Raw genomic sequence first — 144,179 nt, forward strand, 5'->3', positions numbered from 1 at the left:
CTCAGAGGGTCCAAAGCAGGGAAGATCAACAAGATATCAGATAAGCGTTATCTTTATAAGCCGTGATGATGTTAAATCAACCCTAAGTAAAAGATAATAGAAAAACAACCAAACGATCGAAAAATATGCAAAAAGATAAAAGAAAGCATGCCACAAAGGAAGATGAAAACATGCCACAAAGGTAGATGAAAATACTGACAGTCATCAACCAACATTAAAGTTGGTGTTGCTGTCGATCAACAAAGACGAAAAAAAGAAACCAACGACACACTTGTAATCACCATTTTTCTCACAACATACCCATTACAAAAACCAAAATTAGTCAAGGCCAACACACCCAAAAAAGCCTAGAACCCATATTACAACCCGATCCAGGCCCAATGTTTAACCCGACCCAGTTCCTGCCAATGTCATACCCTCCTGCCTGCACACCAACACATCCACCATGACACACCTTTCCCTGCTGCCAGACTCCAGTGCCAACAGAAAGCATGGTGGCCCTCTCCTCCAAAGGATAACACCACCGAACGTGTCAAAGAGATCATCAAATTTTTTTTCATGTTTTATAATCTTTGTAAGGGTATAAAATCTGAAAAACCAAGCAATGTAAGGGGACTTTTACTAGGTAATAAAAATACAGAAGAAAAAAAAACAATTTACTTAGCAATCAAAATCAGAGTCTAATTTAAAGGTATTCTAATCTATTTATTTCTTTCTTTCGTTCTATGCTAGTTCAAGGCAATATATATAATTATATAAATTCATAGAGATAAGGGTTAGAAGCTTAGCTTGATGCCGATGGGTTCAGTAGAGTAGCAAGGTCGTCGGGAGAGGATAGTGTAGTCGGGGTGAATTGATGTCGAAAGACCACCACGTATGGTATTCCAGTGTTTGGTTCTAACCCAAGGAGGGAAGCGTTGTAGGTGGTGATATTGGTGTTTCGTGCTTTTTCCAACGCTGTGTAAGGCTCAGCCGGAATAGGATGGCCGCTATCGACAGTCGTTTTCATCCGAGTGAAGATTATTATCTAATAATATTATATTATAAATATTATTATTTATAAACCCTGAAGGCCCATTTACAAGTTTGGAGGCCCAATTGATAACTTGGGAGCCCGATTACAAAGCAAGGCACAAAGGGCCGATTCAGATGTAAGTCCAGACTCATCCAGACCCAGATCTAGTAGGCCCATGTGTGATACCCACCAGATGCTGCTAGGGTTTCCACACAATTCTAGCGCTGCTAGCAACTCCAGCCGTCCGATCCAAAAGCCGATCCAAGGGTCCAGAAGCTATCCAGCAGAAACCCTAGGGTATTATTGCAACCCTAGGGTCTATTCCGACCACCACCTCCACAAGCTCCAACCAGGCGCTGCCATACCGTTGCCTCCTCTCCATAATCCATTAGAACTCTCCAGAAGAAACATCTCGACCGCACAACGCAGCAAAGCTAGGGTGAGTCACCATCGTAGGACCGTTGACTAACCAAAAAAGCCATCATTACAATCGGTCATCGAGGCCTATATAAGGCCGATCCTGCAAGAGAAACAACAACAGTAGCAAGCATCCCCCACACTAGGAGAGATACACAAACACAGAGAGACAGAGAGCAAGAGGAACAAAGATACAAAGCAAACAACGATCCACGACATCAATAATAAAGAGAAAAGAGTGAGAAGCTTACCCAACTGATGAAGAACCACCGTGAAATCGAAGGTAAAGCCTTCAGGTTTGTTAGATCTTGAATTATCCGAGTGTTTTTAGCAAAAAAGGGGCTTGAATTCGAAATGAGGGTGTTCAGATCTACATTTTAGTGTAGGTTGGTATTTTTCGGCCACCATGGGCAGTGACCGGCGGTGGCAAAATACGGCGGCACAAGGCTGTCGATCGGTGACCAACGAACCTCTGACAAAGGTTTCTAGAGAGATGCCAGAGCATCTCTTAGTTTAGAGAGAGAGGGAAAGAGAGAAAATGAGAGAGTTTACTCTCTTTGGGTCGGTCATAGGGCTTAAATATCCTCCCTCGTGCGACGTCGTTTTGGGGGAGGGTATATTTGTAATTTCTGCATGGGTAAACTATACGCGTTATCCTTCTAGCTTTGTAGACATTCAATTTTGGTCACCAAAATCAGGTTTCACGCATTTTAATTTTGTTTTTATATTTTTAATACTTATATTTTAGTCACTACTATGTATATATATATATATATAAAGGTAAAATTATGCATTTAGTCTTGAAATAATAATAAATTTAGATTTTAATCTTGTACTAATAATTAGGGTAAATTAAATAATTAATATACAATTCTAATAGTATTTTGAATTAGGGTAATAAATTTTAATTTTTTATTTTAATCATTATTTATTAATTATAGTATTAATTATTATATTACTTTTGTATATTATGTTAATTCTAAATTTAATCTATATAGTTATAATATCAACTATTATTATTAATGTTTATATAGAGTATTTGTAAAATTAGATTAAATATAAATTTGTAATTTACTACAAAGACATTTAATTAATAAATACCGGTACCAATTCTGGGCGTTGTGTGAATGCTAATTCTTTCTCATACGTAACCGAGTCCCGAACTCATTTTTCTCGTAAAGCAAACCTGAGTCGTATCATTTTAATAATATTTTTAGGAATTTTTATTAAAATAATGACATTTTGGTGACCAATCTCGCCATATAAAAGATTGGTGGTGACTCTACAATTTGGTGTTTCATCTGATTCATGGAAGATAAGCACTTACTTTTTCGAGACTAGTTACACCGTCTGGGGTGTACTATTTGCACTCTCCGTCGCCAGGGCAGAGAAATGTCTCGACAGCTTGGCGACTCCGCTGGGGATGTTTTTTTTAAAAGAAGAGTCCAACCACCAATTTATTAACTATATGTCTTTGTAGTAAATAATAAATTTGTTTTAATTTTATTATAATTAATTTTATTATTTTACTAAATTTTTGTTTTTATGTGTGTACATATTTAATTTTGGGTAATTAAAATAGAATAATACACTCTATATTATTTTAATTTTATGCTTTTCCTCACCCACTATGCACTGCATTCATGACATGAGCTAAAACCCCGCTCTTATCCTATTTAAGTGAATGAGAAACTACTCCCTCATGTGGTTTTCACCTCTGTATGGGATAGAGGACCATTCTTTGAGCTCACACCTTATGTTCATCGTGTGGTTTTTCACCTCCATATGGACTTAAGGAAGTGTGTTCCTTCGAATTGAACTTAATCCAAAAGACTATAATGGACCATGATTGAGGGATTGTCAGTCCAAGGGGACACCAACAAAGGACAATTCGTTGACACTTCTTACTCTAGAGCCCAAACTCAGCATATAACAAACCTAGAACTGGAGTATAGGTGGAGCCTAACCTGATTGAGTATTGTCAAATTAAGTGCACAAGGAAAAACATGTTGAATCTTTTATTTTTATTTATTTTCTACATGCGGTTAGGTTATTTTTTCAAATAAAGCATGGAACTAGAAAGCATGAGGTTAGGATATAATTTTTTTACCAACCATCTTTGTATATATTCTAGAAAAACACCTATTAATTATTCTATTTGCATTTGCATAAACATGACATATTCAAGAGTGATTATCAAAACTAAAGGCTTTCATTATGGACAAAGGGTTTCATGATAAAGTAAATTATTGAGCAGCCAAAGCAGGATACTTGGAAGAATCTTTCAAAATAATGGAGGACTACAGATGCATAAATCCTGTTAGACCGGTAACAAAAGCATTTTATGGTAAGAGCATCAATAGGAGTAGTCACAAGCGAGAGAATTTTTATGAAGCTCAAGCACGTTTTTGGAAAGATGAAAACAAGAAATTAAGCAAAGAGGTTGAAGCCATGCTTGATGCTTTCTGAAAAGTTAGCCAAACCTTCAAAGATGTTGGACTCAAAAATACTCTTGAAGAATGGATGACAGAAATCATTAAATTGAAGACTGATACTGGCTACTGGAAAAAGATACATGAGGATCAAGAAAAGAAATTTTCCTATGATTTTCAAATTGCTGAAGAAATATACAATGCATCCAACACCAATTTGGAGAAGTGTCAAGATGAAAACCAAATATTGAAGAAGAATATAGCCAACATGGAAACTTCATATCTGATCCATCAATATGAGATTAATGCTGAACTAAAATCCATTAGAGCTCAGAACCACACATTACTAGAAATGGTGGGTGATTATGGAGATCTGGTACAAGAACTTCTTGAACATAAAGGTTCTCTGATAAAGGAAAATAAACAATACTATCTGTAACTTCAGGAAATGGTAGGCAAGGTTCGAGGTAAATAAGATGACTTGAAGAAAGCTGCTGCTCAAGCAAGTAAGGTAGCCCACAAGCTGGTGGACTTAGCTTGTTTTACAATGGAAATGAAGTTGAATAATGATATGATTCTGGAGCATAATTGGAAATTAACTTGGCTTCTTAAGGAAATAGAGAAACTAGGAGGGGAAGCTATCCCTTATATATAATGATCCTCTAGATATATTGAAAAGCCCTTTTGTTTTCAATAAAAGTTGTTTTAAGATAGTCACTCTTGAATTACACCTTTTCATACATACATTTACATATACACTTTTGCATTCACAATCATATTCTGCATAGCATGATAACATGTATAAATCATGAAAGCATAGGAGTAATCAGTGAAAGATTTTGGAATCAGAAGTTTTGAAAATCAGGGGCATGTCTTAAAAAAGATTAAAAACAATGAATGGAATATTAGCTCGAGTTGGAAGGATTGAGGGAGTCCAAGAACAACTTGTAGAAATCCAACGATAAATACTTGAAGAAACAAGAAGGTTCAAAACTAAGTCCAGGGAACAGATGTCTAAGATGATGGGTATGATGGTTACTCTTCTATATGGGGAGAAAATGTCAGAAGACCCTATTGAGCATCAAAAGATGAAAGCCTCGGGAAAAAGTCTAGATTTCAATAATATGATGACAAATGACCAGGAACCTATTATGGAATATAGAAATTCAACTCATTTTCATAAATCAGGAAATATGACAGATAACATGGACATTGAAGTCGGTTCAAAGAAGAGAAACATGGAACAAGTCCAATTGAAAATGGATAAAAAGGGAAAAAAGGAAAAAAATGATGGCACATCTCTTTCCAATTCCAATTTTGTATTCACAGTTGTTACCCTTTCTCTTTGAAAATAGTCTTGTGAAACCCATTCCTCCTAGTACTTATTTGCATCCAAATTGGAAAAATATCAAGAATCCATGCAATTATCATTATGGAGATTTTGATCATTCTACAGAAAATTGCATAATGTTGAAATTAAAAGTTCAAGACCTTATGGCAGAAGGGTTGCTATGTTTTGAAAATGGGAAACCTAAGATCCTTAGGAATTCAAAGCTAATTGAGAAAGAGAAATTTTCAAGTCATCATGTCTCTCAAGATGATGGTCAAAAGTTAGACATTTGAAGCAAATATTTTTAAGAAAGCAATAGCAAAGAAACAATCATATCATGGGAATCTCTACCCTGTTTTTCCTCAATCTCATGCAGTAAGTTATATGCAAGATTACACCAATCCCAGCTTATTGCTCCATGTCTGGCTAAACCTTTGGTACCACCTTACCCTAGATGGTATAATAAAAGGGTCTTTTATGAGTATCATGTTGGAATCCGAGGACACTCTATTGAAAATTGTGGCAACTTCAAACGACGAGTTCAAAATCTTCTGACTCATGGAATTATAGAAGTAAATACCAACAGTCAATCCATTTTGATTAAACATTTGGAAGTCAAATACATAAATGAAGTTGATAGTGTCAAACCAAATGGAGGACAAGGCCAAGCCAAGAAAGATAAAGTATGTATGGCAGATTTAATTCTCAATACTTTCCTCAAGATGAAATAAGATGCAAAAATGAGTAAAGCAAAAGAAAAGGTAATTCGAGACTGGCCAACAGAATTAAAGAGAAGTAAGGAGACATCCATGTCAGATCTTCTGAAATCAAGAGAAATAGAGGGTAATTCAAAAAGAAAAGAGAATGCTACTCCAAGTATAGCTGCAAGAAACATCTTGAACCAGGATACAATTATTGTCACTAAAGAGATTGGTTCTGATATTTAAACAAATCCCAATTGCCAATCAGGAAAGATGATAAGAATTGACCAAGAGAGTGCTCAAGAAAAAGCTGAGATTTGCTCATCCAAAGAAGCTACCTAAGAAATGATCAATAAAAAAGGGGGCAAATATAGACAAAGATCCTGGTCTGACTATACACCCAACATCCAAGGAAAAATGAGGCAGTGGAAGTTATTATCTATCACTATTGTATCTTTCATTTTGTAGCATCTTGTTTGAATATGTTTTTGTTCATTTCTTTGCCTTTTATAATAAAAATATGTTGTTTTTAAGGTTATGAGCATTGGATTAATTTTACAATCATGAAGTTCTTTGAATATTAATTAGATTAAAATATCTTTACAATAAGAGTTATACATCTTTGACAAAAGTATCAAGATTGAGCACAAGAAAAAAAGGACGCTGACCTTTCCTTTGATGAAATACATCCCAAATACTACCCTTTCCACAAAAATGAGAGAACTTTCTCCAATGTAAGGAATTAGAAAAAAGGCTTGGTATTGATATTTAGAAGAATACAACACGAGGCATCTTTTGTAACCTTTCAAAGCTAACTAGATTATTTTCTATTGATGAGATTCGACGATGAAACTTTGATAAAACTGGTCTAAGTTAGTTGTTGTAAATTCAAATTTGGTAACGAGATTTTATGAATTTCACCAAAAACATAGACTATAACAGGTTCTTTTAAAAGAAAAGTGAGAGTCATAAATGTAACTAGCCCAATGATGGTTAATGTCGATAAAGCTGAATTCAGCAAGCCAAAATTGCAAAAGAATAAGTTGTTGTAAAAAGAGTGGAATAATACCTGTTGTAGTCTATTTCACAGATGTGCACATATAAATCTTGTTATTAGATCGACGTTTTCACACCGCTTTGAATAAAATCAAAGATTTCAGAGAATTGAAATAGAGGTATTCTAGAAGATCTAGTATTTGTGATGCCAGATTGTTTCGTTTTGTACGCATTCGGTTAAAGATACCAAGTCAATAAAGTGAGGCATGTGACAATGTTCACAAAAGAGTGAGAGAAGAGTGACATCTTCACTAAGATGTAACCATAGAAAATAAAGAAGCCAACTTGAAACTAACCTCTCAATCTTGATACTTGTCAAAGAACTATAACTATGAAGTGATAAAAGTTGTCTATTCTTTTGATATTCTTTGAAGTCATGCTTATGATTTGATTCAATTGTGAACTTGTAAGGTACAATATTTTCGAAAATTCTTTTATTCCTTGATAAGAGAGGAGGAAGAATATTTTTAAACATGATAGTTTCAAATGAGAAAAGATCTTGAAGTAAGTTGATGTCTATCCACCCCTATTGAGAAGAAGAATAAGCAAGGCCAGAATGATGAAGTTTTGTCATATTCTTGAAAGCAAATGGCTTGAGAAATCAAAAGTTTGAATGAGTTGGACTTATACCATTCCCTTTGGAGCAAACAGTCAAGAAGAAGAGGATCACCTTATTTAGAAAAGGCAAATATCTTAAATATTTCTTGGTCACCTTTTAAGTTGTGACAACATGAAGAAAATTTCTCAAGTTGTTGGAATAAGAGCATTCAAGATGAATAAGATTCAAAGTTGAAAGCTCATATTTCTTGGCCACGATGGGACATTATCAAAGTTGGATCACGGGGGAATCACAAGATTAAAATTAAATGGACATTAACAGTAAGCCTTACAACTTAGAATGTTGGGACATCTTGAAAGTTCATATTTACATAAAAATGTTGTATGCTGAAGACCCATTCCAGTTAGAAATAATCTTGGGGCATGCTAAAAGCCCATTTCAGACAAAAATGATCCAACCGGGTATTCTGAACAATCACATCAATGCTGGAGTATTTTTTAAGGCTCACACCAACAAGAAACAAATGATGGGGAATACTGGACCCTTATCATTATAGAGCAAATATTTCCACTAAAGCAGAAAGGTATGAAGAATGAAAATGGTGAAACAATAACAGTAGAGTTGATCATATATCACTGTTTATCCATACTGCGATTACATCATCCCCACAGAAGCCACAAAAAAGGATGAATGTGTTGTCAAATTTTCCTTGATATGATACTAAAAAGTTAAAGCATCCCATTTGTATTCTTACTGAAGTAGACATCATACAAAGAATTCTCTGGTGGAGAGATATAGGCAGAAACCACAGGAAAGGATGAATGTGTTGTCAAATGTTTTACTAACCAGTGATTATGGTACTGAACCAATATTGCGATCATCTGGTTGACCTAACATGAAATTTGTCTTAAATTCTAAGGTTAGAGATAAGAAATGATGAAGAAATATTTCCATAAAAGAGCGTTGGAACTTTTACAACAAGAAACTAGTAGAGCCAACTAAGATTAAATGATGGGTTATGATTTAGAAAACCTTGTTCAAAATCTGATTAGATGTGGAGACATGAAAAGAATTTAGATAAAATCATTCTTGTGAAAAGATTAGATTAGATGTGGAGACATGAAAGGAATTAGGATAAATCCTTCTTGTAATCTGTTTCAATAGTCAAATCAGAACAAACATGGTTGATATTCTGATTCATCTATGTTGATTTAGCATATATATCTATATTCTACAAGGATATAGATTCTCTTTTCAAAGTTGATAGATTCTCTTTTCAAATATGAAAGCTTTATTGAATTTCTACTCAATTTCAGATAGAGACAACTGGTGTTACCAAGGAAAAATAGGGCAACTAGGTCATAATCCTGAGTATGGAAAAAATCCCATAGATGAAACAATTATTCTGAAGCCAAAAGAAGACATGAAGATATAAGTTGACCAGATGGTTATTCATAACTGGAAAGGGATGATCAAGTGGAAGAAGATCAAAACTTTGGAGTCAAAAGAAGACTTCATGCATTCATAAGAACATCTTTTGTATAAAGATCATGCCTTTCATTGATACATTTGATTACATTTGCATAAATGAATTTTTCACAAAAAGATGTAGGGACAAAATTCCTTACGAGTATAAGGTAAAATCCCGAATATATGAAACATGTTTGGAGAGGCAAATATCTGAAGAAGAGATAAACGCAATCCATACAGAAGAAGTATTAGGGCATGCCCAACTGACAAGTTGTTTGAAGAATGAGGAAATGAATTTCAAAGTTTCTCATTCAATTTCAATATCTCAAGCAAGAATCAGATCAAAATCAAAATTTGAACTCCACGAAAGAGTAGTGGAACAGATTTTTCAGCAAAGTATGAAATCTTCACAGAAGAGTAGTGAAGTAAAAACAAATCTGAACTCCATGAAAGAGTAGCGGAATCAGCAAAGTATGAGAACTTTACGAAAGACTAGTAGAGTAATCCAAGTTTGAGTTTGAAATTCCACGGAAGAGTAGTGAAAGCAAATTCAACTTTTAATCTGATATTCACGGAAGAGTAGTGAAATTAGATTCTTGTCAAGTCAATCATTTTTAAACTTCACGAAAGAGTAGTGGAGTAATCCAAGTTTGAGTTTAAATTTCTCGAAAGAGTAATGAAACCGATTCTATCCAAGTTATCTAGATGAAACCTTCATGAAAGAGTAATGAAGTCATGTAAATTTAGCCTTCACGGAAGAGTAGTGAAGCGAATCATTTGCAAGTCATACTCAGAATTCACAGAAGAGTAGTGAAGCAAGAGCAAGATCAGATCAAAATTTGATCTCCATGAAAGAGCAGTGGAACAAATTCCCAGCAAAGAAAGACGTTTACTCGATGAAAACTTATCCTTTTATCTTAGCTTTATTCTTGTTTACGCAAAAATAAAGCAAAAAGGGGCAACCGTCGACAGTCGTTTTCGTCCGATTGATGAATTATTATATAATAATATTATATTATAAATATTATTAGTTATAAAGCCTGAAGGCCCATTTACAAGTTTAGAGGCCCAATTAATAACTCAGGAGCTCGTTACAAAACAAGGCACACAGGCTCGATTCAGATGCAAGCCCAAACTCATCTAGGCCCAGATCCAGTAGGCCCGTGTGAGATACCCACCAGATGTTGCTAGGGTTTCCATACAATTCCAGCGTCGCCAGCAACTCTAGCCGTCTGATCCAGAAGCCGATCCAAGGGTCCAGAAGCTATCTAGCAGAAACCCTAGGGTCTATTCCAGCCACCGCCTCCACAAACTCCAACCAGGCGCTGCCATACCGTTGCCGCCTCTCCAGAATCTGGTAGAACTCTCCAAAAGAAACATCTTGACCACACAACGCAGCAAAGCTAGGGTGAGTCACCACCGTAGGTCCGATGACTCACCAAAAAAGACATCATTATAGTCGGTCATCGAGGCTTATATAAGGTCGATCCTGCAAGAGAAACAACAACATCAACAAGCATCCCAACACCAAGAGAGGTAGTCAAACACAAAGAGACAGAGAGAAAGAGGAACAAAGATATGAAGCAACAACAAAGCAAACAATGATCGACGACATCAATAATAAAGAGAAAAGAGTAAGAAGCTTACCCAACTAACGAAGAACCGTTGTGAAATCGAAGGTAAAGTCCTCAGGTTTTTTAGATCATGAATGATATGAGGGTTTTTAGAAAAAAAGGGGTTTGGATTCGTAATGAGGGTGTTCAGATCTATATTTTAGGGTAGGTTGGTATTTTCCAACCACCGTGGGCAGTGGCCGGCAGTGGCAGAATATGGCAGCACAAGGCTGTCAGCCGGTAACCGACGAACCTCTGGCGAAGGTTTCTAGAGAGATTCCATAGCATCTCTCAGTTTACTCTCTTCGGGCCGGTTATAGGGCTTAACTACCCTCCCTCGTGTGACGTCGTTTTGGGGGAGGGTATATTTGTAATTTCAACATGGGTAAACTATATGCGTTATCCCTCCAGCTTTGTAGACATTCAATTTTGGATACCAAAATCAGGTTTTAAGCATTTTAATTTTGTTTTTATATTTTTATTACTTATATTTTAGTCACTACTATATATATATAAAGGTAAAATTACACATTTAGTCTTAAAATAATAATAAATTTATATTTTAATATTGTATTAATAATTAGGGTAAATAAATAATTAATATACAATTCTAATAGTATTTTGAATTAGTGTAATAAATTTTAAATTTTTTTTAATCATTATTTATTAATTATAGTATTAATTATTATAGTACTTTTGTATATTATGTTAAATCTAAATTTAATCTATATAGTTATAATATCAACTATTATTATTAATGTTTATATAGAGTATTTGTAAAATTAGATTAAATATAAATTTGTAATTTACCGCAAAGACATTTAATTAATAAATACCAGTACAAATTCTTGGCGTTGTGGGAATGCTAATTCTTTCCCATACGTAACCGACTCCCGAACTTATTTTTCTAGTAAAGTATACCCGAGTTGTATAAAAGATTGGTGGTGACTCTACAATTTGGTGTTTCATCTGATTCATGGAAGATAAGTACTTACTTTTTCGAGACTGGTTACACCGTATGGGGTGTACTATTTGCACTCTCCGTCGCCAGGGTAGAGAAACGTCTCGATAGCCTCCTATATATGGTGACCGAGGCAACGAGGGCTCGGGTTTGTCGGTTGATTGGTCGCTGGGTAAGCGTTAAGAATGAGGGAGGGGAAGAGAAGATGAGAGGGAAATGGGAAGCCTTTGGGTGGAATGGATTTGAAAAAGGGGAGATAGGTTCTTATCTTTTTCTGGGCAAATCACGCTAAGGTCCCTGGACCTTTAGCATGTTTTTGTATCTCAATCACCAAATAGCAGATTTATTATGTATAGGTCCCCTAACTTTAGGAATCCTATGGTTTTCTGGTCACTAATTTAACGTTAAATCATATACATGTCATCTCTGTTTACCATGTTTCACATTTTAGTCACTAGTTTTAGGGTCAAATCACCCCTAAGTCCCCCTAGTCTAGCCATGTTTTCATATTATGGCCACTATGTGTATTTGTTTTTATTTTGAACTCTATATTTTACTTAGTTTTAATTTAATCTTTAAACTACCATGTTTTTTTTTAATTTAGTTAATGCTTTTTACATTTAATCATTTTCAGTCAGTGCTTGTGTTCTGTTATTATTTTATTATGATTTTGATGTGATATTTGTATTTTTATGTTTTTGCCACTGTTTTATTTATGATTTGTTCACTGTTTTAATACTTTATTGTTTGAATCCTTTAGTTTCCAACTTTATTTATTGTTGTTTTGGACAATATATTTCATTTTTATCTTGATTAGGTCACTATAATGATTATTTGATTTTAACTATCCATTTTATAATTAGTTTTAATTTTGTTATATTATGTCTATTAATTGCCTTTAATTTATTTGATTTTCCTTTTAATTTAGTTTAATTTCAATCCTTTAATTTTATTACTTTAATTTTTTTTATTCATGCCCTTCATTTTTAATACTTTAAGTTTAGTCTTTTGATTAGTGTATTTTATTCTCTGTTTATATCATATGAGTATATATATGCATTTTTCATATTTTATTATATTAAATGCCTTATTTTGCTATTTTGCATTTTGATCCTTATGTTATTTATGAATTTATTTTATTTAAGCACTTATATTTGTGTGATATGTATTTTTTGAGTCTTTGCTTTTTATTGTGTTTATTTTTTTTCATTCAAGTTTAAACTTTCATCATCTAGCATGATTAATTAAATTAGTTCAAATTGGCTTAATTTTTTTCTTTGGTCGAATAAAATTATTTTAATCTTGAATTCTTGGGAGAAATTATTATATTCCTTTTATTTTAGTTGAAAAGATAAATATTATTCCTAAAGTATTTTAAGGATTATTTTCTATTCTATTGGAAATATTAAAATATTTTTTATTTTTCAATAGAATTTTGTTTCAATAAAAATTGCATGGTTGAATTTGGAATCATGGGATCGTAACTTAAATTTGTATTCGAATTCTATGATTTTCACTATTAGAGACAATTTATAATCGATGGGGTATCATTTTGGGCATTGTGGGAGTATTTATCCTTCCCCACACGTAATCAATCCCCAAATCCCTTTTTTATTAAAAATTTGAATTTCTAGTTACACGTAGACTAATTTATCTTTTAAAATGATGTTTTCTTAAAAACTCTTTTAAAAGAAAATTATTAGGTATTCGACGTACCTAACCCAAAAGGTCGATGACAACTCCTCACATTTCAAAACCTTTTCAAAGAAAAACCCCTTAGTCGCACCAAGTTTTCCCCGCCCTGGCGAAAATCGGTGTCGACATCTTGGCGACTCTGCTAGCGACTTAGTGGATCAAGCCCTAAATCGATTATATATTGTCTATATAGTTGGAAATTGAGAATTCAATTTTATTTAATTCATGATTCTTTTGATTTCTTTCAATTCTTATATTATTTTATTATTTTTATTTTATATCCTTGTATATTAATGTTTATATTTCATTGATTTTCAGAAATTAAAAAATTTTGGATTCTCTTTAGTTTGATTTTTGTGTGGTTGTTTGTCAAAGGTTTGAGAATCTCTCATCACACACAAAACTTGTATTGCATAACATAAGCTCTATACTCGAGCTTTCCCCCTTTAAATGGGGGTGAAAGTGACGTCTTTCTGATCTGTGTCAGACCTAGCAAGTAGCTTTCGGGGTTATATGCCCTATGTCTTCGTGAGTATTTATTCTCTGTGTTAGGAATAGGGAAATGTTCCCTCTCAAATTAAACTTGATCCATTTAAGCCTAAAATGGGTGAGGATTAAGGGTCTGGCTCGCCCAAGGGGGCACCGACAAGGATAATTCGAGTACTTGTACTCCTAGAACCAAAACTCTGCATATAATAAACTATAGAAACCCACCCGATCTAAGACCATGCTGAAACTTTATCCATAGGTACCCAAATAAGTGTACACAAAGGAGAAATGAACTTTAACCTTCTTCGTTTAATAGAGTCTTTCTTTGAATAAATGCATGTGAGCTAGAAATTATATGGTTAGGGATTTAATTTCCTCTATGTGTTTTATTCACTGTATTTTATGGTTCATTTAGTAGTTGAATTTATTCGTTTGATATTTCACTAACATACATTTCCTCTCTTTGATTATTATTTTGCTAACATTTTTCCTTGTCCTGTTATTTTATTTTGTGCATAAACATGTTGTTAATACCCGGGGTATTTATCAAAATTAAAAGACTTTTAAAACGACAATGCCACACGAAGGGGTAAATATTTTATCTGCTTTGACATGTTGGGACATTGTGAGTTCTTTGAAAGTTGTTTTGAGATAATTACCTTGAAATTAACACATGTTTCATACATATCATGTCATAAAAGGTATTCATTCCCAAGTTAATAGTCGCATTAGAAGGCTTTCAATACGACAATGTCACTCAAAGTGGTAGAATAGAAATATAAAAAATGCATCAATGGTCCAGAAGGGTGCTCCATGAAAAGGCTGAAGAGGTACATCAAGCTGGAATACAAAAAGCTCAAATGATGTAGTAAAATAAGCTTTTCAAGGGTACTACGATGTTGTTGATACAACTAGCCGAAAAGAAATAATATGTTTGAAGTCATCAAGAAACAATGATAGCCAAAACGAGACAGTGGATGATGTCAGTCGCATATGGTCGCATAACAAATGCATTTCTGGAAAAGAAGTCGAAGTGTTGGAGTTTTCCATCAAGCCAAGGATAAAATAAGATTATTTCGTTGCATGTTCGATCAAAATTGAAGAAGTTGAGTAGTATGACATGATTTGTAGTTCCCATATGCCTCAGTGTATTGAGACATTGTGTGTTCTTTGGAAGTTGTTTTATGAAAATTACTTTGGGATCAATTCCCTTGTTGCATTTACATTTTGCATTTTTCACTCCCATTTTTGCATCTTTGCATTTGCATTAGCATCTTTGCATTAGCATCTATACATCGTACATTGTATTTTATATATTGCATCTCAACGCGTATTGATCCTCGGAGTAACCTGCATAATATTTTGAGGTAAATTGAAGTCACCCATTCGTACTTAGAAAAGAATTGAGAGCTAAAGACATGATGTTAGTGCCGTCTAAAGTTTGAGGTACATCATTGTGATATGTGGGGCACCGAAGAGCAGGGTCCAGAATTTGTTTGACCCAAGGGTATTGACCTTTAACATGTCATGAGACCTTCTGTTGTCGATTAGCAAAAAGTTCATTCACAGTGAAACCATATTGCACTGGCATTGTCCTGTTTGGACGTATTTTTTTATTTTCTCAATAAATATTTTGTTGATTGAACTTATGCTTTTTAGTTTATGAGAAAAAAATTAATGTTTAATCTTGTAATTCTTTGAATATCAAACGAATTAAAGCTTCTTTTACTACTTCATTAATTATATGCTTTTGAGAAGTGGCAAGATTAAACCTTTCGTGTTCCCTCCAAAGACAAAATAACCATTGTTGGGCCCCTTACCTGAAATAACACACATTTACTCCCAAAAGACCGAACCTTGACATCACTTCCCTCTAAGTCATGCCCTTATCCCCCCGAGGCACCAAAACATGTACTTTTACCTTCCAAGATAGAAATAACCTTTCCATGACATTACCTTTTTCAGAATAAAAACTTTAAAGTCACACATTTCCCTTCTTATGCACAAGACCAACGTTCATTTCCCAACCTCAATAAATCATGGGGGCATGACGATAACCTTTCCTGCAAGAAAGAGATGATGAAGTGTTGCGGATCAAGTTTTTGCAAGATAATTCGAGTAATTTGAGCATATATGAGAAAATAGAAGAAGAAGAAGAAATAAAGGGAATCAGTCAAATAATTCTATCATGCATTAATTACATTTTTTTCATGTAAATAAGATTAATCTTGAATACTCGTCCCCCTCGGGATACCTCTTTTACAAAGACTTACATGTATGAGATGAACGAGTTTGTTTCATTTATCCTTTAAAAATATGTATATGTATATATATATACATATATATATCCTTGTTGTCCTCTTTTAAGCCTATAATATTGTTTCTTCTGATTCAACCCTAACCAAGGAAATTCCCTCCATACTGGGGGCAAAGGTGAAGGACATCTGCTCATATGAGTGAAAATCATCAATCCAGTTTTTGCTAAAGAAGTAGTCATGATGAAATAAAGAGAGAAATAACAAGATACCGCGAGGTAGACAAAATACGAAGTGCTTGAAGATTAAATCATGTTGATAACAAAAATAGAAAGAAGAAAATATCTAGCAAAAAAAGAAGAAAAAAAGAAGAAAAAAGAGAAAAAAGAAAAAATAACAAAGAAAAAAGAAAAAAAGAGAGAAAAGAAAGAAAAGAAAGAAATAAGAAATAAAATTGATCAAATACTTCAAAATGAGTAACTCGAATAAATTCGCCAGAAGATCATAGAACCCCAAAAGAAAAGAAAATAAAAGATACGCGAGAAGATTCAAGTCGAGGAAGACAAGATTGAAGGCAACAGGACGAATTGATCCTTCGTTCGTTAACCCTTAAACACTTGTTTGGGCTTATTTATCCCTTTTTTTCATAACAGTGAGCCCGAGCCTACATTATGTGCCTAACAAGTCTCTTCTAATCATACATGTATTTCTCATTTGAGAGACTATTTTCAAATTTCATTCCGCACCTTAGGGTTAATTTTATTTGCAAAAATTAGTTTTCTAAGATTTTTAATGCATGATAGGGAAAAATAATAAATGGAGGGTTCAAGATGTAAAATTTTAGATGACGTCTTGAAACCAAATGAGAGTTTGAGTTGAAAACCTGAAAAGGCGACTCGAATACGAAGATTGTCAACCACTACGCATAAGACGGTCTTATACATCTCTTGATAAAGCATTGCACAGTCCAAAGGTGCTCACAAGGGATGAGAACCAGTAAACATTTCCAAAAGAGAATCATGATGATTGCTTTATCAGATCAATTAACACACTAGAATCAAGAACACAAGAAGACAACCATAAGTACATTACTTGCCTAAATTAACTTGAAACACATTACCTTCCCAAGGAATCCTAAGCCTTATATTACCATTAATCTTTACATTTTTCAAATGTGCATAATTTTTGAATGCCTTATATCAACATTAATTTTTACACTTTTCAAATGTGTATAATTTTTGAAGGATTAAAAGAGTATTTGATTTATATGATATTCAATGAACTCTTGTGGTACAATTTGTTTTGATTGTTAGCCTAAAGACAATGGCAGCATTTTTGAAATTTATTCATCAATTTGTTTTCACATTTCTAAAATTGAAAAAAGAAGAGAAATATTTTTCAAACAAGACAATCTCAAGTAAAAAATGTCTTTCAAGCTGGTGAGGCTCATTCTACTTCAATCAGAGAAAAAGTGCCAGAATAATGAAGCATTTCACAATCTTGAAAGTAATTAGTCTGAGAGATCAGAAGGATTGAGCAATAGAAATTCTAACATTTCCTTGTGGCATCGTTAGTAACCCATCAGGAAGCTGATGATCGCCTTAGTCGAAAAGGGGTAAATATATCAGCTCATAGCAAAGATTCAAGACACCAGAGTGAGACCATTCAAGATTAAGATCTATGCACGAAGAGAGATATGAGTAACCACATTGGGGCATTACCAAAACAAAATCTCGCTGAGGTACATGGTTCAAATCAAACAGACATGGTGAATGAGCCTCACTGTTTGGAATTGCCAAGGGAAGAATGAGGACAAGAAGAGTTTACCTCACTGTTTCTAATAGAACCATTGAATTACAAATAGAAGAGGCATCAGTACCATATGTATGACTGTAGGAGAGTACTTCTTCTGATACTGTAACGAAGAAACTAAAGATACTCAAATTACTACCCAGAAGATTGTAAGCTTAAGCTGACAAGTTGTCATTGAGGCAGAATCCATTCAAAGATGATCAAGTGATGGAAGATTGAGTTCTCCACTTTGATCCAGAAGAAGAATTGATGATCAACATTTTTGTATTCAATAATCTCATGAGGTACATATAGATACATATCTATTGCATTCACATTTCATGCATCAAGGCATATTTTACAGATTTTCCAATAAAAAAAGATAAAAAAAACTCATAATTCAAGCCTCAAATGGAGGGAATTATATTAAGAGTTGCAGAACTTCAAGAATTGAGGAACCCAATACACAGGACAATCATCATTTTTGAAGTGGGGCATGTTACCAGGCTAATGCAATTTTTTTAGAAACTAAGTCCGATTTTTGGATGTTTCTTGATTATTTTAAATGATTTTTTAAAGAAACTAAGTCTGATTTTTAGAAGTTTCTTGATGATTTTTAAACGAGCTTTCAAAGAAATTTCAGAGGTTTCTTGACATGATTAATTTAAAAGAAGCTAAGCTTAATTTTTAGGGGTTTCTTGATGTTTTCAAATTAATTTGAAAGAATCTAAGCCTAATTTTTAGGGGTTTCTTAATGTTTTCAAATGAATTTTCAAAGAAATTAAGTCTGATTTTCAGGGGTTTCTTGATACTTTCATATGAATTTTAAAGAAGTTAAGCCTAATTTTTAGGGGTTTTTTGATGATGACTAAAAAACGAAAGTTTTTAAGAAACTAAACTTGATTTTCAAGGGTTTCTTAATATGTAAGTCCTTTGGGGTATTTGTAAGTCTTTCGAGCATGATATTTAAATCCTTCGGGTTATCTATAAGTCTTTCGAGCAAGATGATAAGTCCTTCAAGCCATCCATAAGACCTCCGGACAGGATGTTTTCAAATGATATTTTAGAAACTAAGCCTGATTTTTAGGGTTTCTTGATGATTATCTCCAAATAGTTTTTGAAATGAAGCTAAGCTTAATTTTTAAGGGTTCCTTGACAACTAAGAAACTAAGCTTGATTTTCAAGGGTTTCTTAATGAGTAAGTCCTTTGGGCCATCGGTAAGTCTTTCAATCGTGATTCTTAAATTCTTCGGGTCATCTATAAGTATTTCGAGCAAGATGATAAGTCCTTCGGGCCATCCATAAGACCTTCGGGCAAGATTTTTCAAATGAGTTTTTAGAAACTAATCCTAATTTTCAGGGGTTTCTTGACGGTAATCTCCAAAGAATTTTTAAAGGAAGTTAAGCCTAATTTTTAGGGGTTCCTTGATGACAACCAAAAATGAAAGATTTATAGAAACTATGCATGATTTTCATGGGTTTCTTGATTTTTTAAATGAATTTTTGAAAGAATCTAAGCCTAGTTTTAGGGGTTCTTTGATAACTGTAAATGAATCTTTTTGAAAAATTTTAATGAAGCAAGATGCTTCCATTCTCTAGTCAAGATTTGCAAGAATACACTCAAGTGCGGTAGATAAAGAAGACAATCAAACCATGGAAAGAATGTACATTGCTCTAGCAATGAAGACTACTCTCGCAACCATTTCCAAGAGAACAAGAAAACCATCATTCATACATAAATTTGCATCTTTGCATCATACATTTTATCATTTCATACACATGATAAATTTTGATTTCCATTTCATGAGGAGGCATGTAAAGTTTATTTTGAAAAACTAATTTGTCCTTCTTATGATCATTTTTTCTAGAGAATTGTTTGAGTCCTTCTTAAGACCATTTTTTTGGGATGTCGCATGAGTCTTTCTTAATATTTTTCCCTAAAAGAATTTTAAGTTATGCATTTCTTCCAACTTTATTTTTCTAGGTCAATTCAATGAGAATGAGCAGTTTCGTTTCTAGGATGGACCCAACAAAGGCAAAAAACTCAGCAATCTGCAACATTAAGGAATTCAAATAGCCAAGAAAGATTTCATTTCACGACTTCAGCAAAGAATCAATACAATTTTTTCACCATTGAAATAAATGGATCTCAGCAAAATTTGAGGACCTTTGGGTCAATACCTTTGGGTACTTCAAACACCATTATTACTGACACATGATAATCTTTTGTAGGCTTAAAACTCTTCAAAGAGAGGGTAAACCAATCAACATTTCCAATGGAGAGTTCATAATGAGAGGAACTCGTCTGATAGAGGGAGAAGAAGTTCATAATGAGAAGAGATTATTTAACCTATCATTCGATTCACGACATTTTGAATCAGTGACGCCTCGCTTGATGGACTGATATTTCACATAGAAATTTATATTGAGAAGAACTCACTCGACAGAGGGATAAGAAGCTCATAATGTGAAGAGCTTGCTCGACCTATTGATTGATTCACGTCATTTTGAATCAACAACACCTCACTCGAGGTATCACCATTTCCAATGCAGAGTTCATAATGAGAAGAACTCATCCGATAAGGGAGAAGAAGTTCATAATGAGAAAAACTGGTTCATTTCAAATCAACAACAGAAGGAGGTGGATCGACATTTTCGGAATAGTTCATAACGAGAAAAACTAACCTTAAAGGAGAAAGTTCATAATGAGAAAAACTTGTTCCTTTCAAATCCACAGCAGAAGGAGATGGATCGAAATTTCCAGAAGATTTCATAATGGGAAGAACTCGCTCTAAATGAGAAAGTTCATAATGAGATGAACTTGTTCATTTCAAATCCACCACAGAATGAGGTGGATCGACATTTCCAGAAGAGTACATGATGAGAAAAACCCATAACCAGAAGAACTGAAGATAAAGACTCTACCAAGATAACGAAGCAAAGATGACATTGTTTGCAGCAAGGACTTGACGAATTTCACAGAAAGAGAAGAATTGGCATTCCCAGCGAAGAGTTTGCAACGTGACAAGAAGAGACCAAGATTGCAACCCGATCCAGGCCCAATGTTCAACCCGACCCGATCCAGACCCAATTCCTGCCAACACCATACCCTGCTACCTGCACACCAACACATCCACCATGTCACACCTTTCCCTTTTACCAGACTCCTGTGTCATACCTCCCCAACAGAAAGCATGGTGGCCCTATCCTCCAAAGGATAACACCACTGAATGTGTCAAAGAGGAGATCAACAGAATTTGTTTTCTGTTTTATAATCTTTGTAAGGGTATAAAACTCGAAAAAAACTTGCAATGTAAGGGGACTTTTATGGGGCAATAAAAATAAAGAAGAAAAAAATAATTTACTTTGCAATCAGAATCAGAGTCTAATTTGAAGGTTTTCTAATCTATTTATTTTTCCTTTCGTTCTATGCTAGTTCAAGGCAATATATATATATATATATATATACATACATATAGATAAGGGTTAAAAACTTATCTTGATATCGATGGGTTCGGCGAAGTAGCAAGGTCATTGGGAGATGATAATGTAGTAGGGGTGAATTGAGGTCGAAGGGCCACCACGTATGGTGGTCCGGTGTTTTGTTCTAACTCGAGGAGTGAAGCATCGTAAGTGGTTATATTGGTGTTTCGTGGTGTTTCCAACATCGTGTAAGGCTCTTCTGGAGTAGGATGGCTGCCTATATAGGGTAGACAAGGCAACAAGGGCTTGGGTTCATCGGTTAATTCGGTCGCCAGGGAAGTGTGAAGAATGAGCAAGAGGAAGAGAAAAGGAGAGGGAAATGGGAAGCCATCGGGCATATTTGATTTGAAAAAGGGGAGATAGGTTCTTATATTTTTTTGGGTAAATCATGCTAAGATCCCTGGACCTTTACGTGTTTTTGCATATCAGTCACCAAACAACGGGTTTATAATGTATAGGTCCCAAAACTTTAGGAATCCCATGGAATTCTGGTCACTAACTTAAGGTTAAATCACATACATATCCTCTCTGTTTAGCATGTTTCACATTTTAATCATTAGTTTTAGGGCCAAATCACCCCTAAGTCACCCTAGTGTAGCCGTGTTTTCATATTATGGTCATTAGGTGCATTTGTTTTTATTTTGAACTCTATATTTTACTTAGTTTTAATGTAGTCATTAAACTGACATGTTTTTTGTTTGAATTTTGTTACTGTTTTTTACATTTATTCATTTTCAGTCATTGCATGTGTCCTGTTATTATTTTATTATGCTTTTGATGTGATATTTGTATTTTTTATGTTTTAGCCACGTTTTTATTTATCATTTGTTCACTCTTTTTATATTTTATTACGTTTTAATCCTTTAATTTCCAGCTTGATTTATTGTTGTTTTGGACTATATATTTCGTTTTTATTTTAATTAGGTCACTATAATGATTATTTGATTTTAACTATGAATTTTATAATTAGTTTTAATTTGGTTATATTATGTCTATTAATTTTCTTTAATTTACTTGGTTTGCCTTTTAATTTAGTTTAATTTCAATCGTTTAATTTTATAACTTTAATTTTACTTTTTTTATTCCTATCCTTCATTTTTAATACTTTAATTTTAGTCTTTTGATTAGTGTATTTTATTCTCTGATTATATCATATGAGTATATATATGCATGTTTCATATTTTATTATATTAAATGCCTTATTTTTCTATCTTACATTTTGATCCTTATGTTATTTATGATTTTATTTTATTTAAGTACTTATATTTGTGTGATACGTATTTTTTGAGTCTTTGCTTTTTATTGTGTTTATTTATTTTTTTCATTCAAGTTTAAACTTTCATCATCTAGCATGATTAATTAAATTAGTTCAAATTGGCTTAATTTCTTTCTTTGGTCGAATAAAATTATTTTAATTTTGAATTCTTGGGAGAAATTATTATATTCCTTTTATTTCAGTTGGAATGAGAAATATCCGTCCTCAATTATTTTAAGGATTATTTTCTCTTCGATTGGAAATATTAGAATATTTTTTATTTTTCCTTATAATTTTTCGTTCAATAAAAATTGCATGGTAGAATTTGAAATAATGAGATCGTAACTTAAATTTGTATTCGAATTCTTAGATTTCCACTATTAGAGACAATTTATAAACGATGGGATATCAATTGTGGGCATTGTGGGGGTGCATATTCTTCTCCACACGTAATCGATTCCCGAACCCCTTTTTTATTTAAAAAAATAAATTTCTTGTTACACGTAGACTGATTTATCTTTTAAAATTATGTTTTCTTAAAAGCTCTTTTAATTTTTTTTAAGTATTCGACCTACCTAACCCAAAAGGTCGATGGAGACTCTTCACATTACAAAACCTTTTCAAAGAAAAACCCCCAAGTTGCACCATGTTTTTCCGCCCGGGCGAAAAACGGTGTTGACAACAACGATAAGTGAAAATTAGGTTTTTAAAAAGATAGATGTCTATATATACTACAGAAGATGTGACGAGTGCACTTGGATGAGAATCTCTCTCTATATATATATATGATCATCTATTCGTGCTATTTCTACCTATTAAAGTAATGAAGACAAGATAATTGAGAAGGGGTCTCTTTTAGTTTATTCCATCATTATTTTTCAACAATTAAAATGGTGTGCCTTGGGAGGTTCAAATCTAGGGATGAATCCAAGGGTCAAGTCGAGTCCTCCTTTAAATATTTTAAATTATTACATATTTTAGATTTTTCTATTTTTTTAATTAATAGCCTATTTTAACTCTTTAAAATTTTATAAGTTGATTAACTCCTAAAATTTTAAAACTTCATTTCCTAACATAAAATCATGTGTCTGTCATGTTCAAATCAACATTAAATTTGGAATGCGCATCTTTTGGATATAGGTTTACCAACATAATTTAGTTTAACTCATCATATTCTTATTTAACCTCACCTTATGAATTTTTAATGGTTACAAAAAGAAACTGCATAGCAGTGGATTAAACAATATGACGTCCAACCAGGGCCGGCTCTAAAGGAGAGTATCCTGATTAACTGTTTAGGGAATCCATTTTTTTTGCATGTATGATTAGGACTCTTAATTTTTTTACATTTATAATTAGGGACCTTATTTTTTTATAATTTTATAATTTTTTTAGTTTTTATCCTCTTTTTCCTTTTATTTTTTCTTATTAATTCATTTTATTTTGAATTAAATTTAACTAATTTTTTATATTTATAATTAGGGCTCTCAATTTTTATAATTTCATAAAATGTTTAGTTTTTTTACCCTCTTTTTCCATTTCTCTTATTTTTCATTTAATTTTGAATTAAATTTAATCATATTTTTCTCTTTTTTCAAATCTTACTCTTCAATTTATCAAATATTCTTTAATTTTTAGTCTTCTTCATTCCCAATTTAACAATAAAATAATATACAAATCTTTTTATTTATTTATTATTCAAAATCAATATATGTATAATATAGGCATTCAATTGTTTTTATATTTATTATCTTTTAGTTGTATTTAAAGTGTTTTCTTAATGAAATAATAAAAATACTATATTTTCACAAAATTTAATCATTTTTCTATGATTTATTTATGTAATATTGAATTAATTATTAATAGTAATGAAATATACTTTCATTTTATAGATTTATTGTAATCACTATTTTTTTCATATTATTATTATTATTATTATAACAAGAAGCAAACCCAAGTCTAAAAAATAATTAATTCAGTCTATTTTACAAAGCCCAAGCTTAGAGATCCAACAAAGAAAACCCTATCCATCTTTAAACCATCAGCTGCCTCACACTATAACCGTTGGATATCGATGATCCAATGGCCCAAATTAACCCTAGATTAGGGTTCTCCAAACCCTAATGATCAGTCACCCACTCCGCTCATGCCACCACTATTGGATATGATCTGATCCAATGGCCTATGATGCTTCTCACTATTCCCCATGCACATCTGGTGACGTCGTCGCCGTTGAGATTTTTGTTGATCGTCGCAGAGAAGGACAAAGCAAAAGTCAGGGTAAATATTTTACCCCGTACCTTTGCCGAGGTCACCATTGCTTGTTGAAATGTGTCTCTCACTAGATTCCCCTTCTCGAACAAAGCACACGAAAGGCCAAGAAAAGAAAAAAAACAAACGAAAATTAGAGCCTTATTTTTTTCACATTCGCATGCAAAAACAAAAATAAAAAAAGGGAAGGGTTTCATTTATAACAGGGGGAAACCACAATAAGTAAAAGGGAAGAAAATCGAAAAAAGGTTAGGAGAGAGAAAAAGAGAGGAACGAACAAAAAGAAAGGAAAAAAATGAGCAAATGAAGAGACTTACCATCGTTCGCCCGAGCCTCAAAACGTCATCGGCCGCCATTTTTCAAAGGTAGTACATTCTTCTTTGTTTAGATTTAGGACGATATGGGTAGTTTTAGGATAAATGGTGTTCAGTTTCAGGTTTGGAAGAGGAGAGAGTTGAGAGAAAATATTTTTTCTCTCTTTGGCAAGAAACTTAAAATATAAAATGAATGGGAAAATGGCCATTTTCCCCCCAAAATCTAGGGTTATATACCCGCTCCAAAACGACGTCATTTAGGAAAAGGAAAATGTGCATTTTTACGCATGGATAACCCCATTTTGGCCCTTAAAACTTTTGTAATATTGTGTTTCAGTCGCTAAAAATATGACTTTCATCTTTACATGTGTTTTGAATTTTTTTTAACATTTTAATCACTTTGTAAATTGTTATGCGCCTCGGTTAAATGTTTGATTGGCCTTCTTAATTTTTGATTCGTTGCATTTCAGTCCTTAGTGTAAGAAGATGCTAGGACATGTCTTATTCATATTATAGACCACCATAATTTACTATGTTTGCATTGTAGTCATGTATTGACTTGAATAGAATGAAATGTATTAGTATAAAGTAACCCCCTTAATTTTGTGGAATATTTATTCCTATCACCTTCCTAGTTTAGTATCATTAAATATACTGAAATTATTGCCTATAGGTCCTTGTAATTATTGTTTAGTCCTAATTAGTCTATTAGTTTTATTTACTTAACATCTATAGTTGCTTCAATTTATTAGGTGCCTATATACTTTTAAAATTTTTGTTAAATAGTAAAATAACCTTATAAAATGAAAATGATTATTAATTACTTCATGCACTCTTGTCTATTTTCAAGAACAAATTGCATAGAGTGGATGTGGAAAGTGCAACCTATCTAGGTAGTACAATCCAATACGACGTTTGAACAAAAGAGAACATGGGAATAATCGAATGCCTTAAATAAAATAAAAATGTTGGCGAAGTGACTATGATCTTATTTTATGCTAACCATGCATTTATTTATTTTTATATGCTACTTTCTTTTACTTTTTTCATATGAGATCCTAAATAAATAAAGAAGGAATATTCTCGTATAGGGAAGAGATAGATGTGATAGCATTCCCACTAGAGGACGTGTAAATCTCGTGATCTCTCCTCAAAATAGAGAATATTCATTTAGTTCGAAACAAATTAATTAATAAGCAATAAAATAACCCTTACATAACTCTAGATTTCTAGTATTATTTAATTTCACTACCACGATCATGTGTTAGCGATTACGTACCAATTTTGGGCGTTGTGTGGGTGCTTACCCTTCCCCGTGCGTAACTGACTTCTAATCCATTAAAAATGAATTTTTGGCAAACGATGACTAATTTTTATCTTTAAAATGATTTTTCTTAAAAAAACTTAAAAGATATTTTTATGTATTCGATTTACCTAACCCAGAGGTCGATGGCGAATCCCATCATCATTTCATAAAATTCGATACTTTTATTTTTATATTTTAAATAAAAGTGTTAATATCTTGACGACCCCGTTGGGGATGAATTAGAGAGTCACGACCCCGTTGGGGATGAATTAGAGAGTCAGGCCAATAATTGCTTATACATCATCATGATAATTGATATTAGAAAGCTTAAATCAAGAATTATCTTTCGATTTATTTTATTAAATGTTGATTAATTCTTTTTGAATTGTTTATTGATAGTTGTACTAATTTTTGAATTTCTTTGTTTTCAGATTTGTCGAGTATTTTCAAAGGTGTTTCTTTTTTTGGGCGTCATGTTTGGTCAAAGGTTGGTATGCTCCTCCTCACACGCTTCATCCACATTGCATGACATAAGCTCTATACCCGAGCTCCATCCCGATTAAGTATGGGTGAATGCTATACTTTCATGGTGAATTTATTCCCCATATGAGAATTTTGTGTGTGTGCTATAAATTACATGAAAATTTTGTGCAAGTATACACAATCGAGCATGTAATACAATGATGAGTGAGCATCGTCTCCATAGGGATCAGAGGAAATTACGAGTTAAGTCAAAGAAATAAACTATTTTATCTAAGTATAGCTAATGGTATGCACAAATGGTTATGCCAAGGAAAAATGAAATATTTGTAGGTGAAGTTGAATGGTAGTGTGAGTGGGTGTGAATTGAGAATATCCTGGCAAAAGTAGTTGTTTAAAGTGCAATCAAATGAAAATAGTAAGGCAGAACAGATTGATAACTTGGGAATTAAGTAAGATGACTTGATAATCCTCACACAACAAGCTATTATGGGAATGAATGATGGTTTAAACTTCTATGTCTTACTTGCTCGACAGAGTTTACTATGAATGCCCCTATGCTATATCTAGTCAAGGGATCTGACAAATGAGAATGCCACGAAAAATCCTAACCTCATCTCTGATGGTGGATTAGGCTTTAGTTATCAGCTAAAACCCATTGTTTACGTTGATCTTCCTTTAGTTTCCCTCAAACACTAAAGATCAATTACTTAGTTTCTATTGAACACAAAGTAGTATACTTAAGAAAATAATACTCTCATAGCTCCTACAATCTTAAGTAATTAAAAACAATAAGCAAAACAAGTAATAAACATGAAAGCATTAACCATTCATTAAACAAGAAATACTTAATCATTCGTGATAAACTCCACCAAATAAAGTTTAGGTCATAGTTGGGTTCGAATAATCCATGGAAATTATTCATTCCTTATAACCCATAAAACAAGAATAAAAAGAAAGTGTATAGGTAGAGGAAAGGCTCACAATACACCCTGCTGGGGCTCTCTCGGCCACCACGAACCACCTTAGCGGTGCTAGCTCATCTCGGACACTTAAGTCACCACTCTGTCATACTTCAAAATGAAGGAACACCACCAAAGAGATGAGAAAAAGAAAGTAATAATGTTGGAAGCTTGTTGCCGCCTTTCTTATCTTGTTCAGGTCACTTCCCCCCCGCCAAGATCTGATTCATTCATTTGTGGTGTCATAATATATATATATATATATATATATACATACACACCAAGGGTATATCTAGGATTTGGTGCCAAAATTAAAATGTTACCCTAAGGTGCATTCCCCACATGTGAGGGGTAGTACAATAGGTGGCAGTGGGCCCTCCCTAGGTAGCTAACAACAAAGAACATGTGATGAATTAACAACTACCTTTGTATGAAAATATCTCCAACTCCTTTTTCATTTTCTGAGCCTAGAAATACTGCAACATTTTTGGGTAGAAAGCATGTGAACTAGATACCATGCGGTCAGGATTAATTTCTTGAAATAAAGCATGTTTCGGGTAGAAAACATGTCTAGGTAGGACCCATTTCAATAAACAATGTTGGGTAGATACTACGATGGGTATGTGTTAAATTATATCTTAATATCATTTTTTACTTTTACCAATTACCTTACCTATTCTAACTTATTTCTTATTTTTATGTTTTTTTTACATAATATCATCATTACATGATGTAAAGGTGTTGATCCGCAATTGAATATCTAAGTGAATGTTTCAAAGTGAGAAAAAGTTTTTAATCAAGTAGTTGCATACATAGACATGTACCAATGAGAGAAGGAGGGGAAGCTCACTTGAAGAATTAGGCGTCAGAGTTTACGAATAGTATGACAGCCAACATTCGAGTGAATCTCAAGGGTATCATCCGATATAGGCAACATTTTGAATGTAGCCTCTACACAAGCATAAGAGATTATGGAGCACTTGAAGAGACCAAATTTTTAGGATGAAGCATCATGATGAAGCATCAGAGTGCTTTAGACTAACCACTCAAATGAAGACATGTTTGTAAAATGGACTACTTAGAATCAAAGACTTTGATCTCCAAAGAAGTTTTTTATGATATTCATCATTAGGATTAACACCATTTACATTTGCATATTCATATTTGGGCATTCATTCCTCTACATTATGAATTAATTTAAGCCTTTAAGCGAAGGCAGAAATTCTGAAAGCAATTTGGCGTCACACGAGTCATACCTAGAGAAAGTTTTAAAGTAGTGAATGAGATAGTGACACGCATCAATAGGATGAGAGGATCTATGAGAAAATTGTTAAAACTTAACAACAAATTATTGATGAAGAAAAGAAGTTTCGAGAAGAGTCAAGGGATCAAATGTCCACATTATTAAAGATGATGAATATTGTGATAAATGGAGAGAAGTCGTAGGAGGAACCTGTGGTGCAAGAAAAAACTGATAGTTTGGATAAACATTTATATATTGGTTGTAAATCCAAGGTAAATTTAGCAAACAATCAAGGGGTTATCAAGGCGTAAGGTAGCTCAAGTCAGCTTCAAAAATTAGATGTGTTCTTGAAAGACACTGATAAGGCGATAATGAGTAAAGAAATAACAAAAGATGAGGGTTTTCTTATGAGAGATTAACTTCATTTGAAGAGGAGGAACATAGAAGAAGTTCAGTCACAAATAAAAAGAGCTAAAAAGAATAAGAAAGAAAATAAAAAGGAACTGTTTGGTTCATACTCATTTTTGTTACCTTTTCTCCTAAAAAATTACCTTGTAGCAATAACTCGACCAAGATATTGTGTATATCAATAACCAAGTTGAAAAATACCAATGAATTGTGTGAATATCATATTGGTTTGTTTGGTTACTCCATGGAGATTTATTGAACCCTAAGGAGGAAGGTTCAAAAGCTCATTTCAAACGAGCGATTGTGCTTTGAAGATGGAAAGCCTAAAATCCCATAAAGCGTGAGATTTATTGATGTACCTAAGGAGATAAAAGATAAGAATCCCATTCATCATAGGTGATCCCTAATTTAGGTCTATAAGAAGATATAAATGAAAAGATAGTTCTTTCAGTTTCGTCCATCCCAATTTCTACGCAAGATATTACATTCAGAAATGTTTGGAGATGGAATGATAGTGCCACATTATCTTCTACCACAATCATTTCCATGTCAGGTATGGTTTCATGATAACGTGAATGGAAAACACCATGCTGAGATCCCAGGGTGATCTATTAAAGGATGTGGTAGTAGAAAGAATAGAATTTAAGATCCTTGTGATTTTGAAGTTGAAGGGAATAGGGTGAAGAGAAATAGTGTTGAAACCCAAAACTTAGAAATACTTTGCCATTGAAGATTAACATAATTGAACCAAAAGGACACATTGCTGAAGAAAACAAGAATGAATATCTAAGCAAGATAGTTAAAGGAGAGGTAGCCCGATATTGTCCCATACTTCTAATAACGAATTGGTTAGATATGACCCTTGAGGCATCTGAGACATCGATTTCAGACTTTTTAGAAGCAAGTGGGGCATTAGAGGAAAAAAACCGATTGAACACCCATATATTTGTTGAACACCCATATATTTGTTGAGTAATGAGGAATCATGATGATAATTAAGAAGAAGTCCTTCCATCCATCATGAATCATTATTGCATTTATATTGTCTTGCTTGAACTTGTTTTTTTGTTCTTTCTTTCTTTACCTAATTATTTTGTAAATAGTTTGATGTTTGAAATTATGTCATCTTTCTAAGGTTATGAGCACTTAATCAAGTTTCAATCTTTTAGTTTTTTTAATATCAAATGAATTAAAAGTTCTTTTACTTCTTCATGAACTATATATCTTTGAAAAGTGGTAAGATTAGAACTCTCGTATCCTCTCCAAAATCGAAGGTACCATCACTCGATTTTTTACCCAATATAATGAATGCTCACTACGAAAAGGTCTTATGTGTATAAAATGATGAACAACTTTCTTTCATTATCCCTTCACAAAAAGACAAAATATATCCCTTATTGTTCCTTTTTGAGCCTGTATTATTTTTCTTCTAATTCAACCCTAACCAAGGATCACCCTCCACACTGGAGGCCAAGGTGAAGAAAATCTTTTTGCATGAATGAAGATCATCAATTTAGATTATTTTTCATAAGGACAAATTATGTGAAAAAGTATCGCAAGGTGAACCAAATATGAAATGCTTGAAGATCAAATCAAGTTGAGAACACCAAAGGATGTTCCAAGTATAACAAATAAGTATTAGATTCTCCAAATAAAGATAACAAATAATGCATTCAAATCAAGGTGAAGTTCATAGTTCATCAATGGAATAAACAAGAAGTACAATAAATTAATCCCTCAAAATAAAATGAGTCAATGATCTTCAACCCAAAAGTTTTAAAGATCCATATTCAGAAAAAAGATTGAGCAATACCAGTGGCATAGAAATATGGAAATGAACTCTAGGATGAAACCCAAAAATGAGCAGTCTAGAGGGATCCAAAAAAGGAAAGAAAATAAAAGATAAGTTGCAAATATATTCAAATCAGGTAACGCAAGATTGAATTCATTAACACAAGTTTATCCTCGGTTCAATCACCCTTAAACATTTGTTTGGGCCGATCTATCCATTTCTTTCATAACCTAGAGCCCTGGCCTATGATACGTGCCTGAAAAGTTCCTTCTAATCGTGCATTGATTTCTAAATGGAAGATACTATCTTCATATTTCATTTTGCTTATCAAGGTTAATTTTTATTTGTAAAAATTATTTTCTAAAATCTTTAATGCATGATAGGGAAAAATAAAAAAATGGGAGTTCAAGGCATAAATTCTACATGATGTTTTAAAACTAAAGGAGGATTTGAGTTGAAAACCTGAAATGGAAGCCAACCTGAAGAGCATAACAGCTACTTCATTATATCAGTGAACACCAGAATCAAGGATTCTAGATCTTTACTAAAGAAGCCAACCTGAAAAAACTTTACCTTCCTAGATCAACCTAAGCCTAAAAATTAGCATTAATCTTGACACTTGTCAAATGGATATAATTTTTGAAGGGTTAAATGAGAAGTTAACTTATTTGATATTCATTGAACTCTTGTTTTATAATTTGTTTTGATTGTGAGCCCAAAGAAAGTGGCACAATTTTTAAAACTTCTTCATCAAACTTTTTCACGTTTTGGGAAATGAAAGAAACATTTTAAAACAGGATAATCTAAAGAGTGAAAAAGGAACTAGAAGATGATGAGGCTTATTCTACCTCAAATGGAGAAATGAAATAGTAAATAAGAGTCAAAGAAAGGAAAATAAGAAATGTAAAAGAAAGAAAGGCATTCTCTGATTTTTTAGCAATAAAGCATGAAGGGTTAGAAGAGTCAATAATAACTTTCTCACGCTTCTTCGTAACATCATTAATAATCAATAAGGAAGCATATGATCACCTAATAAGATGTGAAAATGTGTTTTGATATTTCCTATTATGTCAGTTCAAAGGAAAGATCCAAAGCATTCCTACTAGAAGAATTGATCACTTATTGAGTTTCCATCTAGTTTTGATACCTCGCAAAACGAAGCCCTCAAATTATTGAATCAAAATAGAAAAAGGAAGAAGAAAAAATATGATGATACTTATAGTAACCCATTTGAGAATATTGATTGTTTATAAATTGAAATATCCAAGCGGGGATGACTCCATTTGAAGTTAAAATCTTTTGGAACCCATAGGGACATTTCCATGGATTCAGATCATTTTGAGATAGCAAGATTTAGATCAAGAATACATTGAAGATAAGCCTCTCTACTGGAATGACATGGGCAAAATGTGAAAGCATACATTGAGAAACAAACTATTCATGTTTCAGTTAGTAGAAGGATCCTAAGGAAGAAAATTTGATAAATCAATTGAATTGTGAATAAAAAGGGTGTCAAGACCACATGCATGACCAAACTAATAATGAAATAGAACATTTCTATTGAGATTTTAATAGAGAAGGAAGGCTAGAGATAAAGAGGATATGACGACACAAGATGATCAATTTACTTCCCATAAGGTACAAGCCTGAGCTTACGAGTTTCCACATTGATATCGAGGTAGAATATATTCAAGAATAATCAAGTGAACGAAGACCGAGCTCTCCACTTTAAATTCAAAATAAGATTAATGAAAAACATTTTTGCATATAAGAAAGTCATACATTACATTTATATGCATTTAATTGCATTAATACTTCATACATAGATGCATAATGCGTACATGTCTTCAAGAGAAAGAGAAAAAAATTATAATTCCAGCCTCAAATGGAGGGAATCATGTTCATAAAGAGTAGAACCTCAAAGATCGAGGAGCCTAGCCCACATAACCATCATTACCTTGAAGAGAGGCATGTTACCTGACCAATGACAATTTTAAATGAACTTTTTAAGAAAGCCAATTTTGATTTTCAAAAGTTTCTTGATGGTTTCCTTACCAACATGACAATGTAATACCACAAATTTTGGTTTAGTGACCAAAACATTAAATTTTAAAAGTTTGGTGACCAAATATTAAAATTAGGAAAATTTTAGTGATTAAAGTGATAGTTTTCCCAAAATAATTTTTATTTCATAAATAGTTAGTTTACTCTTGAGAGCAGGGCTTTATGGAAAACATATGTTTGAACCGGAAATTATGTTAAAAAGTAGAGGTGTTAAAGTCCAGTAAAAATTTGGTAAATCAGATCAAATAGAAATTTTGGGAAAATTTGAAGGATGATAAATTAAGTTTAAAAATACTATTTGCATGTGTTTAAATGATGGAAATAATATTGACCATTGGATGCGAGGAATTATTGCCATGTTTAATTTGGACCGTTGGATGAAAAATGGGAATATTGAAATTTTGGAAAGATTGCATGGGAAAAGTTGTAAATGGTGAATTATTTTGTTCATATTTGACTTTAGGAATATGATAAGTTTTATGTGTCTTGGTATTAAGGTAAATATCAAATTTCATTAATGGAAAAATGGACATTTCTCATCAATTGAATATTAACTTAATTTAAGATTAAATATAAGGTAAATTAACATGAAATTAGAAATTTCATGAAAGCTTGGTGATTTTTCAGTTCTTGGTTGTGTACCCAAAACCCTATGTAAGAGAAATTTTATTTCTCATTTTTGAACAATTTCCTGTGAATTTTTGGTTAGGACGTGAAATAGAAAATTATTCTATTCGAAAAACGCTATTATTTCGTACCATTATTGCATGCTAATTTAGTTTGTGTTCAAAGATACCAAATTATTAGGTTTTTATCCATATTAGGGTTTTATGATTTGATGAAGGATTTAGATATTATTAAGGTTGTAGAATCATTTTCAATAATGATTGATGATTAAAAACACTTGTAATGACCATATGAGCTTATGAAGTTTCAGTTAAACCTTAACGTAGGAGGAAAGTTATGTTTTGATTAAATTAATTTAGGGGTTTGATTGTAGAGGGCTTGAAATGTTGAATAGAGGTTTATTTTATTCTTGAATCAAGTGAAAGTCATGAGATTTACACCCCTAAAGTATTCGACCTTCAAGGAAATATTGGGGAAAATTTATGAAAAATTTCATGAGGCCTAGAAATGATATTTGGAAGGTTCTACAAGCCTTAGAAAAATATTTGTGCCATTTTGTAATTTTTAAAAAGTTGGGATCCTATTCAAAAATTTTGAAAAGTTATAAGCTGAATGTGTAATTACTCAATATTTGATGTACATTGCTGAGTACTAAAATTGATATTAGAATGTGAAATTTGGCCATTTTTGGAAAGTTGGCAAAGTTTAAGTATAAAATGGAAAATATTAGAAAGGTTAGGGACTTAAGTGGAAAAGTTTGTGTGCAAGTATGGTAGTCAAACGGGATTACTACTCCGGAATTGGTTAGTATAGTGCTGTTGTGTACCATAGTACCTATATGTTATTGCGGCACTTAGGTGCTTATTGGGTTCCTTGCATTCCCATTTGCCATAAATTGGGTTGTGAATGGAGTTTTGAATACATCAATTAATAGTATGCTATGTATAATAATATTTCGTAGGTTATGTGATGAAAACTTGGCTTATCAAGTCAGTTTTAAGTGTTTATATATTATACGGTTCCAAATCGTATTTGATCTTTATTGATATACCTATGTTTTAAAATGCCTTGCTTACTTTATTATGCCTCACTAAATGAATACTTAGCATGTGATTGTTTCACACGTAGGTAATATCATACGATCGGAAGGAGTGTAGCTGATATCAATTGTCAAGGGTTGCCTCATCAGTAACAATATGACATCTCCAGATTTTTATTTTGATATTACTAGTTGGTATGTATTGGTTATATTATGATGCTCTTGTATGGTATTTGATATATGGTTGTAGCGTTATATTATATTTGAACTTAAACTACTACGTAATGGACTTAAACACTATTTTACATATTAGTAGTTAATGGATGTTTTTAATATTATAAAATTAAATTGTTTTTATTTAAAAAACAATTTTTTACTGATTTTTAAATATGGAAATTTTTTAAAAGTTATGTGACATCTACAACTCGTGTACGGGGACGTATATGGGAAATGGGTGCAACAGACAATTTCAAATGATTTTTTTAAGAAACCAAGTTTAATTTTCAAAGGTTTCTTGATGATTAAGTCCCTCGGGTCATATGTAAGTCTTTCGAGCAAGATGATAAGTCCTTCGAGCCATCCATAAAACCTTCGAACATGCTGTTTTCATATGATATTTTTAAAACTAAGGAAGTGATTTCCAATGTTTTTACCCAATAGACTATTTCCAAGATGAGTAAGTCCTTCAGGTCATCAGTAAGTCTTTTAAGAATGATGATAATCTTTTGGGTCATCTATAAGTCTTTCGAGCAAGATGATAAGTCTTCGGGCCATCTGTAAAACCTTCAGACATGATACCTTCATATGACATTCAAAATTGAAAGAGCGATTTCCAAAGTTTCTTATTTAGTAAAAAAATGAAAAAAGAGATAAAAGATAAATAAAGATGAATTACTAAATGAGATAACTAATGATAGATGAGACTTTTGCAAGTCTAACATATGAGAATAAAGAAAATCAAATGAGGGAAGTTTCAGATCTAGAGAGGTAGATCATTTCGTAGAAAGATGAAGATTCAGCAAAGATAAAGACTAAGCAAGAAAACGAAGCAAACATTTACGAGACAGTGAAATTTGCAATACTAAAATGACATCATGCACACATGTTTAGACATTTGCAAATAGAATCATACACGTCCATTTTTATAAACTATTGAATGATTGACAAGATTTCAAGAAGTATATCTGACGTATAGGCAAATCTACACACTTTGGTGAGAAGAGTAGATAGCCTTATTGTGTCCCGATCTAGGATTGACAAGTATTGATGTTCTTGAATTTATAAGTTTGGGCTACAAAATAAGATAAGAAAATATGTTTAATAATGGACTTAATAAAGGGTAATAATATAAGTAATGAAAATAAATAATAATAATGAAATGAAATAAATAAAAAGATAGAGATGGCTGCGGAATTGATGGAAGCAATGGATGATGTTGATGATGAAATGGCAATGGTGGTGATGTTGTATCTCAAACACGCCAAAGATGAAATAGTGCTAAGGAGCACAATCCCGGTCTTCACAAACTTGCTTGAGGGGTGGTGATCGTGTCTTCAACCCACTAGATAACAATCTAGGAATTTAGGAATCAAAATGGAAGGAATGACGCCACAAGTATAGGAACTACACTTGTTTAATCGATAAAGTTCACAAAGAACTTTGAAGAGAAATAACTCACAAGAGTATATTTTATATATGAGATGAGATGAGTACAAATGATGGCAAGCCACTCTATTTATAGGAAATGAGAGGGCTTGGCCGAATGATTACAAGTTGTTTCGGCTAGATACATGTCTCTAGGAAAATACATAATGCTTGAGATGAATGAATAAGTCCTTTGGACTTGTGATGGTTCGGCTAACTCTTCATAAAAGGCCTTAATGATTCGGCTAAGGATGGGAAGACATCTCCCTTGGCCGAATATGTATGTTGGTTCATCTTGGCGCCATTTTCTCCCTTTGGCCGAATGGTGGTGTGTCTCTTCATGCTTGACGCCAAAGGCTCTCATGTGTATGGCATGTGATGTGGCCGAATAGGCATGGAACCTCTAGCTCATGTTTCTTGATGATTTAAGCATCCAATAGGCGTGATCTCTTCACCGATGTGTTCCTTGTTGAAAAGGCATCTTCATGGGCAGCATCATTCATGAAAGGTCACAATGTTTGAGAAAGGTAACCCTTCATGTTTGAGCTACTTCGGGTGTGAATGAGCTGGTGGTGAGCTGGCCTTATATGACTTGTAACATGATGAACGTTTGGACAGCTCCTTGTGAAAAGGTACCTCTTGAGGTGGCAACTATTCGTGAAAAGGTACGATTTCACAAATTTTGACATAGGACATATTTGAAGTGTCCTAAGTGGTGATGATGATGGTGCAACTCCCCAGCTGAAATGAGTTCATCTTGTAGCTCAAATCTTCAGCTCAATCCAGCTATGAGCTCACGACCTCAAAAATAACTTTTCATCAATGAATCCTAATGATCTCTTAAGCATCCCTATGTGAGTTTCCTTGCTGTTTCATGCTCTATTTAGCTCTAATGCAGCTCCCAAGTCTTGGCCGAATGTGCCTACACGCATAATATAAAGAAATAAACTAAGTAAATGAACTTATACAATGTATTATATAATAATGTGGACTATAGTATATAATAACTTATATCTCATATATTAATGATTAAGTTATTATAATAACCATAGATATTATATGTATGAAAATAATTATGAAATAAACATATATGTATGTAAAGTTAGAAAGTTTCTTCCCTTGTAAGGGTGGAATAGCCATGATAATCATGATGCTGAATTGGATCACATCATCCTCCCCTTCTTTTAATCGATTTGTCCTCAAATCGAAAGATCTTCCTTTCCTTGAGTCATTCCATTTGATAAGTACCTTTATAAAAAGATTCATATCTTTTGAAAGAATGCCTTGTAAGTTCTTGATCTGGAAAGAAATAAAACTTTCATTAGTATAAATGTGATCAAACAAAATTAAAGTTAAGAAATACTTCCTGAAAGATGTAGGTTCAAAGTTCATGTCTATTGAAGACAGTTGGCTTTGAATGTTGATGTCCTTTTGTATTCCAAAATTCATGCCCCTTTCCATAGATAGTTGCATTAATTCATGAAAGGTGATGACTCTTGGAATGGTGATGTCCTCATAAGTCACGCCCTTTGGATGAAAAATCATTTCCCTTTGGTTTTCAATAGGCATGTCTTTTGGTTCTTGATGGGTCACGTCCTTTGGATGAAGAGTTACCAATCTTTGCTCTTCAATAGTCGCACCTTTTGGTTCTTGAAAGATCACATCGTTTAGTTTACCAAATTGATGGATTGTGTTGCTTGGTTCATCCTGCAAATCAAAGGAAACTTTTGTTTGGTTAAGGTTAGAAAAATCAGCATCAACTTTGCATCTTGTTAATAGGCATCTTTGTTACAAGCACTTAGAGGTATAAGCACTTGTTTTTGGAATGTTTTCTTCCTGGTTTAACTTCGATTTTCCTTTCCTCATGGCCTCAACACTTTGTTTCATCTTGATTTGATCAACTTGGACTTGTTTAGGCGTCAAAGGTGTTAGGATGATCTTCTTCCCTCCATGGTTGAATGAATACTGATTAGTAAAACAATCATGAATGGTCCTCCTATCATATTGCCATAGTCTTCCAAGGAGTAAATGACTAGCATGCATAGGAACAACATCGCACATAACCTCGTCCTTGTACTTGCCAATGGAGAAAGGAACCATCACCTGTTTGTTGACATTAAGTTCTCCTCGTTCATTTAACCATTGTAATTTGTAGGGATTTGGATGTTTCAACGTTTGCAATCCCAATTTCTCCACCATGATGGTACTGGCAACATTAGTACAACTTCCACTGTCTATGATCATGAAACACACCTTTTCATTCACATGGCAGCGGGTATGAAAGATGTTTTCCCTTTATGCATCGTCTTCTACTATTTGAGCACTTAGACTTCTCTTGACCACTAGGGCTTCACCTTCTACCGGAGCACCAATTTTGGTTTCTTCCTCAACTTCTGTTGGTGTCGGTGCAGCTTCTTCTTCTTCATGGTCAGATTCAATCTCACCATTTCCAAGTAATAACATGGTGTTTCGGTTGGGACATTGTGTGGATATATGTCCCCTCCCAAGACACTTAAAGCAACGTATGTCTCTTGTTCGTTCAGGGATCTCTTTTCCTCGATTCTCTTTATTAATTTGGGAAGCATTTGATGATTCAGCCTTTTCTTTGGTAGGAATAGGGGTAGACTTCCTCAAACTATTGTTTGGACTCCATCTTGAAGATGTAGGCACTGAAGTACGAGAGATAGATCTTCTCCGAAGTTGCCTTTCTATTTTCATAGCCATTTGCACCATTTCATCAATTTCGATGTAATGATACAATTCTAGTGTGTTGGCAATCTCAGGATTGAGTCCAGCAAGAAATCTAGCCATGGTTGCTTCGCGATCCTCCTCAATATTGACTCGGATCATTGCCACTTCCATTTCCTTATAGTAATCCTCTACACTCCTTTGGCCTTGCTTTAGGTTCTGCAATTTCTGAAACATATCCCGATGATAATGAGTAGGAATGAAACGTTTACGCATGATACCTTTCATTTCGAGCCATGTTGAAATTGGTCTCTCTCCATTCCTTCTCCGAGTAATAGTAAGTTGATCCCACCATATCAAAGCATAATCAACAAATTCCATAGCTACCAATCTTACTTTCTTGAGTTCGGAATAGTTATGGCAACTAAACACATGTTCCACCTTGCTTTCCCATTCAAGATAGGCTTCTGGATCAGTCTTTCCTTGGAATTGAGGAATTTTGATTTTGATGTTGCTCATATTATCATCAACATTGGCACGCCTAGGTCCTTGTATCAATGATGGTTCTTCTTCATCATAAGGATTTGGGACATCATCTTCTGGAAGAGGTTGTTGCCTCCGAGGGGTATCATTATTTCTGGTTTGTGGTTGATCTTGTCTTTGGTCTAGTTTCTCATGGAGAGCATCAAATTCTGTTCGAAACATCCTTATCATTTCTCCAATCAGTGCTTGCATTTGCAAGTTGGGTTGACCTGCATTTCCTTTAGGACTTTGAGACATGGTTAGTAAATAAAAAATAAACCTTACCAACACACTCACAAAGTCTCACAAGTTCACTCCAAAGAAAAGATAAGATCACTCCACTCAACACTCGTATTTACTCTCGGGAATATATATTTGGCTTTTAACAATTCCCCTTCTGATCTCACTATCTCAATAGCCTTTTTCCACTCAAATTTCTCTTGCTAAGTCCTTCGAAGAACTTACTCAAGATTATAACAAGTTAATTCCTTCCTTTGTGTGCGTCGGCTGCAAATAGGTTAGGATAGAAAAGGAATAGAAATGGAAAAGTAGAAGAAAGGATTCAAAGGTCTTTTAAAGAAAGAAATGGTTGAAGACAAGGAAAATGAAAGGATAGAAAAAGGAATAGGTGACTTACAATTCAAGAAACAACACTTACTGCAACCTTTCTAAAGAAACAATAAGGTTATCTTCTCTAAATGTAGATCGCCTCTTTGATGTACTTTGCTATGGTAGAGCACTTTCCTTGGCTTTGCTTTCTTTTTGAATTCTTTTTCTTTTCTTTTCTTCTTTTCTTCTTCTTTTTGTCTTTTTCTTTCTTTTTGTACTCCAATTTTGATGTAGGAGTCTTTTTCTTTAGCTTTGCACGCCAATGACACTTTTTTTGTCAATCCAACTATGCTCTGATTACCGCTTGACGTATAGGCGAATCTACACACTTTGGTGAGAAGAGTAGATAGCCTTATTGTGTCCCGATCTAGGATTGACAAGTACTGATGTTCTTGAATTTATAAGTTTGGGCTGCAAAATAAGATAAGAAAATATGTTTAATAATGGACTTAATAAAGGGTAATAATATAAGTAATGAAAATAAATAATAATAATGAAATGAAATAAATAAAAAGATAGAGATGGCTGCGGAATTGATGGAAGCAATGGATGATGTTGATGATGAAATGGCAATGGTGGTGATGTTGTATCTCAAACACGCCAAAGATGAAATAGTGCTAAGGAGCACAATCCCGGTCTTCACAAACTTGCTTGAGGGGTGGTGATCGTGTCTTCAACCCACTAGATAACAATCTAGGAATTTAGGAATCAAAATGGAAGGAATGACGCCACAAGTATAGGAACTACACTTGTTTAATCGATAAAGTTCACAAAGAACTTTGAAGAGAAATAACTCACAAGAGTATATTTTATATATGAGATGAGATGAGTACAAATGATGGCAAGCCACTCTATTTATAGGAAATGAGAGGGCTTGGACAAAAGATTACAAGTTGTTTCGGCTAGATACATGTCTCTAGGAAAATACATAATGCTTTAGATGAATGAATAAGTCCTTTGGACTTGTGATGGTTCGGCTAACTCTTCATAAAAGGCCTTAATGATTCGGCTAAGGATGGGAAGACATCTCCCTTGGCCGAATATGTATGTTGGTTCATCTTGGCGCCATTTTCTCCCTTTGGCCGAATGGTGGTGTGTCTCTTCATGCTTGGCGCCAAAGGCTCTCATGTGTATGGCATGTGATGTGGCCGAATAGGCATGGAACCTCTAGCTCATGTTTCTTGATGATTTAAGCATCCAATAGGCGTGATCTCTTCACCGATGTGTTCCTTGTTGAAAAGGCATCTTCATGGGCAGCATCATTCATGAAAGGTCACAATGTTTGAGAAAGGTAACCCTTCATGTTTGAGCTACTTCGGGTGTGAATGAGCTGGTGGTGAGCTGGCCTTAGATGACTTGTAACATGATGAACGTTTGGACAGCTCCTTGTGAAAAGGTACCTCTTGAGGTGGCAACTATTCGTGAAAAGGTACGATTTCACAAATTTTGACATAGGACATATTTGAAGTGTCCTAAGTGGTGATGATGATGGTGCAACTCCCCAGCTGAAATGAGTTCATCTTGTAGCTCAAATCTTCAGCTCAATCCAGCTATGAGCTCACGGCCTCAAAAATAACTTTTCATCAATGAATCCTTATGATCTCTTAAGCATCCCTATGTGAGTTTCCTTGCTGTTTCATGCTCTATTTAGCTCTAATGCAACTCCCAAGTCTTGGCCGAATGTGCCTACACGCATAATATAAAGAAATAAACTAAGTAAATGAACTTATACAATGTATTATATAATAATGTGGACTATAGTATATAATAACTTATATCTCATATATTAATGATTAAGTTATTATAATAACCATATATATTATATGTATGAAAATAATTATGAAATAAACATATATGTATGTAAAGTTAGAAAGTTTCTTCCCTTGTAAGGGTGGAATAGCCATGATAATCATGATGCTGAATTGGATCACATCAATATCTCAGTAAATAATTAAGAACCTTTGGGTCATTACCTTTTGGTACCTTAAATACACATTAGTGACCTATGATAATCTTTTATAGGTTCAAAGTTCTTCAAAAAAAAGATAGACCAATCATTTCAAATGGAAGGGTTCATAATGAGAGAGAAGAAGTTTCTAATGAGATGAACTTGTTCGAACTTGTTTGACCTTGGCGCTTACATCACATATGGAGTTGGATCAACATCATCTCACTCGAGATAGTTCAAACCCATCACACAAGGATATTGATCAACATTTCTAATGAGGAGTTCATAATGAAAAGAATTTGTTCCACATGTGCTCGATTCCATCACAGAAGGAGTTGGATCAACATTTTCAGTGAAAGAGTTCGTAATGAGAATTCATTCGTGACGACAAAAATGGTTCATATTATTATTATTATAAACAAACCCAAGTCCAAAAATTAATTAAATCAATCTATTTTACAAAGCCCAAGTTTAGAGTCCAATATAGAAAACTGAACCATCTCTAAGCCATCAACCGCCGCACACTACAACCATTGGATTTGGATGATCTAATGACCCATGTTAACCATAGTTTAGGGTTCTTTAAACCCTAAATATTAGTAACCCACACCACTCATGCTGCTATCATTGGACTTGATTTGATACAACGACCTCTGATGCTCCTTACTATTTCCCCATGTGAATCTGGTAACGTCATCGCCAGTGAGATTTCCGACGACCTCCACAAATAAGGAAAATAAGACTTTGGGGTAAATTTTTTATCCTGTACCTTTGCTGAGGTCACCGCTGATTGTTGAAGCATATTCCCATTAGATTCCCATCCTCAGAAGGAGCACATGAAAGGTCAATAAAAGTAAAAAGAAAAAAACCAAACTCAGAGCCTTATTGTTTTTCTCATTCGCATGCAAAAACAAAAATAGAAAAAGGAAGAGTTTTGTTTATAAAAAGGGGAAACCACAATAAGTAAAAGGGAAAAATCGAAAGAATATTAGGAGAGAGAAAAAGAAAATAGTTGAAAAAAAGGAAAAATGAGCAATTAAGGATGTTGGGACCGTCGGCTCACCCCTTTGCACAACGAAAACAAAAATCGATGTTCTCACCAGCGATCCAAGTACGATAAACCGAAATCGAGAGGAAAGGTTGTGAATACTTAAAACGGGTTCCTTGAAAATAACAAGTATAACAACAACTAATGGTTGTGACGATTGGTTCGAATCGTAAGCCTCCACAAAACCATGTCTCGACCTCTATTTAGTTCACCCGATTGAGATCAATATTTGCTTTTCCAAAAAATGTTTTGAGAAAAACTACCAAAGATTATGTAAAAACTGCTGCTAGACCTTACACCTCTTTTATATCCAAGTTACCCTAACATATTAGGGATTTTATTATTTCAAATTAATTAAATCTTTATTTAATTAATTCAAATTAAATATTCGGGATAATTACAACATATATATATATACATATATTAACTCTAGATATATTTTAGTAACGTACATCAAATTGTACATCTTTGCTAATTTCAATCCTAGGGTGTGAACCTGTAGGTTATTGTAACGTTAGCAGTAATTATTAGAACAATTCTAATATTTCATACAATGAGTGACATCTAGCCATATATCATTGTCACCTAAGTTACAAGAAAATATGATTCGACAAAACATCTTCGTGATTAACTCTTTTATATATTACATCCTTTTGTCATTTTTATCTATAATAGGCACAACTCTTGGAATAGTCACACTTGTATAGCCCATCTATTGTTTCTTGATATCTAGAGCAGACTTTAATTAACGAATAATTTGTGATATCTCATATCAACTAATTCGAGCATGGCCATGCATTTCTAGTCTCACTCAATCAAGTGGCATGTGATATTTTTCCTATTATAGAGGAAGGAAAAATCCTATCTTAATCATACACACCCAATACATATATCGAGATATATTCAATAACAGTCTTTATAAAGCAACCAATTACGGAGTATTCTTAACTGCATCAAAACATACAACAATATATGTTGGGAAAGCATTGATCTCAAGTTTGAGGATTATACATATAGTCATCAAAATGAGAAATGTTATGACTGTCACATAAAAATCCAAGGCATATGCTCATGGTGGATCAATCCAATTCATTCTTCTCTAATAATATAGTCATGTATCAATTCTGACATCTCTATGTCAATGATAACTCATTGTCATCAATCAATAACATGTTAGTCTTAAGCGTATTATTATTGTCCATACACATAATAATACTTGACTATGGATCTTTTCATAATAACAATAGTGTTATTATATAGACCTTATTATCTTACAGTTTATGTTAAACACAGATATGTAACTAAAAATAATAGTGTCAATGCCTTTATTCAATAAAATTGGTAAATAAATTGTATCATTACAATCATCATATGATTGGTGTTTGGGCATACTCTAATAGAGGAGACTTACCATAATTCGCCAAAGCCTTCAAACATCCCCCGTCACCATTTTTTTGAAGTTAATCCCTTTATTTTATTTAGATATAGGACAATATGGGTAGTTTTAGGATAAATGGTGTTCATTTTTTGAGTTTAAAGGAGATAGAGTGATATTTTGGGGTAAGTTTGTAAACTTCGACGACCGTGTACGATAGTGAAGTGCTCCAAGGAGCGGTGGCCGAAAGCTTTTTGCCTCCCTCGGCTAGGAGAGAAGAGGAGAAAGTTGAAAGAAAAAATGTTTTTTCTTTGGAAATCAACTGAAAAGAGAAAATGAATGGGGAAATGGCCATTTTCAACCAAAATATAGGGTTATATACCCACTCCAAAATGGCGTCATTTTCAAGAGGGAAAACATGCATTTTCACGCATGAAAAACCCCATTTTTTAGCCCTTATATCTTTGCAATATTGAGTATCTGTCACTAAAAGTGAGACTTTCAGGTTTACATACTGAACTTTGAATTTTATTATTTTTACATTTTAATCACTTTGTATATTATTATGTGATAACTCCCTAAAAAGTCTATTTTAAGGCATTTATCACTTAAGTTATTATTTGTTTAAAAGCTCATTTTGGTCATTCTAGGATCATGTAGTTGCATATAGTTGCATTAGTGGTGGTGGTGGTACTATTTTATCTTGTAAAGGTGATGTATAAGGGAAAGATGTGGATGTGTATGTTGTGCACGAAAGAGCAAGCAAAAGGTTGCACTAGGAAGAAATGTCGTGACATCACACGTTACTGAAGCAGATTGAAATGCCTTGGAAATTATGGTATAGAAAAGGACAAAAAGATATTGTTATAAAATGACAACTGGCAATACACGTGTTTGATGGTTATAATCGCCTGCGGGAGGCCACTACCACCTGGAAGGATAAGACTTACGCCCAATGAGTGATTCTAGGTGTATGATGGGTACTTGGAGTGTTAAAGACAATTAATGCCATTGGATATTTTATTATTATTATATACACATCCTATGAGAGAGAAGAAGGGGACGCATTGACCATCTTCAAGGAAATTTTCTTCACCTTCTTCACCGTATCCTTCCTTCCACTCTCTAATATTGTTCTTCTATTAACAAACTCCAAAGAGTGGCGAGCTAGGCGTTCGAGAGGATCTAGCAACCTAAGGTGAGTCATGGTGGTTGAGGAGAGCGTCGGCTACATGCCTCTAAGGCTTCTTCTCCCTTCCCCTTTACTGTTATTTTTCATTTCATATTCGGTTGTTTGAACAGATGTATTTCATATTTTTTTCATGGATGATTCAAACCCCGCCATGTACTAACCATATTTGGTGGGGTTGATTTTATGAATTTTTGATATTATTTTAATGGTAGATTTACATTTGTCTTTTGCATTTACTTGTATTGATTAAGAATGCTTCATGTTCTAAGTTTGTAGGAGGCATGAGAGTGTCCATTACTTAGATGAAGGCTAGGTGTTCAAGAGAATCTTAGTCATTAATACTTGTAGTATTCATGAGAAACACAAGTAAGATACACATAAGGAATGGGGTGTAGTATTTTCTTAAGCTTAGAACCGACATAGTAATACAATATCCTAATCCCTTAGTGCTTGAGAGAGACTAAGATAGGATTTCAATAACTAAGAGGGGTAGTTTGTATCAATAACATAGGTTGTCATAGTTGAGACTGAGAGTAGATATCGTGGCATTCTATTATAATAGGTTTGTTTGACTAGAGATAGAGGGAGCAATTTCAGCAAACCCTACCAGCAAGTGACGTATAGATAAATCAATTCTCTTAAGAGATAAGGTTTAACATCCTTAAATCAATCCCTACCATTCATTTCCGTGGAAGCTTGTTGTGTGAGGATTATCAAACTATCATTTATTTACTGTTTTTACCGTTTTTCATCGTCTTGACATTTCTATCATTTTCAACATTGTAATATGTAATTGCCACTACATTTCCATTTGTTACTCTATTAAACTATCAATCTAAATCCATCCAGACACACTCTTCATTACCATGACATTCTCCATTGGTACGTATCATTACTAACAATACTTAGACAGAGTAGTGCTTTGCTTTGGTTAAACTTTGTAATTTTCACTAATCCCTATTGAGACAATACTCACTCATCACTTTATTACTTGAGCGATTGTATATACTTGCATATTATTTGCATATAATTTTATAGTACTCACAACACGCAACAAGTTTTTGGAGCCGTTGCCGGGGATGGGCAACGTGAAGTTAATTAGTTTATTTTATTTTTGCTTCTTTATTCTTGTATAGTTTACTTTGTATTTAATTTTTTTCTTTTTCAAGCTTATTTGGTGTTTTCCTTGAACACATTTTGACGAGCCATTGGAACCCATAGAACCTGAGATTGAAAGATTCTTTAGACAAACGAGACATGCTCAACGTGCTCGAGAAAATATGTATCAAATTAGAAATCAGGACATTGGTCAAGATGACAGAAATCAGAATGCCGAGGCATAACAAAATGTTGGACCTACTGATAAGCCTCGTGTTATTTTTGATCATTTAAATCCGATGCTAGATGATATGAATCCTAGAATTGTAGCATCCGAAATTCAAGATGCACATTTTGAGCTTAAACCAGTCATGTTTAATATGTTGAATTCCATAGGGCAGTTTAGAGGCATGTCAACTGAAGATGCCAGGCAACATATTCATAATTTTTTGGAGGTTTGTAATTATTTCTGCCAAGAAGGAGTGCATGAAGATGTGCTGAAATTAAAGTTGTTTCCATATTCTTTGAGTGATCGATCAAGGGCTTGGTTGAGTGGTGTTTCATCCTGTTTACTGGCATTGTGGGCTGATCTTTGCAAGAGCTTTTTATTGCAATATAACGCACCGAACATTAACACTCAGCTAAGTAATGACATAGCATCCTTTCGCCAGGGCGACTACTAATCTATATATGAGTACTGGGATCGTTACAAGAGTTTGTTTCGAAAGTGTACAAATCATGGTTTTCACAATTGGACTTAAGTAGTTATGTTTTATAATTGAGTCAATGCACCCACGAAGATGATGCTTGATGCCTCGAAAAATGGAACATTGCTGGATAAATCACCAATTGAGGCGTTTGCTATTTTATATAGAATTGCTAATAATGAATATCAATTTCCTTCCTCAAGGCTTGGGAGTGGGAGGAAAGCACCTAGAACATTTGAGTTAGATACCAAGGACTCGGTCCAAACTGAATCAACATATTATTTTTGTGCGAGGTAAGTACATTCATTTACACCAACTACCTCTAATCGTTACATTCATTTGTAAGGTGTTGAAGACCAACATGCAAAAGTTTGAGAAAGAAAATGATAGTGAAACTTACGATGGAGTTTTGGAGGATTTGTGTTTTCGAATACCTCTTGAAATAGCCACAAAACCAGTCATTAATCGGTTAACCGTGAACACCTCCAACCGCATGCCTAGTTATAGAACCATTTTATGAAGTACAAGCTAATGCCAACAGTCTACAATGCGACGTTATCTCTCCTCTGATTAATGCTCTTACATTCTATTATGGTAACCTATTCTATGATTTGGGTAGAATTATTGTTCAACAATTGCATGAATGATTATATAAAAAGGCTAGTACTTTAGTTTTTCCAAATCAGATCACCGCTTTGTGTCGCAAGAAAAAGGTATGTGAGAATTCTTTTAATGAAATTTTATATGGAGTTTCGAGTATTACTAGGGCCTGGTTACCATTATTGTTGGGTTTAGAAAACCCAAAATCTAAGGCCCCTATTAATGAAAAGTGTACAAATGATGTACCATCTAATGTCCATGCAAGAATGCTTGCCCTCGAAGAAGTTTTCATGCAAACCCATACTCAGTTACATGCTTTGCATGGGGACATCAGAAATTTCTTTGGATATGTGAAACACAGAGATGATGTGGTGGAAATTATGTTTTAGGAAATACTTCCTTATGTGCAATATAATTTCCCATGTTTTCTAGATGAAATTCTGTTGGCATTCAATGACGAGGCATTTCCAGAACCATATGAAGTTGACCCCCTATTGATGAACCGATCCCAGACCCTCCCCGATCCCTGACTCTGGACTCATTGGTGGTTCCAGTTGACAGAACCCACAGTCCTATTCTTGCACCTAAACCTTCTCCTACACGACGTAGCAGCCAACGTACAAAGACATCAGTTGGACGCATCAACATCTCTCATTACTATTCTACTTCTTCCAATTCCAACCCTACACCACTTCGCAAGCGTACAAGACGAGGAGTTGCCCAAACCTCCACTGCAACACCACCACCGAAAACATGACATACTTCAATTTGCATTCGTTTTGCATTCCACTGCATGGCATGTAGTTTTATTTATTTGTTAGTTCTCTTTAAGCATTGAGGACAATGCCTCCCTTAAGCTTGGGGAGGTAGTGTTCTTTGTTGAACATGTGCATGATAGTATTAGCATAACGTTATGCCATGGCATCAGTAATTAGTAAGATGGTTAGAAAAAAATGTTTTGGTGATACCCAATGATGATAAACTTTTAGGCTATAAATTGAATATAAATGATTGTTAGGAATGATAAAACTGACTCTAGGACTTGATTCTCTGTAGATTATTCTTACACAATTTGTATGTTCTTTATACTTAGGAAATTTTAAAAAATTATGAAGAAACTCTGGTTATTCTTGGCATCGAAATTTTGTATTATGCTTAAATGATAAATCAATGATAACTCACTTATATATGAGATTGTGAATAAATGTTATGACATAGCTGTAGAGGGACACTCTTATTTGTTGTGGCACTGCCTGTAACTTTCTTGAATAAATGGAAACTAAATGCATATGAGTGAATAAAAGTAGTCAAGTGATGACTCTACCTAACTAGCTTGGGGTGGAAGGTATGCTCCCTTTCACCTATAATGTGGGAAGGTAGGTGTGATGGGCTGACTCTCCTCGCATAAGCATTAAAAAAAGAGTAAAAAATGAGTATAAATATTCTTAATGAATAAGTAAATGTTGGAGTAAAACTAGGGGACTCGATTAGAAATTGTTTAAATTTGTTAAGTATAGATTGGATACAATCACTCACATACACTACCATAAAGGCTCTTGACCTAGGGAAAATACTTGAATTCTTGATATGTCTAGCATGTTGAAGACTAATTTTTCTAAGGGTTGAAATTCTATTTTTGTCTTGATTGTTTTGCTACTGAATATTGCCATGACATTTTGTTTATGTTAAGTGCTATCCATTACTTGAGGAAAATAAATAGCTTAAGTTTGGGGTGTGATAACTCCCTAAAATGGCTAATTTTATGGCCTTTTTCACTTAAGTAATTGTTTGTTTAAAAGCTCATTTTGGTCATTTTAGAATCATGTAGTTGCATTAGTGGTGGTGGTATTATTTTATCTTGTAAAGGTGTTGTATGAGGGAAAGGTATGATTGTTTATGTTGTACAGGAAATAACAATCAAAAGATTGCATTGGGAAGGAATGTTGTGACATCAAACATTGCTGAAGCAGATTGAAATGTCTTGGCATTTCTGGCCCAAAAAAGGACAAAAATATATTTTTATAAAAGGAAAGTTGGCAAGGCACATGTCTGATGGTTATAACCGCCTATTGGGGACCATTGCCACCTGGAGGATAAGACTCACGCTCAAGGAGTGATTCTAGGGGTATGATGGGTAATTGGAGTGTTAAAGCCCATTAATACCCTTGGATATTTGTTATTATTATATACACCTCATATGAGATAGAAGAAGGGGGAAGTATTTACCATCTTCAAGGAAATTTTCTTCACATTCTCCACTGTATCCTTCCTTCCACTCTCTAGTGATGTTCCTCCATTAACGATCTCCAAGGAGTGGCGAGCTAGGTAACTTAAAGGAGCTAGCAAGCTAAGGTGAGTCGTGGTGGTTGAGGAGAGCTCTGGCTGTGCACGTCGAAGGCTTCTTCTCCCTTCCCCTTTGCTTTTATTTTTCATTTGATAATGGGTTGTTGAAAAGGATGAATTTCATGTTTTGTTTCATGGATGATTCGAACCCCACCATGAACTAACATTTTTTTATGGGGATGATTTTATGGATGTTTGATATTATTTTAATGGTAGATTTACATTTATCTTTTTCATTTACTTATTTTTCTTATTTTTCTTATCTTCTAAGTTTGTTGGAGGTATGAGAGTGTCCATTACTTAGATGAAGCATAGGTGTTCGAGAGAAACTTAGTCATTAATACTTGTAGTATTTCGAGAGAAACACAAGTTAGATCCACATAAGCAATGGGGTATAGTATTTTCATAAGCTTAGAACTGATATAGTAATACTATATCCTATTCCCTTAGTGCTTGAGAGAGACTAAGATAGGATTTCAACGACTAAGAGGGGTAGTTTGTATCAATAACATAGGTTGAAATAGTTGAAAATGAGAGGAGATATTGTGGCATTATATATTATTAGGTTCCTTTGACTAGAGATAGCAGGAGCACTTCCAGCAAACCCTGTCGAGCAAGTGACGTTTGGATAAATCAATTATGCTTGAGAGATAAGTTTTAGCATCCTTAAATCAATGCCTACCATTAATTCCCTTGGAAGCTTATTGTGTGAGGATTATCAAACTATCATTTATGCACTATTTTTACTGTTTTTCATAGCCTTGACATTTATATCATTTTCAACATTATAATGTGCTATTACCACTACATTTCCATTTGCTACTCTATTAAACTATTAATCCACGTCCATCCTCACACACTTTTCATTGTTGTGACATTATCCTTTGGTACATATCATCACTAACTATACTTAGATAGATAGTGTTTTTCTTTGGTTAAACTTTGTAATTTCCACCAATCCCTGCGGAGCGATACTCACTCATCACTTTATTACTTGAGGGATTGTGTACAGTTGTACATTATTTGAGTATAATTTTGTAGTACTCACAACATGCAACATTATGCGCCTTGGTTAGATGTTTAGTTGGCCTTCTTAACTTTTGACTCATTGCATTTCATTCCTCAATGTAAAACAATGTTATGACATGTCTTGTTCATGTGATAGACTACCATAATATGTTATGTTTTCATTTTCGTCATGTCTTGACTTGAATAGAATAAAATATATTAGAATAAAGTAACCCTTTAATTTTGTGGAATGTTTATTTTGATCACTTTCCTAGTTTAATATCATTAAATAAATTAAAATTATTTCCTATAGGTCCTTGTAATTCTTGTTTAGTCCTAACTAGTCCATTAATTTTATTTACTTAATGCCTACACTTGCTTCAATTTATTATGTGCTAATATAGCCCATATACTTTTAAAAATTTTGTTAAATAGTAAAACACCCTTATAATAATGAAAATGATTATTAATTATTTTCAAGAACGAATATCGTAGAGTGGGCGTGGAAAGTGCAACCTATCGAGGCAGTATAATCTAATATGACGTTCGAACAAAAACTTGGAAATAATCGAATGCCTTAAACAAAATAAAATTGTTTGTGAAGTGACAATTATCTTATTTTATGATAACCATGCATTTATTTATTTTTTATATGATACTTTATTTTATTTTTTTAATATGAGATCCTAAATAAATAAAGAAGAAATATTCCTATATAGTGGAGAGATAGATGGGATAGCCTTCCCGTTGGAGGATGTGAAAATCTCATGATCTCTCCTCAAAACAGATAATATACTTTTAGTTTGAAAGAAATTAAATAATAAGCAATAAAATAACCCTTACATAACTATTGATTTCTGGCATTATTTAATTTCGCTACCACAATAATGTGTAAGTGATTAGGTACCAATTTTTGAGGTTGTGGTGGGAGTGGTTATCCTTCCTCGTACATAACCGACTTATGATCCCTTAAAAATGATTTTCTGGCAACCGCAGACTAATTTTTATCTTTAAAATGATTTTTCTTAAAATTGTTTTAAAAGACATTTTTAGCGATTCAACTTACCTTACCCATAGGTCGATGGTGACTCCCATCATCATTTCAAAATTTGATACTTTTTATTTTTATCTTCTTAAAAAACGATGTCGACAAGTATAATTTTTTAATTTTCTCTCAAGGAACAAAAAATGTCTGGGACGACTTTACGTCCAACCATGTCCATAGGAGAGCATGCCTTGAATTCCTTTGGGCGGGTGCATCATGATAGTAATTCCCAGGCTTCCATTGTAACCAGCATGAGCTAAGGCATCAACTACATTATTAGTGTCTCTTCTAGTGTGGTCAGACTTTGACATTCCATTGGAGTTGAAGCAAACTTCGAATCCTACGAATGATTGCAGCTTCATTCCTCTAGATGTTCGATTGGAGGACCCTTATAGCCTCAATGCTATCAGCATTCACTTCAAAATGGGTTGCCCTACGGTCCCATGCTAAACACAAACCATCCGACATCATATGGAGTTTGGAATGGAGGACCAAGCAACGCTCAATATTCCGGTGAAAGTCGGCAATCCAGGCGCCATTGCTATCTCGAAGAACTCCTCCACTTGCTGGCTTCTTTGATCCTTGATTAACTTCCCCATCCGTATTGAGCTTGAGCACATCTGCAGGTGGTTTCCATTGGGAGTTCATAACTCTAAATTTTAATTATTGGGATTTTGTGGAAATGATTTAAAGTGTTATCATTTTTGTACTTTAATGCACTTACTAATTGTTGATGAAATTTTTTGAATTATCAATGAGTTAAAGGGCACAATTATGGGGTCGAATATAAGCACATATTCAAATAGAAAGAGCCAAATCTATCATCCATTACACAATCATAAAATCCTTACCAACATTCTCATTTCAATTCCAAAAAAAAAAATATTTCAATTGTAAAACTACAAAATAGTAAAAATTGACTTTGTTAAAAAATATTAAATATTTAAAATTCGACATTTTTTTACTAGTACATGGCTCAATTAAGCAAATTGAGTTGATATATACTAGCTTGAGTAAATCCCTAAAATAGAAGGAATAATTTAATTTAGTCCATTCCTTATAATCTATGGACCTTGTAAGGACTTTCACCGAAAATTAATTACAGAATTTAACAGTATAGTTAAATTCATGTATATAGGGATGAGCATGGTTGGGTTGGATTGATTGTTTGGTCGATTTGAACTCGACTGAGTATTATACTTATTCACTAGTCACTTCGATTGATTTAATATTTAGATTCTAGTTGTGTAATACCACAAACATCGGGTCAGTGACTATAATAAAAGGATTTAAAATTTGGAGGATTGAATTGAATAAATGGTAAAGTACAAGAAATAAATTGGGAAAAATGTGTTTAAGACCTATTAGTAAGAATAGATGAATAAAAGGGCATTTTGGTCCTTTAGTGGGGAAATGAATTTAAAAGTTTATTTTATTAGGGATATTTAAGAAGAGCAAAAAGGGAAAGTAAGCTAAGGTATCTTCTTCTTCTCTTTTGCTCATCCCGTGCTCTCCTCCATAGTCAAATGTAAGTTTTCTTCAAGTTGGTTTTTTCTTTTGTTTATGGGCTAGTTCTGAAACTTTAAGTGATATAGAGGCTTAAGGAAAATTCAAGGATGGTTAAAACTAAGTGATTAGTGAATTATTTGAGATTTTAAAAAATGGGTTTTTGAATGATATGATGAAGTATACATTTTTATTGTGGTTTACAAGTAAATTTGACTTGTCAAAGAAGTAAATGATAGATTAGAAGTCTTGGATCTGATGAAAAACATGTTTGAAAAAGTAATGTGATTCTTGGTTTGGAGTGTTCTTAGGAGATTTTAGATGTTATAGGAAGATTAATGAGGGAAAGTTAGTTGGGTTTAGTGATGACGAGTTTAATGGTATTGTTGGAGGTAAAAGTAAGAGAATTTAACGAAAATTGGGTAAAAAATGAAATGAGAAATGAAAAATCTGGGTAAGGGTATTGGTACTGGTACCGATACTATATGTTTAAATTTGAGGAAATATGATGAACAATATCGATGCTGATGCAATTAGTATTGACACTGATGTGGGTATTAATACTAAGAGGAATGTATTGATACTGAGGATTCCATAATACAAAATTGGTATCGATACTGAAGGGAGTATCGATACCACAATATAGAAGTATTGATACCATAGTATGGGTACCGATACTATTGAGTCTAGAAATTTTAGATAGGATGAATTTTAATAGAAATTAAATATAATAGTACTTTTAAGTATTATTAAAAGTATAAATGTTAGAGAGCATACTAACATTTGTATGGTATGTGTAATTAATGGATGATTGTGTAGATCGTAACCAAGCAAGAAAAAGGGAAAGGATAAAGTTGTCGAATAGTCAGACATCATTACATCATACTAGTAAGGCATAGCAGGTGAGTGAATTTGTTGTATTTCTATAAAATGAGGGAGACTTGCGACGAGTCAACCTTGAATGTTTTGATAAAGCATGTTTTACGGTACATTGATATGATTTCATAATGTTTATGGGAATGAGATTATGAATATGTTTTTGAGTATGAACTGCTCTAAAATGAATAAATGAATGTTTTTGTTGTTCAATGGTTATTGATATTGAAAAAATAAATGTTTAAATATGTGAATTTGACTTAAAAGCTCATTGTATGTGCATTGACAGTCATAGGTGCATTTCGACATACTTCGTGTATGATGGTATCGATCGATTTTGTTTAATGCATAATTGTGCATTTTCATATCAGAACTATGTGTACTTTTGGCACTATAGGTGCAATCATGGTATTCATAATTAGTTTGTGAATTACCATTTCGATATACAATTGTGTATATAAGTTATCGATTGAATTTGTTTAATGCATAACGGTGCATTTTAGGAACTAAATGTGCAACCCATGGTATTCATAATGTGTTTATGAATGACCATTTCGGCACTATGTGTGCAATATATGGAATTCATAATGAGTTTGTGAATTCCCATTTCGGCACTTCGGTGTAATGCATGTTCCTTGCATTCTTATTTGGCATACATTGGGCAAAATAAAGGTTAAATTGGAAAATACTAATTGATAGGTATGCTGGGCATACTAAAAATAGTTTATCATGCTATTTGAATGAAGATTGGTTAGCCAAGCCAAGTTAATATAATTGAAATGAATTATTCGATTTCATTCGTATTTTGATAATTTGTGATATGCCTATATTCAAGTATAATACGTTTCGTATTATTATGTCTCACTAAGTAAATACTTAGCGTGTGTTGATTTCACATGTAGGAAATAGCAAAGACTACCAAAGTAAGGAGTGCGGTGGATTTCATCAATCAAAGGTTGCCTCATTAGTAACTGTAGGACATTTATGTATATTTTGATAATTAGCTTGCATGTATATGGACTTAAGAAAATGCTCTAGAATGTATTAAAGTGATAATATTTGTAATATGTTACAACAAATGTTTTATTATTACTATATAAATGAAAATGTTTTGTTTATTTTCTAATTTTTTTATAGATTTACAAATAAGGATTTTTTTTTAAAATCATGTGACACCTGTGACTTGTATACGGAAACGTATACGGAAAATGGATGCTACAAGTTGACTCCGTTTTAAGGTAAAAAATGTGTGCTTGAATTCAGTTCAATCAGACATGCATATATATACATATAATCTCATTTTTATTAGGTAAAATAGGGACCTAATTTAAAAATATAAAAAGGGACATTATTGCAATTATTCCTAATTATATATGAAATAATTATACTATAATACTCAAGTCGAAATTTTTACCCTAAATCTAAATTGATGTGATCTGATTTTATCCTTAAAAATTCTAATCAGAATTTGAATTAGAAAAAAAACTAATTTTATCGGCCCAGAACCTGTCCGGACCTTAAATGTGTGTATATATATTTAAAAATATTTGATAACAATCTATTATTTGAGAAAAATGTCATCTTATATATTTAAGAATTGATTTTTTAGATCATGTTAAGCATGAGTTTATTTATTTTTTGAAATTTGAGAAAATGTTATATTATATATAAATTCTGACTTTCATCCTTGAACTAAAAAAATAATATTTCTAGTGTAATTTGCGACAATTTGTTGTCATGTGTTAGGAAGATCAAAAAGTTAATTTGATTAACATCATTCAACGGACCTTATCATTTGACGTTATTTTATTAGATGTGTATTCGGTTCGGTTTGGTTCGATTCAATTTTTCACTAAAATATGAATTGAATTATATTTTGTGGGTTTTTAAAATAAGAACTGAAACTAAAACTCAATGACATAAAAATCACAATTTTCGGTTTGGTTCGATTTGACCATTTTTAAATAGAAAGTTAACATGATAATTAATAACATTGGCATAATAATAGATGGAGATGTCTGTCTCATATAGATGGAGAATTCTTATGTCTGATGGGAGCTATCAGCTATGGCATATATATGAAACATCTAGAAATCTTAGAGATATAAGTGGTTGTCAAACAGTAAAGTGAGGCATCTTTGAATGCCATCGATTAGATTAACCATTAATCTTCACTTTTCTATTGCCACTTTGTTCAGAAACAAAAATCAATTCTATTTACGGAACCCATGTAGATTCTTGATGCAAATCGTTCGACGACTAGTTGAAGCCATCAGTGCAGATAGAGTAGCTATCTGAAGTTCACCCACAATTGATCACCTCGACGCAATAGACTATAAAATTTTATGTAACTAATATATATATATTCATCTTTAAAAAAATATTTCTAGATCTGTATTATTTTTCTATCTCTAACATATACATTTTATGTTTGGGGTCTTATCGTTGGATACGCGGATTCTCACTCTCCATTCATGTTATTTTAACAAAAGATGTTGTAGTTTGGAAAAATTCAGACATATTTTATAAATAATATTCTTTAAACCGGATTATTTAAATGGAACATGACACCCTTTGTTATAGGAATATCTTTTTAAATTCTCTTTATCTTTAGTATTAAGGTTATGTTTTAGTTTTAAATCATTATATTAGTCGATGTATTTTTTTAAAGTAAATTGTTTAAAAATATTTATATTTTTGAAGACTATTTTTTTAAAACAATTGAAACTGAATTTTATCAATAATAAAATGAGTCAAAATTACAATGCATCAAAATATAAAAAGAAATTTGGATATAATGGTTACCAAAATACTCATGCAAAAATAAAATATTAAACCTAAAGATAAAAATAAAAATAAAACATTCCATTATGAATGCCGATCAACATGAAAACCCAATAACCTTCATAAAAATGTGTTGTCTCTGTCGAATGAGACACTTTATGTAATGATAAAGGAGTGGTAAGTGAACCAAACAATCTGACAGGATGCTTCGCTACACAATTCTGATTACATCGACAAACAATATTTTATCAAAAGAGGAGATTTAACAATACATGACCACCGACAAACCAATCAGAAAATAAATGTTGTGGTGGTTTTTTGTGTGAGAACCAAAATAACCACAGAGGTATGCAAAAAACGTACCAAAAATCATAAGCATCATACCACAAGATCAAATAAAATTGTGTCACAATGAAAAAGATTTGTTATTCAAATTTAAAAAGGCTAAAGAAAAAAAAATATAAAAGACATATATAAAAAAACAAGAGAGCTAATAATCACTAGCAATCAACACTAAGATTGGCGTTGTTGCCGACTAAACAAAAAATCAAAGAGAAAGAAGAAGACAACACAAAAATATTGAAAGAAAATTATGTTTAAAAAAGGAAAAGACGATTAGTTTTAAGATTGGTGATATTGCCGACTAAAAAAATCAAAAAGAAAGAAGAAAACGACACAAAAATATTAAAAAAACTTAAATTAAAAGAAAGTAGAGACGACTAGTTTGACTATTTCTTAAAGTGTTGTTTTTATAGATACATATATGTACATTTTTAACGCTAACAAAATCGTGTAACATTGTTTTTATTTTTTAACGCTAACAATGTCTCAAGTTTCAGGACAAGTTTTTGTAGTAAAAAGAGCCTTGAATATTCAGTCCATGGAGAATAATCAACTAGAGAACATTTTTCACACTAGATGTCATGTAAACAACAAGGTTTGTTTCATGATTATTGATGGAGGAAGTTCTACCAAAGTTGCAAGCACTTTAATGGTGGCTAAACTTGGACTCAAGACACTTAAACATCCTACACCATACAAGCTACAATGGCTAAATGATGGAGGAGAAGTTAAAGTCACCAAACAAGTCAACATTTCCTTTTCAATAGGGAAATACCAAGATCAAGTCCTTTGAGATGTCATTCCAATGAATGCGTGCCATATACTTCTAGGGAGGCCTTGGCAATTTGATAAGAAGGCTATTCATGATTGTTACACAAACCGGTACTCTTTCTATCACAATGAAAAGAAATTCATTTTGACTCATCTTTTACCAAATCAAGTGTCTGAAGATCAAGATGCTTTGAAGAAAAGCATTGAAGCTTTCAAATCTATCAAGGAAGAGGAACCAACGAAGATGAACATATATGCTGGAGGAAAAGACATTAGGAAACATTTGTTATCCTACAAAGCTCTAATTGTACTTAGGTACAAGGAAAGCTTAATTTTGACTAATATTCCAGAAGGTTTGCCTTCTTCTATTTCATCTTTGTTGCAGGAATTTGAAGAATTATTCCCAAAAGATATTCCTAGTGGATTACTACCTATTAGAGGGATCGAACATCAAATTGATTTTATACCGGGTGCATCCATTCCAAACCGACCAACATATATAAGTAACCCTGAAGAAACCAAGAAACTTCAGAAACAAGTTGAAGAATTGATGGACAAAGGATACATACGAGAGAGTTTGAGTCCATGTGCTGTTCCGGTGTTACTTGTGCCCAAAAAGGATGGTTCATGGAGAATGTGTGTAGATTGTCGTGCTATCAATCAAATTACCATCAAATACCGACATCCTATACCAAGGCTTGATGACATGTTGCATGAATTGAGTGGAGCCACTATGTTCTCTAAAATTGATTTAAAGAGTGGATATCATCAAATCAGAATGCGAGAAGGAGACGAGTAGAAGACCGCATTCAAAACAAAGCAAGGATTGTACGAATGGATGGTGATGCCTTTCGGATTAACAAACGTACCAAGCACCTTCATGAGGTTAAAGAATCATGTACTCAGGCCATTCATCGGTAAGTTTTGTGTGGTTTATTTTGATGATATTCTTATTTATAGTCATGACTTGGAATTACATGTGCAACACTTGAGGTATGTTCTTGAAACCCTTCAAAAGGAAAAGCTTTATGCAAACATGAAGAAATGTGTCTTTTGCACTAACAGTTTAACCTTCTTAGGCTTTATTATAAGTTCACACGGACTCGAAGTTGATCCTGAAAAGATCAAAGCCATTCAAGAATGGCCTACACCTACTTCAATTAGTCAAGTTCGAAGTTTTCATGGTCTTGCAAGTTTTTAAAGAAGGTTTGTGCCTAATTTTAGTTCTATTGCCACCCCCTTAACAGGGATCAATAAAAAGAATTCAATCTTTTCATGGGGCAAAGAACAAGAAGATGCCTTTAACAAAATGAAGGAATGTCTAACCAAGGTACCTTTACTTGCATTACCTAACTTTGATAAGACTTTTGAAGTGGAATGTGATGCTTCTGGAATCAGAATTGGGGCTGTTTTGACTCAAGAAGGATGACCCATTGCATATTTTAGTGAAAAGTTGAATGGTGCCTTGCTAAACTATCCAATTTATGATAAAGAGATGTTTTCTCTTATAAGGGCACTTGAAGTTTGGCAGCATTATTTTCTACCAAAGGAATTCGTCATACACACCGACCATTAAGCCTTAAAGCATATCAAGGGCCAACATAAGTTAAACAAGCGGCATGCCAAATGGGTGGAGTTTTTGGAGTCGTTCCCTTATGTCATTCATTACAAGAAAGGTAAAGAAAACATTGTAGCCGATGCTCTATCTCGAAGGTATGTTCTCCTTAATGCTCTTGATTCAAAGTTAATTGGGTTTTCATATATTAAAGATTGCTATGCTACTGACCATGACTTTGAAGAAAAGTATAAGGCTTGTGAGAAAGGTGCATATGAAAAGTTTTATAGGCATGAAGGATATGTATTCAAAGAAGGGCGTCTATGCATTCCTCAAGGATCCCTTCGAGAAGTGCTTGTTCGAGAAGCACATGAAGGAGGTCTCATGGGTCATTTTGGAGTAAGCAAAACATTGGATATTTTGAAACAACACCTTTATTGGCCTAAGATGAAGAGAGACGTTGAAAGGGTATGTGAACGATGTGTCACTTGCAAAAGGGCAAAATCAAAGGTTATGCCTCATGGACTTTACATGCCTCTACCTATTCCTCAAGCACCATGGGTTGACATATCAATGGACTTTGTGATGGGACTACCAAGGACCAAGAATGGACGAGATTCAATATTTGTTGTTGTAGATTGTTTTTCCAAAATGGCACATTTCATACCATGCCACAAGACAGACGATGCAACACATGTGGCTAACTTGTTCTTCAAAGAAATTGTGAGATTACATCGCGTTCCAAGAACTATAGTTTCTGATAGAGATGTCAAATTTCTTAGCCATTTTTGGAGGTCGTTATGGAGTAAGATTGGGATAAAGTTGCTTTTCTTCACAACGTGTCACCCTCAAACAGATGGGCAAACCGAAGTGGTAAATCGGGTACTATCAACATTGTTGAGATCTATCATCAAAAAGAACATCAAAGCTTGGGAGGAATGTTTACCACATGTTGAATTTGCATATAATCGGGCAGTCCATTCAACAACCAAGATGTCACCATTTGAGGTAGTATATGGATCTAACCCCTTAACACCTTTAGATCTTCTTCCTTTGCCTCAGGAACACATGATCAACAAAGATGGCAAGAGCAAGGCTAAGTTCGTTATGAAACTTCATCAGCAAGTTCGAGACAATATAGAAAAACGGATAAGACAATATGAACAACAAGCAAATAAGGGACGCAAGCCACTCAAATTGGAAGAAGGTCATTGGGTGTGGGTGCATTTCAGAAAAGAACATTTCCCTTCCCAAAGGAAATCCAAATTGTTGCCAAGAGGAGATGGACCATTCCAAATCATTAAGAAGATCAACGATAATGCATACAAATTGGATCTACCTGGTGAATACAATGTAAGTGCAACTTTTAATATTTCAGATCTTTTTCCATTTGAAGACAACGACGATTTGAGGACAAATCGCTCAAAAGAAGGTGAGGATGATGTGATCACAACTACACAAATAGATCCTGAAGTCATGCCGATTGGACCTATCACTCGTGCAAAGGCAAAACAATTCAGGGAAGTACTTTCTCATAAGTGCCTAAATGTTTTAAAAATTTTTAATGAGAAAGAACCATTATATAATAGGTTGTTTAATATGTTACATATTGAATATTAAATAACCTATAGTCCACATTATTATATACTACATTGCATAAGTTCATTTACTTAGTTTATTTCTTTATGTTAAGCATGTGGGTACATTCGGCCAACACTTGGGAGCTACATTGGAACTAAATGGAGCATGTAACAGCAAGGAAACTTACATGGGATCGATTAAGAGAGCACAAGGAACAATTGGTGAAAAGTTGTCTGGAGGCCGTGAGTTCATAGCTGGATTGAGCTGAAGATTTGAGCTACAAGATGAACTCATTTCAGCTGGGGAGTTGCACCATCATCATCACCACTTAGGACACTTCAAATATGTTCTAAGTCAAAATTTGTGAAATTGTACCTTTTCGCGAATAGTTGCCACCTCGAGAGGTACCTTTCCACAAGGAGTTGCCCAAACGATCATCATGTTACAAGTCATCTAAGGCCAGCTCATTCACACCTTAAATAGCTCAAACACGAAGGGACACATTTCTCAAACATTGTGACCTTTCATGAATGATGCTGCCCATAAAGATGCCTTTTCATCTAGAAGCACGTTGGTGAAGAAATTGCAAACAATGGAAGCTTAAATCATCATGAGGAAGAATGCCATGCATATTCGGCCACATCACATGGCATGCACATGAGAGCCTTTGGCGCCAAACATGATAAGGCACATGACTATTCGGCCAAGGAGAGGAAATTGGCGCCAAGATGAACAAGCATGCACCATTCGGCCATGGGAGATGTCTCTCCACCCTTTGACCAAATCATTAAGGCCTTTCATGAAGAGTTAGCCGAACCATCACAAGCCTGAAGGACTTATTCATTCATCTCAAGCATTATGTATTTTCCTAGAGACATGTATCTAGCCGAAATAACTTGTAACCATTCGGCCAAGCCCTCTCATATCCTATAAATAGAGTGGCTTGCTTTCATTTGTACCTATCTCATCTCATATATAAAATTACTCTTGTGAGTTATTTCTCATCAAAGTTCTTTGTGAACTTTATCGATTAAACAAGTGTAGTTCCTATACTTGTGGCGTCATTCCTTCCATTTTGATTCCTAAATTCCTAGATTGTTATCTAGTGGGTTGAAGACACTATCACCACCCCTCAAGCAAGTTTGTGAAGACCGGGATTGTGCTCCTTAGCACTATTTCATCTTTGGCGTGTTTGAGATACAACATCACCACCATTTCCATTTCATCATCAACATCATCCATCGCTTCCATCAATTCCACAGCCATCTCTATCTTTTATTTATTTCATTTCATTCTTATTATTTATTTTCCATTACTTATATTATTACCCTTTATTAAGTCCATTATTAAATATATTTTCTTATCTTATTTTGTAGCCCAAACTTATAAATTCGAGGACATCAGTACTTGTCAATCCTAGATCGGGACACAATAAGGCTATCTACTCTTCTCACTAAAGTGTGTAGATTCGCCTTACATCAGTGGTGGTCACTACATTTGACTATTGGTCGATGAAGCTTTCTTGCTTCACTTTTAGAGCACGATAAAGCTTAAAAAAATTTGAAAATATTAAATGTGTTGAAGTAGAAATTAAGCAATTGTACAGAGCGCACGTGATTTTGGAATCTGTGATAAAGTGAGAAGGGAAAATTTCAAGGTGAGTAAGTTTGGTAAAAGATTAACATTGTCTTCTAGCTTCCAAATTGTTATGATTATGGCATAATGTTTTTAATAAGAATATTATGATTATGATTATGACACCACTAGTTTTAAATTTTGCCTATTAAATTATTTTCATGGCGAGGAAAATTATTTCTAATTGAGTTCGTGATAGACATGGTCCGAATCCAAAGTCTGGTTTGCCAAATTCGCACTAGGTAAGATGTGTTTAAGTAATTTCTCTTGGTTTTCTGATTAAGTTAAGTTTCTGACGTAAAATTGTTTGCTATGTATTCGAGGAATTATTGGATGTTAAATTAAAGTTCGATGGTGATCGAATGAAGTTTAAATGGTCGATCGATATGGCATGAAAACCGTGGTAATACTCTACTACATTTTGTATGCTTTTCGGAACTCATTGATAGATGGTAAATACATGAATGGAAATGATTGGTTCATTTGATGTGTTTAACTATCATTGGACTCAGTCGTAAATTGGAATAAAGAAAGAACGTTGTATAAGACTCAGACGGCCCGAAAAAATAAACTGGAAGATCGATCTAAAATAATTACAAGTTCAGTGATTCAATAATAAATGAATTGATTTCAAGATCCATAAATTTTGATAGATTTATTTAAAGGTTAAATATCAGGGTTATTTGAAAAAGAATTACCAAAATGTCCTCGAGCTATGAAATAACTAAAATAACCTCCATTGATCAAATGAACAAAATACCCTAAACGCTAAAGGAACTAGAATACTTTCAAACCTAATTTATCGAAAGTAATGCCACTGACAGAATTGAGTGGAATGGGGATGATACACTTAAAGTGTAAAAAGTACATTGGATTGCTATGATAATGGAGACGACATGGGAACTCATATCTTGATCCACTTGAACCTTTGAATCATCGATTTAAATTCTGGATCTATATTGGAGTACCCTTGAAGGGTAAAATAACCCAAAGAATGTCTAAGCTCTGGAATAACTAAATACCCTCCATCTCTGAAATGAATAAATCAACCCTGTATACCAAAATGACTATTATATGACCAAGTCGAACTGAATGGAAGTATCGTAAGTATCCGAATTTTGAAAACGTTTGAATTAGTCTGGAATCTGAAGTGATCAGGATATATTTAACTACTGAATGACCTAAATACACTCATGACCTAGAAATAAGTGAACGTTATTAGATAAATTTTGGAAACAACTAGAAAACCTAAGTATTGTATTGCCTCTAAAGGTTGGGGAGCACAATTCAAGTACGTTGGTCATCTTGAAGATTGTTGCAATTCATAAATTAAGCTAATACCATCAGAATAAGTAGAGTTCCTCAAGCTTCGTTCAACAATGGTTCTAAAGATGATCAGTTCAACTAGTGATGTCGGTATTAAATTGGTTGACAGTTATAACAATGTTGGGATTTGATCAGTTCAAGTTGACCTGGTATGCTAAAATAATTGATATGAATCTTGAATACCATGAATCATCGATTCATCCTTATTAGATTAAGTTGCTAAGAATCCATTAGAAATCATAATGTCTAAAATGCTCTTGTTGGCCTGAATAATGGAATCACTCTCAGTGAATTTGAATCTTGAATTATTCTAATGTAAAGGTTCTTGAACATCTTCCTGATGTACATGAATAATAAAGGGGTTTTAAAGTATCAACTTTAAATGTCTGTTTAGATCCATTAGTAATCGATCCCTTTTAATAAAACCTCGTTCTTAGAATCCGATCAAATTAGATAAGTTTTATGCTTTCCATTCCTAATAACTACCAAGTACCTCTGAAAAATACTTGGATCCTCTATTGTGTTCCCAATGTACTACATGACTTTTTATATGTTTTGAAATGTGTTTGATCGAAATTTATTGATTTATCGGCCTATGAATCATGGTTACATGGTATGAGTTCTCCAATTACAGTTTTCACCAAAAAATATGATTGTTCCTGATTTTTTGAATCGTGGAATTTACTGGTTTATAGACTATGGTTTCTTGTGTTCACTGGTTGCTACTTGAACTGTTTTATTGAAACATTTCTCGGGTAGGCTAGAGAATGGAAGTTCAGCTCTAATCAAGCTGGTAAATCCTTACGGACCTAAGATGACCCTTGGGTAGGCTCTGAGTCCCCGAGACTTTCTTGGGTAGGCTCCCAAGGCCCTGAGAACTTTCTTGAGTAGGCTCTCAGGTTCTAATAGGTTGCCTTAGGTTGGCTCCTTATACCCAATGGGTATAAGGTTACCCTATGGATGCAGTTCTAGGGAACTGCATACGGTGTATAGGTGGAGGGAAGTTATACAGTTTATTTCATTATCACATTTATGAGATTTTACTACATCACGATCTAGATATTATATTTTAATGTTAAAATTGATTTCTATTGGATTCTATATGGGTAGGATTCTGGAGTATGGAGGTTCAGCTATCATCCAACTGGTAAATCCTTACGAACCTAAGGTGACCCTTAGGTAGGCTCCGAGGCCTTGAGATACTCTCTTGGGTAGGCTCTCGGGCCCCAAGGTATCCCCTTAAGGTGGATCCCTTTGTTGTGTGCTTAGGGTAAACCCTTATGGATGCATTTTTGGGGAACTGCATAACGATGTTCAGATGAACGGTACTACTATGGTTTTGAAAATATGTTTTAAACGGTTAATGTTTTAAAAATATCTATATTTTTCGTTAGTTTTGGTTGGAACACACTAGACATCCTATTCCAATATCTTGAAAACATGGTACTCTGAAGGTTTCCTATGAATTGAGATCTTCATGACTTTTACTCGATGAACTAACAGTGGAACCCCAGCTCATCCCGAAAACCTGTATACTTCTGAATCAATAAGGAAATTTTATTTCTTTCCATTTATCTGTATTTCCTTCAACATCATTTAGTAGTTTTGTATTACTGAGCTTCCCAAAGTTCACTCTTTTAATCACAATTTCAGGTTAAAAGAATCAAACATGTACAACTATCGACATCATTAAAGGAGTTCCATCGGGGTTTCTTACAGAGTACAGTGCATGTGATTAAGGGGCATGTAGGTTGTATTTTATTTTATATATGAGTCTAAAACTATTTTATTTCTGAATATTGGTAAATTTTACTTTTGTATTTATAATTTGTTTTATGATTTTACATGTTTTAACAAAAAAATTAATTTTTCTGTGATTTTTACGATGGGTTGCTCCAGTGGCCCTAATGTGACACCCCGAATAAGATCGGGTTACTCACATCAATCTGTGGGTGTTACATTTAGTGGTATCAGAGCTTAGGTTGAGTTGAGTTTTTCTAGATAGACCGGCCAATGGAATGTCATAGGATGTCTAGTTAGTACATGACCCTAGGCTATAAATGTACTCCTCTAAGCCGGAACTCCAAGGTCGAGTCCATCTCTGTAACCAGATAACCTAAGTTTTCTATTTGTTAAGCTCAACCTATGCATAAAAAGAATACCAGTAATGTTTTTCCAAATTATGTAAAGTGCCTCACGAGTATTGTGAGAGTTACTTATCCAAATTCTGGCCCGATTCCAGAAATAAAATTGGAACATGTTACCGCTCTATGAACCTAGTCTCGTAGCCAAGGTCAAATTATTTTCACAAGGATAATTCTATTCAAATTATTTTATTAGGATGACGAAGAGTTCTGACGAGAATGTATATTTAGTTGGTTAAGGATTAGTAGATGACTTGTACTTCTGTAAAAGCTACCTGAAGATATTAAAGAATTGTTGAAAGCTTCACTTTTGTGACTTAAGTGAATTTCGAGGACAAAATTATTTTATGGGGAGAAGAGTTGTCACATCCCAATTTAAAGAATAGATTTTTGTAAGTTTAAAAATAAAGTTTAAAGTATGAGTTAATTAATAGTTGGGTCCACTAGGAATATTGAAAAGGTTAGGGACTTTGGGGGTAAATTTGTCCTTCTTAGGTTACTATAAAATTAGTAGCTTCTAGAGTTAACTTTAAAATTCAGCTTTTGATTGATATTATTTTTATTATAATAATTATTATTATTGTTATAATTTAGAAATTTGAGAAACACACACTAATGGATGATATTTTTCTTTATGCTTAGTTTTAAATCGAGTAATGGGAACTCTATAATGAAGAAAACCATATACCCTTTTTGTTATATATGATAGTCAACCAATTTTTTTCCTGGCCAACTCGGTTCACCAGAATAGTGACCGACCAATCATCATCGTGAACTAAAACGAACCATCTTAAAGCCTCAATAAAAAAACCCAATAACCCGTCCCATTAATAATTTGGCTTCGGAACAGATAATCGAATCTAATTTTAGTAAGGAATCATTCAACAAACGGTCATCAAAGAGAATGACATACGATAATCGATCCTCTCGAGCAGCTTGGTAACCACCTGTAACACAAAACAACGATTCTATCAAACTCCAAGAGGTGCAAACGAGATAGAAATCCAATGAAACTTTTGGTTTCTGGTTCCAATGATATGGGTCACCGTCAAGAAATCGCAATGGTGGAGATGTTCCTAACAGCAAAGCGACCAATATATCTCGAAAGTAACTCCATCCATCGGTGAACGACGGAGATCGGGGAGGTTGAAGCTCACGATGGTTGAAACTTCTCTTGTATATCTCCGACAATCCATGGAGTTTCTCGATGATCGGAGTTCGTATTCTTGATGAGGAGACCAAGATGCTTAAGTGGTGGAGTTATGGCTTCGACCGATGACCGGTGATGGTGGCCATCCTGGTGTTCTATGCGTTTGACTATTGGTTGATGAAGCTTTCTTGCTTCACTTTTAGAGCACGGTAAAGCTTAAAATTTTTTGAAAATATTAAATGTGTTGAAGTAGAAATCAAGCATTGGTACAGAGCGCAAGTGATTTTGAAATATGTGATAAAGTGAAAAGGGAGAATTTCAAGGTGAGTCATCCAAGTTTGGTAAAAGATTAACCTTTTCTTCAAGCTTTCAAATTGTTTTGATTATGGCATAATGTTTTTATAAGATCAATTTAGTCCATGATTTTATAAATAAATATTATTATGACACCATAAGTTTCAATTTTGCCTATTGAGTCCCTAAATTATTATTTTAGATTCTAATAAGTTATTTTTCATGGCAAGGAAAATTATTTATAATCAATTTCGTGATAGAGATGGTCCGAACCCAAAGTCTGTTTTGCCAAATTTGCACTCGGTAGGATGTGTTTCAGTAATTTCTCTTCGGAATCAAATTTGGTTTTTCGATTAAGTTCAGTTTCTGACGTAAAATTGTTTGCTATGTATCCAAGGAATTATTGGACGTTGAATTAAAGTTCGAGGGCGATCAAATGAATTTTAAATGGTCGATCGATATGGCATGAAAATCGAGGTAATACTCTACTACATTTTGTATGCTTTTCGGAACTCATTGATAGATGGTAAATACATGAAAGGAAATGATTGTTTCATTAGATGTGTTTAACTATCATTGGATTCAGTTGAAAATTTGAATAAAGAAACAACGTTGTATAAGACTCAGACGACCTGGAAAAGATAAACTGGAAGATCGATCGGAAATAGTTATAAGTTCAGTTATTCAATAATAAATGAATTGATTTCAAGATCCGTAAATTTTGATAGATTTCTTTAAAGGTTAAATATCAAGATTATTTGGAAAAGAATTACCAAAATGTCATCGAGCTATGAAATAACTAAAATAACCTCCATTGATCAAATGAACAAAATACCCTGAATGCTAAAGGAATTAGAATACTTTCAAGCCTAATTTATTAAAAGTAATGCCACTGACATAATTGAGTGGAATGAGGATGATACGCTTAAAGTGTAAAAAGTACATTGGATGGCTATGATAATAGAGACGACATGGGAACTCATATCTTGATCCACATGAACCTTTGAATCATTGATTTAAATTCCGGATCTATATTGGAATGCCCTTGAAGGGTAAAATGACGCAAAGAACGTCTAAGCTCTATAATAACTAAATACCCTCCAGCTCTGAAGTGAATAAATCAACCTTGTATACCAAAATAACTATTATATGACCTAGTCGAACTGAATGGAAATATCACATGTATCCGAATTTTGAAAACGTTCAAATTACTCTGGAAAATCTGAAGTGATCGGGATATATTTAACTACTAAATGACCTAAATACCCTCATGACCTAGAAATAGGTAAATATTATTGGATAAATTCTGGAAACAATGAGAAAACCTGAGTATTGTATCACCTCTAAAGGTTGGGGAGTACAATTCAAGTACGTTGGTCATCTTGAAGACTGTTGCAATTCATAAATTAAGCTAATACCATCAGAATAAGTTGAGTTCCTCAAGCTCCAATCAACGATGGTTCTGAAGATGATTAGCTCGACTTGTGTTGTCGGTATTAAAATGGTTGACAAGTTTCACAATGTTGGGATTTGATCAGTTCGAGTTGACCCGGTATCCTAAAATAATTGACATTAATCTTGAATACCATGAATCATCGGTTCATCCTTTTTAGATTAAGTTGCTAAGAATCCACTAGAAATCGTAATGTCTAAAATTCCCTTGTTGGTCTGAATAATGGAATCACTCTCAGTGAATTGGAATCTTGAATTATTCTATTGTAAAGGTTCGTTAACACCTTCTTGATGCACCTGAATTATAAAGGGGTTCTAAAGTATCAACTTTAAATGTCTGTTTAGATCCATTAGTAATTGACCCCTTTTAATAGGACCATGATCATAAAAACTAATCAAATTACATAAGTTTCATGTTTTCCATTCCTGATAACTACCAAGTGCTTGTAAAAAATACTTGGATTCTCTAATGTGTTCCCCATGTACTAAATGACTGTTTATATGTTTTGAAATGCGTTTGACCAAAATTTATTGATTTACTGGCCTATGAATCATGGATACATGGTATGTGTTCTCCAATTACGGTTTTCACCAAAAAATATGATCATTCATGATTTTTGGAATCATGGAATTTACTGGTTTATTGAATATGGTTTCTTGTGTTCACTGGTTGCTACTTGAACTATTTTATTGAAGAAAAAAAATTTGTGTGGCCTGGAGAATGGATTTTCGGATCTAATCAAGCTGGTAAATTCTTACGGACTTAAGATGACCCTTGGGTAGGCTCTGATGCCCCGGAGACTTTCTTGGGTAGGCTCTTAAGGCCCCGAGAACATTCTAGGTAGTCTCTCAGGCCCCAAGAGGTTGCCTTAGGTTGGCTCCTTTTACCCAATGAGTATAAAGTTGCCCTATGGATGCAGTTCTGGGGAACTACATACTTTTGTATAGGTGGAGGTTAGTTATATAGTTTATTTCATTGTCAAATTTACGAGATTTTACTGGATCACGATCTAGATATTACAGTTTACTATTAAAACTGATTTCTACTGGATACTATATGGGTAGGATTCTGGAGTATGGAGGTTCAGCTCTTATCAAGCTGGTAATTATATACGGACCTAAGTTGACCCTTGGGTAGGCTCCGAGGCCCTGAGATACTTTCTTGGGTAGGCTCTTGGGCCCCAAGGCATCCCTTTAGGGTGGTTCCCTTTGGTGTGTGCATAGGGTAAACCCTTATGGATGCAGTTATGGGGAACTTCATAATGGTGTTCAGATAAAGGGTTCTACTATGGTTTTGAAAATATGTTTTAAACGGTTAATGTTTTAAAAAGATCTATATTTTTCACTAGTTTTGGTTGGAACACACTAGACATCTTATTCTAATATCTTGAAAACATGGTACTCTGAAGGTTTCCTATGAACTGAGATCTTCATGACTTTTACTTGATGAACTAACAGTAGAACCCTAGCTCATCCCGAAAATCTGTATACTTCTGAATCAACAAGGAAATTGTATTTCTTTCCATTTATTTTATTACTGAGCTTCCGAAAGTTCACTTTTTTCTTACCATTTCAGGTTAAAAGAATCAAACCTGTGCAGCTATCAACATCAGTAAATGAGTTCTGTCGGCGTTGCTTGCTGAGTATAGTGCATGTGATTAGGGCGTATGTAGGTTGTATTTTATTTTATATAGGAGTCTAAAACTTTTTTATTTCTGAATATTGGTAAGTTTTACTTTGGTTTTATGATTTTACATGTTTTAACAAAAAAATTAATTTTTCTGGCATTTTTACGGTGGGTCGCTCCGGTGGCCCTAATGTGACATCCTGAATAAGATCGGGTCACCTGTATCGGTCTGTTGGTGTAACATTTGCGTTGAAACCAACATACTTGCTCATTAAAATGCCAATACCACAGTGTGTAATTAGCTACTTTTGGATGCTAGAGATCGGTGCTCGTATGGGAAGACCTAGCTAGTATTTGCTTCGTCTGGATCTCCTTCATTGGCCGTGTGGGTGCCGTTTAGGTTATTGCTACTTCGTCCCTACTCTATTAATGTCGTCGTTGGCCGTAGCCATGGGAAGCTCAGTCGTGGATCCCTTGGCCATGAGATTGTTGTCGTTGTAGTTTTGTCATCGACAATCCTTTTTTTCAGCACTGGCATAAATTATATTCGAATCGTAAGCTACTGTCAGGACTTTTGAATTCGTCAAAAATATTATTATTCATCATTGAGTATGATTTAATTTGGAAATTGTGGAATGGTATTTAACTCAAACGTTAGCAAATTTTGCAGGTGAAATTGAACCGAGAGCCAAGTTACCGCCATTGCCTCGGTTACTCACGAACTTCGAAACGAATCGAGTTGATCGTGCTAACCATGAGAAAAAAATTAATTATTTTTTTGGACTTTTAGTTGTCGTTAACCTTATAATATTTTAGTAATTAATTAAATTATTTTTGTAGGTTTTGATTTGGGTTGACCTACCGCTCGAGCTGACCGTGGTAGAGGGTATTACTGACGTTAGCTTTAATTAGGTGTGTATTTTTTATGGTGCTATATTAATTGTTTAATTTCTTGTTTGTTTGGTTGGTTGAAATATGACTGGAGGCTTGTCTGTTTGTAACGCTGAAGGAATTACCTCAGTAGAATGAGTTCAGGGTTTTCCCCAACAAATAGTTATATGTAAGATTTATATCCATCACGACGAACTCCATGTTTTAAATTGATGGACCAATTAATAAAGTGACATCAATCTTCCCTATAACACCCCTCTGAGTTCCACCAAAGGCCCGAACGACATTTTGATAAGCCTTTATACAAGAATCATCTATCGACAATCTTTGTAAATGTGTCAGAGGCATAACGTTAAGTGTCGATCTGTTATCAATTAATACTCCAGGTAAACGTGCTCATTATAGTGAATAGTAATGTTTAAGGCTTTCACGAATCCCATTCCTCCTTCTGGGTCTCACCATCAGTAAAAGTGATCTGCAGCGACGTGCCCCACTTTACGATTAAGCATGTTCATAGATATATTGTCGAAACGATTTTTTTCTTAAAATGAAAAAAGTGAGATTTTAAAAACCACACATTTTTAATTATCTCTTTCAAATGATTTTTAATTTAAAAACAAATGCGATTTAAAAAACCTCTCGATTCGAAAAATTTGGGATTCTTTAAAAATAAAAACATATGGTTCGATAAGTCACCACCAATCTTTGATTAGGGTGTGATTGGGTACCCAAAAAAATGTTTTGTCATTTTAAATAAAAATTAATTTTAATTAAAATAACAAATTGAGGTCTGCGTTACCAAAAATAAATTCGGGAGTCGATTACGTGTGGGGAAGGATTAGCACCCCCACAATGCCCTAAATTGGTACCTAAACAATTAATTAACGTCTTTGCAATGAACTTTACAAATTCGAACTTAATTTGATTTTTGATCCCATAAAACAAAGATGTGAATTTAATAATATTCAAAAGCACCCAAATAAATTAAATTAAAATTATCAAGTCATTTTAGAAAGATAAAGAATGTTCGATTATTTACAAATATCGAGACCAGATCTTAAAAGTTATAACAACCTTTTCTCGATAAATTTAAATAGCCGAACATTTGTTTTTCTTCCATTCCCAAATTTTAAAGTGATGGATCAATTTTTAGGCATCACTAATGAGATACACTTTTATTTTAAAATCATTAAAAGCGGACCTCAAATGCGTTATGACAACCCACTTAAAACAATTTTAAATTAAAAGTGTTTTACCCTTAATCCAATTATGTAATATGTCGAGTTATGCACATGAGGATATCATACAAATTGTGTAAAAAAGGATGTCATGCAAAAATTAATTAAACAAAATTAAAAAATGTCATATAACGTGACATACAAAAAATTTTATACATATATTTTAATTAAAAATCATAAACCATGCATATTAACATATAATGTACAAATGTGACTTAAATACAAAATGAAACATGACATGCTAAACTATAAATTTAATATATAATATATATATATATATAATATATTATATATATATATAAAGAGAGAGAGGGTAAGGAAAAAAAAATAGAACCAATCCCAAACCAACTCAGTATGAGAATCCTGACATGTTTCCATACCAAAAGAGTTACCCAAATGTTACAGTTTATGAACAAGATTCCACAATAATAGACTCCATGATAGCTAGTTCCCATTTCCCAAGCATTGTTTCCTCCAAAGACTAGAATAGACGATGAAAAGATGTACTTTTTAAACCTCAGTATCCTGCTTCAGCTCTTACTTTCATTCTTGTTCACAAACCCTCCAGCTCCAGTGAATTTTTCTCGGGTAATACTCTTTGAAGAAATAACAGTTCAAAAGCCTAGGCATAGTCACCTCCCTTCCCAGCCTTATGTGATTACGAGCATATACATCACATAGATCGTTGACATGCAAAATGCAAATCGATAAAACGATGAGGAAATATATCACAGAAACGCAATGTCATGTAGGAAATAAGACAAAACCCAACAAGTAAAATTCAAATCCTTCTCTCCCCAGTAGCTAAAACATCGAAAAGAAAGAAGAATGTTCGTCGTAAAGAAATGAAATCGCAGCAAACCCAACTCATAAAAGCAAAGCGAAAGCTAATCGTGAAGCTAAAATAGATTAAGAAATATCAATGATGGATAGAGAAAAAAGATGGAAAAGAGTACTCGAGTTTCTCTTGAGAAGTAGAAGATTGGCTCCCATCAGAATCATCTTCGTTTTCTCCATCTTCATCGTCATCTTCATCTTCTTCGTAGGCTTGGAGTTGTTAAGCTTGTTGGTTTTGTTCATCGGGATCTTGTTTCTGGCACTCTTACTCTTGTTCCGTCTCGGGCTGTTGTTCATCCACTTGGGTTGTGTCACCCTCAGCTTCAAGTTGGCCATCTTCGTTCCGAGATTGAAAGCAACTTTCCTGTACTTCGATCGCGGGAAACAACAAACGCTGAAGGGTAACGCCCTTTCCTGCTCTCTTTTTTTTCTTCCTCCCCTTTCACCAACCCCATTGATAGTGGTTAATTGTCGATAAAACCCAACCTCCATTTACAGTTTCTTTATCTCTTCTCATGATCATGGAACCCAATTTTTTGGGTAACTCCTGATAACTTGCTAGTTATCATACATGGCTGAGAAGAACCTTTTTTTTTTCGTTTATTGCAGATACATCCATGCGTGCAAATTTGGACCATCGGATCACCATTTTGTTGGGCCTACAATTATATAATATGTAAAAAAATAAGTAAAGTTAAATTTAATAATAATATAATATATATTTAAAAATTTCAAAAAATAACATAACATAACCGAAATAAAATTATAATATAATAGAAAAAATCTCCGGACGAAAACACGTGTCTACATATATCCTATGGCACAAAAGTTTAATTGAGCATTTTAATAAATCATTTTAGTGCACATCTAAATTCATCAACGATACTATGCTTACTGTGTTTTAGAAATTTCAAGAACTCTTAAGCATGTGCCTTAGTCATCGATTCATTAATTTTTGGAGGAATCTCCTTTTCAAAAATATTTTGAGGTAGTGGTGCCTTGGGCCTATTTTTCACCTTTTCATCCTCCTTCAATGTTTCAGGGCGAGAATAACATCTTCCAGTTCTTGTGAAATGTCCTAATTCACTTATCACTATTATAGGGCCTTTTTCTTTCTCATCTGGTTTGACATTCACTTCTTCCAACATTGGTGATGCTTCAAATTCTCTCAATACGGAGATATTGGTGGTATAGCTTATGAGTATCCTAGAAAGGAAATGGTGTTGGAGTATTGATTATTATTTTAGAAGTTATCGAGGCTGGATTCACTGCCTTTGGTCTTACAGTGATCACAACATGTTTCCTTAGTCCATACTCAGATGTTCACACGTCCACTTCTTTCATCTGCTCAACCTTTTCAAAGAACTTTAATCTCCTTATTATCAATCATTAATTGGATTAAACTTCTAAACTTAGGATAGTGTTGAATCTTGTTCCCTGTTCTCTAGTGGAACTCATAAAAAAATTAATTTCAACGTGGTTACACTTTAGACCCTGACTGATAAGCCCATCCTTTGTTAACTACTTGAAAACCCAACTCAACAGATACTTAATTTAAGACATGCATCTTTTCAATCTCTTGCAATTCTCCTAATGGATAGCGTTCACTCCTCGACCACCATGATTTGACAACAAGTTTTTTTCCACATCTCTAGTAGTGTTTGTTGGTAATGCTCAGTCCCACATAGAATTGGAAATACTAGTGGGAATGGTATTTAAGGTTCACATTCTCCACTCCCTTGTTGAGTGATAGAGAACAAGGCATGGTAATATGTGTCTTTGACACATCCTCACGAATACTATCTTTTAAGAGAAAATTCATAAGGAATTCTTCTCCGAAATATTAAATGAAAAATGTGAAAGTTTCATTTGATATTTATATGCTACTGAGATTGTTAAAGTTTGAATATTTCAGATGATCATAACTGATTATTAGTTGTTTGAAATTAAATAAATTAAACTGTTATTTTCCTAAATTAAATCAGAATTTAAGATGTATCTGGAATGATTTCAAGCTTTGTTCATGGGAGAGACAAACTGTTAATATCAGGAGTTATAGGAGTTATCTGATTTAATTTCAGGAGTTATAACTATTTAATTTTTTTGCAATGAACATGGACTCTTTTTTGAGCCAGGTTCATCAAGAGGAGTTACAAAAAGGGTTTAAAATCAGAATTAAAATCAAATTTAATTTGATTTTCTTGTTGGATGGATTTACCCTTACTTCTAGCCTATAAATAGAGAGCTAAATTCAGCTTCTCAACTCACACTCTTTACAATTAGAATTCACTCTCCAAGTGTTTTCTAAAGTTGTTCTCTCCGTGCTTTCCGATCAGAAGTGCAATACCACCAGCAATCCACTCCGGTTTCGGGTGTACAGAATTCGAAGCGGCCGTGTTAACCTCAGGGGACGGTCCGCCTACTGCAGCGATTACACACATCGAGGCAAATTTGTTTCTAAGGCAGTGGTTAATACCACGACACGGTTAATTGTTTCTTTGTTTACATATTTCAATATATATTTTTCCAGTCAATGCTAATGCCTCGTTTTGCAGCAGTCTATTTTACCAACAATTTAGAAACGAATTCGAATTGTTGCATGATATTTGTAAAAGGAACGATGAAACTACATGTTGGATTCGAGTTTGTAAGTGTGAACTCAAATGTCGGTTTAACCTTGCATCAAAGTGGTACGTAATATTTTGATATAGATTATTATTATCGTGGTTCGATGCAGCCTGATGCAAGTGACGATGCCATGAATTTTAGTTGTTTCTATGTTTTAATGCTTGAATTATTAATATTTATATGCTTTCAATGTTTTAAATATTAGCTATTATTTGGTGTAACAGTATGCTTAATGATTTTAAGATGGATATACGTTAGGTACATTTGAAAGCAATTATAACTATTTTAACTACAATCAACATCCTTTAATAAATGCTTTATGAAGTTTAAAGGATAACAGTTATATTATTAATTTGTAGTTTTAATGTTGTGTTATAAGCTTTTGTGCATGATAATATGTTATCATGATTAATCTGGAACGTTGGTGTTTAATGTACATCGGTTGAGTATGCATTAGTAGTATTTTTTAATTGATGATTCATTTGAATTTTAATGGATTAATATTTGAATAAAAAATTAAAAATATTCATGTGAGTTGTGAATAGATATTTATTAGAAATTATAGCACTTTAAATGCTATTGTGAAGAATGGATGTACATAAGTTATAAAATTTATAATGGTAACTTATGTAAATAAATGTTTTTGACGTCTACATTGTTTGCATTTATAAATGCATAATAATATATTAATCATGTGGTTTGAGAGATTAATATTATATTAATACATCATCAATATGATAATCTTTGAATAATATTCACATGTTCTATCATGTGTTAGTTAAGTGAATAGTGATGACTGATTCATGAGAAGATATGTAATTATTTATTTATGTATTGAGGAAATTAGTATGACACTTGAAAATCAAGGTGAAATAATTATAAATTATTTTATCATACTAATAATTTCATTTGAGAAATTTATTAAAGACAACATGATAGTTGTAATTTTGGAGAATCACGAAGATGATGATGTTGAATGAGAAGATTCTTCAAACCGAATAGTTATTAAATTCGGGTTTGATTCCATAATTTCTTGAAGATAAGGAACCCAAATCCTAAAGATAAGGATCTTGTCACTATCAATAAATTATTTTAATTATTGTTAGTAAATTAATTTCGTGACTAACCATGTATATTCTTCATTTGACTTCAGAAGATACAAAATAGATGTTGGTTCAGATGAAGTGATTGTCATGATGAATTTTGGGATCATGTTGATTAAAAATGATGATGCAAAGAATGAAGTTGTATGCATGGTGAACAAGTCTATTTGGAATTATGATTCTACCTGCGAGGTCAGATTATTTATACTTGTTGCATGTTAATTCATGCCTTTTAAATACATGAATTAGATTGCAAGAGCCTTTAAGATAGTCTTTAAAACTCAGTGAATACTATGAAATGAGATAAAACCACTAGTAAAGGCTAAGGTAGTACCATTATGGCTAAGGTGGTAGTGTGAGGCCAAAAATATATATGCTTAATAAGATACTATTGTGAGTAAAAGTATCAAAAGAAAGCCTTAAGAAAGAGAAAATCTATAAATAATTTATTGGAAAATAGTGTGATGAGTATGAAAGTGCATGTCTAGGATTGGTTCTATGAAGACTTGGTACTTAAGCGTGCCTAGTGCACCACCTCTCTTTCATAGAAACCTACCTGGTGCATTGTTCATTACTATGCTCACTATTCCAATTTATAAAATACTATGACAAGATAAAAACTCTTAAAACTTAGTGCAGAAGTTAAAAGAGTAGAGATTAATTTGGTTGAGTGGAATACCAAATTTAGTCATAGTAAATAAAATATATGATGATCTCTTTAAGGCTAATATGTTGAATATCATGAATGAGAATATACTAGACATTATTGCTACTAAAAGTGTGTTGTAGCTATTAAATCTCTTTAAGTGATTTTCCTAAGTAGTGGAAAGAAAAGAGATTATCTACTTCATAATGGTTTATGCATTTTAATCTTAATGATTTGTAACTTCTCAAAACTTTGAGAATTATGTGTAAACAAAACTTGAGTTTGTTAAAATATAGTTTTATGGCTAAAACTCATAACAAACATTACTCTAGTATGAGTAAGTACTTGTTTACACGTTTTACAAGACACTTATGGATATCCTAAAATATTAGAAATGTGGGGGTGTCTTAAAATGTAGATTAAATGCATAAACTTAAATAGAAAATATTCTATCAACTTCTTCTAGTATTCCTGCCAGGTCTTCTCAAGAAATTGATTTCGAGACTAGAAGAAGTAAAAGGCTATTTGGACCAAATTTTATCACTTCCTTTATTTCTGAGATAAATGATTTAGACTCTCTTTCTGATCATATAGCTTAAATATTATAAGAGGATCCTAAAAGGCTATAAGATCTATCGATACTAGTTCTAGAAAAGTGCTATAAATGATGAGCTAGAATCGATAATGTCTAATCATACTTGAGAATTAGTTTACATGCCTAGAGGATTTAAACCAATCTGTAACAAATGAATATTCCGGAAGGAAATGAGACCAGATGGTTTGATCCAGTGGTATAAGGCAAGGCTAGTTGTCAAAGGGTTGTTTTAGACTACTTTGATCCTTACTCTCCCATTATGAACATCTCAATGATCCGTGCATTATTTGCACTAGTCTCCATTCATAAGTTGCGAGTACATCAAATAGATGTTAAGACTGCATTTTTGAAAGGAGATCTAGATGAGAAGATCTATATGAGAACAATGGTACAAGAAATTTAATAAAACTATACTTAGTTTTGGTTTTGTTGTGAATGGTTCAGATGCTTGCGTGTATTCGAGGATGTTTGATACTGATTACGTCATCATAAGTTTTTTATGTTGATGATATGTTGATTTTCAGTTCTAACATTGAGTCCATTAACAAAACATACGGTTTCTTGTCCACTAAATTTGAGATGATGGATCTGGGAGAAGTTGATGTAATCTTAGGAGTCAAAATTACTGGAAAGGGATTTTCTTTATGTCAAGCACACTATCTTGAGAAAGTGTTAAAAAATTTAAAAGTTTTGATGTCGTCCCTGTTCGAACTCTTGTGACACTAGCATATATCTCTTTAAGAATAAAGGAAGTAGCGTTTCCCAAACAGAATATGCTAAATTAATCAGAATTTTAATGTTCTTAAAGAACTATACTCTGCCCGATATTGCTTATGCTGTGAGTAGACTAAGTAGATATACTCATAATCCGAGTGGTGAACACTCGATTGCTCTTAGACGCTTACTAAAGTATCTTAAGTGTACTTTGGATTGGAAACTTGATTTTTGTTGGCTATCTTGTGGTACTAAAAGGATATTGTGATGCCAACTAGGTTTCTGATAATGATGAGGTAAGCTCTACGAGTGGGTATGTTTTTACTTTAGATGGAGCAGCAATCTTGTGAAAATCATCAAAGCATACATGTATTGCTCGTTCTACCATGGAGTCAAAGTTTATAGCTCTTGACCTAGCTGGGCAAGAAGCCGAGTGGCTTATAAGCTTGTTAGCAAATATTTTGTTGTGGGGAAGACCGACTCCTCCGATTTCATTATTGTGTGATTCACAAACTGTGATATCTGTGGTTAAGAACCAAGCTTACAATGGTAAGAAAAGACACATTCGCATAAGACATGAATCAGTTAGACACTTAATAAAGAATGGAGTTCTCTCTTTAGAGTATGTGAAGTCGGAAAGGAACCTAACAGATCCTTGGTCCTAGATTCGTCGAGGGGGATGGGCCTAAAGCCCATTGGTTGAGAAATTCATGATGGATACACAACTTAGTTATCTAAGTTCCATGTGGTCAAACGAAACCATGGAAAGACTCATAGTGCACATTCCTACTGCCTAACCCTATGATGAATAATGTGCATGCCCAGGATGAGCTTAATTGCTCTTAATAAATTCATAGCCCATGCTTTGGGTGGTCTTAGTGAGAAAGACTTGATGAATTTACTGATTTTGGTTGAATATCTATTCTTAATAAGTTCATAACCCAGAGTTGAGTGGGTAGTTCTAATCGCGAAGGACTAGATGAACTTACCGCTTGAGAGGATGAGTTTTATTAAACTCTTAATGAATTCAAACCCAAGAGTTTGGGAGTTCCTACTGAGAAGGACATATTGAATGAGAGTTCCTAGTGAGAAGGACATATTGAATTCACCAAATTATGATGTTGAATATTTTATTCTTAATGATTTCTTAGCCCAGAGTTTGGGTGGTTCATTAATAATGAACTTGAAGAAAGTCACCATACCATTTGTGAGGTTGAGATTTTATAAAAGCTCTTAATTATTTCATATCCCCTGTTAAGGGTGGTTTACATCGAGGACTCAGGTGGATGAAGGGGTCAGTTGTGTGTTATGAGTTTACCCTCATCTTAGAAAGTTCAAGACTAGTTTCACTTATCTAAGAGAAGGATTGCTCATCATCATTATGTACTAGTTCCAGATACGTTCACTAGTGCTTAAGCAACTAATCTCGCTATTGCTCTTCTGGAAAGATTGTTTTCGAGTTTTAGAAGAATTCTTTCGCATTAGTGGCGGAATGTTGGTAATGCTCAATCCCACATAGAGTTGGAAATACTAGTGGGAATGGTATTTAAGGTTCACATTCTCCATTCCCTTATTGAGTGATAGAGAACAAGGCATGGTAATATGTGTCTTTGACACATCCTCACGAATACTATCTTTTTTAGAGAAAATTCATAAGGAATTTTTCTTCAAAAGATTAAATGAAAAATGTAAAAGATTCATCTGATATTTATAGTCTACTGAGACTGTTAAAGTTTGAATATTTCATATGATAATAATTGATTATTAGTTGTCTGAAATTAAATAAATTAAACTGTTATTTTCCTAAATTAAATCAGAATTTAAGATGTATCTAGACTGATTTTAAGCTTTGTTCATGGGAGAGACAAACTGTTAATATCAGGAGTTACAGGAGTTATCTGATTTAATTTCAGGAGTTATAACTGTTTAATTTTTATGCAATGAACATGGACTCTTTTTTGAGCCAGGTTCATCAAGAGGAGTTACAAAAAGGGTTTAAATTCATAATTAAAATCAAATTTAATTTGATTTTCTTGTTGGACGGATTTACCCTTACTTCTAGCATATAAATAGAGAGCTAAATTCAGCTTCTCAACTCACACTCTTTACAATTAGAATTCACTCTCCAAGTGTTTTCTAAAGTTGTTCTCTCCGTGCTTTCTGATCAGAAGTACAATACCACCATCAGTCCACTCCGGTTTCGGGTGTACGGAATTCGAAACGACCATGTTAACCTCGAGGGACGGTCCGCCTACTGCAGCGATTACACACATCGGGGTGAATTCGGTTCTAAGGCAGTGGTTAATACCACGACACTGTTAATTGGTTCTTTGTTTACATATTTCAATATATATTTTTCCAGTCAATGCTAATGCCTTGTTTTGTAGCAGTGTGGTATTCATTATCACTAAGAATACCCTATGACATCAGTGTGGTATTCACAATGAGCGTTCGCATCATACCACTAAGAATTCGATGGCAGAAGTGGTTTGATATGAAATGGCACACCAGGTCTGCTTGTAGAAGTACGACATAAATATCAAAATATGGTGTTGGTACTGGTGTGAATGTTACTATTTAAGCTTTACATCTTTGTCCTTGGTACTCATTACTATTAGAATCAGACTCCATCGTAACATCCCTTGGCTGAGTAATCTTCACATTCTTAGCATAACCCTTATTGTAAGTACTCGTAGTGTTCACTTCATTCTCCTTCTTTTTAACTTTTTTTTCACCCTGTCTATCTTTCCACTTTTGATGGTAACCTCTATTAAATCTCTGAATATTACCATTTCAAGAAAAAAATTGGAAGCAGTCCCCAACATACGATCTAAGAGTGGACCCTTCAGATTATGGAGGAATAGTACCATGGTTTCCTTGTCCATTAAAGGCGGTTAGACTCATGCAACCATATCACACGACCTCTGGGTGTATTGTCAACAAGTCTCATTAGGTTTTTTTCCATGTTCAATAGAATAATTTGGTCAATAATCATATCAAAACCTGTTTATATTGCTCAAGAAATGACCTGGATAAATCCTTCCAAGATTCGATGTTGATGCGACTCAATTGTGCATACCATCTAGCTGCTTAACCAATGAGACTATCTTGGAAATAGTGGATAACCAAATTTTTATCCTTCATAAACATGTCCATTTTAGGACAATACATAGTCAGATGAGCAGATGGAAAACTAATCCCATCATATTTTTTGGACTTAGGGACCTTGAACATGTAGTGTAAAATCACGTCTGACACAAGACTCAATTCTTGAGCATCCATGTGGTATACACATCATTCGATTCTATAGACTTCACAATTTCTCTAGTTTCTTGTAATGATCCTTGTATTGCTTGGCTAACTCAGCCTTATCCTTATCCACTTTATTCAGCGCGTTGAGGTCTGGAATTTTATCTTTATTGAATTCAGGGTTTTCATTCAATTAAACATGATGTTTTGCAGATACTCTAACAGGATTAATTTGAATTCCCCTTCCAGTTGACACTTTTTTAGGTTGCTCATTCATATGAGATGAAGACACTCTGCGCTCGGCCATGTTCGATCCCCTATCGGGACCCTTCCCCTTAGGTTCCTGGATACTTAGTATGGTAGTGATTTGACTTACAACATCCTATTGACCTTTATCCACTTGCACTTTCAGATCATTTTGTACATTTTGCAGGTGATCCTCTAAACTTTTTTAGCCTTCTCCATAACTTCTATTATTTTTCCATTATTTCATTAACTTTACTTCAGGTATTGTATGAATGTGATGAGTTTGGAGCCAATATTCCTTCAAATAAGGATCTTTATTTAGTGGGTTAATGTATGTAAAAACAAAACAATGTAATAAAATAAATACAAATAAAATATAAAATGCATGAATGTAATGATATTGATCCAAAATGTCAACTATCATGGAATAATTCAATTTGGAAAACAAAGTTTAGGTACAAGATGATTCGATTCTACAAGTGTGGTATAGGTTTCTTACTTAGATACACAACCTTTCTAACTATCATAGAATAATTCAATTTGTAAAACAAACTTAGATCCTAATTTTTGAATTTAAATTTATTTAATCAATTTTGGGGACCCATTTCTAAGATTTAGAGGATTTTATGGCAGATTTTTAGAATTCATGAAAGTACAAGGACCCCACCTTGAATTTTCCCATTATTCTCATTCAAAGAAAAAATGTTAACGTTGTGGTTGTGGGGGTTTGAGAACCACATCACAAAGTATAGTTGGCAATGCCTCAACCATGTAGACTAGATATTATTTAAGTAAAAAAATAATGGAAATTATTTTAAAGTGACTTCGTTTGGATTTTATAATCCCTAATTTCTTTTAAACTTCAATGTGGCCCCATTCACCGTCATCGGCCTTTCTCGTCGTCTGTGGTGTGCACCATCGGTGCCAGTGTGAACGTCAAGCCATTGCGATCGAAACGCCGTTGAGAGTTTATCATGAGACACTTACGTTTTTTGTGGAGAATCATTTGAATCTTTGTTAGAAACATTGTTAGATCTACTGTTTATAGTGATTCCAACCGATCTCGGTCTCTGTTTGCATCGCCCCCTCATCATTGAGTTCCCCACTCAATTTCGACCAAAACCTAACCAACGTGGTCCCTCATCGTCGTTGTTTTCCTTTTGCTACATTGGGTAAGTTATAATTTCCATTTCATTTAGTTTTAAGTTGATTTGGGCTTATTTTTTAGCTGTTGTAGATTGATTTCTGTGTTTGATTTCCTTCCGAGCATTAAACCACCCTTCCCCATCCCTTTTGCCATCGCAAGCACCACCGTCGCGCGTGGGCCTCTATCCCAATAGAGTGTTTCGAAAAGCCTAGTCAACTCAAACCGCTCTGAGACAACTCGAACCAACCTGAGTTAACCTGAACTAGTTTGACCAGTTGAATTTGACAGACCTGTTGACTTTGACCCGACCGTTGACCTGTCTAGAGTTGAGTTTGACCTTTGACCACGTTGACCGTTGACTTTGATCGAAAAGTCGATGTTCTGAGTTTGAATCTGAAACCCGTTTCACCAAATACAAACCTGGTAAGTTATTTTTCAACATTTTATATTTCGATTCAAATAGTTTTTACGATTAAGTTCTGTTTCTGACGTAATTTGTTTTACCTTGTATCTGAGCTATTATGGGATGTTGAAATCAAGTTCAAGGGAGATCAAATGGAGTTTAATTTATTTACTAATGTGGCTCAAGAATAGAGGTAATACCCTACTACATCATGTATGCTTCTAGAAAACATTGGTGTTGGTTAATGCATGAATGGTTACGTTTAGTTAATTATTTCTAGACTTGAATTGGTTACGATATAAGTTTGGAAATGGAATAAAACTCAGATGACTTGCAAAAGAAATTGGAATACTAATAAGAAATAAATCAAAGTCTATTGATTAATCAGTAAATCAATTACCTAAGGATCCTTAAACTTTGATTATTTCGTTAAAAGTTTTTAATACCTAAAATGCATGGATAAGAAATTACGAAATTAACCCTGTGGTGTAAAAAGACAATGATTGCCTTTGAAAGTCTAAATAACCGCGAAGGCCCTGTTAAAGGCTTTGTTTGCCTAGAAAGATGATAAAGAACATAGAATTCCAGATTCTGGAATAATCACCCGATAATTATATTTATTTGAAATGAAGCATACAATTGAATTGAAATATTTGAAATGACCAAAATAACATCAAGTACTGAAATTACCTAAATACCCTTATGACCTACAAATAAGTGAATATCTTTGGATAATTCAATAAACACCAACAAACCTAAAGGTTGTATCACCTCTAAAGGTTTTGGAGCATGACCAAAGTACGTCGGTCTTACTTGGATACTGTTGTAGTGCAAAAATAAAATAAATACCACTAGAATAACTATTTTTCTCCTCAATATATGTTTTATGATGTTTCTAAAGGTAATCAGTTCAACTAGTGTTGTCGGCATTAAGAAGTAAATATTCATGATGTATATCGTTCGAAGTAATTGAAAAGTATCATCATGTTGGAATCTATATATTTCGATTTGAATCAAAATCCAGAGAAATATAAATAAATTTATAATACTGTAAATTTCTATTTTATCCTTCTAAACCAAATTACCAAGTTTTCTCTCAGTAGCAAAATAACTAAAATGCCCATGATGGCTTGAGTAATGGAATCATTTCGGTTATATCTAAAGCTTAATTAATTGTATTGTAGGTTCATGGATACATTTCTGATGCACTTAAAATCCTAAATGGTCCTGAAGAATTAATTTCTAAATGTTTGATTATATTCACTAGTAACTGAATCCTTTTAATAAGGACCACATATATGAAATCCAATCAACATATCAAAGTTCCATGTTTTCCCTTCCAGATAACTATCAAGTCCCTATTAAAGACATCTTAATCCTCTAGTGTGTTCCTTATGCACATAAAATTATTCTCTGGTTTAAAAGTATAAATCTGATATTTGAATAAAAATATGGTTTCTGATCTCTATTTTCTGATTTTCAGTTTATTATGCTTGATACATCCAGCTCCTGATTCTAATATTAATGGTTATTGATTATTATCTATATGATCTGATTTTTATTGGGGTACTTTCTAGGTGAGATTTTGGAGTCTCTCAGGTTTAGTTAGCTGGTAATTCCTTACATACCTTACAGTTTGGGAAACTACATATTGGTGTTCGGTTAGAGGGAACAATCTCTGAACTTTGTTTTCTTATAAAAAAATATATGCATGTATTTTTTACTTTTCTTATTACTGTTATACTGATTTATATTGGGATATATCTGTGTAGGTGTCTAGAGTTCTGAGGTTTAGCTAGCTGGCAAATTCTTTCTGTTTTGAACATTGTTATTAGACCATTATACCTATCGGGTATATGGTAAGTCTTTAAGAATGTAATTATGGGGTACTGCATTTTGATGTACGAGTTGAGGGTACTACTGTGTTTTAAAAGTCTATTTCACTAAAACAAACTATTATTTCTGGTTTTTTTTGGAACACACTAGACTTCCCAACTCCATCTTTTGAATCTATCTCACTGAACGTTCCCTTTGACTTGTAAGCTTTCTAACTGTTACCTGAAGAATTAATTAGTGAGTCCTTAACTCTTTACTATGACCTTTATATTCATGGATAACTAAGAAAATATCATGCTTCCATATATCGACTTGTTCTTTAGCTCCATCTGGCAATTTTGTATTACTGAGCTTTCCAAAGCTCACTCTGTTACTCACCTTCTCAGGTTAAATAATTGTTCATGTGTAACATCAACATTTGTGTGGGAGTTTCTTTGGTGTTGTTTGCGAAGTACGATACAGTTAATTAGGGGCATGTAGGTCTCATTTTGTATTCATATCGGAGTCTGTAACTTGTTTTGAAATTGTATATGATTGTATTCTAAATTTGATTTGTGAATGTTTTCTGAACTAATATAATATATTTATAAATTGTTCTATGATTTGAAATGATTTAACAATTTTTGTTTATTTTTTGGATTTTTATCGTGGGTCACTTCAGTGACGCTAATGTCACACCTAGAATCGGATCAGGCCACTCATATCAATTTGGGGCATTACAACTAATGTGAGGACCCTTTGACCGTCTTCCAAGATCGGGTCGAAAAGTGACCCAAAAAATTTATCCCTAATGGCTAACTCTCCCAGATATTGAGTTACTTCACTCATATATATCAGTACCTCGAAGACCATATAACTTCTCGCTGTAATCTTTTCCTCATATGTGTCGACCATATTTTTCCACCCCTCATTTTTCTATTGAACCTCATGCACTAAGTCGGTTACATGTTCTTGGAAATTTGTAAATCTTCTTCAAAATTGTATTTTAACACACATGAGATGAAAAACAACATATGATCATTTATGCTCAAAACCCGTGCATGCATAAAACAAAATAGGCAACCAATATTTAAAAAAAATATTAAGATTAGAGGTTACCCAATCCTCATTTTATGTGGATAGAGCATTTGAATTTCTTCACTTGTGACACCATTGCCCCTACACACCTACAAGAGACATTTATATAGCTTTGGGTATCCAAATTACTTTCGATCCTTGCATGGTAGTGAAAAAGTCTCTCGTTCCCTAAGGAGCCCATACTTGTCTAGTTTTGAAATGTTCACTAAGTTTAAAACGACAAGTATGTTCCTTGTGACCATGAAATTGGCATTGTGAGCATTTTTTTCATTTTTAAACATGATGAATAGTGATGAAAATTTATTTCTTTTTCTTTTGTTAAGCATTCAAGCTTAACTTTCAAAACATATTTTTTTCTAAATCATTAATTTTGATTTTTGAAACCTCACAATCATTGTGTAAAATTTTATTTTTCTTTTTAAAATCCAATTTTTCTTTCAAAGGAAAATCATTTTCAACTTTAAATTTTGAAACTAATTTCTTATATTTGGAATTCATGGTTACAAGTTCCAAATAAAATTCACCATAAGCTTATTGTAACTCTTTAAAATAATATGAATTTAAATCACAAGTTTAGAAGAAACCTTGGGCTCTTTAAAAGAATATGAATTTAAATCAAAAGTTTAAAAGACACCTCGGGCTCTTCAAGAGCTATTAAGCACACCACCTTTGAATTTGGGAGGATTGAACATAATGGTTCTTCTTTCTTGCCACCATGAAGTTTTTCAAGCTTAAACCATAGCTCCTTAGCATTTGAACATGAAGGAACCCCTTCATATAAATCACGACCAAATGAACAAAATAAAATGAGCATGGTCATGGTGTTTTGTTGAGATTTCTTCCATTCTTGGTCACTCCGCTCCTTCTTCTTTATTGGAGAAGAATACTCATTCATGATCATCTTCCATGCTACAAGATCAATGGATTGAATGAATAGTTTCATTAATTTCTTCCAATGACCATAGTTAACTCCATTGAGGTATGGAGGCTTGTCGATCGGTCGAGAGACCTCCATGAAGAATGAGTCGGATGTGGAAGTAATCTCTGTGGTTGCGTCAGAAATAGATAGAGCTTCTTCAAGGATCGTCTCAAAGTGTTATTAAACCTTTTAATGAGTCAAGATTTTATGTCAATTTTTGAAATTTGAGGATCAAAGAAATCAACCAAAATTGTTGCTAAGAGGGGGTGAATTGACCTTTTTAAATTTTTAGGAACTAAGGAGAAATGATATGAAAATTGTCTCAATTATTTATAGTGGTTCAACTTCTTCAATGAAGTCTACATCAACTACCTTAGCTCCTCACTAAGGATTTCTAATAAATTCGTTGATTTGTTCTTTATTTTTCTAGGCTTAAGAGTAACCTTTACATATTCGCTATCTTTTACAATGGCTAAGATAGAACCAAAGCCCCATTTACAAAAGGATAAAGAAATGTAAAAAAGAAAACCTCCAAAGAGGTAGGTGTTTACAAATTAAGCTCACAAAAAACACTTTATCTACAGGAGAAAAGGAAAAACAAGATTGAAAGAGCTTTTTCTCTTGATTTGGATTGCTTGGATAGGTTTTGGAGATGTTAGAACCCTTAATTTTGAGCAATAAATGCACAACAACAACTTTGGTATCCATATTGAGAAGTTGGTATTGAGACCGAGCATGAAAAACATTCAAAATTATAGGCGTTGATGCCTCAATATTGATACTGTTTGAAGGAGTATCGATACTCACCTAATAGTATCAATAATAAAAAAGACTTCTGGAATATCAGTCTCGAGAATACCATGTTGGTGTCAAGACTGGCTAGGGTTTTTGGAAAATTTCAAGAGTTTTTAGCTTTAGAACAATTTTTAGAAGTTCGATAAAGTTTATAAAACATCAAAGACATATTTTTTAAATTAATTTGGAGTTTGAATTATTTTTGAATCATTTGATAAAATTCAATTTAGTCCAAAAACATTTTACCCTTATTTGTTACATCAAAATGTAGGTTCAAAAATCTCCCCCTTTTTGATATTACAAAACATTTTAAAATAAATTATGGCAAAAGATCTCTCTTATTAAAACAAGGGTTGAATAGGAGAAATAGTTTGGAAAATATTTAAGCTCCCCCTATTTCATTTTTGAAATTGAATTTTTTAAACCAATACATCTCACCCTTTTTGTTATATAAAAAGTAATTCTAACTTTAAGTTACAAAATATCAATTGAGAGCAAGTATAAATTTTAACTTATAAATCATTTGAAAAATCAAAAGCTCCCCTTCAACAAATGCATTCCAAGAAAAATTTGAGTTTAAAAGCTTGACATTTTTTAATTTAAACAAATATGAGCAAACATGCTAGTAACATGTGAAATTCAATAAATCCAAGTCTACATTACTTTATGCATGTAACACCCACAGATCGATGCGGGTGACTTGATCCAATGTGAGGTGTCACATTAGGGCCACCATTAGTAAAAATCCTGGAAAATTTTTAAATTTCTGTTAAAACGTGCGAAATCATAAAACAAATTATAATTAAAATACAAGTTTAGAAAACCATTCATATACTGCAAACAGAATTAAAATCATACACGTTTCAATATCGGATATGAAAATAGAATACAACTTACATGCCCTCTAATCACATGCACCGTACTCCGCAAGTAACGCTAGTGGAATTTCAATATTGATGTCGATAGCTGTATTGGATCAATTTAACCTGAAATGGTGAGTAAGAGAGTGAGCTTTAGGAAAATCAGTAATACAGAACTACCAAGTGATGCTGAAGGACATGCAGATAATGGGCAAGTATAAAACTTCCTTATCGATCCAGACGTCTACAAGTTTTCGGGATGAGCTGAGGTTCCACTGATATTTCTTCGAGTAAAAGACAAGAAGATTATAGTTTAGAGGAAACATTCAGAGAACCAGATTTAGAATATTATAATAGGGTGTCTAGTGTGTTCCCACAAAACCAGTGAAAAATACATATCTTTTTAAAACAATAACAATTTAAAACATATTTTTAAAACCACAGTAAAACCCTCCAACTGAACACCAATATGCAGTTCCCCAAAACTAAATCAATAAGGACTTACCCTAGGCCCATTGGTCATAGGTGTTAATCTAAGGGAACACCTTGGGTTAATAAGGTCTTACACTAGCAGAAGCGTAGGTGGACACCTGAGGGAAGAATCGTTATGTCTATAAGGACTTACCCAAAGCACATAGCAGAGGTTTAACCCTAAGGGAGTACCTTAGGGTCCAAAAGGTCTTACCAGTGGGCTCATTAGGCCTAGGAGCCAACCCAAGGGTGACCTTAGATCCGTAAGGAATTTCCAGCTCAATCGGTTTGAACATATATAAGGAATTACCAGTTGGACCAAGCTGAACATGTAGTAACTTCATACCAGATCCCAAAGTACCCCAAAGAATTCATTTTTCAGATAGTATTTAAGGTAGCAGAGAAATCAGAGTTCATACATATCAATTCAGTATGAATATTATACAGAGGTAATAAATCAGACAGGCATACTTAAAACTTCAATAACTCATAAATCTCAGTAAAACACATTTCAGAACAGATAAAACAATCTTATAACACACAGGGAACACACTAGAGGATCCAGTTATTTTTTGAAGGTACTTGGTATTTATCAGTTAGGGAGCCATGACACTTTTTTAAACCGATTAAATTCATAAATGATATCCTTATAAAAAGGTTTGATAACTAACAGATGCATCAGTTATTCGGGACATGAACTATCAAGATCATATAGTATTCAGATATATTTCGGAGGCACTATGTAATAAAAAAGGTATTCAAAATCCTTTGCATCAGAGTTACTTGTGATTTCAGATATGACAGGAGTTATTCCATTATTTAGGAAATTAGGGGCATTTTGGACATTAGGTTCTTAGAGAATTCTTAGTAGTTTGATATATTAAGGGGGAAACAATGATTCATAGTATTCAAGATTCGTGTCGATTTATCAGGATATCAAGTTAACATGAACTGAACAATTCCCAGTACTGTGATACCTTCCTACCATCAAATCATTGCACTTCAAGGATATTCACACTTTAACAATAACAACTCTTGTCGAACTGATCATCTTCAGAATCATCACTGAATGGATCTTAGGGAGACGAACAAGTATTCCAATGGTATTTATTTCATTTATGTATTGCAACGATATCAAGAAATGTCGACGTGTTTGATTCATTGTTCAAACCCTTATGGACGGTGCAACATATAAGATCATCAGCGTTTCTAAACTTATCCAAGTTATTCACTTAATTCTAGGTGTTTGAGGGTACTTAGGTCATTTAGTAGTCAAGTTATCCTGGTCGCTTCGGAGTGTCCAGAGTTATTCAGTCATTTCCACAATTCAAAAACATATCGTACTTCATTTAGTTAAACTTGGTCATCTAATTTAGTCAATTTGAACTTCAAGAGTATTTTGGTCATTTTACACTTCAGGGGTAATTTTGTGATTTTAGAATCAGGTAATTTCGGTATTAAAGTTTTTAACGAGGATAAATAAAATTTTGAGATTCCAAGGCTATTTGCTTTTTCGGATAATCGTTGAACTTGAAATCATTCTTATCAGTCTTCTTGCGTCTGTGTAGATAGTCTGACCCTTATTTAGTTTAATTTATATTATTTCGTAATATGAACAAGTTTAGAATTTTTTTCTACACACATGTAACCATATTCAACCATGTATTTACCAATACCAACATGTTCCACACAACATGCATAAGTTAGTAATGTATTACCTTAATTTAGGAGCCATATCAACCGATCGTTTAAATTCAATTCGATCGCCCTCGAACTTTAATTTTATGTTCCACAATGTCTCAGATACATAACAAATGAATTTATGTCAGAAACTAAACTTAATCGAAAAGCTAAATTTGATTCCGATGATAAAACACTGACAAATGGCTTACAGAGTGCGAATTTAGCAAAATGGACTTTGGATTCAGATCCAGAACGTCGAAAAACATAAAGTGAATTTTTAAAATTTTTGGCTTTTTTTGTCAAAGTCAATAATCAAACTAATTAAAGTCAACAATCAGACCGATCAAAGTCATCGATCAGACCGGTCAACTGTCAACGGGTCATGTCAAAGTCAATGAGTCGAGTCAAAGTCAACGGGTCAGTTCAGGTTGACTCAGTTTGGGTCGGGTTGACTCGGTTCAGATCTGGTTGACTCAGTTCAAGTCAAAGAGACCCAGTTCAGATCAGGTTGGGCCAGTTCGGATCTGTGGGGATAAGCCCTACGAGCACACGGTGACGAGTGGTGGTGCGTGACAATGGTGATGGGTTAGGGAAGCTACCGATTACTCCTTGTTCAAGCACTCACCAATTACATTCAATATTTAGCCAAAACCATGCCAAAATCGGAAGAAAATTAACCAAACTATAAACCTGAGCTTACCCATACTGACTACCGGTGAAAACAACGATGATGCCAATAACATGGTCAGGTTCTGAGTGCATGACGACGATGAGGCTAGCTGAGGAGGCAGTGAAACGATCCGACGACGGATTCGACAAGAATCTAAAAAAATGCAACGATGGTTGGTTCTCCTTGATGCACACTCAAGTTTCAATTTGTGACGAATGATGATGACTTTTGCCAAATTGATGGTTGGGCTTTGATTGTTAGACGATGGGGAGACGAGTAGTGAGAACGGTGCATGCTATGTTGGTCGAATGAAAGGGAATCGAGGAGGGGTCGACCAAGATTGGCTTAGGGAAATTTGAGGATTTTAGTTTTTAGGGTTTTAGGTATTCACTCTGGGGGTTTTGATTGGGGTTTATATTCTACTGACCAAAAAATGGTCTAATTCAGGTTAAGTCCTTAAACTTCCCTGAAGTTCAAAAACTGATTTGTAACTTTTAAAAATTTATAATTTGGTCATCAACTTTTCTCTTGTTACGACTTTAGTTTGATACTTTAAATTAATAAAATCTAGCCCCCTAAATTGAGGTGTGACAATGCAATATTAGAATTAGACATTAAAGTTCATATGTATAAAGCTATCCAAAAATGTTATGCATTTGAAAACTTGATATCAATTGTTAGAGAGACATCATTTGCAATAAAACCAAATGCATAAACATTTAAATTTAAGGTCAAAAATAAAATTTTGTAAAAACAAAACATTAAAAGAAAATTTGATCAAAAACATTATGATTAACTAAAATTTGATAAAAAAAATATTGAAACTTTAAAATGTTCACCAAAACACATTTTAACATATATCAGATGAAAAACAACATATAATCATTTATGCTCAAAGCTCATGCATGCATAAAACAAAATAGGCAATCAATATATAAAAACAAAAAAAAACATTAAGTTTGGAGGTTACCCATTCATCATTTTGTGTGGATAAAGCATTTGAATTTCTTGACTTGTGACATCATTACTCCCACACACCTACAAGAGACATTTATATAGCTTTGGGTATCGAAATTGCTTTGGATCCTTGAATTTTAGAGAAAAAGTCTCTTGCTCCCTTAGAAACCCATACTTTTCTAATTTTAAAATGTTTTCTAAGTTTTAAAGGACAAGTATGTTACATGTGACCACGAAATATGCAATGTGAGCATTTTGCCATTTTTAAACAGGATGAATTATTTTTGAGAAATTATTTCTTTTTCTTTTGTTAATCATTAAAGCTTAACTTTCAAATCAAAATTTTATTTTTCTAAATAATTAATTTTGATTTTGAAGCCTCAAACTGATTGTTCAAAATTTCGTTTTTCTTTTTAAAATCCAATTTTCTTTTAAAAGAAAATCCTTTTCAACTTTAAATCTTGAAATTAATTTCTTATATTTGGAATTCATGGTCTCAAGCTCCAAATAAAATTCATCATAACCTTATGTAACTCTTTAAAATAATAGGAATTTATATCACAAGATTTGGAAGACACCTTGGGCTCTTAAAGAGCCATTAAGCACACCACCTTTGAATTTGGGAGGATTGAACATGATGGTTCTTATTTCTTGTCACCATTAAATTTTCAAGCTTTTCTCATAGTTCCTTAGCATTTGAACATGAAGAAACTCCTTCATATACATTGAGACTAAATAAATAAAATAAAATGAGTATGACCATGGCGTTTTGTTGAGATTTCTTCCGTTCTTGGTCACTTCACTCCTTCTTTTTTGTTAGAGAAGACTACCCATTCATGATCATCTCCATGCTCCAATATCAATGGATTGAATGAATAGTTTCATTAGTTTCTTTCAATGAGCATATTTAGGACCTTTGATGTATTGAGGCTTGAATGAAGAATGAGCCTGATGTGGAAGTCATCTTATCGATTTCTTCGGAAATGGATATAGCTTCTTCAAGGATCATCTCAAGAGGTCATTAAACCTTTTATTGAGTCATGCTCTGAAACTAGTTTTTGAGATTTAAGGTTCATAGAAATTAATCAAAATTGTTGCCAAAAGAGGGTGAATTGGCCTTTTTAAATTTTTGGGAATTAAGGAGAAAAAATATGAAAATTTTCTCAATTATTTATAGTGGTTCAACTTCCTCAATGAAGTCTACATCTACTACCTTAGCTCCTCACTAAGGATTTATATCAAACTCACTAATATGTTCTTTTGTTTTCTAGGCTTATGTGTAACCTTTATGTATTCCTTATCTTTTATAGTGGTTAAGATAGAACCAAAACCCCTTTTACAAAAAGATAAAGAAATATAAAGAAGAAAACCTCCATAAAGGCTGGTGTTTACAAATTAAGCTCACAAAAAACACTCTATGTACAAGAGAAAAGGAAAATAAGATTGAAAAAGCCATTTTCTTGATATGGATTACTTGCATAAGTTTTGCGACCATTTTCAAGTGTCCTCAACTTGTTTTATATGTTGGAATGAGTTTGTAGCCATTTCTAACCATTGGGGATGTTTTGGACCTGTTAGAACCCTTAATTTTGAGCAGTAACTGCTCACCTGCAGATTTGGTATCGATACCGATCGAGACCGAGCAGGAAAAAAATACAAAATTATATTCGTTGAGGCCTCGTTATCGATATTGTTTGAAGGAGTGTTGATACTCACCTTATAGTACCGATACCAACACCATGGTACCAATACAAAAAATGGCTTCTAGAATATCGGTTTCGAGACTACCAAGTTGTTCTTGAGACTCGATAGGTTTTTGTTAAATTTAAAGAGTTTTGAGATTTAGAAAAATGTTTAAAATATTGAAAAAGTTTAGAAAACATCCAGGCCATATTTTCCAAATTAATTTGGACTTTGAATTATTTTTAAATCATTTGAGCAAATTCAATTTAGTCCAAATATATTTTGCCCTTATTTGTTATATCAAAATATAGGTTCCAAAATCTTCCCCATTTTTTGATATAACAAAATTTTTGAAAAAAAATTTTGGAAAAAGTTATCCCTTATTAAAAGAAGGGTTGCATAGGAGAAATAGTTTGGAAAATATTTAAGCTCCCCCTATTTCTTTCTTGAAATTGAATTTTTTAAACCAATACTTCTCCCCCTTTTTGTTATATAAAACATAATTCAAACTTTAAGGTACAAAATAACAATGAAGAGAAAGCAGAAATTTTAACGTATAAATCATTTGAAAAATCAAAAGATCCTCCTCAAAAAACGCATTCCAAGAAAAATTTGACTTTAAAAGTTTGATGCTTAAAAACTATTGAATTTAAAAAAAGATGAGCAAACAAGTTAGTAACATGTGAAATTCAATAAATCCAAGTTTATACTACTTTATGCAATATTAGCATTAGACATTAAAGCTCATATGCATAAAGCTATCCAAAAATGTTATACATTTGAAAAATTGATATCAATTGTTAGAGTGACATTATTTACAATAAACCCACATGCATAAACATTTAAATTTAAGGTAAAAATAAAATTTTGTGAAAAGAAAACATTTAAAGCAAATTTGATAAAAAAAATTATGATGAACTAAAATTGGATGAAAATTATTGAAACTTTAAAATCTTCACATAACACGTTTTAACATACATGAGATGAAAAATAACATATAATCATTTATGCTCAAAACTCATGCATGTATGAAACAAAATAGGCAACCAATATATAAAAACAAAAAACATTAAGCTTAGAGGTTACCCATTCCTCATTTTGTGTGGATATAACATTTGAATTTATTCACTTGTGGCACCATTGCTCCCGCACACAACTACAAGAGACATTTATATAGCTTTGGGTATCGAAATTGCTTTGGATCCTTGAATGTTAGTGCAAAAGTCTATTGTTTCCTTAGGAACCCATACTTGTCTAATTTTAAAACGTTTTCTAATTTTCAAAGGACAAATATGTTCCATGTGACCATGAAAATGGCAATTTGAGCATTTTGCCATTTTTAAACATGATGAATTATTTTGAGAAATTATTTCGTTTTCTTTTGTTAAGCATAACTTTCAAATTAAAATTTTCTTTTTCTAAATCATTAATTTTGATTTTTTAAATTTCAAATTCATTGTTCAAAGTTTCATTTTGCTTTTTAAAATCCAATTTTGCTTTCAAAAGAAAACTATTTCCAACTTTAAAATTTGAAATTAATTTCTTATATTTGGAAGAATGGTCTCAATGTAACACCCACAACCTGATAAGTGAATCAATACGAGTTACATATGTCACGTTAAAAATTCAATGTATTTCTTTAATTGTTCTGAATAAAATTTTGGTTTCATTCAAACATCACCAATTTCATTGCTTGAACATTTATTATAAAATAATTATTCAAAGAAAATCGTAATATAATATTTTTTATTACAAATTCAAAACTAGTTTCAAGCAGTGATAGTTTTGTTATGTTTCATAAAATAAATAAGAATGTCTAACACATTTTCTTTAAAACCCAAGTTAATTTTTTAAGCATAGTTTAATATGATAATATTTATTCATACTATTAATTATATTTAATACTAATTATATTAAAAAGTTGCAGACATTTCATTCTTGTTTACACGCCAGCTAGAACTCTTAGAACACAGTATAATGTTATCATTGTTACCTGTAAATATTTCCTTCGTGATTAATGCCAAACTCAGCTCCTTACTATTTCTCCTCTTTTTTTCTACAAGTGAAAATCATCACACGCTAAGTATACACTTACTAACGCAGTCATATGAATATTTAAAGCAATGCAACACATAAATTTAAATGAATAACAACATTCAATTCAATGTGACCACTTTATTTGTATTCCAACCATGTTACCATATAATAACATGATATAATTGGATATAATGTTTTTTTACCAATATACTTGCTATTCATTCCATAAGCTCGTAAGCTTATTGGTCTGTTTACCATTTATTAACCAATAAACAATAGGCCAATTTAAACATGAGGACCCTGGGTATTCAAGTCAAATACATGCACGGTAGTGCTATGACACATAAGGTCGTGCCCACCACATGCACTAAGTTTACACTCTAGTGTTGATCTGGATATGACCCATAAGGTCTTGCCCACCACGTGCACTAAGTGTCCCTACACACTATGGTGCTGAATCAAACCTGCAGCTGCTGGACTCTATGGCATGCAATCTATTTTATTTGGTTCATCCATGGAAAATTATATTATCATAATTTAACATTGGACAGTTCATACCCAAAATAGCATTCATGGTAAATATCATATATGTTCATGATAAACATCAAATGCAACGATCAATGATCAATTCATTTTATATTCAACCTTTGACATATTTAGAATATGTCAAATATATGATGAATGACATAAATATCATGCAAACATAAATAAGGTAGACTAATCGCATGTCCATATTTGTAATTTAAGCCTCAACTTTTACAAGCTTTCCAAAATAATCCAACTTCACATCCTATCTTCAATTTCAACACTCAAACATTAATTTCCATTATAGTAAATCAACTATTGAAAAATTACACAATAATCCATAACTTTACCAAAATTATCGATTTGGTTCCCCAAATTTCAAAAATTACGTAATGGTCCCCAAAATTTTATAAGGCTTGTGGAATACTTCCTACATCATTTCCAACCCCTATATATTTTCCATAATTTTTTCATCCTCTATAGTCAAGGCCGAATGCTTTGTATGTTCAAGATTAGGGTTTTCATGATTTTACTCGATTTTGATTCAATTCAAGCATGAAATCATCTTCAATTCAACCTTATAAAATCTCTACAATCAAACCCATATCTTTATTAAATCAAAACACATATTTCTCCCAAGATTAGGGTTAGGTCGAAACTTTAGGCGTTCATATTATCATGTACAAGTGATTTTAATAATCAATTGTGCTTAGAAATTATTCTACAACCTCAATAACTTCAAAACCCTTCATCTATTCCATAAACTCTAATGTAAACATAAACCCTAAATTTGGGATCTTTGAACACAAATCAAATTAGCAGAAAATAATGGTGCCAAATGATAGCGTTTTTCAAATATAACAATTTTCTATTTCATGTATTAATCCAAAAAACCCTAAGGAAATTGCTTAAAAATTGAAAAGAAAATTTCCTCTTACCTTGGTTGAGACTAACAACTATGTAGCTAAATAGGCCAATTTTCATGAAATTTCTACGCTTAATTTCATGTTAATTTGGCCTTAATTTAAGCTTAAATGAATTAAAAATTCATTTAATGTGAAATGTCCATTTTACCATTAATTAAAATTGATATTTACCATAATACCAAGCCACATAACCCTTATCATCTTCCGATTTCAAAGATAAACCAAATATTTTACCCTTTTCAAATTTAACCAATCAACTTTTCAAAAATTTCAATCTTTCCATTCAAATCCAATGGTCCAAATTAAACATGGAAATAAATCCTCAAATACAATGCTCTATATTATTTTCCAACATTTTAAAATGTGGAAAACATATTTGTAAGCATAATTTATTATCCTTCAAATTTTCCTAAAATTTCTCTTTGATTCGATTTAACGAAAATTTACCGGACTATAACACTTTCCAATTTTTAACACAATTTCCAAATCAAGAATCTTATTTCAATAAAAACCCCACAATCAAGAGTAGACTATCAATTTTTTGGATAAAAAAATATTTTTGGGAAAATTACCATTTAGGTCCCTAAATTTTCCTATTTCTACTTTTACAACTAAACTTTTAAAATTTATATTTTGGCCACTAACCAAAATTTTAGTGTATTACAATTTCCCTTTAATAAAAATCGTCCTCAAATTTTCAATATGTACATGATGTAAATAGATAAGGATATTGCTTTTTTATATCTTGTTCTTTTTTTCTTACGATTAGCTTTTTCAACCTTTGATTTCTCTGTCGAACTATAATAAGTACTGGTTATTTTTAATAAGTTAAATCTGGTCGAATCTCTATTTACTCTGGGGTGATAATATGCGAAGGATCTGATTGATTCTTCTTGAGCATCGACACATGAAAAACATTATGGATTTTGTCCATTTTTTGAGGTAATTCTAACTGATAGTCACTGATCCAACTTTTTTTTTATAATCATCGGAAAGTTCTTTATGAACCTTTGATAGTAACTAAAAAATCCCAAGAAACTTTAAAATTGAAAAACATTATTTAGAATTTATCATTCGACTATATCTCGTGATTCCTTGATATATATTATTATCCCCTTAGCCGAGTCCACATGGCCAAGGAATACAACCTTATACAACCAATATTTACACTTGGCTAACTTAGCATGCAATTTTTTCTCCCGAATAGTGGGAAAAGCTATAAAAAAATAGACATTGTGTTCTTCCCTAGTCTTTCAACATATCACAGTAATATCAATGAACACTACCACTCCAAGTATAACTAAAATACTCGGTTTATCCAATCCATAAGTGTTGCATGAACTTTCGTTAAACCAAACGACATTATCACAAACTCGTAGTGTTCATATCGAATCCTAAAAATTATTTTAGGAAGATCTTCTTCCTCATCTTTAACTAATAATATCCTGATAGGAGATCTGACTTGGGTGAAACCAAATCACCTTTTAACTCATCAAAAGATTATCAATCCTCCAAAGAGGATACTTGTTCTTCTTTGTTACCTTATTTAACAGATGATAATCCATGCATACTCGCATAGACTCGTCTTTCTTTTTCACAATAACATCGGTGCATCCCATATGACACGCTTAGTCTTGTAAATCCCTGGTATTAACAATTATACTAACTATGCCTTTAATTCTCTGAGCTCAATTGAAGCCATTCAATATGGGCTATAGAGATAAACGCAATACCGAGAAGCATCTCTATTTTACTTTCTACATCTCAGTCTAGAGGTAATTCAGATAACTTCTATAGATACATATTTGGATTCCCTCGAGCAGTTGGAATATCTTCCAACTCAACTAAGAAAGTTTGAGTATCCACCTCCTTTACTAAAAAGATTTGACATCCTAGTAGCAATAACTTTATAGGAGTTGATACTAAAATCACATTAGAAAACAAATTTACTCTCTTTCCCTACCACAAATATCTCAAAAAAATTTGAATTCTATAAAACTCAATTGTTCTAAGCGGTAATTCATTGCAACATGGTATGGGTAATCAATCCATTCCAAAAATTACCTTTGAAAGGTAATTCTATCATGTCTATAATAAATCAACATGTTGAATCCTTACCATGCAATTATTGTCTACAAATAAGATTAACCCTCGCACTCTAGCCAAAAAGGTTAATCACACACATATCACTTAGTATCAATTGTAGCATAATGTTTCATTCTTTCATCAATACTATACTTATGCATAAACGAGGGTTTTCCTTAATGAACATTGACACTTCCTATTGTGTCAATACATCATCTTATTAGATTAAACAGTTTAATTGTGGCTAATAGTATTACTATCACTATTAGCTTATTATTATTATTATTTTAAACATCGTGTTTGATTTCTTACTTCAAATCCTCGATTATACACATCTTATACATACACTACACATATCCGCTTTCATTAGTAACGAGTGGAAACAATCGAACCTAACAATTACCAAATTAGTAACAATGACATCTTAGTGGCATGTATACACTTTTTGATACAAAATAAGCTCGTTTAGTCCTAGAATCGGCTAAACTTGTAGTTGTGATACCAATAAATGTAACACCCATAACTCGTATACGCGAATCAATACGAGTTATAGATATCACATTAGAAATTCAAAACATTTCTTTAATTAAACTGTGTAAAAATTTGGTTTCATTCAAAACTCACCAGTTTCATAACTTGAACAATTATTATAAAATAACTATTCAGAGAAAAATCGTAATATAATATTTTTTATTACCAATTCAAAGCTAGTTTCAAACATTGATAGATAGTTATGTTATGTTTCATAAAACAAATAAGAATGTCTAACAAGTTTGATTTAAAACCCAAGTTAAATTTTTAAGCATAGTTTAATATGATAATATTTATTCATACTATTAATTATATTTAATTCTAACTTTATTAAGAAGTTGCACACATTTCATTCTCGTATACATGTCAGCTATAACTTTTAGAACATAGTAGGATGTTATCATTGTTACATGTAAATATTTCATTGGTGAATAATGCCAAGTTCAGCTCCTTACTCCTTTTCCTCCTTTTTCATACGCGTGAAAATCATCACACGCTAAGTATACACTTAGTGAGTCAATCATATGAATATTTAAAGCAATGCAACACATAAATTTAAATGAATAACAATATTCAATGCAATATAATCACTTTACATGTATTCCAACCATGTTACCATACAATAACATGATATAATTGGCTATCAAGTTTCTTACCAATATACTTGTCATTCATTCCACAAGCTCGTAAGCTTGTTTGTCTATTTACCATTTATTAACCAATAAACCATAGATCAATTTAAACCTTGAGGGTATTTGAGTCAAATACATGCACCATAGTGCTTTGACTCATAAGGTCGTGCCCACCATCTGCACTAAGTTTACACTCTAGTACTAATCCGAATATGACAAATAGTTGTGCCCACCACCCGCACTAAGTTTACACTTTATTGTTGACCTCAATATGACACATAAGGTTGTGCCCACCACATGCACTGAGTGTCCTTACACACTATAGTGTTAAATCAAACCTGCAGCTGTTGGACTCTATGGCATGCCTACTATACCCTGTACCTCAATGACCTACTTGGGCATACAATCTATTTTATTTGATCTATCGATGGCAAAGTATATTATCATAATTTAACATTGTATAGTTCATACCCGAAATAACATTCATGGTAAATTTCATATATGTTCATGATAAACATCATATATAATGATCAGTGATCAATGGATTTTATATTCAACCTTTGACATATTTAGACTATGTTAAATATATGACGAATGACATAAATATCATGCCAAAATAAATAAGGTAGACTCATCGCATGTCTTATCCGATGATGTATAAAACATCAGTGTATAATTTTATGCATGCATTGCACTCATTTTGACATTATATAAAAGTAAAAATATAAGCCTCACTAAGCTTTAACTTAATCATTTGCTTCTAATTTGGTTAAATCCTAAAATTTTTCATAATTTTGTATTCTGACAATTTGTACTACCTTTAAAGAAATATTATTATGTATTAATATAGACACTCAAAAATTATTCCATTTACACTACTAGAAACTAGACTTAAATAAAAATATATCCATATAAGGAAATCATTCTATTTCAGTTTTTACAATTTATGGTGAATTTTCAAAGTTAACCTACATAATCTGTTTTAAGCATAATCTGCTGCCCCGTTTTTTGACCTATCATCGGTTAAAAATTCATATCTTTTTGTATACACCTCAAAATTAGTTTCTATTTATTCTAAACAAAACTAAGATGATATATGAATCAAATGGTATAAAAATCATTCTCTAATTATTTTTTAGAATTTATAGTGATTTTCTAAACTTGCTATAAAAACATAAATTCCAAGCAAATCTCACCAATTTGCATTTTCAACTTGTTCACTAATTCAATTAGCTCCCAAAATGCACATATATGCTTGCATCAAAAATCACATAATATTTTAGGAGTCAATCCTTACCACAGTAACTCCGTCGCTGGCTCATCGCAAGCCAATGTTTGTTTGATAAAAGAAGTACAAATTAGATTTGCACTCACCTAGTGTCATTGGCATGCAAACTTCCCTTCGTATTTTACATTCCATCCTTAAGCTTCTCCTTAGATTTAATAATATTTTATTTTGGTTTCAAGCATTCAATCTAAATGAACATCATTACCAAACATATACAACTCAAACTAAATGTTAGAATCTTACTAACATATGGATACTTTGGAAAATAAATTCCTAACAAATTTTTTGATTCTTAGTCATTACTCATTCCATGTCACAACATAAATGTTAACATAACACTGTAAAATTGACTATTCAAGTCCCCATTTTATCCATATTTCATATAACATTTTCACTTAACCTTTCAACTTTTACATATTTTAAATTGACGCCTCAACTTTTACAAGTTTTCCAAAATAATCCAACTTCACATCCTAACTTCAATTTCAACATTCAAACAATAATTTCCAGTATAGTACATCAACTATTGAACAATTACACAACAATCCATCACTTTTCCAAAACTAGAGATTTGGTGCCCCAACTTTTAATAATTACAAAATGGTTTCCAAATTTTTCTAAGGCTTTTAGAATACTTCCTACATCATTTCCATACCCTACATAATTTGTCCATATTTTTTATCATCCTCTATAGTCAAGACTGAATGCTTTGTATGTTCAATATTAGGGTTTTCATAGTTTTACTTGATTTTGATTCGATTCAAGCATTAAATCAACTCCGATTAAACCTTATAAAATATCAAAACAATCAAACCCCTAACTTTATTAAATCAAAACACATCTTTCTATGAAGATTAAGGTTAGGCTGAACTATTCCACAAAACCTAATGTGAACATAAACCTATAATTTAGGATCTTTGAACACAACTTAAATTAGCAAACAATAATATTACCAAATGATAGTGTTTTTCAAATAGAACAATTTTCTATTTCGCGTCTTAATCCAAAAACCAAAGGAAATTGCTAAAAATTTGAAAATAAAAATTCCTCTTACTTTGGTTGAGACTCACGGCTATGTAGGTGAAAAATGGCCAACTTTCATGATTGGCCTTAATTTAAGCTTAAATGAATTAAAAAATCACTTGATGTGAAATGTCCATTTTACCATCAATGAAACTTTATATTTACCATAATACCAAGAAAAATAACCTTTATCATTTCCAAAGTCAAAAAATGATAAAATATTTTACCGTTTTCCAATTTAACCAAGCAACTTTCAAAAAATTTAAAACTTGCCATTTAAATCCAATGGTCCAAATTAAAAATTGAAATAAATCCTCAAATTCAATGCTCCATATTATTTTCCATCATTTTAAAATGTGGAGAATATATTTATAAGATTAATTTATCATTCTTCAAATTTTTCTAAAATTTATATTCAATCTAATTTACTAAATTTGTTACCGAACTTTTTCACTTTCCAATTTTTAACATAATTTCCAAATCAAGAATTTGATTTTAATAAAAACCCACTCTCAAGAGCAAACAATCAATTTATCGAATAAAAATTATTTTTGGGAAAATTATGATTTAGGTCCCTAACATTTCTTAATTTTATACTTTGGCCACTAAACGTTCAAAATTTACATTTTGGTCAATGACCAAAAATTTAAGGTATTACAATCAAGTTCTAAAAAAACTAATCATAAGTTTATTGTAGCTCTTTAAAAGAATAGGAATTAAATCACAAGATTTAGAAGACACCATGGGCTCTTCAAGACCCATTAAACACACCACCTTTGAATTTGGGAGGATTGAACTTCACTACAGTAAAACTGGCTTTTTGCGGCGTTTTTTTTCCTATATTGGCATTTTTAAGCGCAACAAAAAATACCTGCGACGTTATGACAAACGCTGCTGGAAATAGCGCCGCTAAAGTTCGCGGCGTTTGCTAACGTAAAACGCCGCAATAGGTAACGATATATAGCGGCGTTTGTTCAATAAATGTTGTAATAGGTGCTGATATTTAGCGACGTTTGTCTTAAAATACTGTAATAGGTTTGAGATTTAGCGGCGTTTTTTGGATACAAACGCCGCTAAAGGTCTGGTATATAGCGGCGTTTTCAGGATACAAATGTCGCTAAAGGTATGGTATATAGCGGTGTTTTTAGAATTCAAATGCCGCTAAAGATCTGGTATATAGTGTCCATTTTAGGATACAAACACCGTTAAAGGTCTGGTATATAGTGACATTTTTAGTATACAAACGCCGCTAAAGGTTGATATATAGTGGCGTTTGTTACAAAAACCGTTGCAATAGGTGTTAATATTTTACGGCATTTTTTTATTTAAACACCGCTAAATGTATGATATATTACGGCATTTTTTGTTAAAAACGCCGTTAAATAACATAGAATTTAAAAAATTAAAAAATATTATCGATTACCCCAAATCTATTTTTTCAGCCTGTTCCATTATCCAATAAATATGATAGCAATAACATCAAACTCTATATCCACAACAAGCAACATCAAATCCAATATAATAAATAAAAGTTTTCATTAACATAATATAAGTTGAATTAAACACAGTTCAATAACATTAACAGAATGCTGATAACATAAATGAAACTATGATGGAGGATTTTGAGGTTGAGTTTTCTGTATCATATGCATCATATCATTGAGTCGTTTTTCAAATTCTTCACATCTCCGCTGATATGTTGCTTCTCTCTGTGCTGTCGCTGCTACCCTTGCTTCATTTTCCGCTTTCAAGTTAGTCATTTATTGATCCATCTCAACAACTTTTGTTTTAAACGACTAACTGCTAATTGGGAAGATTGAGACTGTGATGACGAGTACTGTGATGAACTGGATCCAAAATATTTGGTGGGAGTAACAAATGATCCATAACAATGCACCCGACCATATCTTTCAGGACCCAATACATCATTAATAGCTCAGTTTTCAATGTCATCATCATTAACAAGACCTTGACTCGAACCAGTAGTATGATACTCCGCCCTTTTCTCCCTCAATTTTTCCTAGTAATAAGGTGAATAATTAATTAAAATAAAAACTATCATGGTACAAATATAAATAAAGTTAGGTAAATCTAAAACATCTACCCAATAAACGTATCATAATTTCTACTGCTTCAGCAGTCATAGGAGTGCCATCTTTCTTCGTATGTGTCATGTTGAATAGTTGGATTCGGCCAACTTTAGAACCGGATTTATTTTCCTACAATGTATCATAATATAATTACCATGAGTTATTATGTACATGGAATACAAAAAACAATGTCAATAATCTATAATACCTCCTCATTACGTATACAAGCAAAACTCTTCGATCCAGCCGTGTGCGTAAACTTTTGATGTTGCCTGCTAGCAACACCAACATGCTCTTGGTCCTACAATGTCAAACAACAACTTTTAATGATAATTTATAATTCCTTACAATTATTTCTGAAAAATACATCATACCTGTCTTTTTTGTGAACTCTAAAATCTAACTGCATCTTCCCATTGGTACCTGAGCATTCCAGGTGGGACTGTTTGCAGCTTCTCTTCAAGGCTGAGATCATTCTTGAAGTATTTCTTCTTTAAGGAGCTCTTGTGGTCCCTCCATCTCTTCCTTAACACTTGCCTCACATCATCGTCAAATACCTCTAAAGAAAATTTCTCCTATACAGCAAATAAGTGTGCACTGTAAGTATACATTAGTATTGAATTTCTGTAGAGTATATACTACTAATGATATTACCTTAACAGAATCCAACGCCTGATTTTTGTTACTATTAGGCATTTCGCGCCATGACTCATAATTGATCGGTAACAGATTCGCATTACGTCCAACTATGCCTAAGTAACCTACTAGAAGACGTGCTTCTGGGCCAATAGGTTGATCATTTCATGAAACTTTGAAACGATGCCTAGGAGAAAGTTGATATAATTCCTTCAAAGTTGTACTTCCTCGAGTCTTGCGTGTTCCAGAATTTTCAACTATATAAGAAATTATTAAATGTCAGTTTTGAAAATGAAAAAAATAGTAAATAAAGTTTTGAAGATTACCTTGAATTTCTACTTCTTCTTCATCAGTTTCAGGAACTTCGGAAGACTCAGGTGCATTCGATTCATTTTTATTTCTTTCTTCATGGTCTTCAGAAGCTCGAACGACATGCAAATCAGTTATTTTTCTCCTCGGAATGATATCTGTAATAAACAAACATGTGTAATAAAAAATGAATTAATTAATGAATATATTGAAAGATAACATATTAAAGGTTAAAACATTATAAATAAATAAATGAAGATATAAAATCGTACGACATTCTTATGTAATGTCAGCTGTCATAAATATCTTCATCAACGTCCTCCCAAACCCATTGAAATTGTGTTGTATTTATGATAGTTTCATCTAAGTTTTGTGGTAGTAGAGGTAAACATTCTGATCTTGTTTCAATTTCATCTCTAATTCCATCCCCGATGTCTATCAAGTCTCTGGGAGTATTTTGGAGCACAACATACCAACCGTCATCCATTAGATCGTGAAAATAAAATACTTGTTTCACTTGAGAAGAAAAGACATATGGTTCATCCATCAAACGTTGACCCGCATGAATTAATTGAGAGAAATTCACCATTGTAAACCCGAATTTATCTCTTTTTATGCATTTGTTTACATCAACCCAATCACACCGAAACAACACAACCTTTCGTTTTCCATAATAATCTAACTCAATAATGTCCATAAGATTTCCATAATAATCGACCTCTCCCTCCTGCGGATTATTGTCCCTGACAATAGCATAACTTGTAGTTGACGAAGTAACTACGACTCCACAATTTTGTGTCCTTAATCTTTCACGAGATTTCGTGTGGAACCTAAACCCATTAATGAGGAAGGCATTATATCTTTTAACTATTCTATTCAGACCTTGAGAAAGCCATTTAACATTTTACTAACTTCTCTCCCACTCCAAACCTATTACACATGAATGGTGAATTAATTTGCATTGATGTTGATATAAAAAGCAATACATATATTTTTTATAAGTATTCCGTAAGATTTAGTTGCTTACCTTCTGGCCTAACCATTCATGAAAAGTTTATGTGAATAACTTATGTAGCTCTCGCTGATTTAATCTTCGGGAGCGTGCACGAGATCTCAAGACTTCTTTAAACTCACTATAAAGTATATTATGTCGTTAAAAATTGATATATATGAAAGATTAAGAGATTTCATATAGCTTAGGTCCGAAAGACTTACATGCGAAAGGGATCTATTGAATCGTGATGGAAAAGAACATATCGGTGTGCTTGTACCCAAGAAGTGTCATCTAAGTGTGTAATTTCAACTTTCCCTAATGGTTGACTATAACTTCCAAACAAATAATGTTGAGGTAAGTCATAAGTACTTAACACATCATTTCAATTTGGTCTATTCCATCTTGTTTAAACATCTTCCAAATATCTAGAGCAAAATGTCATACATTCCTCTGCCAAATACCCTTCAGTAATTAATCCTTTCGGATAACGCTTATTACGACAATAAGGCTTCAACTTGCCCAATAACCTAAACACAAAAAAACATACTACGTAAATACATTTTATTAAAAGGTATAAACAGTAGTAATTTGAAACGTGTAATTCATTTAACACCTCTCTATAGGGTACATCCATCAATAGAAAATTGGTCCACCAACTCTTGCTTCGTCAGAAAGATGAATTAGCATATGCACCATAATTGTGAAGAATGAAGGCGGAAATATCTTCTCCAAGTTGCATAAAGTCAAGGAGACTCGATCTTGTAGTTTATCAAGTTCTTCAACCATCAGAACTTTCCCACATATGACTTTCATTATATTAAAAAGTTCAATGACACAAGACGTCACCTTACTCAACATACAACCGCGAACAACTACTGGAAGTAAATCTTGCATTAATATGTGATAATCATGTGACTTTAAACCATAAAGTCTCCGATCTTTAACACTAACACTCCGATCTTTAACACTGACACAACGAGAAATGTTTGATGCATACCCATGTGGGACCTTTATATCCTTCAACATCGTGCAAAACACTTCTTTTTCTTTCTTCAAAAGAGAAAAAATAGAAGGCGACAAGAAATATCTTCCATTTGGATATAATTACGGATGAAGATCATGTCGAATTCCCATCTCCACTAAGTCAAGTTGACACTTAAGATTATCTTTAGATTTTTTGCCATCGTTCAGAATCGTCCCGATAATATTCTCACAAACATTCTTCTCAATATGCATTACATCAAGATTATGTCTCAAAATATGCTTATTCCAATAAGGCAACTCGAAGAATATACTCCTTTTTTTTCCACAAGTCTACCTCATTTGGATCATCCTCTTCATCAGACTTATAAACAGTTTGTTTGTCAACTTCAACCTCTTCATTGACCTGCTTTTCCTTTCTCTTTGATCGTGTACTACTTGGTTGATTCATCTCTCCATAAGTAAAATTGATATTTTTCAACATTCTGAATATTTAAGAGTCGGTTGTTTGTTCAGGAGCATTTTGAAACTCTTCATCACCATCAAATATATTCTTTTGACATCTAAATATATGATTATCAGGTAACCACCGACGATGTCCTATATAAGAAAACTTATTTCCATTAACCAACCACTTCGAACATGTTTTTGCAACACAACAAGGATAAGCATAACGACCTTTGGTACTCCAACCAGATAAATTTACATATGCAAGAAAATAATTAATTGTCCATAATAAAGTCGTGTGTAAATTAAAGTTATCCTTCGTCAACACATCGAACGTTTCGACCCCTTCCCATAGTTGTTTCAACTTTACAATTTTGGCTGCATGTAAATATCAATATCATTTTCGGGGCCTTTCATGCAAATCCAAGGAGGCAAATTGTATGGAACAAGTACAACAAGCCAAGTACTATACGAAGTACTCATGATTTTGAATGGATTAAACCCATCAGTTGCAAGACCGAGCCTAACATTTCGAGGATCTCTCGCAAAACTTGGATACTTGTTGACAAATGACTTCAAAGCTAAAGAATCCGCATGATGCCGTAATAATCCATCATCGGTTCTACCATCATTATGCCACCTCATAGACTCAGCAATCTTGGAGGACATAAACAATCTTTGTAGCCTATGTATGAGAGGAAAATATCGGAGAATCTTGACCGGTTTCTTTCTTGATGGTGCTTGAGCTTCATTCTTAATAAAAGTTTATGCCTCCCTACTCATCCATCAAGATTTTCCGCATACAAGACAAGACTCCTTTACATATCCAATACCCCAATACAATATACAATATACAATTATTCAAACAGCTATGAATTTTGTCATATCCAATACACAAATCTTTTATCATTTTCTTCATATCTTTACATGATCGAGGGATCTTTGCAAAAGGAAACACTTCTCCTAGTAACTCCAACAATTGCGTAAAGGAGTTCCTAGTCCACACTCCCAGGTATTTTAAGTGGAAAAGACGAATTCAGAAAGAAAGCTTTAAAAACTTTGATCCGTCATAAAGTTTTTCATTCATTTCATTCAGCAACTTGTAAAACTTTGTCGCTTCTCCATTTGGCTCTTCATCGCATCAAATTCTTCCCATCTCAATGGAATCATTAACATCATTCTGCCAATAATTTTTTGTAACATACGGCTGAATATTGTGCATATTAAATGCATCTCATAACATCCTTTCCATGTCATCTTCTCTAAAAGTTGGATGGTGAGAAGGAGCAAGATAAGTCGAATATGCATTTAATATGCACAATATTCAACCGTACACAACTAAATGCTCGTACACAACTTCATGAATGTCCCAGTTAATGTTATCATAGTTATTACAAGGGCAAAGAATCATATTCTCTTGGCTTGCATTCAGAAAAGCTAAATTTAGAAGGTTTTCGACTCCATTTCGATATTCAACGCTTACCCTTGAGAAATCCATCCAACTCTTATCCATTTCGTATTTCTGGAGTTACAGGTTCAAAATGTTAAATGGTAATATTATTTATAAACAAATAGTTATAAAGCTAAGATGAGGTTGGCTTCTACTTGGAGGAAGAATACAAAATCACAGTGAAGAATGAGCCAAACCTAATTTCTAAATGTTTGACAATGGTCTACATTTAATCCATTAAATGAGAGGAAACTTTGATTAATTAAATTGCCTTATTTGTCGATGATTGCTAAAATTTTAAATATATTTATGTAATAACTTCTTTTTTAGTTGTCAAATAGGGTTTTAAACAATTGTGGAGTCTCTAATGTGAACTAACAAAGGTTCAGTAGCCAATAAGGAAATAATTTCTAGCATGTGCACATGTATACATGTTTGTATTTCTAGCATGTGCTTCACCTACAAAGAATAGGCATGCATGCAACTGGAAACAAAAACAAAGTATTAAAAATCTAAAATACAAGCATACCTTGTTTTGTGCCGCTTGGATTTTTATGTTTTTAGCACGGTGATCAAACTTCAGTGTATTGTGTGTCTCTTATATGTTAATTGATGATGGAGTGACAGTGCAAATGAGCTGAAATTGTAGACAGAAAATAGAAATAATAAAATGAGAAGGGATACGCATACGTTGCAGCCAAACAGGAACATAGGTTTGAACTTTAACGTATTGCTATTGATGATCAAATCATAAAGTAACATTGAACATAGGTTTATATAAGTCACTTAAGTACTACCAAGGTATCAAATGTGAAAAACTAACCATACATCCCAATTAAGGTTTCAAAATTACCTCAAAACAAAATTAATGTTCACATACACTAGTAAATGTGCCTTGATTTAATCATCACCAAGTGTTATTCCCTCTTGGTCCAAATCAACGTCTAATTATCTAAAATAGGTTAATGAGTGTGAGCTTATCTCTCGCAATAAATAACTAGCATTTAAGACAACATATACACATTAAGTAAAGAGAAAAATATAACATCTACATGCTATGAAATCCATCCAACTCTTTATTCAAATGTCAGACCATAATGCATAAACTGTTTAAATTGTAGATCCACTCAAACACATTCAAAGAATAATGATCACCAAGTTACTTGAATATTTCTAGTGCCATCTAATAAGTAATGAGAAAAATATGTAACAGAACTGATAGAGTTTGAGGTGAACCAGCATCCAAACCTACGAACTAGAACCTTGTTCCTAGTGACATGATAAAAAGGATATAACATGGAAAGCAAACAATGTGAGAAAGAAAATATCAAATAGATGTACATTACAATAGCCTCCTAGAGGCTAAGCTTAGTTATCAACACTACTATAAAAAAATGCCCTTGAAATAACATTTTTTATGCATGAAGAACCAATATATTTAACACTTCCAGTGTGTAATGCTCAATATAAAACATAAAACAATTGAATTAAAAAATATTACATACTTCAATACATAAAAATAAAAAACTAAAAGATGCTTCTTGTATACTGTCAAATCATGGAAAATGACAATTAGAACACTTGTAGCATCAATCACATGGTATATATAAATGTAACACCCCAATTTAGGGGCTAAATTTAAGAAATTTTAAAGTGGTGGATTTAATTGGTATTTTTGAAAGAAACGGTGGATTAAATTGTAAAATTTCAAAGTTGGCAGACAGTTTTAAGAAGTGCAGGAAATTCAGTGGCTAAACTCATAGTTTATCCATTTTTCTTTTAGAATGAATTATAACCCCCCTCCCGTATGTTTTTCTGCATATTATCATTTTCCTCTTCTCCAACAACCCTTCTTCCAACTCCGATCTATTCGTCGTCCGACCTCCGATCGACGAGCCGAAACCACCATCGTGTTCGTTGTCGAGCGAGGAACAAAACCCCTCAAACCTTTCGTCATGAATCATCGCCGTTCGTCGTTAATTTCAGTCCGAAGTATCATCGGTAATAACCCTACTTCAGTTAGTTTTTCATCGATTCACGACGATCCGAGCATCCGTTTACGACACCTCCTGCACCATCGTGTTCCTTGCATCGTTCCGAGTTTGCTGATGTCATCCTTGGTCTCCGTCGACGGTGGCGCGTGAGGAGGTGAAGCGGTCAAAGTTTCCGATTCGATGAAATCGAGCTCTTCGCCGTTCAAAAATTTGAACCGAGCTTTGTAAGTATCTCGAAATCGCTTAAAATAATTTTAGGAATTTTCTGACATCAGGGTACTGTTCACGCGCCGCCACTACGTGTGGGGAAGGCAAAAGTGATTGGTTTGACCGGTTTTCGAATTGTTTTAACCAGTTTGACCGGTTACAACCCGACCCGATCCCGTTTACTCGACCTGACCCGACCCGTTGACCCGACCCATTGACTCGGCCCGACCCGTTGACCAGTGTTGACCAAAGTTAACCAAAACTTTAACCGGGCATTAAACGACCTTTGACGTTGACCGAGTATACCTATCCTAACATTTTTCGACGTTCCAAATACGATTCCGCAGTCTATTTTTGGAAATTCAAACCCGAAGGTTTTGAAATTACAGGTCAAACCCGTTGACTTTGATTTTGACCGAAAATTCCAAATTTTCGAAAAGTCATATTTTATGCTTTCGACATCCTGAATCCGAATCCGAAGTTTGTTTCACCAAATTTGAACCCGGTAAGCAGTTTTTCACTGGTTTATCACCCGATTTGATCCATTTATCGTAACTAAGCTCTGTTTTTGATATAATTTATGTTGATATATATCTGAGGAATTATTGGAAGTTTAATTGAAGATCAAAGGCATTCGAATGGAATTTTTATTGTCGATCAGTATTGCACGAAAATCAAGGTAATACTTTACTACCTCTTTATGCTTTATGGAACATGTGAATATTGGTAAATGCATGATTAAGATAATGTTGGTCTCATTTGTGTAGTTAATTAGTTTCTACACTCGATCTAAATACGGTAAAAGGGTTCAGTAATTGATTATGGTTCAGATGATTTTTATAAGAAATTGAGGGATTGTTAGAATTAAATTACAAGTTCTGTGCTTAGTGATAAAGAAATCAACATGGATTTGTAACTTATAGTTTATTTCATCAAAGGTTAAATGTTAAAGGAACTTGGATGGGAAATTATGATAATAATCTGGTAGGGTAAAATTATGAAAATACCCTTAAGTTGTAAGATGTTAAGAATTATCCTTGGAAGTTGATTAGTAACTCTGAAAGGATATATTGATATGATAAAACTACAGATGTGCTTAAGAAATGCTAGATTTTGCTTACGAAATACGGTAAAGCATAAAGAGAATGTTCGGTAAAGCAATTGATCATAGGATCTCTAAATTATAATTATTTTCGTTAAGAGTTAATATTGAAATTATCTATTTAAGAAATTACGGAAATGCCCTTGAGAGGTAAAATAGTCATAGTTAACCCTGAATGAGAAAATACTTTAAGGATTCGTACTTAACTCGATTAAGTATGGATTTGATTGTTAAGATCCTGACTTAGTTCAGGAAAATTCCTTATTTTTCCGTTTGTAAAATCTGAGAAGACACTTGACCCAGAAATATTCGAGTTATGAGTAAATACATGAAGAATAATTTGTCGGGGTGTTCTATTGTCATAATTGTTCGAAAGGATTGAAATAAATGATAAGATTGAATTTAATAGTAAGATCGGACGAAAGGAAATGATTGAAATACGCTGAATCTGTAAAGTGACCAAAATACCCTGTAATGGAAATGACCCAAGAATACCACCAAGCTCAAGAATGATTGGATATCTTCGAGCTCTGAAATAAATGGAATAAAAATGAACACCAAAATTACCAAAATACCCTTGTGTCCTATTCTAAGTAAATGCCTTGGATTAATTAAGGAATCCAAATAAGCATAGATATTGGACTACCTTTAAAAAGTTATGGAACACAACTTAAGTAAGCCGATCAACTTTAATGATATGTCAGTACCTGAACGGCATAGATATTACTTGAATGCGTGTTCGTCTACTCAAGTTTAGCTCGATGATAATTTTGGAAGTATTCAACTCAGCTCAACTCTAGATCGCATTCAGTATTAAGAAAAATTAAACTGAATGGAAATGCAATATGTATTTGGAATTCAGAAACGTCTAAATTACTCTGGAAAACTCTGAAGTAACAAGAATAGACATGATTGTTAAATGAACTAAATAACCTCAATGAATGAGGATTAAATAAATGATTTGGATGAGTCTGGAAACACTGTTGAACTTACATGATGAATTGTCTTTATGGGTTATGAACCATGAATCAAGTACGTCTATATTTCCTGATATCGTTGAAACATGGAAATGAAATAAAGACAGTTGGGAGATCTATTTAGCGATGATTATGGGGCTGATCTATGGATCTACATTATGGTATTAAAGAGTGAATATACTGGAAGGATAATGAATTGACTTGTTGACATGAATCAGTTTGAGAGTTGTGTAACTCGAGTTGTTTGATAATACGGTAGATAGTCATAGATTGTAAATGACTTGAATCTTTGATTCTTTATTTTCATCTAAAATCACTTCGATCATGTTTGAAAATGCAAGTAACGCAAAAGTTAAAGATTCAGAATACCTCATTTGGTTCAATTGGACTGAAATCCTATGAATTCAAAGTATATTCCTGAATACCTCTGATTGTTTGGGTAATGGAATCACTCATAGTAAATCTGAATTTAGAATTATTATGTATAAAGGTTCCTGAACGTTTTCCTGATGCACATAGAAACTTAGTGGAATTCTAAAGTATCAATCTGAAATGTCTGATTATATCGGTTAGAAATCGATTCTCTTCAATAAGATCTTATTACATGAATCCGATCAAGTTGCACAAGTTCTATCCATATTGATAACTACAAAATACATCTGAAAAATATTTGGATTCTCTAGTGTGTTCCTTATATTTTGAAAAATTGTTTTATTGTTTTAACATGTGGTACACTGAAATTTATGGTTACTGTTTTATGGATGCACAGACTTAACGGTGATGGCTTATGAATTTGTATCATTGTATAAACTATATCTTGGAGATACAGATTTGTAAAGTACAACTCTGATCAAGCTGGAAAATTTTTGTAGACCTAATGTGACTCTTAGGTAGGCTCTACGGCCCTGAGATCATTATTGGGTAGGCCCTGCGGCCCTAAGATGTGTTCTTAGGTAGGCTCCACAGCCCCAAAATCTATCTTAGGTAGGCTCTCAGGCCCTAAGATGTTCCCTTAGGTTAACTCTTTGTAAGATGGTTTAAAATACGAGTTTAAAAAGCTCCACTACAGTATGGTTTATGGGATTTTACTGAACTATCATTTGATTAGTGTACCTATTATGATTTTATCGTATGAATTGAACACACTAGATATCCTATTCGACCTCATGAAAACGTGACTGGATGAAAGGTTTCTTATAAATTGAGATTCATGGATTCTATTCGATGAACTACTAATGGAACCCCAGATTATTCCGCAACTGGTATACGTTTGATTCAATAAGGAAATTATGGCTTCCCATTTATTTACTTATCATGTAGCATCATCTAGTAGTTCTGTATTACTGAGCTTTCCGAAGCTCACTCTATTACTCATCTTTTCAGGCTAAAAGAATTGTACGAGTACAGCTATCAACATCAGTAAGTGAGTTCTTCCGGCGTTGCTTGCAGAGTATGGTACATGTGATTCGGGGGTATGTGGATTGTATTTTGTTTTATATTTGAGTTTGAAAAACCTATTTTATTTCTGAATAATAATAAATCATTTATGATTTTTCATGTTTTAAGAAAAGTTTTAAATTTTCCGCTATGTTTACAGTGGGTCGCTCCGGTGGCCATAATGTGACACTCCAGATCGGATCGGGCTATCTGCATCGGTCTGAGGGGTTTATAATAAATCTCACACTCTTTAAGCAAAACTTTCTTGCCTCCTTCATGACAAGAGATTCAGGACATTATTATATTAAACTCAACCATGCTAATGAAACAATAATGACAACATAAATAATTGAGGCTAATGATAATAAAACTAGCCCTCGTCTGTGTAAGCAACTTTAAAACCATTCATTTGTGAAGTGCAATGAGATTAATAAAATATGAAATGCTGGTATTTGGAGTGCAAGAAAAAATATTGAAAACACAAAAGATAAGTAAAGATATAAAAGGCTTTAGTGAAGTGCAGTGAGATTAATAAAATATGCATAAGCTGTAATTATCTTTTGCAAACCAACAAAAAGCAATCCTCAGTTCAGCCTCCAATTTATGTAGCATATATATAAAGTTTATAAGTAAACAAGACAACCAATGCTCCAAAACAATGAATTTATTCATATAAAAAATAAAATATACATAAATTATGCATCTTTTTCTTCATTCCCTCGAATTTCTTAGCAAATCATTTTTGGGTTATATTTCTCTTTGTTTTCTCAGCAACCAAACATGTTTCCAAATTCTCAGGAGTGAAGAAAATTCTAGTTGGTGCTCACAAGTTCAAGACTTGTTTCTTATTTTGATTAAACGATATTTCTTTTATTTTTCTGAGTTTCCTCAGCATCCAAATATCAGACAACATCTTACATGTACTAAAAAATTGAACTTTAGAGCAGAGAGGAATTAACATCGTACCCAACACCAGAATTTTAAAAAAAATCGTAAATTTACTTTATAAAATTTAACCCAAACTAAAAGGACTTACAGCATGTAATTTGGGATTTTTCCACTTGACCATCCGCTATTTGGTGAAAGAAAAGTAAGATTTCGATCAGCTTAGGATTTTAGTTAAGTGCATAGAAAGAAGAGAAGTAACATTGTTTGATCAGTAGAAACTCACATGTTATTCTTCGGTCTCTCAATTGAGGAGCGGCTCGTCCAGGGAATGCAAGAGAATCAGAGAACTAGGGGTGCTAGGATTTTATACAAACTAATCGACTGGGGTTTTGTGTTTAGGGGCAGTAGAAGATTCAGAGAACTAGTATAGGTGATGACGAATTTGAATGGCAACGGGCAACATTTGTTTTCGATCATAAATGTTTGGGAAAGGGGGGAAATGAGGAAAACAGATAGAAAGGGGGGGAAATGGTATCGCAAGAGTTAATAGATCACTTAAGCGAAATTTTAAATTCAAACGCCACTAAATGCCAGAGATTAATGAGACTACTGCGGCGTTTATTTAAAAAAAGCCCCAAATTATCAACCTTTTGTTGCGTTTGTAAACACAAATGCCACTAAGGGGTATGGGATGACAATAATTGCGGTGTTTGTTTATAAAAACGCCACCATATGTTTAATATATTGTGGCGGTTTTTCTGAAAAATGCCACTAAATTATAAGTTTGTATTGGCGTTTGTCTAAAAACACCGCAAATGTAATAATTTTGTTGCGTTTTGGCTATAAATGCCGCTATATGTACCAATTTAGCAGCATATATTTATAAAATTGTCGTGAACCATGCCAATATAAAACTATTTTTTTGTATCACCTACTGCGTCGTTTGGATTGTAAACGCCACTATATATTTAGAATTTGTGGCGTTTAGTCTCCAAATGCCGCTTAAAATGTTGCTCAGTAGAGGCTCGACGGTGGTGTGTGGTGCCGATTTTATGAAGACGCACTGCCCATCGATAAAAAAATTAGGGATCGGCCAGAATTGGGGATATCTGATATAACGATGGACAATGGCGGTGTTTATATTAAAACGCCACTAAGGGACCAAACTTCTGTGGCGTTTATTACAAAAAAGCCTCTAAAGGACAAAACTACTGCGGCGTTTATTAAAGAAACGCCATTAAATGACAAAACTATTACGACATTTTTTTTATAAACGCCGCTAAAGAACATGAATATTACGATTTTTTTTACAAACGCCGCTAAAGTACATGGATATTGCGGCGTTTGGTCACAAACGGCAGATAAGTACAAGGCTATTGCGGCATTTTCTCACAAACACCACTAAATTAAGAGTATTTTTGCGACGTTTAATCAAAAAACGCCGCTCTAAACTAACCCTATTACAACATTTTTACTAAAAACACCGCTAAATTGTATTCTATAGCAGTGTTTTTTAAAAAAACGATGCCAAAATTTTATTTTGTGGCATTTGGGTTGTAAACGCCTCAATATGTTTAAAATTTGTAGATTTTCCCTAATTTTGTCCTTTAATAAAAATAGTCTCCTAAAACATAATAATCCTAATATCCATAAACTAATCAGAACCGCATATTCGAAAACAAGAAAAAAATGAACATTTAAATACAATCCAAAAATTAAAATAATATAAAAATAGAGAGCAAATGTTTAATAAAAATAGTCTCCTATAAACATAATAATCCTAATCTACATAACCTAAATTTACTATCATGTTGTAGTTTTATGTAATTAACAACAATCATATATTTAATTAAGACAGAAGTTTTGCATAAAAATACTTAACAACAAAATACATAAAATTTATAAACATTAAAGTTATGCATAAACAGTCTTCACCATATTGTTCACTACAATTCAGTCTTCATTGCTCCTTCGTGGGGATAGGACGTAAGAAAGTTGTTTTCTTTGTTTCACGATGCATCGTTAAGTTTTCCCCCGTGAAAACTCTATATGGAGAAACTCTTCATCCTTTTCACCAAATAAATCCCCTACCTCCGGTTCACCAAGAAGATTGCTTGTGCGCTTCAGTGCTTCACTTGAAACAGATAATGACCTTCCACCTACAGTATGAAACTTGATTGGAGGTGGCTTTGGAACTGAATCAAATATTAAAAAAATTTACATACAAGATAGAAATGTTTACTTGGAGTATCAGTATAGCCAATGTCGTCTTCATTGAGGATAGATATTGCTTTTGCAATTGAAGATTCTTTCAACGCCACTGAGTTACCAATTTTGGTTATAAACATCGGGTATTTATTCACTCCTCTATCATCGTCCTCAATAAGCTTTGAACATCCTACATGCGTGCGATCTATGAAATTTTAGAGTAGAGAATAAAAATATAGTGGCATAAAATTTCAACGATTAATTATTACCTTCACTTAGGAGATCGGCCATGGAAGGGTATTTTGCAATATGAGGGCCTTTGGGGTCATCATAGACTATTGACAGCAAGTTCGGACTGATAGCCTCCCAACGATAATTTGATCCATCGTCAGAGCAAAGACACCACGTGGATATTTCGACTATATTTTCTCTTACTGAATGAAACACCTACTCTTCGTATAGATATTCACGTTTTCAGAAACTATTATTTTCCTATTTTAAAGATTTATTATTTTTCTATTCGAAAGCAAAAAAACATTTTTCCCAAGCAGTAAACTAGTAAAACAATATGTATAGATATTCTTTTCCTATTCGAAAGCTATTATTTTTCTCCATTACATTAGCTTTCTGGGTTTTCCCCAACTTCAGAATACCAACAAAAAATAAATGAAAAAGTCAGTAGTGAGAGAAGGGATCAAATCGTGCAATCGTGAGATAGTTGTTCGCTAGTGAGAGGGCAAATTTGGTCGCTGGGACATACAGAAGACGACGTCGGCTGGAATAGTGTGAGGGTCATTGTTGTATCAGAAATCCCTTTTAGGGAAGCAATGTTGAAATGATTTTAGGGATTGGGCAAAAGAAAGGTGTGGGGCATATATTGACCCTTTTGCAGTGTTTTTTAAACAAACGCCACTATAGTACATGTTTTTGTGACATTTTTATAAAAATGACACGATAAACAACATATTACGGCGTTTGTGGGACAAACGTCACTAAATTATTACTCTAATACGGTGTTTTTTGCACAAACGCCACTATAAACAACCGTTTTGTGGCGTTTGTTTGATAAACGCCGCTAAATTACTTCTCAATAGCATCGTTTGTTGAACAAACGCCACTATAAACAAGACTATCGCGGCGTTTGTATAAAAACGCCGCTAAATTACCACTCTATTACGGTGTTTATTGAAAAAATACCACTATAAACAACTCTATTGCGGCGTTTGAGCTACAAACGCCTCAAACACCGCTAAATTACCACTCTATTACGGCGTTTTTTAAAAAAACGCCGCTAAAGTATCATTTTGTGGCATTTTTATTGTAACGCCATGTCATGCTTACATTTTATATCGTTTTCCCCTTAAAACGCTGCTAGAAAAGCCGCTACAGAACACTTTTGTTGTAGTGCTTGATGGTTCGTCTTTCTTGTCACCATGAAGTTTTTAGAGCTTATCCTACAGCTCATTGGATTTTGAACAAGAAGAAACTCTTCATATACATCAGGACAAAATGAACAAAATGAAATGTTCATGGCCATGACGTTTTGTTGAGATTTTTTGCATTCTTGGACACTCCAGTCCTTTTATGTTGGAGAAGAATACTCATTAATGATCATCTCCCATGGTAGAAGATCAATGGGATTGAATCAAAGCTTTCATTAATTTCTTCCAATGACCATGGTTATGTCCATTGAAGTATGAAGGCTTGTCGATTGGTCGGGAATCCTCTATGAAGAATAAGTCAGATCTGGAAGTCATATTCTCGATTGCATTGGAAAATGATAGAGCTTCTTAAAGGATCATCTCAAGAGGTTGTTAAACCTTTCTAATGAGTCAAACTTTGTTACAAATTATTTAGATTTAAAGCTAAAAGAAATCGACTGAACTTTTTGCCAAGATGGGGTGAATTGGCCTTTTTAAATATTTTAGAATTAAGGAGAAAAGATATGAAATTTAGCTCAATGATTTATAATGGTTCATCTTCCTCAATGGAGTCTACATCCATTTCCTTAGCTCCTTGCTAAGGATTTCTAACAATTTCACTAATTTGTTATTTCTTTTTCTAGGCTTAAGAGTAACATTTACAAATTCTCTATCTTTTACAATGGCTAAGATAGAACCAAAGCCCCTTATACAAAAGGATAAAGAATTGTAATCAAGAAAACCTCCAAAAAGGTAAGTGTTTACAAATTAAGCTCACAAAACACTTTATGTACAAGAGAAAAGGAAAAATAAGATTGAAAGAGCTTTTATCTTGATATGGATTGCTTGGATAGGTGTTACAACCTTCTTCAAGTATCCTCAACTAGTTTTTATATCTTAGAATGATTTTTTAGCCGTTTCTAACCATTGAGAATATTTTGGAGTCCTTAAAACTATTAATTTTGAGTATTAAATGCTCACCTCAACCTTTGGTATCGATACTGGGAAGTTGGTATCGAGGACGTGCATGAAATAATTCAAAATTATAATCGTTGATGCCTCAGTATCGATATTGTTTAAAGGAGCATCGATACTCACCTTCTAGTATCGATACCAACACCGCAATACCGCAACACCGCAATAGCTAGGGTTTTTGGCAAATTTCAAGAGTTTTGAGATTTAAAACAATGTTAAAAATTTTGAAAAAGTTTAAAAAACATCTAGGACATATTTTTAAAAATAATTTGGACTTTGAATTATTTTTTAATCTTTTGAATAAATTCAATTTAGTCCAAAAATATTTTGCCCTTATTTGTTATATCAAAATATAGGTTAAACACAATCTAATTTTCTCTTTCTACATATACCTCTTTAGGCCTTGAATCTGACGATCATCCTCTTTAGCCCGTATTATTGCTCATCTATTGTCACTCTCCAAATCTTCGATATTCCTTTGTTGACGCTTGTTCTGAACCACTAACTATTGGACTCCTTGTTTCTCTGCATTTAGCTTTTGAGTCCGCTGCGCTGTGGTTTTACTAGGGTTGGGCACTCTCATATTATTCTGGAGATTTTGGTAGCATTTCTTTAGTTCATTTAATTTGGCTTCGATTGCCTCTTTACTTTCCTTCACCATTTTAAATTAAGCAATGAGGAACACAACCTCGAGGCTAGTCAGATACTTGCTGGTCCTCGGTTTCTCTAGTTCACTAACCATAGTGGCTTTCTAGGCTTTGAATTCGTCTCTATGGATCTCAATCTGGGATGGAACCACTCGAATTACTTCTTCTATTGTGACAACCTCGTTTTAATTTGGGACGTGAATGTTTTCATTCTTTCGGGATTATCATAATCGAGGGTTATCATGTCTTTGGGTAGCTCAGCCCGGGTGTGAAAAATATCTTTCTAAGTGTTTGATACTTCCTTAAGGCCTTTCTTATAGTTGTCACTAGAAAAAACGCCTCGGATGTATGAAGTCTAATGGTAACCAAGATAAACTTTCGTCTGTCAAACTGTTGGGATACCAATAATTCAACGTAGCTAATATTACACCAGAGTCCGAGCAGAACTACCCAGTTTCTTTTCCCACATCTGAATAAAAAATCTTTCAGAATCTGGCAGGGGGCCTGCCACACTATATATTCTTCTCAGAAATTTATGAATACCTTTATTCAGTCATCTTTTGAGATTCCTTCGACCACTTTTTCTTGAGGAAGTCCTCCAACGGGTAGTAATATGTTTTAAAACGATGGCAGGACGCACTGTTGATCTTCCATAAATGACTCTAAATCCAGACATAAAAAAGCCAGACACCCTAAGAAGTGACTTATACCTGTCTTTCGACATACTTTTAGGGAGTGAAAAGTCTCAGCAAGTATGACCAGAGCTGGATTTGTTCCTCTCAAAAGTTTCTCGAATAGCTCGACTATGACCGACTCGATGTAGCACATAGCTTTTAGGAAAATCACTAGATCGTAAATCCCCAAGGCCATAACATATAAATGAACTCTCTCGTCAAAATGCCCCAACAATACATCCTTGAGATTGATCTAGGAGATGCCCTCTCCTTCTCCTTTTTGCCTGAATCGAGTGGGTGCCCAGTACTTGTGGACTCTAGCAATTTTGGCAAATTTTGGTTTGAACGATTAAGTTTTGAGGGACCTAGCATAAACCTTGGTCTCTTGCACCTTCTCGATATGTAGCAAAGTGATGTACTCTTTAAAGTTGGAAACCAACTCTTCCCGATTACAAGTGAAGCAGACATATCCCGATTTCCAAAACTGGATCAAAGCCCTCAACAATCAACATATCGTTGTCCACCTCAACAAAGAGGAGGTAAACAATATCTCTGTAACACTAATAAATTTTTTACTTTAAGTCTGGTCTCAAATTCTACCAAATCTCACAGAGATTGGAGATTTCATTTCACTTTAGGGAAGGAGAAGCGTAAGTAGGCATAATGGAAATGTAGCCAGCAGGTAGACTATCTCCCTATTGACGTTGCAGGTAGACTATCTCCCTATTGAAAGTAATTTCTAAGTTTTCTGTTTTGCACATAATTAGATCATTCATATATTTTTAATTAGTTTTTATTAATCTTACTCTGAGAATATCATTTGTTTAGATACATGAAATTCATCTTATAAGAAAACACATATTTGAATGATATTCAATTATTATTTAGTGGTTCATCTTATTTTGGCTGTTTTGAATCTGATTTCCATCCCTAGAATGTAACTTGCAGCAAAAATATAAAGAATTGTTTTAAAACATAAAAGAAATATGGAATTAAGATTTATTAACAAAATTAGTTTAGGAAAGGCACATTATGAGGAAACTTCCTTGTTTAATTCGAACAAGGAAAACGTACGTGGAAGAGGGATTTGGCACCCCTAATCTTCATTTGTTTGAATGATGAAAGAACCATTAAACAAATCTCTAGTGGTTTCCGATTATAGTTGGTCTAGTTGTAAGATCATGATTCCTCCTTCATCAATCAACAAAGTAATCTGTAGATTTAGTTCATATCCAACAAATAATCTCATATATATCTTCTACAACTTGTTACTTTCAAGAATTTAAAATGAATTTGTAAATTATCAACAACTAATTAATTTAGTTGGATGAAATATCAAATTTGATTAAAAATGAACATAAAAATAATCTGAAATGAACTTTTTCGGCTGTTTTGAATCTGATTTCCATCGACTGCTGTTTTGCTGTTTTGAATAAATTCAAGACAAATACATATATATAAATTATGAAATTAAATGTAATATTTTAGATTTTTTGGTCTTTACTTAATTTATTATATACTTCATTTTCTTTGGGGAAATAAAAACTTAATCTGGTTCGTTTCTAATTTTTAATTTCATATGGGGGATTAGAAATTGAATGAATCAAGGACTGAGCTTCTCAATAGAAGTCAAACTGCTTGTGATAAGTTGGAGGGGTTTCATGCATCAAAAGTGCTAACAATACTTTTGAGAAACTTCTGTTGTTGAGATCAAAACTTCCTAAGAGTCTCAAATGACAAGCATATTTAGTGTGTAACGAGTAACGCAGTTCCGGTTTCTGCTACAATATTGTGTTTGCATTCGTATTTTTTCTCACAATTTTTTTCTATGTTACCAATTATAGCACTTCATAGGCCTAAGTTTCCCTACTTTTTCTCACATATCTCAGACAGTTCATTTCGGAAAGCTTGCTATACCCACGTAAGTAGCTTCTGTTGCATTGTCTTGATATTTCATTATTAGTTACCTATGTTAACCTTCCTTTGGTCAGACCATATGAAACTTTTATGATGCACTTATATTTCCAAAGCCCCTAATGTATTTGATAACCCAAGCTCCATATCCATCGCTCAACATCTTTGTTTATATTACCTGGGAAATGATGTGCCACATGAATATTTTGATGCTAGATAGGAAACATAGAGTGAATAAGGCAGCATATATACATTTGACAATACATATAACCTTTATATTAATATTTTTTAAAATGGAGAATCATTAACAGTCACCCTGGTTTAAAAAATTCTTCCTTTATATATTATTGTAGGAACCAGATCAAGTATATACATTTAAGGTGAATTTTAAATATGTGAATAGAGGCATAGATCTACCTAACCTTGTTAGGTCTGTTGGATTATAGTTTATAATTTAAAATGTGAAAATAAATGTAATGTTTATGTTTAGTTGTTTATTTTTCTATAGTTTTAGCAATTAAAATTTAAAATGAATACTCCAAAAATACGAAATGGATAAAAGTCGAATGGATTTGTCAAGGGTAAGCGACGAATATAGAAATGGAGTACAAACTTTTCTAAATTTAGCTTTTGCAAATGAAAACGAGGAGAATATGATTCTTTGTCCTTGTAAATAGTACGCTAATATTAATTGGTACATTCGTGAAGTTGTCTACGAGCATCTAATTGTTGAAGGCTTTCTTTGAGGATATAAAAATTGGATATTCCATTGAGAGATTATGCCTCGTAGATATTCTTTAATGAGTCATTCGACTTATCCTCCTAATTTTCATCATCTATCTGTTAGATAAGATAACATGGAGGGTATGTTGCGAGATGTATTTAATATGCACAATCATCATCGATCTATTATAGAAGATTATTGTGATATTGATGTTAATGATATAATGAGATGGGAATAAATGGTTGTGATGAAGAGACTAATGGAGAAGTGACAAAGTTTTATAAGTTACTCGATGAGATGAATAAACAACTTTATGAGGGATCGAAATACTGAAAACTCTCCTTTTGCATTAGTCTTTTCCACTTAAAATGCTTGGAAGGGTGGACCGATAACACTTTTACGTGGTTATTAGAGTTTTTGAAAGAAATGTTTCCTTTTGCAAAAATTATGCAATCATACAAAGATATGAATAAAATGATAAAGGATTTGGGCCTTGGTTATTAGAAAATTCTTAGTTGTTAAATTGATTACATGTTTTATTGTTATCGAAAAAATTAGGAGTCCTGTCATGTATGCAGAAAATCTTGGTGGATAAACGGGGAGAAAAAAATGTGAGTGAGAACGAAGTTGAAGCATGATCAATAAAGAAGCTAGTGAAGATTATGCGATATTTTCCTGTAATGCCTAGGTTTCAAAGACTTTTTATGTCTTCAAAGGCTGCCGTGTCTATGAAGTGGCGTCATGATGAAAAAACGATGATGAGTTATTAAGGCATCCTACAGATTGTTTATCTTGGAAGTCATTTGACCAAAAATTTCCAATTTTCACAAGAGATCTTTGAAACGTCATGCTCGGTCTTGCATCTGATGGGTTTAATCCTTTTAAAATCATGAGTACTTCATACAGTACTTGGCATGTTCTACTAATTCCCTACAATTTGCCATCATGGATTTGTATTAAACAATCATCCTTTATCTTAATAATGATAATACCCAAGTGAGAAACCATAAATTATATTGACATCTATAAGTAGCCTCTTACTGAAGAGTTGAAACAATTACTGGCGGATGATGAAATATAAGATGTGCTTAAGAATGAGAACTTTAATTTACGTGCATCTTTATTATAGAATATTAATGACTTCCGTACTTATGAAAATTTAACCGGTTGGAGTACCCAAGGTCGTTATTATTTTCCTTGTTGTGTTGCACAAACATGTTCAAAGTGGTTATATAATGGAAAGAAGCTCTCTTACAAAGCTCATCGTCGGTGGTTAAAAGAAAATCCCAGATTTAAATAATAAAAAATATGTTTGATGGAACTCAAGAGTTTAGAAAAGCTCTTGAGCAAACAGTCGAGTCTAATATCTTATCAATGTTGAAACATATTAAGTTCACTTATGGAAAGATGAATCAACCAATGAACACACGATCAAAGAAAAGAGCAAAGCATGTATATGATCGTGATGTTGAAAAATAGAGTGATGATGAGTTTGATGAGGAGGATGATCCAAATAAGGTGGATTTAAAGAAAAAGAGAAGTATTCTTCGAGTTGCCCTATTGGAAGGATCACATTTTGAGACATAATCTTGATGTCATGCACATTGAGAAAAATGTTTATGAGAATTTTATCAGTACCATTCTCAACGTCGATAGCAAATTTAAAGATAATCTAAAGCATCTACATGACTTAGTTGATATTGAAATTTGGCATGATCTTCATCCCCAATTACTTCCTAATGGAAAATCTTGATTATCACATTTTATTTTTACGATGTCGAAAAAGAAAAAGAAGTGTTTTGCTCATGTAGCTCATGAGGAGGTATTATTTTTTTAAATTATTATTATTCACATGGTGATGAACATTTTTCCTATTATTTATTACATTTTTTAAGTACTAACTTATATTATACATTGTAGGAAATTACATCTAAAAATAAAGTTAGAAGAATAAAGCACTTCAAAATGCCACATACAAAAAAGATGGCTCTCATAAGGCTCCTAAAGCTACAGAAATAATGGTATGTTTATAGTATACCATTTTTATTTAAATAATTTTAGAATTCATTCTAAAATCTTAATTGATTATTAGGGGGGAAATTGAGTGATAAAAGGATGGAGTATGAAGTCAGATGTTCATCTAATGGTTCCATTAATGTGGACGAGATTGAAAATCAAGTTACTACTGTTGTTTTTGGTCCTGAAAATATGATCGAGTTCTCTTTCTAGAATCATTTGTTACCCTATCCAAATATTTTGGATCCAGTTCATCTTAGTACATGTTATCACAGAGTCAGTCTTCTCAATAAGAAGTTATTTGATCAAAATAGTAGTTGACTACAAGGGATGAAAATGTAACACCCATCTCCCGTATACATTTACGTATACGAGCAACAGATGTAACATCACTTTTAAAACTGTTTCCCATTTCAAAATCTGTACAATTTTATTCATTTTATAAAACCATTAGAATTTATTTATAATTAAAACATGCATTAACTTACATATACACATAAAAAGAGATGTTCCATGTTTTTACTGTTTGATAGTTGTTCAATTCAAAAGGTTTTACATAGCGTTTTTACTAAACCTATTACATGCCAACTAAAATATATCCAAAAGTAGGCAGTTATGTCATACTGTTATTGAATTAGCTGACCCTGACTTTATGTCCAATGATCTCCTTACTCATCTCGTATTCACCCTACGCGTGAAATGAACACATGTTAAGCATTACTTAGTGAGACATACATAATCATAAGCAACTTATAAACATAATACATGGTAACAATTGTAATATCGATTAATTCTTTACCATTTATTGTAAACCTTATAACTTTTCACCATGTTTTATTATGGTCCTTTAACCCCATTCTATTCATGTTCATTTATTACAGTGCACTATTAGTGCCTATATGAGAATTCATCAACCCATGATGAATTCCGTGGGTAGCACAAATAGTGCATGTACAGTGATTCATTAACTCATGATGAATTCCGTGAATATGCACACAAAGTGCTTGTACAGTGATTCATCAACTCATGATGAATTACGTGAATATGCACACAAAGTGCATGTACGGTGATTCATCAACTCATGATGAATTCCATGAATATGCACACAAAGTGCCTGTACGGTGATTCATCAACTCATGATGAATTCCATGAATATGCACACAAAGTTCTTGTAGGGTGATTCATCAACTCATGATAAATTTTGTGAATATGCACACAAAGTGCATGTACGGTGATTCATCAACTCATGATAAATTCCTTGAATATGTACACAAAGTGCATGTAGTACATAGTAATGATATATCGATACCATATATAGATTAACAACATATCATCATAACCCTTACTATACAAGCAAATGCATTCACCTGACTATCCTTGCTATATGTCCAAAAGGTAGGGTTGATTACTCTGGTACTTTATCTTTGCCCTTAGTTTTGCTTGTTTCGGGTGCTTGGTTTTGATATACTCAAGCATCCATAAAAAACATATACCATACCCAATGTTAGAATATTTTCTAACCATTATACTTAGACAATACTCAAAAGAACATATCATTAACTTTCTATACCAATATCAGCTTATTTTTAACATTTCTGTCTATACAGTATCGATACTACTACCCTAGTACTGATACTTCTATACTATGGTACCGATACCCCCTTTGGGTATCGATACCAAAAATAGGTTCGATGTTACCTGGTATCGATACCCTTACCATGGTATCGATACACTTACCATGGTATCAATACTACCCTACTATGGTACCGATACCCCCTACCATTATCTATACCAAAATTAAATTCGATGTTTCTTGGTATCGATACCCCTTACCAAGGTATTGATATTAACTCATTTGTATCGATACTTATTGAATCAGTATCGGTACTACTCATCTAATTTATCTCTTTTTAGCCTATAGTATCGGTATTGTTCTTAGTAGTACCGATAACCTTGCCCATAATTTCCAGTTTTCAACTCGGTTTTCATCCCAATTTGGTCAATTCTCGTTATATTTACCCCATACAATACTATTAAACTCTTCCTTAACTATCCATACTAACATTCCTTCATTTAGCCTCTTAGAACATTTAAAATCATTCAAGAACATTTGATTCTAAGAATCAAACCACTTTTTCTAATATGTTCTTAATGCAATCCAAGGCTTCTAATCTCTTATATATCTCTTTGGCAAGTCAAAACTACTAACAATCATCAATAAACACCAATATACTAACATGTCATTTAAAAAACCCATTTTCTAAAATCTCTAATATATCCTCTATTTCCTAGTTTTAATTTTATTAAATCCCTCTTTAAGCTTCTATCATACTCAAAGCTTCAGTAAACAACTAAAAATGAAAGGATAAACTATCCATATGAAATCTTACCTTTGAGCTAGGGAGAGAAGCTTTCTACGGTAAAGAATGAAGGAAAGAAGAAAAGCTTTTGTGGTAACATAACTCCCCATTTTCCCCTTTCTTTAATACCTTATTAAAATACATTTTAAATCCTCTTTCATGAAAAAGACTAAAATGCCCTTTTAATAATCTATAGTCACAATTTAGTTTAACTATTAATCCTACTAATTCTCATCTTTTATCATTTAATCGAATATATCCTCATATTTTAAAATACTTTCAATAATGTCCCTAATTCAACAATTGGGACATTGCAATTCTTCCCCTTAAGAAAATTCGTCCTCGAATTTAAAGAAGTACCTGAAGCAAAGAAATGTGGAAACTGCTTTATCATATCCTCCTCTCTTTCCCAAGTAGCCTCTTCAACCTTATGATTCTGCCAAAGCACTTTAACTAATAGAATCCGTTTGTTATGCAATTCCTTGGTTTCCTTAGCCAAGATCCGTACTGGTTCTTTCTCATAAGTCAAATCTAGTCGGATCTCATGCAAAGACTTATAAAATCTTGAAGTAAACATGGAGTCTCGATCGGAAACTATCGATATCAGAACTCTGTGCAGTCTGACTATCTCTTTTAAAAACAACTCAGAATACTTATTCATTAGGTAGTCTACTCGAACTATAATGAAATGAGCCGTCTTGGTCAATCTATCTACAATTACCCAGATCGAGTCCTTTTTACTCGGTGAAAACGGTAGCTCTGAAACAAAATCCATCGTGACTTGCTCCCACTTCCTCTCAGGAATGGATATTGGCTGTAATAACCCAGATGGAACTTGATGTTCAGCTTTCACTTGCTGACATGTCAAACATTTTGCAACAAACTCTGTGATAGCTCTTTTCATACCGAGCCACCAGTAACAACTTTAAAAAATCCTGGTACATCTTATTTCCACATGGGTGCATCGTCAAAGGGCTATAATGTGCTTCACCAAGAATATCTTTCCTCAATACATCATCATCAGGAATGCAAAGTCTTCCTCGATAATATAAACAACCATTGTCCCTAATTTCAAAATCCTTGGCTTCTCTTTTTTCCACTTGCGCCAAACTCATTAAGCATTTCTTATCTCTATCTTGCAACTCTTTAACCCAATCCAAAAACATCGGCCTTAACTTTAATTCGGCAAACAAAGCACCATCTTCTTTTAAATACATACGTGCACATAAAGCTCTTAAAGCTACAAAAGTCTTTCGACTGAGCGCATCAGCTACCACATTAGCCTTTCCCGGATGATAGTCAATAACTAAATCATAATCTTTTATAAGCTCTATTCATCTTCTCTGTCTTAAATTCAGCTCTTTTTGAGTCAACAAATACTTTAGACTTTTATGGTTCGTGTAAACATGGTAACGCTCACCGTACAGATAATGGCGCCAAATTTTCAAAGCAAACACTATGGTTGCTAATTCCAAATCATGAGTTGGGTAATTTCTCTCATGATTCTTCAGCTACCTTGAACCATAGGCTACGACTTTACCCTCTTGCATTAGTACACATCCCAATCCGTTATGGGATACATCACTGTAAACAACATATTCTTTACCTCACTCAGGTTGCAAAAGCACTGGAACCTCAGTTACTATTTTTTGAGCATTTCAAAACTTTCCTGGCATAATTCTGTCCAAACAAAAGTCATATCTTTCCGTAACAACTGAATTACCGGCAAAGCTAACATCGAAAAAAATTTCACAAAACAGTTATAATAACCAACGAGCCCCAAGAAACACCAAACTTAAAAAACATTCTTTAGGGGTTGCCAATCTACTATAGCTTGAATCTTGTTGGGATCCACTCTTATGCCTTCTGCAGAGACTATATGAACGAGGAAAGCAATCTTTGCTAACCAAAAATTGCATTTGGACAGTTTCACATATAACTTCTTTTCACGAAGCATCTGAAGCACCACACAAAGATGAGTATCATGTTCCTCCCTTGACTTGGAATATACCAAAATATCATCTATAAACACTATCACGAACTGATCCAAATACGGTTGAAATACTATGTTCATCAAATCCATAAATTATGCAAGAGCATTTGTTAATCCAAATGGCATTACCACAAATTCATAGTGTCTGTACCTAGTCCGAAAAGCCCTCTTGGAAATATCATCATTTTCAATCCTTAACTGATGGTACCCCGACCTCAGATATATCTTAGAGAATACTGATACACCTTTTAACTGATCAAACACGTCATCGATCCTCGAAAGAGGATACTTGTTCTTTATCATTACCTTGTTTAATTGTCAATAGTCAATACATAAACGCATAGACATATCCTTATTTTTCACGAATAACACAGGTGCTCCCCAAGGAGAAACATTGGATCGAATAAATCCCTTATCAAGTAGCTCCTGTAAATGTGTTTTTAGTTCTCTTAACTCCGTGGGATCCATTCTATATGGAGCCATAGAAACAGGTTCGGTACCCAGGTAAACCTCAATTCTAAATTATACTTCACAATTCAGAGGTAAACCCGATAACTTTTTAGGAAAAACCTCTGGAAACTCCCTTACTTTGGGGATATCCTGCAATCTCGCTTCTGGCTTTCGAGTGTCTATCACATTAGCTAGAAAAGCTATGCATCCTTTTGACATCATTCTCTTGGCAATCAAAGTCGATATCACATTGGACATGGATTTTTCCCTCTTACCTACCACCACAATTTTAGAGCCTTCCGCATCCTTTAGAAATAATCACTTCCGACGACAATCTACCCATCCATGATGTGGAGATAACCTATTCAGGCCTAAAATGATTTCAAACTCATCAAATGGTAACTCCATCAAATTTGCCAAGAATACTACCCCTTGAATTTGAATTGGACATTTTCTACACACCCTAGTCACCTGTGCACTTTGACCCATAGGATTTATCGATATCATTTCACTATCAATTGGTTATAAAGGAATTCTTTTATTTCTAATCAGTTTGGTGCTAATAAATGAATGTGAAGAACCAGGGTCAACTAGAACAAAAAAAGGCTTATCAAAAAGGTGAAATGCACCTTTTATGATTTCCAGATCATCCTTATCTTCATTGGTCTTTATATTATAAACTCGAGCCACTCCCTGAGTCTCTTGTCTCTGACTAGACCCATATTGACCCCCTGATCTTCTTCTTCCTTTGCTTCTACTTAATGCAACTACCGATCTCTCAGTTTGTACGGATCTGTCCCTGGACTTTTGCAAACAGTTTCGAGCATAGTGACTCGCTTCTCCACAAACAAAACAAGCGCCAAAAAGCACTCTACATGTTCCCTGGTAGAATCTATCACATATCTGACATTGATTATTTCTTTCTCCAAAAGCTCTACCCGAGCTTGCAGTAGAAGAATGGGAGTGCTTAAACTTCTATGCAGCTGCAGCAGCATCCGCTCTATCAGTAAATCGGGAACTTGAGCCTTTGCCTCTCTTAACATTATACATAGATGAAGACATCACAATTCTTTTCTTGACTGAACACTTTGCTTTGCTGCCAATGTCTCCTCTTGAGCTCTTTAAATCGCCTTAGCTTTATTTATCACTTCTTGTAAACTAGGCAAACTCAAGGTCAGCATCATCTCTTTTAACTTTGGCCTCAGTCCCTCAATAAATCAATCCCGTCGAGCTTTGTCATTGGGGACCACCTCAGTAGTGTAACGGCTAAGCTTGTTGTATTCAGCTTCATATTCATGCACCGCTCGGTCGCCTTGTTTTAGGTTGAGAAACTTCTACAGCAATGATCTCATGAATTGCTCCCCGATATACTTGTTTTTAAACTCCTCTTGAAAGAACAGCCAGTTCACTTTCTCGAGCGACGCATACATTGTCGTGTTTGTCCACCATACCCGAGCTGAACCACTGAGTAACGATACAACTCCTCCCAATTTATCATGATCAGAGCACTGAATGATTTCCAACATCATCATCATATCATTCAACCATAAGTTTGCGTTCATAGGACCTTCACCTTCTTCTCCTCTGAACTCCAGAGCTCCTAAACTTCTCAACTCCTTCTGAATCATTATTCGCGATACTGGAGGAGCAGGGGGAGGCGGAGAAGGTTGGAGCCTTGTCAAAATAGCATCGAGATATTGCATAAAAGTTCCAAACTCCAGAACAGGCGTACTCTGAGGTACCGGTGCATTGGCGTTCTCCGACGAAATCGGATGTTCGCTATTCTCTTCATAGCTTTCACTACCCAATTCGTCTCTACTCTCTCGACCATCCTCCCTTCTCGAATTCGTAGAATCCGACATCTATCATAACATTCGTAAAGATATACTTAAGTTAGTAAGGAGAGACATCTTATCATATCCATTCTATACCCTATCAATAACCTTGACATCTTAGTGGCATGTAAACTCTTTTACCTTAAAAATTTACACTCGATTCGGCCGAGAATCGTCTAAACCTATAAATCTAATACCAATAAATGTAATGCCCATCTGATTTAAAATGAATTCGTAAATTATCAACAACTAATTAATTTAGTTGGATGAAATATAAAATTTGATTAAAAATGAACTGAAATGAACTTTTTCGGCTGTTTTGAATCTGATTTCCATTGACTGCTATTTTGCTGTTTTGAATTGATTCAAAACAATTACATATATATAAATTATGAAATTAAAATGTAATATTTTAGATTTTTTTCTCTTTACATAATTTATTATATACTTCATTTTCTCTGGGGAAATAAAAACTTACTTAATATGGTTCGTTTCTAATTTTTAATTTCATATGGGGGATTAGAAATTGAATGAATCAAGGACTGAGCTGCTTAATAGAAGTCAAAGACTGCTTGTGATAAGTTGGAGGGCTTTCATACATCAAAAGTGCTAACAATACTTTTGAGAAACTTCTGTTGTGGAGATCAAAACTTCCTAAGAGTCTCAAATGACAAGCATATTTACTGTGTAACGAGTAACACAGTTCCAGTTTCTGCTACAATATTGTGTTTGCATTCGTACTTTTTCTCACAATGTTTTTCTATGTTACAATTAGTAGCACTTCATAGGACTACGTTTCCCTACTTTTTCTCACATATCTCGGACAGTTCATTTTGGAAAGCTTTTTATACCTATGTAAGTAGTTTATGTTGCATTGTATTATTGATATTTCATTAATAGTTACTTATGTTAACCTTCCTTTTGGTCAGACCATATGCAAATTTTATGATGCACTTATATTTCCAAAGCCCCTAATGTATTTGATAACCCAAGCTCCATATCCATCGCTCAACATCATTGTTTATATTACCTGGGAAATGATGTGCCACATGAATATTTTGATTCTAGATAGGAAACATAGAGTGAATAAGGCAGCATATATACATTTGACAATACATATAACCTTTATATTAATATTTTTTAAAATGGAGAATCATTAACAGTCACCCTGGTTTAAAAAATTCTTCCTTTATATATTATTGTAGGAACCAGATCAAGTATATATATTTAAGGTAAATTTTAAATATGTGAATAGAGGCATAGATCTACCAAACCTTGTTAGGTCTGTTGGATTATAGTTTATAATTTGAAATGTCAAAATAAATATAATGTTTATGTTTAGTTGTTTATTTTTCTATAGTTTTAGCAAATAACATTTAAAATGAATACTCCAAAAATACGAAATGGATAAGAGTCAAATGGATTTGTTAAGGGTAAACGGCGTATATAGAATAGAGTAAAAACTTTTCTAAATTTAGCTTTTGCAAATGAAAGCGAGGAGAATATGATTATTTTTCCTTGTAAAAAGTGCGCTAATATTAATTGGTACATTCATGAAGTTGTCTACGAGCATCTAATTGTTAAAGGCTTTCTTTGAGAATATAAAAAATTGGATACTCCATTGAGAGATTATTCCTCGTAGATATTCTTCAACGAGTCATTCGACTTATCCTCCTAATTTTCATCATATATCTGTTAGATAAGATAACATGGAGGGTATGTTGCGAGATGTATTTAATATGCACAATAATTATCGATCTATTATAGAAGATTATTGTGATATTGATGTTAATGATATAATGAGATGGGAAGAAATGAATGTGATGAAGAGACTAATGGAGAAGTGACAAAGTTTTATAAGTTACTCGATGAGATGAATGAACAACTCTATGAGGGATCGAAATACTGAAAACTTTCCTTTTGCATTGGTCATTTCCACTTAAAATGCTTGGAAAGGTGGATCGATAACTCTTTTACATAGTTGTTAGAGTTTTTGAAAGAAATGTTTCCTTTTACAAAAATTATGCAATCATACAAAGATATTAAGAAAATGATAAAGGATTTGGGACTTGGTTATTAGAAAATTCATAGTTATCCGATTGATTACATGTTTTATTTGGGTGATCGAAAAAATCAGGAGTCCTGTGTGTGCAGAAAATCTTGGTGGGTAAAAGGGGAGACAAAAAATGTGAGTGAGAACGAAGTTAAAGCATGATCAAGAAAGAAGCTAGTGAAGATTATACGATATTTTCCTGTAACGCCTAGGTTTCAAAGACTTTTTATGTATTTAAAGATTGTCGTGTCTATGAAGTGTCATCATGATGGAAAAACCGATGATGAGCTTTTAAGGCATCCTGCAGATTGTTTATCTTGGAAGTCATTTGACCAAAAATTTCTAATTTTTACAAGTGATCTTTGAAACGTGATGCTCTATCTTGCATCTGATGGTTTAATCCTTTTAAAATCATGAGTACTTCATAAAGTACTTGCCATGTTCTACTTATTCCCTACAATTTTCCTTCATGGATTTGCATGAAACAATCGTCCTTTAACTTAATAATGATAATACCCAGTGAGAAACCGGAAATGATATCGACATCTATATGTAGCCTCTTACTGAAGAGTTGAAACAATTATTGGTGGATGATGAAATATAAGATGTGCTGAAGAATGAGAACTTTAATTTACGTGCATCTTTATTATAGACTATTAATAACTTCTCTACTTATGAAAATTTACCAGGTCGGAGTACCCAAGGTCGTTATTATTTTTCTTGTTGTGTTACGCAAACATGTTCAAAGTGGTTGTATAATGGAAAGAAGTTCTCTTACGAGGGATATCGTCAGTGGTTAAATGAAAATCACAGATTTAGATATTAAAAAATATGTTTGATGGAACTCAAGAGTTTAGAAAAGCTCCTGAGCAAACAGTCAGGTCTAATATCTTATCAATGTTTAAACATATCAAGTTCACTTATGGAAAGATGAATATAACCATTAAACACGTGATCAAAGAAAAAAGCAAAGCATGTATATGATCTTGATGTTGAACAATAGAGTGATAGTGATATTGATGAGGAGGAGGATCCAAATAAGGTGGATTTAAAGAAAAAGAGAATTATTTTCTTCGAGTTTCCCTATTAGAAGGTCACATTTTGAGACATAATCTTGATGTCATGCACATTGAGAAGAATGTTTGTTAGAATTTTATCAGTACCTTTCTCAACGTCGATAGCAAATTTAAAGACAATCTAAAGAGTTGACTTGAATTAGTTGATATCAAAATTTGGCATGATCTTCATCCCCAATTACTTTCTAATGGAAAATCTCGATTACCGCATTCTATTTTTACAATTTCGAAAAAGAAAAAGAATTGATTTGCTCGTGTAGCTCATGAAGAGGTATTGTTTTTTTTTAATTCTTATTATTCACATGGTGATGAACATTTTTAAGTACTAACTTATATTATATATTGTAGGAAATTACATCTAGAAATAAAGTTGGAAGAATAAAGCTCTTCAAAATGCCACATACAAAAAAGATGGCTCTCATATGGCTCCTGAAGTTACATAAATAATGGTATATTTATAGTATAACATTTTTATTTTAAATAATAATAGAATTCATTCTAAAATCTTAATTGATTATTAGGGAAAAAAATGAGTGATAAAAGGATGGAGTATGAAGTCACATGTTCATATAATGGTTCCATTAATGTGAACGAGATTGAAAATCAAGTTACTACTAATGTTTTTGGCACTGAAAGATATGATCGAGTTCGCTTTCTAGAATCATATTTTGGATCCAGATCATCTTAGTACATGCTATCAAATAGTCATTCTACTCAATCAGAAGTTATTTGATCAAAATAGTAGTTGACTACAAGGGATGAAAATGTAGCACCCATCTCCCGTATACCTTTACGTATACGAGCCATAGATGTCACATCACTTTTAAAATAGTTTCCCATTTGAAAATCTGTACAATTTTGTTCATTTTATAAAACCATTAGAATTTATTTATAATTAAAACATGCATTAACTTACATATACACATAAAAAGAGATGTTCAACATTTTCACTGTTTGATAGTAGTTTAATTCAAAAGGTTTTACAGAGAGCTTTTACTAAACCTATTACATGCCAACTAAAATATATCCAAAAGTAGACAGTTATGTCATACTGTTACTGAATTAGGTGACTCTGACTTGATATCCAATGATCTCCTTACTCAACTGGTATTCACCCTACGCGTGAAATGAACACGTGTTAAGTATTACTTAGTGAGGCATACATAATCATAAGCAACTTATAAATATAATACAGGGTAACAATTCTAATATCGAGTAATTATTTACCATTTATTGTAAACCTTATAACTTTTCACCATTGTTTTTATTATGGTCCTCTAACCCCTTTCTATTTATGTTCATTTATTAGAGTGTACTATTAGTGCCTATACGAGAATTCATCAACCCATGATGAATTCTGTAGGCTGCACACATAGTGCATGCATGGTGATTCATCAATTCATGATGAATTCCGTGAATATGCACACAAAGTGCATGTACGGTGATTCATCAACTCATGATGAATTCCATGAATATGCACACAAAGTGCCTGTACGGTGATTCATCGACTCATTATGAATTCCGAGAATATGCACACAAAGTGCATATACGGTGATTCATCAACTCATGATGAATTCCGTGAATATACACATAAAGTGACTGTAGTACACATAGTATTGATATATCGATACCATATATATATTAACAACTTATCATCATAACCCTTTCTATACAAGTAAATGCATTCACCTGACTATCCTTGCTACGTGTCCAAAAAGTAGGGCTGATTACTCTAGTACTTTGTCTTTGGCCTTAGTTTTGCTTGTTTCGGGAGTTTGGTTCCAATCTACTCAAGTATCCATAAAAAAAACATATACCATACCCAATGTTAGAATATTTTCTAACCATTATACTTAGACAATACTCAAAAGAACATATCATTAACTTTTTATACCAATATTAACCTATTTTTAACATTTATGTCTATATAGTATTGATACTACTACCCTGGTACCGATACTTCTATACTACAGTACCGATACCCTCTTTGGGTATCGATACCAAAAATAGGTTCGATGTTGCCTGGTATCGATACCCTTACCATGGTATCGATACTATCCTATTATGGTATCAATATCCCCTAACGGTATTGATACCAAAATTAGATTCGATTTTTATTGGTATCGATACCCCTTACCATGGTATCGATACTACCTCATTGGCATCGATACTGATTGAATCAGTATCAGTACTACTCATCTAATTTATCTCTTTTTAGCCTATAATATCGATATTGTTCTTAGCAGTATCGATACCCTTGCCTAGAATTTCCAGTTTTCAACTCTATTTTTATCCCAATGTGGTTAATTCTCGTTATATTTACCCCATACAATACTATTAAGCTCTTCCTTAACTATCCATATTAACATTCCTTCATTTAGCCTCTTAGAACATTTAAAATCATTCAAGAACATTCGATTCTACGAATCAAACCACTTTTTCTAATATATTCTTAATCCAATCCAAGGCTTCTAATCTCTTATATATCTCTTTGGCAAGTCAAAACTACTAACAATCATCAATAAACACCAATATACTAACATGTCATTTAAAAACCCATTTTCTAAAATCTTTAATATATCCTCTATTTCCTAGTTTTAATCTCATTAAATCCCTCTTTTAATCTTCTATCATACTCAAAGCATCAATAACCAACCAAAAAATGAAAGGATAAACTATCCATATGAAATCTTACCATTGAACTAGGGAGAGAAGCTTTTTACGGGAAAGAAGAAAGGAAAGAAGAAAAGCTTTTGTGGTAACCTAACTCCCTTTTTTCCCTTTTCTTTAATACCTTATTAAAATAAATTTTAAATCCTCTTTCATGCAAAAGACTAAAATACCCTTTTAATAATCCATAGTCACAATTTAGTCTAACTATTAATCCTACTAATTCTCATCTTTTATCATTTAATCGAATAAATCCTCATATTTTAAAATACTTTCAATAATGTCCCTAATTCAACAATTGGGACATTACATAAAATTTTTCTCAAATGAAAGTCGAAGTTAAAGCGAGACAAGTAGAGGGAGAAACGAGAGAAGCGAAGAAAAGCGAAGAGAAAAGAAACATATTAGTGAAAATGTGATGAAGTTAAAAAACAACTTGAAGTTGTGAAGGAAATAATGCGACAAAATCAAGTGGTAAATTCACCATTCTAGGTGATTTCTTAGGTTCATGCCATGTTTATTCTAGTTGTTTAATTGTATTACATTTCACTTGAATGTTGAACTACTTGAATGCTTGTAAACTTTGATTTATTTATGTTGTTAAGTATTTTTTTACTTAATTCTAGTTCTATCAAGATTGTTATTTGATATTGTTACCATATATATTAAATTTGAGCTATAATTATTAAAAAATAATATTTATAAAATAGATTCGATTAGTAGTGTTTTAAGATGAAAACGCCACTGAAGGACAATACATTTGTGACATTTTTGGCTTTCAAATGTCACTATATGGTTTCACAATTTGCACCGTTCTAGTATCACAAACGTTGCTACATATCATATTATATTGTGGCATTTTGTCCACAAAAGCGGCTACATTTCATAGTTTATTGCGGCGTTTTATATGCAAACGACGCCAATGTATCATGGTAAATAGCAGCATTTTTCATTTACAAAAGCCATTAACTTTTGCGACGTTAGTTTTAGTGGTATTTTTTGTGATGTTTTTTCTGTGTTGGGAAGCTTTCTTGCGGCGCTTATAAACGCCGCTATAGTACTAAAAAAACATCGTTATTGAACTTTTTTGTTGTACTGAAAGTTTAATTGTTTTTTCGATCTGACTCATTCAAAAACCAGAGACTTTGGGTTTAATCCCTAGTGGAGTCGCCAAGTTGTTATGACGATTTTTTTAAGTCGACGAGAATTTAAGTGTCGTATTTTCTGGAAATTTAAAAAACATTTGGAGAAGGTTAGAGTCACCATCGATCTTTTAGGTAGGCCGAATACCCAAGAATTCGTCCTTTTAAATATTTTTTAATAATTTTTTTAAAATAAAATGTGAGTGGCATACATTTTAAGAGATTTTGGATTCAGCAGTCGATTAAGCTAGAGGAAGTATTATCACCCTCGCAACGTCTGAATTGGGTACCGTCAATGTTAATTTTGTCTATGGTATTAGAAGTTTAATAATTTGAATTTATAATCCATTATTCTCAAAATATTTAAAAGGAATGTTAGGAAAAATATTATTATTATTTATTTCCGATTAAATAAGAAAGTAAATTTCTATTTATATTAAGATAATTATTTATCATGCCATTATAATTTCTCTCAAAATATCAATCAAGAACAAATACTCAAAAGAACTTTTCCTTAGCCATTACCAATCAAAACCATCAAAAATCAAATGTGTTTTTCACTTATCCATGTCGAAAATCCTATTTCAATTTCCTAAAGCATCAAAATTTCGAAAATAAATCTTGTGTTTTGGGATCTAGATCAACAATTTCTATCTCCATATTTTTTATCCAGAACATAAACAACCTATCTTTATCTTAAAACCCAAGAACACGCCCAAAAAACCTTCCCCAAGTGTTCTTTATTTTCTAAACCTAAATCTATGACCCAAACTCAAAAGCGTTCCCATCCTCCCCTTCTAAGTTACCCGAAACCAAAGGTCACCATCTTCGACCAATGCTACTCTAATCTGATCACCGCCAGCCACCGCAAGTGGCGGCGACCCACTACCAAAATATAACTAAATACAACAAATAG

This window comes from Hibiscus syriacus, unplaced genomic scaffold (assembly GCF_006381635.1).
Source record: "Hibiscus syriacus cultivar Baekdansim isolate YM2019G1 unplaced genomic scaffold, ASM638163v2 tig00117017_pilon, whole genome shotgun sequence".
Classification (NCBI taxonomy): domain Eukaryota; kingdom Viridiplantae; phylum Streptophyta; class Magnoliopsida; order Malvales; family Malvaceae; genus Hibiscus; species Hibiscus syriacus.